At 42.6% G+C, this 131,245-nt stretch overlaps 1 protein-coding gene across 1 annotated transcript; it reads right to left on the bottom strand.

Annotated features, from left to right (window-relative positions):
* Positions 1 to 11,947: 11,947 nt before the first annotated feature.
* FES (FES proto-oncogene, tyrosine kinase) lies at positions 11,948 to 111,046 on the bottom strand. The gene is made up of 19 exons (XM_066592734.1): positions 110,849 to 111,046; positions 89,185 to 89,462; positions 74,731 to 74,904; positions 73,415 to 73,511; positions 67,762 to 67,945; positions 66,150 to 66,287; positions 64,752 to 64,871; positions 62,568 to 62,684; positions 59,961 to 60,147; positions 57,627 to 57,704; positions 49,750 to 49,959; positions 49,182 to 49,304; positions 39,528 to 39,581; positions 37,599 to 37,717; positions 26,103 to 26,197; positions 22,905 to 23,028; positions 16,243 to 16,400; positions 13,579 to 13,701; positions 11,948 to 12,872 (listed from the first exon to the last, which is right to left on the bottom strand). The coding sequence occupies exons 2-19, from the start codon at positions 89,407 to 89,409 to the stop codon at positions 12,730 to 12,732; spliced, it is 2,469 nt and encodes an 822-aa protein (XP_066448831.1). The 5' UTR covers positions 89,410 to 89,462; positions 110,849 to 111,046; the 3' UTR covers positions 11,948 to 12,729.
* Between the last annotated feature and the right edge of the window lie 20,199 nt (positions 111,047 to 131,245).

Here is a 131,245-nt window from a genome sequence, read left to right as displayed (position 1 = left end):
GATAGCAGCAGCCACATCTGCATGTGTTTAACAGTGAGTTTCTGTATTATGCCTACTGGAATTATATCTACACTGCTCAGTACTTCTCGAATATTCCCCTTGATGATATAATTTATCTTTGTGTTCGAGTTAGGGAACAGAATCTGCCATTTTCTCCATGTACAGTGAGACACAGCCTGCAGAAGGGAAAACAGGTGAAAAATGTAGGATACAAGTCATATAATGGCCAGAAATAATATTTTTCCTCATACTGAATACACATAGCAGCTTATTCTGAAAAGTCATCTGAAAGTGTGGGTATGCCCCTTAACCCCCTAATGACATGGCCTATTTTGGCGTTGAGGACCAAGCGATTTTTGGTATTTTTCCATCTCCATTTTTCAAAAGCCATAACTTTTTTATTTTTCCGTCGACGCGGCCGTATAAGGGCTTGTTTTTTGCGTGGCGAGCTGTAGTTTTTATCGGTGCCACTTTTGGGTACATAGACTATATTGTAAAACTTTTATTATTTTTTTTATGATAGCAGGGAGAGAAAACGCTTCAATTCTGACATAGATTTTTTTTTTTTACAGCATTAATCATGCAGCATAAATGACACACTAAATTTTTTCTGCGGGTCGGTACAGTTACAACGATACCAAAATTCTTATATTTTTTTAGGTTTTTACACTTTTTTGCAATAAAAAGCCTTTTTTTTGGAAATCTTTTTTTTTTCTCTATAGCTGCATTCAAAGTCCTGTAACTTTTTTATTTTTCTATGTACGGAGCTCTATAAGGGCTTATTTTTTGCGAGACGAGCTATAGTTTTTGTTGGTTCCATTTTGGGGAATGTACGGCTTTTTTGATCACTTTTATTGCATTTTTTGTGAGGCAAAATGCTAAAAATTAGCATTTTGCCTCTGTTTTTTAGCGTTTTTTTGTACAAAATAAAAAGCATGTTCAACTTTTTGTACACGTCGTTATGGACATGTCAATACCCAATATGTGGGGTTTGAATTTTTTTTTAAACTTTTTTTATGCTAATATTAGAAAAAGCATAAAAAAGGGGTTTTTTTACATTTTTTTGTACATTTTTCTTTTTTTTTTACACAATTTGAGTCCCTCTGAGGGACTTGCAGCACTGTGCCTATGATCTACTGCCCTGCCATGCCTTATCGCTTATACAGCGATCATAGGCATAGGCAATACAGGACGCCAGTGTCTGGCCATGGTGACAGGCCGGGCTCTCTGTTGCCATGGTGACAGGCCGGGCTCTCGCGATGACATCGCGAGAGTCGGCCAGAGACACAGAGGGAGCGCTCTCCCTCTGTGAACTCTTTCCCTGCCGCAATCTACTTAGATCGCGGCAGGGAAGGGGTTAACAGCAGGGGGCGCATCTCCGATGCCCCCCCCACTGTTGCAGCGGGACGCCGGCTGTGACTGACAGATGTGATCATGACTGACCTCGCGCTATCCCGATGACGTATCGGTACGTCATTTTGCGCGAAGTACTCGCCTCCCATGACGTACCAGTACGTCATGGAGCGGGAAGGGGTTAAGGACATGGCCTATTTTGGCCCTAAGGACCTGACCATTTTTTAGGAATTTTCATCTCCACTTTTTAAAAGCCATAGCTTTTTTATTTTTCCGTTGACATGACCATATGAGGGCTTGTTTTTTTACATAGCAAACTGCAGTTTTTATTGATACAATGTTTGGGTATACATAATGCAAAACGTTTATACATTTTTTTTGGAGAGCAAGGAAAGAAAACACATCAATTCTACCAGGTTTTTTTTCAGCATTAATCATGCAGCATAAATTACATGATAAATATTTTGCTGTAGGCTAGTACGATTACAACACTACCAATTTTGTAGTGTATTCTGTCACCACTGGAAATAAGGAGTGGCAACATAATACAGCTGTCAGAAAAGTTTTTCACGCTCCCAGCTTCTGATTGGCTGGGGGCGTGCTTAAAGCCCCAAGTGCTGTTCTGACCTGGTAGGGGACAGCGGCAATGCAGGGAATCACGTCGCTGGACCACAGAGACCAGTGCAGTTCTGAGGCTGCGAGCGGCGGCGCTGACAGAGGCACAGGTGCGTGTGGACAGTGCTGAGGCATGGAGCGGTGGTGGAGCAGTGCAGTGCGGCGAGGCTGGGAGCAACGTTTAGTTCAATCCCTAACGCCAGGAGGATAGTGCGAACAGTGTGAGCGGCGGCATCTGCAGCTGAAGCACAGCGACAGCGCTGCTTAACAGTGAGTGACCTGGGCATTAACGGGGCTGAATGGAGCAGACAGCCACAACAGCGGCTGCAACAAACTGCTGCCACGGACCACTGGGGGTGCGAAGGGAGCAATGCTGCGTACCTATTGCTTTAGTGCCTGGTCTGGAGGGTTAGGGTGAGGGTTTCTTTTCCTATTAGGCTTACATAACTAAGCCTAATAGGAAAAATAACACTCCAGACCAGGCACTCAAGCAATACACACGGCGCTAGGACCTTACATTCTTCACCCTACCAGGAGCTAGGGGTGTGACAGGGGCATTGCTACATGCAAGCCCTGTCAAATCCCTAGCTTCCGGTGGCGTCAAGATACACCAGTACTGATGTAAACTCATGTCCTGTGGCGTTAAGGGGTTAAAAGTTATGGAAGACTTTATATATGAAAAATCAATACAGATATATCTTGCGAAGTTCCTAAAATGAGGCAGTTAACTGTTTTTGAATTACATTTTCTCTCTCTTGCATTTAGAAAGCCTCATAATTGGTTTGCAGGCTCTCCGCCATTCAGGTTTCTGGCTCAGAGGTGTTCCCAGCACTGATCACCTGTTCTCTCCCATGAATCTGCACAAGCTCAGCTCTCCTCTTTCAGAGGCTGTGAAGCATAACCATGCCCATGAAGAAGCTGCCGCGGGCAGGGTCCAGCTCACCAGGTTTGGGATCAGCATGCAGATGTTTAGCTTGTGAGCTTTACAAATGGCTCCACGTCCCTCTCTCAGAGTTAGAAAAATTAGATTCGACTGACGGCTCCAGAATTCTTCACAGTCTGCCTTCACTTTCACTATCTCTCAGCTCCCAGCACAGGGTGGGCACCAGAGGCGTAACCTGAAGCTCCTGGGCCCCAATGCAAAACCTGTAACAGGGCCCCCAACTGTAATGCTTTATTCATAGTACTGGGCTCCCTATATGGAGAGGAGAGGCCTTATGGGCCCCCTAAGGCTCCTGGGCCTGGGTGCAACCGCATCCCCTGCATCCTCTATAGTTACGCCCATGGTGGGCACCACCCTATATATAACACCTCCTGGTTACCACTGTGACAAGGGAAAATAGCGCGTTGCGCCAGGCATGGGTTACTCTTACCAGCACTCAGAGGGCAGAGACTTAAACAATATATATTACAAACCCAAACTCACTAAAACCAGATCAACAATTATCATTACCATCACACAGTACCCTCTTACACCCACTTAACCCCTTAATAACCAAGCCAAATTTTGGAAATCTGACGTGTCACTTTAACATAAAATAACTCAGTAAAAGTTTTGCATATCCAAGTGATTCTGACATTGTTTTTTCACCACATGTTGTACTTTATTTAGGTGGTTAAAATAGACCAATAGAATTTGTGTATATTTACTAAAAAGCACCAAAATTGGGAACATTTGAAAACAAAATTGTCATTTTTTAACATTTTCAATTGCAAGATCTTAAAACATGTGCAAACATACTGTACAAATTTTAGCAAGATATATATTTCCATCTGTTTACTTTATTCTGAATGCACATTTGAAAAACTCTCATTTTTTAACCATTTAGGAGACGTACAAATTTGACATTACTTATCAACATTTTGAGGAACACTTTGTTTTCCTACACCGAGCCAAGATTGCAAAGGCTCATAGGTGTCAGAATGATAGATACCTCCACAAATGACACCATTTTAAAAACGACACCCCTTAATATATTCACTGAGGGGGTTGTGAGTATTTTTACCCCACAGTTTTTTTTCAGGAGTTAATGCAGTTTAGACAAGAAAAAATAAAATTTCATATTTTTGCAAATATGTCATTTTAAAGGCAGGTGGTTTTTTTATAGTACACATGAAAATGAGAATTTGCACCCCAAAGTAGATACCGCCGTCCTGTGTTCAGAAACATACCTATCATGGCCCTAATTTCTGTTCGTATGCACAACGGGGCCCAAACTGAAAGAAGCAGCTGGTGGCTTCCAGAACAGGCATTTTGCTTGAAGGCATTTTAGACCCCATTGCCCACTTGTAGAGCCCTTGAGCGGCCAACACGATGAAGAATCCCCACAGATGACCCCATTTTGAAAACTAGACCCCTTGAAGTCATCTAGGGGTGTACTGCGTATTTTGACCCCACAGTAGTTGAATGAATTTAAGCAAAGCAGAGGGGAAAAAACTACGATTCTTTGTTTTTGGCAATTTCATTTTAAAAACGTTTTTTTTTGTATAGCACACATATACATGAAGACTTGCACCCCAAAATAGATCCCCCTGTTTGTTCCATGTTCAGAAACATACCCATTGTAGCCCCAATCTGCTTACTAGACAAATGGCTAGGCCTATAATGGAGGGAACACCCAGTGGCTTTCAGGGCACAACTGAATAAATTCCAGGCCCTATTGTTCACTTGAGCGGAAAACAAAATTGACTCCCTAAAAATAATCCCCCCCCCCTCCCTTTTTGGCGTTCCTTAAATCTTAGATAAAAATAATAATGTGAACTGTTTGGTATATCCGAAGACAGGGGTAATTACAGAGGCCCTTTTGGGATGGGCACATGAGGCAATAAAACCGGGCATCCCTCCTCCTCTCACGCTTTTTGGGGGGTATTTCTTGACCTCAGGCGCAGGGATGGGCTGTAAAAAGTGGCGCTCTGTGAGGCATTGTAAGCTTGCTGAGTCTCCATTTTTAAATCCCTAAACAATGGGACATTTAGTGCTTAAGACTCAGGGGATTGCCATTTGTTTTGATATGTTATGTTTTATTTGCTTTATAAAATTCTGCACGGGATGTCGGATGGCTACGAAACTCGCTGAGAGACGGGATGGTGGCTTGATCCTGACTGTAATGTAATGGTTAATAAAATACTTTTAAAACATAAGCTTGCTGCGGTGCGGCAGTCTCAAATAGAAGGTGCTTAACAAGCTGCTCCTGGAACTGCATGAAGGCGAGCGTTCCCGGGGCTTCTTGTAAATTACGGACTACAGGTAGCGATCTGAAAAACTCTGGACTCACACGGCCATATGTGGAATCCGCTTGTGGAAGTCTGCAGCTGATCCCAGCTGTGAGCCCAGGCCGTGGCCCTGCGTACGGTCACGTAATGTACTGCGCATAACTGCATCCTCATTCAAGCAACTTTTTTAGTTTGTATTTCCCGCGCTGTCGCTTAACGATGACACGGATACCCGCAGCACATATACAATGTAGTTGCGTATGGGCTGCAGGTATATCCGTGACCATGGAGCGCAATGGGCTCTGTGTTGCGGATATCCATGGTAAAACAGAACATGGTGTGTTATGTTTTCTTTAAGTGAATTACATAATTCCAACCCGCTAATGTGAGGGAAATTGTGTAATCCAATGCATTTGATTAATTTGCGTATTACCGCGGATCAAACGCATATGGAATCCGCAATTCCTATCGGGTCGTGTGAGACCCGCATACGGTAGATCGCTACCTTTTTATCATGTGACTGGGGACTGCTCAACGAGGCCACTGGTCACTGCTCCAAGCTTTTGGTGACCTTTAGTCACCGGGAGCAAGGAGATTTTAAATTTCCCAAGCCTTCCCCGGCTCCTGTGTATGTGTCTGGCATTTTGCCGGTGGGCGCATTCGCAGAAGCCGGGAAGGTCCCGAAGGAGGATCGCGTTGGGATTCAAATGTGGAGTCCTCTGGTAAGAAGTTTTCGCTCACTGATTGCATCAATGGGTGAAGATGAAAGTTCAATTTTTTTTTAAAAATAATGAATAACGGTGATCACATGACCGGGGAGCGCATACCGCAGCCCCCCCCCCCCCCCGTGACATCTCCAGGCTCTCGGCTACATTTGGTAGCCAGGAGCAGGGAGATTTTAAATTTACCAAACAATTCTTGAGCTTTGCGCATGCGTCCACTATTATGCTGATGGGCGCATGCGCCAAAGCTGAGAAAAGTCTGTGGATAAACATTCAATCGGGGAACAAATCTAGGGACCTTAGGCATGTCATTTCTTCTCCCCTTACGGATTTGATCTTAACTGAAATTCAAACTTTTTATTTTTGTAAATTTTTTTTTTTTACACTTTTTGAAGTATACATGACCAACTTTATCCGATAGCGAACAGTGCTCATGTGACCGGGAACCACATACAGGGGTCCCCGGTGACATCTCCCTGCACTCGGCTATCTTTTGACAGCTTGGTTCAGGGAAATTTTTAATTTGCCTGGCACTCAGGCCTTCTGCGTATGCGCAGAAAGCCGCGGCAGGTCCAGACCGCTGCGGGACATCACATTGAGTATTTTCAGGTGCCCTCATGGATCCAATCCCCGAGGACAGCTGAAGCTAACTTTTAAAAACTTTTTTACTTTTCCGTGATCTCCGGTGATATCTCCTGACTCCTGTCTACCTTCTGTAGCTGGGGGCCAGGAGATTTAAAATGTCCGGCGCTGATCTGGGCTTCTGCGCATGTGTCGCCATTTTTCCTTTGGTGAGCATGCGCAGAAGACGGCGGAGGATCTGTTCCAGACCAGATCAATGCGGAAGATGGGAGTGAGTAGTTTCAGCCCCCCTCATGGATGCGATCTGTGAGGGGAGCTTAAAATCTTACTTTTTTTAGCTCTCTATTTACTTTTATTCATTGGATAGCGCCGATTGCATGACCGGGTAGGGGGTGGGCTTCTCGCAGCCCCCCACGACAGCTCCAGGTTGTCAGCTACCTCTGGGAGCCGGCCGCGTGGATTTTAATCCCCACAGGGAGTACATTTTTACATCCCTGGGGATTAAAGCCCAGCAAGCCAGGATGTAAAAATGCAACGGGGTGGTCACTAAGGGGTTAATACTACACAGCTATCTCTCATCTGCTCTCTGGGTAGCGGTTAGTACATTCCTCCCTCACTGCTGATAAGAGCATAAAATTGATTGCAATAAATTACAGCCCTCTGTAATAGTAGCTTTTTCTGCTCTCTGTCCTCCTGATCTCCTCCACCATCCCTGAGCACCCTCATACAGCCATTGTAATAACTCAGTGGAAAGGCCCTAAATGCACGTTCATTATAAGTGAGCAGGGTAGAGGTGGAACTATTCTTTTAATCTGACTGACAGAACTTGCTAATATTTCAGTTCTCCAGTCTGCAGTGCCTTGGAAAACAATACAAGCATAGAAATCAAACAATCAGAATTTTTTGTATGAAAATCAATTACAGAATATGTATGGCCTCACTCCGGATTCCGCAGCAATAACCCTCCATAGCATGCTATGGGAAAATGATTCTTCATGAAACCAGAAATGGTTTCTGCTCGTGGATGAAAAATTGCAGCATGCTCCATTTTTCTGCGATTCCCACACGGGCGGCTTCCCCTGAGATCAATGGAAGCCGTTCAATCTGCAACCCATCTGCGACTGATATTGAGGACAGGCCACGGATTCCGCAGGAAAAGCAGGAGTTGAAAAAAAAAATCTACAGTACAGAGAAGCCAGAAGAAGACAAATCCACGTGGATGCCTGCAAAAACGACGATGGGTACGCAGAGTGACCCGCCATGATCAGGGTCATATTCCGTGTGGGATTCCGCAGCCGGAATTTGGACCTACCATGTGCATGAAGCCTAAGACTGTGGTCTATACTGAATATCACTGGGCGCAACTATAGGGGATGCGGTTGCACCCGGGCCCAGGAGACTTAGGGGGCCCATAAGGCCTCTCTTCTCCATATAGGGAGCCCAGTACTATGAATAAAGCATTATAGTTGGGGGCCCTGATACAGGTTTTGCATTGGGGCCCAGGAGCTTCCAGTTACACCTCTGCATTAAGGGGTCAAGAGAAGTTGGGGTCCCCAAGATAAACTTTTGCACCCGAGCCCATGAGCCTTTAGCTCCGCCCCTGCTGAATATATATATATATATGTTGACAATATGCTCTACAATATTATATTCTACTTTGATATTCTAGTCCCCACCTTTTCAATCAGATGTATTGACACCGACTTGTGCATTGGCACGTGTATTACTTAGACAAACTTGAACGTTTCCATCATCTTTCTCCCATTTAGCCTATATAGTACTTTCTAGTTCTTGGCTTTGTCATTTTTTTGTTGTGTTTCTTTTCAATTACAGAACTGTTTTAGTCCCTGGTCTATTTACTGTGTTGCACAGCCCCACTTTTCTTTTCAGTATTATGGAAATGTATCTTATTATACAGAATGTACTCACTCATCCCGCTCGCTAGAGCAGAACACAATGTTCTTTAAACTTAATAAAAATGGTCCTCCTGTGGCAAGTCCTTTTGTGATCACTCATATTAGTTCTAGCCCAGTACATGTAACACCCTGTCTATTCTACCAAGTATCCAGTGAGCTTGAATATAGCTTTTTATTGTATAATCCCTTAATATTAGTGAGGTTTCAGTACAGGATTTTGAGTTGATGACTGGTCGATCAGGTGACCATTAAATTCAGAATACTAGCATCAGGTTTTACACATTGAGGAGTGATTACGGTATTAACAAACTGCAATGATGTACTAGTTAAAGGCTCCAATTTTCTTTAGGGACATTGGAGAAATATCATACGTCAGGAATATTCACCGATGTATACTCTGAACCCACACACCCATTATATGTAATAAAATAAGTCTGTTATTTGTATAGCGCCAACTTATTACGCAGGGCTTTCAGGTAGTTTATTTATTACCCCCCAGCAGGGATTGATGAACCACGCAGGGATTGAACTTGCAACCTTCAGGTCGCGAGAGCTTAGAACTTAATTTCTGCTGCATTAACACTTTGCACCACAGAAGGCTTAAAAGATAGTCATTAGAGATGAGCGAGCATACTCGCTAAGGACAATTACTCGATCGAGCATTGTCCTTAGCGAGTACCTGCCCGCTCGGAAGAAAATGTTCCGCTGCCGGCGCGGATGAGAGGGGAGTCGCTCTTAAGGGCACCCTCCGCAGCCTCCCAGGTCACCGCCGGAGCCAGCACCCTGCTGCCAGCCACCCACTCTCTTTCACCCAGACAGCCCCCCTGCATACATCTGCTGGGGGTGCTTTTTTAACTTCCCCCATTTTGACACATAGGCAGATGGTAAGGGGAAAACCGGCGGAGTCAGGCCGACCTCCTGGAACTCCAGCCCAGCCTGGAGCACCTGGTTTCTCCCCTTCCCAGTTCTCATGGATTTCTGGACTTAGTCATTTTTCAAGACTTGTCTCTGCCAACTACCATGGACGACAGCTGGGGCTGCTGCGGGCTGTGCCCGGCCTCCTAGGCAGCCAGGACAGGGTTTTGGGCGAAGCCTAGGAGCCGCTCTTAGGGGGCCCCTCCGCAGCCGCCCAGGCCACCACTGGAGCCAGCACTCTGCTGCCCAGAAGGGGAAATATAGAAACAATCACAGAACATGGCCATAGTCTGCTACCTGCATGAGAGGATGCAGCTATCTGCCCTCCTTAGTCAGTGAGTATATAGCCATGTTTTGTGATTGCTTTTCCAAAAAGGTACTGTTTTGCCAATCCTGACTCTGGTCATGCGATTCTACTGTCAAATCCACTCAACTTCCAGTGATGTTATATACATTAAATCTAGGAAACTTTGTGGCTGTATGTATGGATATGTCAGCTCTCAAGTCCCTATGAGTTTTCTTTACCATGCATGTGCCAATCTTCTTTTCAGATGCATCCCCAGTATGTCAGACCTAGTGCTCACGCCCCCGAAGTGCAGCGGGCAGCACTGACGGTGGTGCATGCAGGGGCAGCAGGCTGGCGATACTTCAGAGGAACAGGATAAGGGTGTCTTGATATCACTTTGATATTGGAGAAAGGGAATAGAGGAGAAAGATGAAGCCTGGGAGTGTAGCAGGCATATTGGCTCTATGAGGTGCATGGGGGAGATACAGAGCTGTCTGAGATGCTGGCAAAGAAAGTATGGGAGAGGTAGTAGAAACTGCTTGGGATGCCTGTGGACTGATAGCAGCGGCTGTAAGAAATGGAGCGCTGGATTCATTAAAAGCAATATAAATTATCAAAACAGGTAGAAAAGGCAATGGATTAATTTCACTATAGTGAGATGATGTATAACTACTTAATTATGCACTAAGAGACAGTAAAAAAGAACTATGCCGTGTAGTAGGTTTTTCTTACAATGGGAATCAATGAATGTCGTATGTTGCAGTCTGCCTATACATTGGCATACATTGGAGGTCAGCGCTGTAGGTATATATAGGAAAGCTTATACTACTAAGCTTTCCTATGCAGAGGGACTCATTAAAAGACACATATACCATGAAACATTTTTTTCCCAATAGGAGTCAACATGTGCCAGTGTATGCTTATACAGTGGTATGAACTGGAGACTTAAAGGGGTCTTCTCGGCAAAAACTATTGAGGACTTATTCTAAGGATACATCATCAATACATAATCACTGTGGACCCACCTCTCTGGATTCCCAGCGATGCGCCGATCACCCACCCTGCTGTCAGTGCAGTGGGACCAAATGTCATCATAGGAGACAGCATTGGAAGTGTCATAGCTGGCTTCACTCCCTTTGAAATAGATGAGAGATGAAGCCCGTTATAACACTTCTGCCTCCGGACAGTTTTTGCATCCCAGAAATTCCAGTGTTAGGAATGGAAGCAATAAGGTTGAAGCATTTACAGCAAATCCCTATAGAACTACAATAGTTCCTGAACTCCTGGCACCAGATGAACTTTGTGAAACAATACTAACTGGTATGGTTTCATGTTAATCTTTTTTGTTATTGTGCTCTCGTTTAGGTGTCATACTGTCATACTCTTCCACTTTCCTACTGTGATAGGAGGCTAGCTGTGCATTGACTTCATGCTGTGTTACAGCATACCCCCAGTTCCCCTGCCCTCCTGTGTGCTGCTCTGCATGTTTCTAGTTTCCACTTTCTCACTGAACATTAATGAAGATGTGCAAAAATACACTTGTTAAAGTAACCTTTGCTTGTGCAAAAAGATTTTTTTCATGATGTATGACCTCAGACCCTCGGTGCAAACAAATTGGTCTCTCCCACCAGACATGCCCTCTTTCCCTGCTGCTGTAGGGCATGCCGCTCATGATTTGGTCAGATGGTCGACAGCTGGAAGGCAGGGCCAAAGATGCAGAAAGTCAGCGCTCCTAAACGATTGCAGAAGCACCAGAGGTCTACGAGTGTGGCAGGAGACAGGAAACAAAGAATCCTGTCTGTGTATGTGTAATAATAAACCTAATATCCACAGGTGGACATAGCCAGTTGCAACAAAGACTAAAGGCCCTTTTACACACAACAATGATCGCTCAAAAGCCCTCTATTGAGCAATAATCGTTGCGTGTAAATGTGTCCATCTTTCAGTTTTCTGCCGAACGATGATTTTATGTTCGGCATAAAGTCCATCATTCGTCAAAAGAGCTGATAGCTGGGGCTTCACACTGTGATCTCAGTGGGGAGCGTTGATAACATTGTCTGAGCTGTCAGAACAAAGGGAATGCATTCAGAGAACAGACCACCCTGTTGTTCTCTGACTTTGGCTCCCAGTGGCTCACATGAATTAATAAGCTACTAACTGACATTAGTACCAATTAGTAGTTTATGCAAAATGATCGCTCAAAAGCCATCTTTTGAGCGATCATCTTTGCGTGTAAAAGGGCCTTTAAAAACAAAGTTAAGCTTGATAAAGACAAAGGCCTTCTTCTTGTCATGATGAAAAAAGGCTACATAATCACATAGGTTAAAAAAAAAGACATAGACCCATCAAGTTCAGCTTCCTTTTTATCCATCACACAGATAAGTGTTCGGCAGTACCTTCTAGAGTGTCGCACAATCATACAACATAACATTAATGTGGTTATTTCTATTAAAAACAGTACATTCCTAGAGGAAATTATATCAGGAACCAATATTTATTGAAACTCAGTCAATGAGATAGCACTTCAAATATGTATTTCTCTTCAATATGCATACAGATTAAACATTTTTCCCCCCTTTTTATTTCATACCACGTGCATTTACTGTAGATACAACAGAACTGAATAGGTCATAGCACTCCTTAGGGCTGCATTGTACGTCCATGATAAAAACTCCCTAAAGTAAGATAATACAGTGAGATTACCTGCGATCTAAAATAGCATATTGTGACATGATGAATCTTGCTCCGCAAGCTCTGCTCTGTGTGTGTACACACCATATACAGTATCATTACCCCTGCATTTCTGAAGAGTAATCCTGATGCAGGATCCACAAAGCTGACCTTTTATAATTCTGCTATGGTGATGTGCAGAAAGGCTTCAGGAATGCAGGGATGCTGAAGTCAACCGCTGAAGAAAAGCTTCACAGACGCTGCTATGATAACGAGGGAATGCTTAGCCATTTATTTCACAATGAGAAGAGTGAGCCGTCTAACTTATCTGTATGGAGCAGTATTAATGCCCTGGTAGATTGCATCCTATAAGTTCATAAAGTAAATCTCACCAGACAACCAGCAATACAATGACAACTGCATCTCTTCCTTCTACATAGTCTGTTAGCTAGGGGCCTTATCGTTGCTTCTTGCGGGCACTGATAAGTTCTTGGTGCACACTGCCAAAGTTCGGACGTTTCCTTGGATCATATTCCCAGCAGCGCAGCATCAACCTATAAATATCATCTGGACACATATCTGGGGCAGACAGGCGGATTCCTGCAATCACAAGAAAATTGATTTTGTACACATAGAATATTGACTGATTTCACCTAAAATGACACTTCAAGTCAATAAAAAAAAAGAAAAGGCCCAATTGTGCAGTTGATTTATTAATACCCATACATACACACACACCATTAGGTAGGCTGAAGACATTCAGGTCTGATCCACTTCTCATCAATGATTAAGTGCAGGTCCGTCTTTGAACATCATATATTATTGACTATTCACATTCAATGTTGCGGTCTGCTGGTTGCTATCAGTTGGCTTTGTATCATGTACATACCTCTAATATCTTACTAGCTGCAATGCGTGACAGAATTTTTATTCTACATCGGATCGCTGTTCATTACTCGCTGTAGAGGCTATACTTTCCAGAATGCAAATCACCATAGCAAGCTCTGATTTAGGAGGATGATAGCTAGGAAAAACCCAAGAGAGTTCTTTATGCAGCTCTGGATAAAAGTGGGCTATGAGATGTGATCAAGATCAGTACAAACAAGTTACCTATTTGAAATTGCACAACGGTGATCAAAGGTGATCGACAACAGATGGGGGGGGGGGTGCTGTAAAGTACAAAGGCTCGTACAGATCTCGGTCACAGTGGACTTGTGTTAAATTGTATGTGACATGCTGGAGAACACTTTTATTCAGAGATATTTTTTTCTGGATTCCTAAATCGTATCACCAAGCACACACCTACCTTGTTCTATAGCTTCTCTAGTTTGCTGGTTGCTCATGGCTGTATATGGCACTGCGCCAAGCGAGAACGCTTCCCAAAGTAGAATTCCAAAACTCCAGATGTCACTTTCCGAACTGTATCGACCTGAAATAAGAATAAAGTGTATATAGAGTGCATCACTAATGCGCCTAAACTCAAGGTCAGGGGTGTAGCTAAAGGCTAATGGGCTCGGGGGCAAAAGCTTAACTTGGAACCCCACCCCAAAATACTCTTCATCACTCCCATTCGTAGTCTGTGTAGAACAGTGCAGGGTCTCTTAAGGAAAGAAGCCAAGGATGTTGCTAGGGTCTTAGGGGATTAGGACACAAGCCCCAAGACATATATGAAGACAGCACATATATAAGGCACTCATAACATGGCAGCCTTAGATAGATGGCTCAGCTCTAGTATAACTCTAAATAATGCAGCCCCAATAGAATAACCAGATGGCAGCTCTATACAGTGATAATGATTACAGTGCAGTGACCTCCAGTGATCACAGGTGGCGTCATCTCTGACTGGACTAGTTCACTTTCCCTTTTCTTCTGTATTTTGGCCCAGACCATCATGAAGACTAGTTCCAGCCTCGACTCATCTCTTCATACTCACCCCGTCCTGCTGCAACCCCCGCCTCTCAGTGTTCCCATAACAATAGTGCCCACACATAGTACCAATGCTCCTTCAGTGCCCCAATATACCAATAGTGCACCGGCTTAGCTTTAAAGGAGTTATCCAATCAGCTGTTATGCCCCTCTGTGTCCGCACATTTGATTAATACTGCCTTTATGCCCTACATCATTTCAACTTCGGCAGCACATAAGCTTTTCTTCCTACTCATTTGGACTAACACCAACAGCACAACCTTCAGTGACTCCAACACAGCCAGACCCCTCCTCCCATGTCCTCGCATCATAGAACAGTAAGCGCTGGAGTCAGTGGGCTGTCATAGAAGCTGCTGGCAACAGTGAGTGGATAGGGAGGTTTATGTGCGGTCTCACTTACGGAGGCGGTGGACATGTAGCGGATGTGCAGCATTGGCCGCTATTGTGGTGAGGGGGGCCTCTGGGTCCCCTAGGCTTAGAGGCCCGGTCTCAACTTCGACCCCTATAGCTATGCAACTGCTCAAGGCTTAAAATTAGCCATACACATTAGATTAATGACAGCCAAATTCGAGGTGACCCGACTCTTCCCTGATGGCAGATGTTGGGGTAAAGAATTAGCTGTGCTGGATTTAAACATTCAGATTGTTTTGTTGTCATGGGAGATAAGCTACTGCCAGAGCACATAGTACAAGTGTATGGGGGCAGGGGGAATAGCCGTTCGCCAAATTCTTATTCATCCAACAGCTATTGAAGGTATATGGCCTCCTATTGACTTTAATATGAAGTTAAAGTAAAAAAAATAAAATACAGAACATTCAGCCTATGATATTTGAACCAAGCAATGTTCCTTAGGGCTTCAAAGACATTTTACTTTTCTCTAAAAGCAAATTAATACTTTGCTTGTGGCACTGAGTTTTATATAATTGAGCATTCACTGAATTCTATCAATTCGAACTTCCAACTGTGAGCAGGAATTTTTTTTATATACCAATACATGTAAGAAAAGCCGAAGACAAATATGTTAAAGGAACACAATGTAAAAAATACACTCTTCTGCTCTCCTTTTATTCTATCTTATATAAAGGATTCTTCTATATCTATTTTTCTCTTTTTCACAAACCACTCCCACAGTCAAGTCCCATTTACACTGAAAGATTATCACTCAAAAATCGCTCAAATGACAGTCTGCGTGAGTTTTGAGTGATCATCTTTGCATAAACTCCTAAGTAGCTAATTAGCTACTTAAGAGTTAAATGAAGGCGGAGCGGAACACTGCTGACTATTCCGAGAACAGCAGCTGCTTTGTATTTGCAAACAGCTGCTTTGTTCTCTGAGATGTCAGCTAGTATCCCACTGAGCTGCTAGAGCCGAGAACAGCAGGAGCTGCTTTGTTCTTGGAGCTTTCGCTGAGCGCTCCATCCGGGATACCAGCTGAAAGAATGCCATCAGCTGCTATCCCGTGGAGAACTCAGCGGCGGAGCTGATAAGGCTCATCGCTGACTTTTAGCTTGCCAAAAATCAGCGATTAATGAATAGAGCATGAACAGTGCACGATGGCAGCGCGTTTAGATGCAATGGTTATCGCTCAAAAGATGGCTTTTGAGGGAATATTGAGTGATAATCGTTGGGTCTAAATGGGCCTTAAGCCAGCAAACAACCTCTGCCCTGTATTACAATGCATGTGCCAGACTTCTAAGCCATGACAAACCGTATAGTGGACTCCTAGATGCTTTATTAGCATACAGGGCACAGACTGTTTGCAGGATTACTGCAAGGGAGTGAAAGGGAGTTTAGCAATAACAATTATATTCTTGGATTTTGTGTCTCCTCAGCAATCCACACATTTTAGGAGTTTAGGATTTTTTTCATGCTGAGCGATCCCCTGTAAGGAAGGCGGGAGGGGGGGGGGGGGGGAGGAGCACCAATACGAAACTTTGCTGTGGAATGTAAATAAAAGCCTAGGTATGAATCTCCTTTGTAAAAAACATTTTCTATATGCCCAATGCCCTGGAGAAGCAAACATAATACTAGTGTAAAGAAATACCATAGTTGAGAGCTTCTGGTGCTGTCCACTTCACAGGAATCTGTTTCATTCCTCCGGTGGATGAATATACTCCATCTGCCTCTTCTCTTGACATACCAAAGTCACTAATCTTTAGGACATTTTTTTCGGTCACAAGGCAGTTGCGTGCTGCAAGATCCCTGCATTAAAAAGAATGAAATGTGAAATGCACAAATAGCACTCTAAATTTTTTAACTATTCACCTGGATGAAACTTGGGCCTGATAATTATGGTCCTTTTATAAAGGGCCAATAGGAATGGGCCACCCCTCTTCCCACAAAACAACCCACTGCAGAGAATGACAACTGAATTAGTCATTAAAAGCGGATGCTTAAAGGGCAACAAAGTTGGATATTAATCCTGGGTAGCAAGATGGGTCAGTGGTTAAGCCCTTGTGGAGAGGAGGCCCAGCCCTAATTGGTCCCAATCCCTTTGCTGTTATAGGGACTTTAATCGCAACCTTTTTTCTTAATTAAAATCAGATTGTGAAACATTTTTATATTCAGTTGTTTTTTTCTGATCGCAGAATTGGTTATTCTGTTGTCTGCCCATGACTATGGGAGGCTGCCATCTTTCCTAGGCTACATTTAACAGCATTAAGAGCATTTAGAACACTTATCAAACTCAAGACCCATGGGCCGAATCCGTTCTGCCATGACTTCTTACATGGTCTGTGATAAGGTCTGGACGCAGAAAGAACGACTCTCCACTTTCCCCGGAGGACACAGCCAGTGTTTAGCAGAGGGGATGGTGCCAGCACAGGGAGCAGGCACCATCTTGGATTCTGAGATCTACACCATTCAGCAACTCACAGGTGGTGGCAGAGCTCTAACAGCCCTAATCAGGCACCCTAGACACCCTCCAAGGTAGGAAGCTCGGTGGAAGGGGAGAACCACCATCACAGTGCAAAGAGCTCTACTGCCAACTTAAGGAGTAGTTACATTTAGGGCTTATTAAGAAGAGCGTAAGCAGTTTTGGTCCATGAAATATGCAGTGTTTTCATGGACCGAAAATATGTGAGCAGTGAGCGCCCACTGCGTATTGGGACCTTCTTTTGTTTTTTTGCGTGCGCATATTCACTGCGTTTTTCATGTGTGCAAAAGAAAACCCCAAGAAGGTCCCATAGATTTCCCTTCTGCTTTCATGCATAAATATTCAGTGAATATGCATGTATCCTGCAGGCTCACTGTGTATTTACATAATCCCATTGATCGTAATGGGCAATTCTGGTCTGTAATCCGGACCAAAATAGGGCATGCTGTGATTTTTTTTGTGTGTGTGAAAAATGCATGTCTGAATACCCCAATGCAAATCAACATGGATTAAGCCACCTGTGATACGTACATAAAAAATACGCTTGTGTGAATTAGCCCTTATAAAAGGCCCTTTGAAGGCAACATTATGCTGATGTGGCCCTAGGAGAAATTGCTTTATGGCTGCTTCATGGGCCATTTATACAATGGATGGGAAGGAAGCCACTGACATTGTATGTTAGACTGTTCTAGACATGCCTGATGAGCTGTATAGAGGTGATTATGCAGGGAAGCGGGGAGTAGATAGTCACAGCTGATCACCTATTGCAAATGGTAGATCCTGTGTTATCTACATATATGTGTTTTAGACGGGGCGAATGACAGGTAAACGATGCCCGACACTCGTCCCTGCACATACTAGCTGCCATGCACCTGCATGGGAGCTAGTATTGTTAGCTCTCAGTGGGGTGGCTGCAGGAGATTTATCTCCTCTCGCTCCCCTGCCCCTAACCATTGATGTAACATAGCGGCTGTTCAATACTGAACGGCTGCTATTTACACTGAGCGATCACTGAATGTATGCTGCATAAACGATGAACGATGAGCTGATCGTTCTGTGTAAATAGTGGCCGTTCAGTACTGAACAGCCACTATGTTAAGTTAATAGAGAGGGGCAGGGGAACATGAGGAGAGAAATCTCCTCCTGTCTCCTCGCAGTGAGCCAGCGATACTAGCTCCTGTGCAGCAGCACAGGAGGGAGTCTGTGCTGGGACAAGTGTCGGGAATCGTTTGCCTGTCATTCGTCCCGTCTATATGGGCCTTTACCTCTCACTGTAATCCTGCCTGTGAGGTTAGTGAGATTACTGCTGCAAAGTTTTCTACTTAGATATCAAGAAATGACAGACTAGTATTAGGCTATATGGTCAGTGAGAAAAATGCAGGATTCTAGGATTTTTTTAAAAGTATATATTTATAAATTCTCTTATTTTCGGCGAAACAGGGTATAATTAATATATAATTATTTATTTGGAGCAAAGATTATTATAAGACCCTGTCTAATTTTTAGGGAACAGGGTATGTATATGATTCAGGGTCTTGTATTAATCTTTGCTCCAAAAGATTTAACTTTCTTGCATGTATAGCAGCTTGGACACCATTTAAATTGACTGTTTTTATTAACTGTTATTAGGGCTTATTTTTTGGGTAGGGCCTATATTTCATTTCAAGCATCCTCAAAAATCATGCTTGGGCCTATTTCCAGAGTAAGTCTTATTTCCAGGAAAAAAAATGGATATGTATGTAATATTATAGATTAGTGATCGAAAATTAGACAAAAAAAATCATCAAAACTCTTAAAAAAATGTGTTTAACACAAAAATGTGTTTTTTATAATAGGTCATTTTCTGATGACACATTCGCTTATTTCCTTTAAATGGCGAGAATCCGTATAAATCTGTCCTGTCTAGAAGAACTGCAATGTTAGCAAACTGGGGGTGGAAAATTGCCCCAAGGGTCAGGAAAAAACCAAACACCAAGGGAAAAATGTGTTAAAACTGGCACTTCAAACTTCATATATAAGGCACAACTCAGGCTGCCCCTGTGACTACATAGAAATCTATGCAAGCTAGAAGCTGGAATAGATCGCTGGTGTAATTTTTTCTTACCAGTTTCTGGCATAAATTATACATTAATGTGATAGTCTGTGTGGCCACACCCCCTCTCACCAAGCCATGCTCCTTTTTCGTAAAAGTGGCGTGGACAGGCATAGTAGAAAAAAGTCACACAATTTTTGTGCAAGTTAGTCTTATGCAAAAATTTGCCTTTGTGCGCCTGTTTTTACTTGATGAATTTTCCTCTGGATCTTTTTGTCTTAAGTGGCAAAATCTCACAATATAACGGGGGTCTCACTTTGGAGCCCCCTCTCTTCTATGTACACCCCTGAAAAATATGCAAGCTGTTGATTCATATATATGTTTCAAAGGGACCATAACTACCAGCTCCCTGATGGAAACACGTTCTGCAGGGTTAGACCAGGTGAAGCTCTAGTTCCGCCTACGATGTTACATTGCTGTAGGCACATACTTTATCATTAGTTTAGACTTTCCAGATACCTGTAGAACGGAAGCTGTTGAGCGTTCTTTTCACTTTTGCGAACATTCATTAATCAAAGTATGCATGTTTTATTTTTGGTGACCCATCTGCAGATGTTCATTAAAGAGCTATTGATTGACCCTCCTTCCGGCTTGTTTCTTTGTATCAAATCACTGATGTCTGAGAAAATCAATAGGTGGACTGGGAAAGGCGGGAAATAGTAATTCTCCACAAAAATGTATTTTCTCACAAAGCGTTTAGACAAGATATATGGCATACAGAAGAGAGCAAAGGGGGACATACTGCCTGTACGTTGGGGGGGGGGGGGGGGGTACTAGAAATTAGAAAACAAATGGGAGAGCGTGCGCATGGTAATCTGAAGAGTCAGATTTTCGAGCGGCACGTGATCTTCAGCAGGTGACAGTGTGAAATCGGAAGAGCCGGAGAATATTAAAAAAAAATACTTCCCCTGGCTCCCTGTTATCTCCACTAACAGCACTACAACTTACTTTATGGTGCTACAGGAAGATACAGGTTCCCTTTAAATATTGATAGGCCAAATGCATATGACAGCTTTCTCCCCCAACCCCATAAACATGCCGGCTCGGATTGATAGAATCTACTTGTTTATTTCAGTAGGCAGATGGGAATAAGCTGCTTATCTTCCTGAGGAACAACGGATCAAGCATGCTGAAATCCATTAATCCCGATCTTTCTTTCCTGCATAGGCAAGTGTCAGGAGGCAGTTGGGCTGCCTGTATAATAAACATTAACTTGCTGAACTTGGTAGATTCGGACTGTACCTATCTAGAGCGTATGGCCATCTTAAAGGAAAGAGAATCATTAACTCAATTCAACAGTATAATCCTAAGCAAACACACCCCAACAAACTAAAGACCACACACACCAATGGGAAGATTAGCAGGCATGTCAACTTATGCAGGGAGTCTCCCAATATTCATCCTCCCTCACCCAGTCACAATGTGATATATACTTGTCACCCTGTTGATGGGGAAGGAGGCTAAAAATAATGATTCATTTAATAGTGGTCCATATACTTCCTGTGCTGACCCCCAGCTCTTGTTCTGCTCTGTGCACTGCTGCATTGGATCCTGATGCCTCCAGCTGAACAAGATGTGGGAGCGATGAGCGCAAGTATATGGTCTGGTCTTTTTTTTACCAGTTTAAAAAAAAAAGCACCCAAAATGTAATTACTAGTATTGAAAAAAAAAGTAACCTTGTTTTTTTTCTTCCCTACACCATACCCCCCTCTTACAATGTGAAACATCAAATTTAGAGAAAAAAAGTACCCTACTGTCAGGGGTGGCCATACTGTAAATAAGAGGAGACCTCATAGCAAATATCAAGAAGAGTTTCTCATTTTAGTGCCAGGGTTAGCCAACCAAAATAGATGGATCAGCTGCTTGCTCAAGGTTAATGGAAATGGGTGTTGAGGCGATAACAAATTCCCCTAACCCTTGTTTGCTAACAACGCAGCTTCTCTGGAGAGGGGAGTCCTACACACCTAGCGGCAAGGGGGATTGGACCAATCATGGTTGAGACCCTCTCTCCAAGCATCCTATAGCAGCCGCATGGTCTAACTCGGATATGTACACACTAGTCTACTGCTGGGCCATATTCGCTTTCATTTTTAGAGCCGACATTTAAGCTAGTTTCATCCTTAGCTTTTCCAGAAAACAGTTTTTCATGTCATTTTGATTAGCATTTTTTTCTTTTAAACAGCCAGATGTTACTGTAAAGTCTACAGTGAAATAAACGGTCTACAACATGTTTTATATTACAACATTTTTGTGCCTTTTTCTGCATCAGTGGTATTTTTTCAAAAGATAGCATTCTCTTGGTATGGCTTTTGTTTTGGTGTTTTTCACAAAGTCTTCTCTACAGGACTTGAACAACATCAGAAAAAAAATGTACACAATTACACTACATAAAAAATGCCACCATTGAATTAAAAAAATTTTCATGCATTTCAAAATGCGAGAAAATAAGAGTGTGAAGAAGCCCTAAGTCTGGCACATTAACAGATTATTGCTTTTTGGTCCATTTGTCCTCATTCACTTCTAATTTTAGTGTTGTTAATGTCTTTTCAGATAAAATTACTTTATATAGTATGACATCTATTAAGTACTCCGATAAAGAACGTACTTGTAGCATATAGTTAATGTAAGTTAATGTATTTTGCTGTCATTGGTAAAGAAAAGACCTCATTTTACTCTGTATGAGGAGTCACAAGGAATGGTTTTAGAGAAAATCTACGCTACAATCTGTGGATAGGACTTCTGTTGCTCTGACAGCGTTGAATAAAAGTGTTATACAACAGGTAATAACTCACTTTGCTTCAATATCGCCCTGTAGACGTGTCAACAGAAGCAAAGCGATTTGTACTGTATAATAAGGAGCAAACGCTTTAAAAATGGACTTGACTCACTGTGGAGAACCGCTTCTCATGTGAAATGAATGTTAGTGTTATTTATGGTTTGCTTGTTCTATGGTTAAACAGAGGAGCGCGTTTTAGCCCCGTTATGTGGCCGTGATTTTTCAATGGTTTTGTTTCAACTATCGGGATGCCCACACATTATCACTACGGGCAAGAAGGACCAGGCAGGACCTACTGTATCTTCCGCTTTTTTTTCAAATTTGCCTGCAGAAGCTTGGAGTTTCAATAGTCCACCCCCCCCCCCCCCCTCCCCAGTTCATGCACCAATATGTTCTGAGCGGCGAGTGCCCATATGTTTTTGCTCTAAGGTCGGATTCAGATGAGCGTGGTTTTGTCCCCTATACTGCTTGGATAATCACGGCCATATAGTGGGACAAAAACAAATCCACTGATCTCTTTTGGGGATTTCAGTGGTTTCGGATTCACCACCTCTTTTCCTGGCCATAATTAGTACGGCCAAGAAGAGATAGGACCTGTCCTATCTTTTTGGCAACTACGTGCGGGGAAGATCAGGCGGCACCTATCTTCCCGCAGCATTTTTCGAATTCCTGCGCTCAGGCGCAGAGTTTGAACTGCCGGAAAATGGGAAGACGTTCCCCTTGTTCAGGCGCTACTACGCTCTGTGCTGCTGAGCGTAGCTGTGCCTACAGCAGTGTGAATAAGCCCTTAAACTGTTATTTTTAATGGACTTTCTGAATTCTGCACAGGTAATAATACAGACTCTATTCATACATACATCTAGAAATGAGAATGTGAAGGAACCCAGGAGCTGTGCATCATTTTTACTAACATACCAAGCCTGGATTTGCGAGATACTGCTGCAATAACCCTTGGGCTTGTACCTGTGAATACAATGTTTGCTTTCCAAGTATTCCATCCCAGCAGCAGCGTTCTCTGACATTCTGATTAGTTCCTTTGTTTTCAGTCTGGGGCCGTCATTCCGTAAGAATGTCAAAAAGTCTCCACCTACAGGACAACAAAGTTAGTGCAGTGGTCTGCTACATTTGATACTATATTACATATCAGCTGATCACAATTCTGAGCTTAAAATCTGTCACTTCCCCACTTATATATCCACTACAAAGGAAAGAGTAAGATTTAATGGAGTCGTAATGGTTCGAAGCCTTTATAAGAAAACAACTAAGGCTTTAAGGGGGAGTTGACACATACAGGTTTTGTTCAGATATTGTTGGAAGTTTTTGAAGCCAAAACCAGGAAGGGATCTGAAGAAAGAAGTTATTTTTGTCCTTTATTCTTTTTCTTCTTTTACGATCCTCCTCACCTGTTTTGGGCTTGAAAAACGAAATAAAAAAACCTGAATAAGTGTGAATACACCCTAAGGGTGCTGCTATGTGACAGTCTTTCTTCCCTTGCAAAATGCAGGTGGATGTATGTAGATGCATTGAAGGCTTTGGCTTAAGCTTCCTACACACGGCCGAGCGGTGAAACTCTGCTTGATATTGCGCTCTTTTTAGCTCTTTTAGCAGCGAATTTTTAGCGTGAAAGTCAATAGGTCTTTCTAATGTTAAAAACGCATCGCACGAAAATCGCAAGTTTGTGCTTTGTGATGTGATAAAAAGGAGGCTCCACAGGGAAACATGGGAGATAAAAACTAAAAAATATCGCACATCGTAGAAAGAAAGGACATGCCGTGATTTTTTCCCCGCTCGCAACATTGCCTTAGTGAAAACATCGCAGATGTGAAGGAAACCGTTATAAATCATTGGTTTCATAATTCTGCGTTTTTACTCACTCTCGCATTGTGCAAAAAATTTGCGATTTTCTCGCCATTGTGAAGGCACCCCATGTCCTTTCTTTATATTTTCCATACCTTTTGAAATCACTTCTGACTTTGACCCAAGGATTGCATCAAAAACTACACTAGAAAGTGCATGTGTGATTCCAGCCTTATCCATCGAGTTCCAGAGCTCAATGCTAATGGGCTCTTAGGGCTCCTTCACACAGACAGATTTGTGCGCACAATATGCAGAGAATAGAACCCATTGATTTCAATGGATTTGTTCACCTTTCCAAATTTTACATGAGCTTTTTGGTTGCACAAAAAAAAAAAAAAAAAATGCAGCATGCTCTACTTTTCAGCACATTTGCACACCAAGGGTCACCAAAGACGTCAATGGGGAGGGGGGTGCAAATGTGCATGCAATATGCAAAGAAATGCGTAATACGCTGCGTAAGAACACATCTGGAACTTGTTAGCCATTTCAAGTAGTTGCAAATGGTTAGCAGATTGCAAATGAACATGTCCTGCGGGTGGAAAAAGTACAGTAAAATACACTGCTATGTATGCAAAAAAGTGTTCTTCCACAAATGAGGAGCATGCAGATGTGCATACGCTCGTGTGAAGGAGCCCTTAATGAGAGCAACTGATTTGTACAAAAATATAGCACATTATTACATCCCATGTACACTGCTGGGAAAATAAAAGGGACACTTAGGTGCCTTTCACACACAATGGAATATACCGCAACAGTGTTGTTGACTGTGCCCTCCTGTGGGATATTCGCAAAATGAGGACTGCCAAAGTGCAGATTTGGGGGCAGAATTGAAAACAGTAAAATCCTGCTGGCATGAAAACAGACAAGGGGATGACATGATTTCTTTTTTTTCAAACAGACCATTGGCCCGTGAGAAAAATTGTATATGTGAATAGCCTCATAGGTTAATGGAGCTATATGATCATGGAATATACAGATAGCACGCGGCCAGAATATACGTCTGTGTGGTTTTGGCCTAAAGCAAATGTTTGTGTTAACTGAAAACAAGCAGATATCCTGAAATAGAAAAAAACTAAGTAAGTAAATTAGAAAGTTGCAATCTGCAATCATTTTGCAAACATAAAGCCAGAAAACCCTCATAACTTATTATCTAGCCGATTTCTGCTGCGGCCATCTTTTAACTAACGAAGGGGCTTGCCAGTGTCTTGTTCTAATTGGCACATGGTTTAAAATTAAAATATCATTTACATCGGCGGGTTGCTGGGCACGAACGTTCACCTGAATGCTAATTTTTCTGATAGTCGGCCCATGTAAATGTGCAAAATATCAGCCAACGAATGAGCAAACGCATGTTCACTGGCTGAGCTAGTCCTTTATGAGAGAATAAAAAGGCGCACTGGTGGGCTATATAATGAGAACGGGGTGATATACAGCTGACAATGACACCTCTATGCGGAGGTACAATCATATTAAAGATCATTCTTCCCCACAAAGCAGTGAACGAGTACCGAATGACATGCTTTGTGGAGATGAGCGAGCATACTCGCTAAGGCAAACTACTCGAGCGAGTAGTGCCTTATGCGAGTACCTACCCGCTCGTCTCTAAAGATTCGGCTGCCAGCGGGAAGGGGGGGGGGGGGCAGGGAGCGGAGAGGGGAGAGCGGAGAGGAACGGAGGGGAGATCTCTCTCTCCCTCTCTCTCCCCTGCTCACTCCCGCAACTCACCTGTCACCTGCGCCGGCAGCCGAATCTTTAGAGACGAATAAGGCACTATTCGCTCGAGTAGTTTGCCTTAGTGAGTATGCTCACTCATCTTTAATGCTTTGTCAATCAGCCCTTATTAGAGTTGGCGAGTACTCAGCCTGTGTAAATGGGACGTTTTCATAAGATGTGTTAATAGGTTGTGCTTCTGGTGATGTTTAACATGCAAGCACATATAGGAATTGTAAAAATAAAAGCTTTAATATGCCAGTCCAAGATATATCACATGGCTACTAGGTTATATATCATGGGCTGGTATATTAAAACTTTTATTTTTAATATACCAGTCCATTTTCTGTAATCTGTGCGGTGTTGTCCCACAGCGCATGTTACAGATAGCGCAGGGAAAGCACAATATAAATGATGCAACTTTCAATTTTAAGGCATATGCCAAAGAAAAATAGAAGATGGCCAACTGCTTTAACTATTTTCCAACTGCTTCTATGATGATCGTCACCATTACCACCTTACGCCACATGATGGCACTGTAACTTTTAGTTTATCGCAGTGTGTGCCCAGGAATACGGACATCATTAAACTCACCCTGCACGAGCTCCATGACAATGTAAATTGGATGTTTCTGTGTACAAACTCCAATTAGTTTGACAATATTAGGATGGAAATATTGCTTCAAAATTCTGTGGAAAAATAGACAAAAATATGAACGGAGATTAGATGAAAAGAGAACAACTAGAGCTATCACAGTGGTCCAGCATAAAACATTGAAGAGATTCCTGAAGTTATTCTAACTAACTACTTAGCTAATAAGGTGATTCTGCTTTAGTCAGTGTTCCTCTTATGGCTAGGTTCCAAACACCTTGCTCCCACATTGCTACATATCAAAGTGGAGCAAACAAAAAAACATCATTCCATAGTGTAAAACTGCAGGATGGATAGGGAAAACGGAGAGCAGCTGAAGAACTGGAAAGGAAGCAATGTGTAGTGTCCTTGGAGCAGCAGCCTTCCCACAGGATGGACGAACCTGCTACCATGCGGCGGTTGTTGGTCCTCCCGGGGCGGCGGTGTGCGGGGTCCCGCGGTCGGGGCTCGTCCCCCCGGCTTGTTGTCCGGCTGCCGGGGGTGCGGGTGCCTGGCCGACGTGGTGCTGGTGGCACGCGGCGGTGCCGTGCACGGACCTGTGACTGCAGCTGCTGTGCACGACCTCCCTTTTGTTGCGTTCTGTTGGGAGTTGACTGTCTCCCACTTTATGCCCCTGGGTGGAGGCTTTTGTTTAAAGGTCGGGCAGAGACTTGCAATCACTGCCAGTTATTGGTTTCCCTCAGTGTGCTAGCTAGTCTGCCTCTGTTGGTCTCCTGCTTCTGTCATCTTGTCTGCTATACTTTGCTATTATCCGCCAGGTTTTTCCATCTGCCTCAGTTCTGCTTAGTATTGTTTGTGTTGGTTATTCACATCTGCCTTTTCTGTCAGTATACTACCCTGTCCATCCAGGTACGCCAGCGTCTTTTTCGGTCCCTAGTGAGAATAGGGATCGCCCCCCAGTTGTCCGCCTGGGGTTAGCCAGGAATGGAGGCAAGTAGGCAGAGACAGGGGTTGTGGGTGAGATCTAGGGCACCCAGGCTGGCGTATTAAGGGTAGTATACCATAACAGAACCTCCATAGAGTGCAAGCAAGAGAGAAGAACACAAGGATCCAGGGGGACTTGGACATAAGACAGGAGACCGAGGATATGAGATCTTATAGCCTCGGTATGTCTGGTGTCTGAGTGCACCTGGATTCGTGTGTTCTCTCTTGTTTACAAATAGAACTGCTAATGATTGCGTTTCTCCTCTCTGGTCAATTCCTACTTGTTAAGGCCCATTTAGATAACGATTATCGCTCGAAATTTGCTCAAGAGCCATCTTTTGAGCAATAATCGTTGCATGTAAATGTGCCAATCTTTAACTTTTCTGCTGTACGATGGATTTCAGTTCGGCATGAAATCCATCGTTCAGTGGAACAGCTGATAAGACAGATCGCACGCTGTGTTCTGCCCGGGGAGAGCTGATAACAGCTGATTACATTGTCCTAGCTGTCAGCCCCGTGGCAGAGCAAAAAGAATTTATTGAGAGAACAGCGGGTGGTCTGTTCCCTGAATATGGGTCCTGGCGGCTCACACGCTACTAATTGGTACTAATTGGCATTAGTATCAAGTAGTAGTTTATGCAAAATGATCGCTCAAAAGCCATCTTTTGAGGGATCATCTTTATGTCTAAATGCACCTTTAGAAAGGTCTATTGACAATAAGCAGATCACAAAGTGTCACTCACTGGATGTAACTACCAAGGTATCAGCATAGCAACTGCAATGGGTCTGTGAAGGAACGGAGGAGCCCCATTGGTTGAAAATGTGTGGTGACACATTACTGCAATCCTTTGTGTTATTATGCTTTTGTTCTACAAGAGGTAGCCGAGGGAAAAAAAATGTCCGTTTCAAACTATAAATTCCTCCCACTGGATACATTGTATGCTAAGGACCACTTCTCTGGTAATGTACCTGCAGTGATTCTCTGGGGGTTGAGTTAGACCGTACGCTAACTAATATGGCATTGAGTAGTGTCTCCAGATGCCATGATGGATGAGGAATGCGACAGTAGCTGGAGCAGACTATGTGAGGACGCAACGAACATGTCATGTTTTCATGCAGACTTGCGGTTAGTCTCTATAGAGTGGTAGTTTCCTGCCAAGACATGAGTGAGGTTCTAGGAAGTGTTGCACTAAAAGAGAGTGTGCCGTTGACAAACTGACAGAAGACACGCAGTTACCCAGGAGGGTTAGCCGAACGCTGGAGTCATTGTGGCCATATGCCCTTTGCTGTGAGCTTCATCTCTGCAGAAAAGTTGTTACAAGAAGGAGGCGGCTGTACAGAGGCTGAGAAACGTTGCTACTGTGACCAGCATGGGTCTGAGACAGTAGGGACCAATATAGGTACCCAGAACTGGATATCAAAGAAGTGAAAAGGAACTTTATTGAATTGGTCACCCTGAGAACTACCGTAGCAACAAGAAAATGCTGATTATCATATAGTTTCTTTGGGCAGCCACCCTAACTGTCCATATTATAATATGTTGCACCCCAAAATAAGCGGTGGCTGGTAGCGCTCACAAGTAGCAGACCTTGGAGGGACAAGGGGTGAGGTAGGCAACGTGGTGCTTCCTGACATGCTCTTCCATGCCACGCTGTTTCTATAATAAATAGCTGGACTGTGCTACTGCCATCTCTCTACTATTCTTTGGCTCTTTCAGGCCTGACTACTGCTGACTGCAGTCCTTCAGTGACAAGGTAACTTTAGGGTGTCTTTCCACTAGCCTTTTTTTATCGCTGCGTTTTTTTTCTCCATGCGATTGTCAATGGGACGTTCTAATGTTAAAAACGCAACGCAATGCAATTGCGTTTTTTGTGCATTGCTTTGCGTTTTTAACATTAGAAAGCCCCATTGACAATCGCGTTAAAAAAAACGCAGCGATAAAAAAGGCTAGTGGAAAGGAGCCCTTAGGTGGATTCACAACTGGCTGAGTGATCGTACTCAAAGAGTGGTCATAAATGGCTGCACATCCAAGTGGAAGAATGTATCAAGTGGGGTATCACAAGGCTCTGTCCTAGGCCCAGTGTTGGTCAACATTTTTATAAATGATCTGGAGGAGGGAATTGATGGAACACTGATCCAATTTGCCAATGACACAAAGCTAGGAGGGATAGCTAACACTAGGAAAGAGAGAGTATTCAAAATGATCTAAGCAAGCTTGAACAGTGGTTGGTGACTATGGTATTTAAGGGAGAGTTTTGCGAGTTATTCCTGTTGTATATCATTATTATCAATGTGCTGTTCATTGTCTCTATAATGCAATACCCCAGTGGGTATTATTCTTGTATTAGGACATTACAGTGTGTATTATTTGTGCACTGTGTGTATTATTGTTATACGTGACATCACGGTCTACATTAACACTGCGCTGTGACATCACTGTCTGCATTATTCTCATGTTGTGATATCATGGTGGCCGTCATCCCTGTACTGTGACATCACTGTGTGCACCTAAGTCATTAAAGGAGTTGTAGCAAGATTTCAAGTTATCCCTCAATTGAGAGGATAGGGGATAACTTGCTGATTGGTAGGGTCTCGCCGGTGATAACCCGCTGATTTCAAGAACAGTGGTCCTGTTTTTTGCTGTTCTCCTCACTGCGGGGTTCCTGCACCCCTTGCAGTCAGGGGGAGACTGAATGGTGTATTAGTCACGCAAGCGCCCCATTCACTTTTAATGGGACTGTCAAGATACCCAAGAGACAAGTGCTTGGGTATTGCCATCAGCACCACGGAGATGAATGTAATTCTTATCCTGTGTGCTCAGCCAGCTCTCCATTTATTTTGACGTCACTGTGGCAGGACAAGCAACCACTGCAGTGACAGGCAGAGGGGACACAGGACCCCCATTCTTGAGATCAGTGGGAGTCTCAGTATCAGCACGTTATGCTCTATCCTGTGTATAGGGGAGAACTTGAAATTTTGGTACAACTTCTTTAAAAGGCAAAATAAATAACTTCCTTTGGTCAGCTTATAAGGGAACTTGCACATTAATAAAGGGATTGTTCGGTTCAGAAAACTCATTTTAATGTATTCTGTCAGAAATTCTGGGTTAATAGAAGGGGAATCTATGTTTAAGATCCCCATCTTTAGGCCAGATTGGAGCAGAGTAACAAAGACAGTCTCTCTCTGAGGGACCTGATCTATCCTGTCCTGCATTATGCAGACAAACTATTTAGGCTGCTTTCATACTTGCACTCGGGATTACGCTTTTCTGCTCTGTTCAGGGAGCAGGAAAGGCGAATCCTTGCGGCTGAACAAATCTGTCCCTGGACAGAACCAAACAGCACTGGATGGACCCCATTGACTATAATGGAGTCCGTCCACTTTCCGCCCAGCTGCCAGGATTTAGGACTGAAGAAAAAGTGCTGCAGGCAGCACTTCTCCCAGTATTTGCAGCGAAATCTGCGACGAAACCTCCAACCCAGATGTGAAAACACCCTTATTTGAATAGGCTCTATCTAATGGCTAATTTCCATGTGGTTATTGGCATAGGTTGGTAAAAATATGAATTCCCTTTGCTTTTCTGTACCCCTTTAAGAAATTCTGCATGTTCCACCATAGGCACCCTGCAAGCTGCTGTTGAATTTTCTGACTATTATCAGAAGATTCTCATTCAATAAGGAAGGAAATTTTGCTAACAAGAATATATTGGGAATTGCTGTTTATACAGGAAATAGCTCAACAAAGCTTCAATATATATTCGATTTGTATATCATGTAGCGACCATAAAGCAGATGCCAATAGTAAAGAGTATGTCCCTCCTGGGGCTAATAAAAGATTTAGCAGGTAGTCTAAGTATTAGTTTCTTGTGATAAAACTTTACAGATCAGAAGGTCTCTTCCAGGATGAATAAATAATTCTTTCTGTCAGATAGAGACAGAATTTCAGATGAATACTCATTTTTTCATCAAAAGAAAATGATTTGTGCTTGAAAGTTCAAACCTGGTCACAAGACTAGAAAGCATATACCGAGAGCACCATGCCAAGTACACCACCCACCTCTTACAGTTCTCAGCTCCCTGACTGCTGCTTGTTAAGATGACGTTTGGGCGATGGCAATGACAACTCTTCTCTAGCACCCAGGGGCCATAGTCAAGCTAGCGATATAAGTATAGAAGATGATAAAGCTTGATCTTGCTAGATATACACAAGGTTCCGAAGGATTGTAGCCTCTCCTTAAGGGCTAATGCCCACAGATAGATTTCTGCCACGTTTCACTCGGTAGAAATCTGCGGCGTTATTCCGCAGCTATTAGGTTCTATTGAAACTCATAGCTTTCTGCCTTTCAGTGTTCACGCTGCAGAATTCTACCGCGGAATTCCGCAGTGTGAAAGAAATGGCGGCATGTTTTAATTACCACGGAAAAACAAGCGGACGGCTTTCATTGTAGTCAATGGATGCCTTCCGTCACGCCATACTTTCGCTGTGAGCAAGGCAGTATCGCGTGATTACGCGTCACTGCCCACCACCATCGCACGCCATCTGAGACTCGCAAGGTGGATCCAGAGAGGTGAGTATGGGGTCTTTGGGGGCGCCGTGTCGGACTCCGCCAGCGGAATATCGCAGCGTAGCCGTGGGCAGCAGGCCTAAGGAAAGCAACCAGAAAATGTGTGGAGACAGTTAGGAGGTGAGTGAGGTGACTTACAAGGCCATGCATGCTCCTCTGGGTAATATATGCAAATAAGGAAGATGGAACAATACCTCTGCAGCGCCACCTATTGGATGGTAGCATTCTTTCAAATTAATGTACAACCTTTTAAACAAGTCTTTAAAACAATGATTGGGAATAGGTAAATACGCCAGAAAACCGTACACAAAATGCTGCCATCCAATAGGTGGTGCTGCAGGGGTATTGTTCCATCTTCCTTATTTGCAGAGATACACAATATATGGCAAAATGTATGTGCACACAGGGCCATCACACCTATATAAACCTGTTGGGCACCCTACTCAAATGTACAAACATTGATGGCAGTGGGAGGAATTTAAATTAAAAAAACCCACTCCTCCCCCCACGCTGACTTGCTGCTCCTCTGGACAGTTTTTACTAACATTGACTGTAGCGGTCACTTGACTGTTTACCCATGTGACCGCTTCAGCCAACAGTACGCCTTGAAATGAGACATCATTAGTAATGTCCCATAAACAAGTCAGGGCCTCTACATCAGAAGCCCATGTGACCCGTTTACTCCACATCACCCGGGCCAGAAGGCCTGTAACCTCCAGGGCCACAGCGGGTATAAAATGTATTGTTTAATATTTATTCTTTAATAAAAGCCTCAACTCTTCTGGAAGGGTTTCCATAAGATTTTGGAGAGGGTCTGCGGGAATTTGTTCCCCTTTGGCCAAAAGAGTATTTGTAAGGTTCCACACTGATGCTGGATGAGAAGGTCTGGCTCGCAATCTGCATTCCAGTTTCATGCCAAAGGTGTTCAGTAAATCTGAGGTCAGGACTCTCAAGTTTCTTCATACCAAACTCATCAAACCAATGTCTTTTTGAACCACATTTTGTGAGCACAGTAATGATGGAACTTGAAACAGCGTTCCCCAAACTTCTGCCACAAAGTTTGAAACATGCAGTACGATCAACTAAATTTCTTTGTTAGTTGTAGCCTTAATATATTACCCTTCACTGGACATAAGAGGGATAGCTCACCACTGAAAAAAACATCTAGTATACCATATATAGATTCTATATAGCATATCATCAGATACAGTGATATGTGAAATAATTGGTGAATGGGACAAAAGCCTAAAAAAACCACACCTCTGTACTAAAGTATTTCACACATCGTCTTTCCAGTCTGGGGTATAACTATTGAGGAGGGGGCATGCAGGACACTTAGTTTGGGTGCAGTTATGTGAAGGTTGTGGTTGGGGCAGAACACGCATTTCTCAAGATCCTGGTTGTATTGCTTTAAGTTACAACAAGCCAAACTTCTTATTACTGCTGTTACTTCACCCAGGCAGCAGCAAACTTGTCAGGACAGAAAGACGCAGCGAGTGCAGAGAGGTTCTCTCCTCTGCTTACTTTGGCATGTTGGGATGTGACAGCTTTGTAGGAGACCTTAGTACTAGTATGTGTACGGTGTGTAACTATATGTACAGAGGTGGACAAAAATATGGAAACACTGTATGAAATGCATGCCTTAAAATCGGTCTCCACAGGTCTTCTGGAAATAGGATTTATAATACCTTGTAACTTAAGTAGAAGTAATATGACACAGATGCTGCCGGACAGAAGTGATCATCTGCCCGAGTAACAAGGTTTCATTGGTCAGGGGTTTGAGCCACTCAGCTGCTGTTATCAGCTGCTCACAAAAACCACCCAGAGCAGGGCAAGAGGTGAAGTAAACACAAATTTGGCTGGTAAGCTCACAGCCAAGCAGGGGACAAAAGGACAGCTCAGTGCTAATGATTAAAATCCCATGTATTTTGTACAGTGCTTCCTTATTTTTATCTACCAGGATAGTGGATCCAGGAAATGGCATGCTGTATATTTGTGTGAATGGTGTGTATTGTGCATAAATATATGTGATATGTGTATGTATATTTCTGTTTGTGTGTTGGGTACATGTTTGTAATGTGCATACGTGTGTAATGTGTGCAGGGGTATATGTGTGAAAGCAATGTTAGTGTGTATCATATAGCAGTATTACATTTCTGTGCTATATATGTATGCATTTATAGCGGTAGTATGCATGTATGTATGTATGTAGACATAGAAGGGAGGGGGAAGGGGGGCTGCCACACTGAATCTGTGCCCTGGGTGAAGAAATGCCTATCTAGATCTCTGTTCCAGCCATTTCTGTAGCACTGTAAACAGAATGTGTCATCTAGTTTACACATTACACCCAGCCTGATCACTACCAAGCCAAATTAGCTTATCTGTATGTTTTATATTCAGAGGAAAGCCACACAAGTGGGGAAAAGGGTCACGGCCAGATGCACGGGCATTGAGCAAGTAAACATGCTCTACTTATGAGACTGTAGAAGACAATGGACCGGCTGTGCCTAGAATGCCTAAGGGTGCTATTACATTTATGTTTAATCTGTTTATTTCTTAATTTTCCAAACAAAAATTAACAGTAAAACATTAATAAGCACACAATGCTATACTTATGTCCTTGATTCTCCCCACTGTACATTTGGGCAAAGAAACTGTTCCCGAGACCATCAGATACAGGATGGGGTAGGGGGGCCATTTGCTGGTTCCAGCAGAGTCCATTGGCGGGGCACTTTCTCCTCAGTGTCCCTCAGACTGTTGGTGGTTCTGTGGTCTGGGCTGGCTCTTCTGGGGATTGTGAGCCACCTTACAAGTCCGACTAGGCAACTGTGAAGCAGGTGTTTTTACATTTAAAGATATACTGTTTGCTCGAGCCAACGATGTCAGAGTTCGCTTGTTCTCTCACGCAGCCCGCTTATAAAGGCATATAAATTGTTCGCTCATTCGCTTGCTACATCGTGCTATGTGGTTTACATGCACTGTACCAGGGAATAAGAAGGACTGAACGGTTTGTATTGAAGCTGAACGATGGGCGAAGGAGTCAATGATTTTCATGCTTGCATGAAATGACCAATGAATAATAAGTGAACGAACTATTGCTCATCAATCGATTATTGGCTGTGTTCACAATAAACCTTTATCATTCTAATATGAAGGATCCAGTGATTTTTTTGAACAATTATCGTTCTGTCTAATTGCACCTTTAATCACCTTTACCTGGAGTCATCTGTGAAGAATATGCAGACTACATGACCTCTCATAAAGTTTAAACATAGACCCCCAGTGCTGCAAGAAACAAGCTGACGACTAAGAAATGAGTCACTAAACTGGAAAATCCCTTCAACCCTTTCCAATCCACTGTCTGACGTCTGAAGACATTCTGTACAGCTCCAATGTCGGTAGACGTCCAGCAGGATACTCTTACTGTATATTACTGTCTGCTCTATTGTCGGGGGCCTCTCCAGCATCTCCACTACCGCAGTACTGGCTCTAGCCAGCAGATGGCGCCATTGTATAATGGCAGAAAGTGAAAGCCCCCTAGGAAACCTGAATCCAAAATTGGATTGCAAAGGGTTAATGTGCAGTTTTTTTGTGTAGTTTTGGTTGTGTACGGGCTGTAGCTCTGCTGCCGTCATTCCTCTTACCTTTTATACTCTGGATATAATGCAGTTGAAGATTCTACATTTTGAGGACAAGCACAGCTGTCACGTTGTTTTAACAATTTCCAGAGAGCACGGCTTAGAAGTCCTCCTGCCATGTCTACCCCCGACAAATTACATTATAAATTGTTGCATTAAAATTTGTATGAAAGGAAAAAAACAACCTTAAATTCCCTGGCATGAAAGGACGTTTCACCTAGGCAACTCAATAGTCTGAGTCTAGAATGAAAATTCCATGCCTCAAGTTTCCTATTTCCTAGAACAAGAACAGAATACTTGGATTGAGCCTGTGATCCTCTATCAAGTATGAGATATTATTTAAACATGCGTCCTATTCCATGTGTGAATGTAAATATCAGAGTCCGGAAAAACAGCAACTCGAAGAAGTAGATGAAACCTTATTTCCTATTTATCTATCGAAGCAATGCATTTCTGATACAATGAAAACATATTCCAACATAATGTAAATGCCTAAAAGTTTTACTTGTTTGTGCTCCGGAGCGCCATCCAACTGATAGAACAGGAAGTTGCTAGTGTCAGTCATTTTGGAGCCCAGGAAGTGCTTTGGTTAGCCACTCAACTATAGAGACACTTCCCTACTCTTTCCTCCCTCCCCGTAACTGTTTTGCTAGGCATAGGCACTAACACAAATCTGAAGCTGACTGGATAACGCTGCAACTATTTCCTTACATAGTAATGTACTACCATCAAAATGTTATGTACTTTATGTGTGTGTGTGTGGGGGGGGGTCTTTATAATGCGAGTGCACTGTGTAAGCTGCATGTATGTAGTAAAACAAGTTGACAGCCTCTCAAGAGTAGATTTCCAGACCTTAGGCTAGGGCTCTATGAAAACTTTTGACCACAAAGGGGTTGCACAACCAAAAATCTCTGCGCAGCCCTGCAACCTCGCACTTCCATTGAAGTGAACAGGGTTTGAGCTATCTTTTCACGGCCATGGGTTGCAATAAAACAAACCTCGATGGATTTTCTACAACTTGCACTACAACCTCATTCAATTCAACATAGGAGGAAGAGCTCCTGCAGGGTAGACCACAGAGGTATGGAAAGACACAGCCACATAATATACTATGTAAATCCCCCTTAACGGGTGGCTAATTTTAAACTATCACATGCTGTGAGCGCATGCTATAGTGTCTGAATACAATGTCATTTGCAATGTCCTTGAGAATCTCTTTAAAATGCACTTCCAAAAGTAGCTATATTCTAGTCTGAGTGTCGGGAGGGGTGTCTTCTCTACTTAAGGAAAGCACCCAGAAGATGTGTGGAAACATGTAGGAGGTGAGTGGGTCGTTTTAAAGACTTGTCTAAAAAGTCGTACATTGATTTGAAAGAATGCTGCCATCCAATAGGTGGCGCTGCAGAGGTATTATTCCATTTTCCTAGTCTGAATGTGCACTGCACAGCTATGAGCTCCACAGACTTGCCATTGAGTCAACCCAACTCTCATCCTGGGCAGATTACCTGCCTCTGTTGTTGGGACGCAGATCTGATGTTTTAGCATAAACATCTTTTCAACTACAGCACCCAACAATGACCGAAAAAATCCAACCCGAGGGATCAACTTTTCAACACTTGTAGGCCAGTGTATTAGGTATTGTCATTCACGTCACGAAAAGGTGTCCCCGGTTGACATAATACAGTCTACATTGGCCTTTGTGGCCATCCAAAATCTGTAGTGTATGGCCAGTTTTCAACAGTATACTGCTTCTGGCTTTTCACATGCAGATAAGCAGAAGCTATGTCTACACGATATGAAAATCATATTGCATTAGTTCCTCTCTAAATGATGTAGCATGCTGCCAAGTTTGCTATCTACGTGCCATGTGTTCTTGTTCCGCATTTCTTTTCATCTGGTTAAACAGTAACTTGCCAGACAGGAAGAACAGACATTAGACCACAAATACTGGTGAAGACCTTTGCCGTGTTTGTCTTAGGCCATTTTCCAGTAGCAGCGGTGTTCTTTTGTACAGACCCTAGCCTGACAGCCTGTTCGAGCGGATATGGCACAGGTGAAAAATAAATCAATATTAAAGTGTCCACTGATTGCAATTTGATATACAATCTCAGCACTTAATGACTCTACATGCTGGTACTGTGTCAGATCAATGAGCGGTGCGCGGATGTGTCAGTTAGAGTATAGCAATTGAATGAAATTAATAGATGTGGAGTAAGGAGAAGGAACAACCTGCCTGGAACACTGCTTTCTATCTATACTGGAAAATCTAATTAAATGCTATACAGTCAGAAAGACACAGATCAGTGTCCTTACCTGGCCTCAGACAGAAACTTGTCCTTTAAGTCTGGCGGCAAAGTTTCTCTGCAAGTTTTAACCGCAACTGGTGAGTTGTCAGCACGAAGACGTCCACTAAACACCTCACCGAAATTACCCTGTATGGGAAATAACATTCAGAAATGAAGGATAGTCAAAGCATCTTGTATATGGTCCACCTCGACAGGAGAATATATGGCTTATCTGACATGTGTGTTCCCATAAACACTTGTATTCCGCACGAAATTGAAATTCTGAAGCATATTTTCTTGTGCTGTTCCTCTGTTAGTCCTCCTATAAATGTATCAATTAATTGACATCTGCGTGTTACCATTCTACTTGTCAGAATGCATTCACATGGGCGATTTTCACGCGCCACTTCCGTCCGGTGACGATATGGATAAAACTTGCCCATGAAAATAACACATTGATTTCAATATGTTCATTCACATGAAAGATTTTTCTCTTGTAGCAACTGAAAAAATTGCTGTATGTCTCATTTTTGGGCGATTCCTCACAATTTACATGCAAATGCAATGCAAATTTTAGCACTGAAACTATTATTTTCACACATAAGTACATAGATGCAATGAGTTTTTGTTTTAGCATATATGCATCACGCTCACACCCAGAATTGCAAGTCTAATAGTGTGATATCAGCCCGAGTTTCTCAGCCCAATAGCGTACTTGCCTGTGTGCAGAGGCGTAACCTGAAGCTCCTGGGCCCCAATACAAAACCTGGAACGGGGCCCCCAACTATAATGCTTTATTCATAGTACTGGGCTTCCTATATGGAGAAGAGAGGCCTTATGGGCCCCCCAAGGCTCCTTGGCCCGGGTGCAACCACATCCCCTGCATCCTCTATAGTTATGCCCCTGGCTGTGTGAATGTCCCCTCGGTGGGGAATGTCTACACATTCTGACATTGTCCAATTAGTGCTGACTGTGTCCGACTGTTTGTGGTTACATCCTATTGACAAGGGGAATGGTAACACAAACTTATCATCTTAGTCAAAGATTTCCTGAAGGAATAGCAGAGAGACTGTAGAAGGGAAAGTTCTAAAAGAGATGCCACAGGATGAAAGAATTTACTGTGACAGACATGTCAAAAGAGAGGATAGGCATGCCTTCAAGCGACCCTCCAGCTTCAGGACGAAAATCTGTCCCAGTATACAAGGGGAAATTGGGTCTATTATCTGCATTTGTACTTCTCTGCTGCACCTCTGATCCATCAGTTCTGGGTCCCATTTTTTGCTGTCCAAGATGGCTGTAGCAATTTTTTAACTATCTAATATACACTGTGCACTGCTCTCTGATTGGTCAGAGCTGATCACAAGAGCAGCTCTGGCCAATCAAAGAGCTGGTATAATGTATTGGTAAATCTAACACTAGCAATGCACTGTAGGGTTTAGGTAGTCTGAAGACTGTCGGCCGTCTTGAAGACTAAACATGGAACTGGCGGATCGAAGAGACAGCAGAGAACAAGTGCAGATAACATACCCCCTCCCTGGACTGTTTGTTACCCTGCCCTTGAACCAGCCTTATGTGGCCATTTTTCCTGCTCGCTATTGACTACACACAGACTGTTGTCATGACTGACTTATTGCATTATTGACCATTTACTAAAGTTCGATGACTAAGATGCAGGGTGGGTGCTTTCTGTATATTATTTCCCAAAGACTATTATACATCTTGGCACCGGCGCCTAGATGTGCTTTTCAGATAATTAATTCCACAGTGAACTCCGTAATAAGGTTTACACTTGATAAACTTTTTGATATAACCCATTTAATTGAATTCTGTTGTTTTAATTAAGCTTTTGTTTATTCCTTTTTGTTTGCTTTCTCCGCTGTAGCATTATTATCAGCTGCCACTGATATGATGTATTTTAATGAGTCGGAATCAAATTAAAAAGCTTAGTGTTACGCACCCGTCCAATCCTTTCTCCTAAGATAACTTCTTCATGCTCCAGCACCCATTTATCCTGTTTTGGAAGAAAATAAGAGCAAATATTATTATATTGTAACTGCAGCTGAGGAGACATTGTAGCCACACATCTCTACATCTTATTATCTTATTCTGGTCTTCTTTCTGCCTGTTTTTAATTCCCCGGCGTTCTACAGCAACTGTAAATTATAATTTCAATTTCACATTGCAACATTTTATATTTTCAGGAGATAGAAAACAAAGCTATTAGAAGTAAAAGACATTTTATCACTGAGTCTTAATGATTATACTCAGCAACCAATGGATCGTGACTGATCATAATAGATGATTATGTAACATTTCCTTTGGTTGGCTAAAGTAAACTAAGAAATAATGGACTGGGGAGAATGAATTACATATAAAAAGTAAATCTCCTGAAATCTAGGTCGTTATCGCATTCTCCGGTATATGACCCATTTTTCAGCTATCGAGAGATACTCTATAGCGTTATTTGCCTTCATGGTTGCCTGGCTTATCCTGTGCATAGAGAAATATTTTATACGGAGTATGGGAGTAATGCCAACAGTCCACCACTCACTCATATCTCCACACCACTAATCCCCAGGTAAGTAGCTGGAATGAGCTCATCATTTTGCGCCACTTGTCAAATCACGTTTTAGCGGTGCTTTTACATACAGTTGGACTCTCAGTTAAATCCATAGGGTGATCTTATAGTGATATTTCCATGGGATATATTAAGGCATACTCCTAATATATGACATACATTTAAATAAGTGAGACCTTAAGATCAGTAAACAGTCTGCATTATAGTTTATAAAAGTTTGAAAAGTTTGAATTCTAATTCCTCTTTAGTTTTCATCATCATAGATACATGTTATTTATTTATGTTACCTGGTTTGTGCTAACATATTCCGCATTGCTGTACCAAGACAGTCATCGTACATATCAGTCTCATTCCCCAATGGACTTTACCAGTAAAATTTTGGGAGTTTGGGGGAAAAAACAGAGCAACTGTAACCTGCGCTCCGATTGACCCCAACACTACTGTACACCTTTATTATTATTATTGTTTTTATGAGCACATTGTTCCCCAGATGTGTGGCTGTATTCCCATACAACTCGGGGGCATTTGCCTGCATTAGGGACCTTCTGGAGCTGAAATTAGTGAACCCAATGTTTACTTCCATTGACTTTAATGGGAATTTGGATCACACCCAACCAGATTATTCCCATAATTGCTCATCATTGCCTGTAGGAAACCCATGGAGAGTTTTTATGATCTCCACAAGAAGGCACATGCAATCGGAGATGCGGTCCTTGGTTAAATTAATCCTTTGCAATCCACTGTCTGATGTCTAAAGACATTATGATTTAAGGCTGTAGAGCTCCAATGTTGTAAGACGTCCGTCGGGGTTCTGTTACTGTATATTGCCAGCCTCTCTGCTGTCGGAGCCTATCCAATGTGTCACCTCATGCAGTACTGGCTTTAGCCAGCATATAGCGCCGTTGTATAGCAGCAGAAAAAGAGTAGGCCCCCTAGGAAAACCAGGATACAAATTGGATGGGAAAGGGTTAAACACAGGAGCTCAGTACTGCAAGGCAAGAGTTCTAACTTCTGAACCACCATGTTGCCCATAGATAACATCCTTGGGGGGTTTTATAGAGGGAACCAATCTATTCCAAGAATAAATCTGTAAACCACTTTGATAATAGTTTGACATTTCTGCAACTGTGAATTGGCATTTCTTCAGATGCCAATCAATGGTATTCATCCTTTTTCTAACACATGATGGGATGTTGCTCCCTAGGTACATGTGAAGCCTGGTAGTCAGTGACAATGCAGATTAAAAAGGAAGGTAAGGAGCTTTCCATTTTAGATTCTAATCCCTCGCTCATTGTCTAAGCAGTGTCTAATAGCTGTAGTATGTAATGACTATAAATACATAAAAAATACATTTCTGCATTGTATTCCTATATGTCAGCTCTATTATAGTGGATTAGTGATTAGTATTACAATACAATTCTCAGGAATTTCATGAGAACAATGTAAAATGTATGCAAATGTATATTAAAATGTGCATATTTTGCTTTTAAAACTCTACATTTGAATTGCTACTTCTCAAGAAAGCAATTTCCTTTACACTACCAAGGGCATGGAAGAGTTCAGAAAGTTGAATTATTAATGTAATGCATATAAAAATCTAATAACAAGTAATAGCAATAATGGATCTGAAAAGTCTAATTGAATTCATGAATATAATGATAGCATATGTCTTACTATCATATGAGGAGAGATGAGTAACTGCACTAAAAACATTCCACAAGCGTTCATTTTTTTGTGTATTTGCAGTTTATAGCCCCAGATGGTGCAAGGCCGGTTTCACATCTGTGTAGGAACCTCTGGTCGGAAGTTTCATCACAGATCCGACTCAAAATACCGGAAGAAAAGGCATTGCATGCAGTGTTTTTTTTCGGTCCAGAAGCGGGGCAGATGGGCAGAAAGCAGATGAACCCCATTACAGTCAATGGGATCCCTTCCAGCTCTGTTTGGCTCCGACCAGAGACTGAGCCATTTAGCTACTGGCTTTCCCCTTTCCGGCTCTCTGAATGGAGCAGGAAAGTGGAATTCTGAGTGCAGATGTGAAACCACCTTAAGATAAAGGAGTCAGCAATGTTTAGTGCAGATAACTCATCTCTTCCCAGGGAGTTAATTTATTACTGCCCTAGCCCTCTTCACTACCCTAGACCGTTAGGGATGAAACCATGACTCGCTTCACTTCCCTAGATCACAACAGATGTTACCATTAATCCTTTTACAAAAGAATTTTTGCCCTTTTACACGAGTGAACAGTCATCTAAACGAGTACACGAGCGCATTTTTGCATTTACACTGCACGATTATAGCTCATATTCGTTTGTTTGAATGAATTTTGAGCAGCAATCGTTAAGTGTAAATTGCCCACTACACAACATCAATAGAGTTGAGCGAACGTACTCTGTCGAGCTTGATGCTCGTTCGAATATTAGCGTACTCGATGGTGCTCGTTACTCGAGCGAGCATCAAGCTGTGTTCGACCCCGCCTCAGTTTTTGGCTCCTCCCCGCTGTGATGTGCCTGTTTTGGCCCCTCCCCGCGCAGCGCGCATTAATGGCAAATTTTTTGTCTGGCAGGTGAGAGAGAGCGCGAGAGAGGAAGAGAGAGAAAGAGAAAAAGAGAGAAAAAAAGAGGAAAAGAGAGAGAAAAAGAAAGAGAAAGAGAGGGGGAAAAAAAAAGCTCGGCACCCGGCGTCGCACATACAAAAATGCTCGAGTCTCCCATTGTAGTCAATGGGTTCGTTACTCGAGTGGAGCTCTCGAATTTTACGAAAAGCTCCACTCGAATAACGCGGACCCGAGCATTTGGGTGCTCGCTCATCTCTAAACATTAACCATCATTATAGTTCAACTATTGTTAGCAGATTTGGCACTTTGGCTTCCTGTTTAAACCAAGCAAAATATACAGTACAATGTACTTAAGGACCAGTCACAAAATGTTACCATAATATTTATAAAAGTGCCATTTGGCTAACTAGTATATAACTGAGGGAAGACATAAAATTGCAATTTCTAAAACAATTGCTCAATAAATTCAAGGCATCAATTCAAAATATACGAAAACAGGCTCAATTGCTGTTGGGAAGAAAATAGGCCCAAGAATAAGAAAGAAAAGCGTTGCACAGAATTTTCAAGAAGAATCAGTAAGCATTTTTTTTGCTGCAATGGCTTCTACAAGATGAAAGAAAAAAAACATTTATTTAAAGAAACGTCTGGCATAGCTAGGGAGCACTAAAACTGTATGCCATGGTAGTGGAATTCCATAATATAGAGTGACGCATTGAGGTTTGATCTCTACGTTGGGGATGAGTCCAAACAAGTGATCCAGAGTTCTGAAGAAGCGTTTTGTCCAGACTGCCTGACACAGATGGTGAAATTTCCAGCTTTTGTAATGGTATGGGGATGCATGTCAGCTAATAGGCATTGGGAGTCTCTATTTCATAGTGAAAAATATCAATTCTTCTATGCACCAAAAAATTTTGGCTGAACATTTCCCCCCCCTATTCAGAAACTTCAAACTAATGATGGAGAATTCATTTTCCAAAAAGGTGGAGTGTTCTATCATACAGCTAAGTCAACTAAAGCCTGGCTGGCTCAAAATATGATCCCTATACTTCCCTGACCTGCAACAACTGTGATTTGTTGCCGATTGAATTCTTATGGGGAAAGATGAAGGGGGGAGCTGTGTAAAATCCATGCTGCACCAAGGGTAGATTGAAGGTGAAGATTCAGTAAATCTGGGATTCAACCACCCCTGAGGAGACCAAGCAATAGTAAACTCATAGTAACACAGTATTTTAGGCTGAAAAAACAATTTGTGCATCCAGTTCAGCCTATTCCCCCCTCTCCCCTCACACACATACTCTGTTGATCCAGTGGAAGGCAAAAAAACGAAGGAGGTAGAAGCCAATTTTCTCCTTTTTAGGTTGCATGCACACGGGTTGATTTGCATTGTGGAATCCGTTGCCGGCGTCCGCCTCTAGATTCCACACCAAATACTGCACATAGTATGCTATGGAAAAGTGATTCTTCATGCACACGAACAGAAACCAATTGTGGTTTCTGCTCGCAGATGACAAATCGCAGCATGCTCCATTTTTGCGAGGATTCCGCGTAGACAGCTACCATTAAAGTCATTGGAAGCCGTCCGATCAGCCACCCTTCCACAATTGACATAGCGGAAAGGTTGCGGATTCCACATTATCGCCAGGCATGTGCCATCTGCACTACAGATGAAGAAAAAGAAAGTCATGTATTCGCGAATACCGCTGCTGCCAGGGCCGGATTCCACTACAAGATCCTGCATGCAGAATCTGACTCGTCCGTGTACATTTGGCCTTAGGAAAAAAAATCCTTCCCAACTCTAATCTGGCAATCAGAATAATCCCTGGATCACCAACCCTTCTGAAGTAATTAGTGTCTATAACATGTAATGTTTTAAAGCTCAAGAAAGCCGTCCATGTCCCTCTTAAAATCAGTTATTGAGTTTGCCATAATCACATCCTCAGGCAGAGAGTTCCATTGTCTCACTGCTCTTACAGTAAAGAACCCCCTTCTAAGTTGGTGTAGAAACCCTTCTTTCCTCTAGATGTAGAGGATGTCTCCTTGTTATGGTCACAGTCCTGGGTATAAATAGATGTCAAATAGAAGAAGTTATTCTGCATAAAGGGGAAATTAAAAATGACTGTTTTCCTGAGAGATAGAATCAAAAATAATTCTTAGAGTCATTATCTATTTCAAATATGAAATGATGTAAGTTGCAGATACTGTATGCTGGTTGAAGGGACCCATATGTGGGTTTTGCACATGGAGTCACAGTTGTCTAGGTTTGCCCCTGGGCAAATCAGCTTATGCCATATAGGTGTTTTCACCTTCCCCTGGATCAACAAGGGTAAACGAATACATTATAACAATATACAAGAAAGGTAGAAAGAAGTTTGACGTTGCTTTGCTTGAGTCAATGAGTCTATAGGAATCTTAGATTTCTTTAAATCATGTTCAATAATTAACATTTCTAGTACCCTCCACGTGGATACTAATCTTATAAGATTCATTTTTGTGACTGAACATAAAAAAACCATTGTAAGACATTAATCAGAAGCGTACTAAATCCAGTACAATAAGGTTAATCTGTCTCACCCACATTTAAAATATAGCCCACATTTAATCACATCGGCATGTCTTTAAATCATTTTTACATTTCCCCTTGCTACCAATAAATTTTTGTGACATATCCAGCCTGCTGATGTGAAACACAGTTGTAAGAAGAAAGTGATCTCACCCATATTAAAGTACAATGAGACATTTCCGCGCTGTATGGCCATTTGTTAAAAGCTCTAGCAGCTGTCAGTAAAATGGAACAAGTGAATCTAACATATCAAGTCTATGAGAAATAAGAAGTAAAGTGGCTTCCCTGATTCTCTGCTTTAATAGGTCCACTGGAAAATTGAGCAGCAGCTAGAAAATAACTTGGGGTAAAGATATCTTAAATATCTGATAGGAAAAACAGCTGTTATTATGGAAGTAGTGAAATACAATGGATCTCATGAACGTCTGAGTAAATTTAAAGGGGCTGCAGGAGAAAATCAAATGTAAATTAAAAAAACGATAGGGAAATTGCTCATTTTGTCTGAGTTTGGAGGACTTTCTAAGGAAGTTACTCTTTGTGACGGATGTCGCAGCCAGTCTGCGAAACAGGTATACCTTGCTTGTGTCAAATTGGTTATAAAAAGACAGCTGCTGCTCTGGAAATCATAACAAGTCACACTCAGCTTGGTGTAATCAGAATGATCTTCAATTTATTTAATCATACAGCAAATCTTTTAAATTTTAAATCATTGGGTGTGCCCATCTACTTAGCCAATCAAGTTTGCATCGTTTTTACAAATACAGGCTAAGGCTGCATTCACACGAACGTATATTGGCTCGGTTTTCACGCCGAGCTGATATACGTCGTCCTCATCTGCAGGGGGGGGGGGGGGGGAGAATGGAAGAGCCAGGAGCAGGAACTGAGCTCCCGCCCCCTCTCTGCCTCCTTTCTGCCCCTCTGCACTATTTGCAATAGGGAGAGGTGGGAAGGGGCGGGGCTAATTCTCAGAACTTAGCCCCGTCCCCGTCCCGCCTCCTTTCATTGCAAATAGTGCAGAGGGGCGGAAAGAAGGCAGAGAGGGGGCGGGAGCTCAGTTCCTGCTCCTGGCTCTTCCATCCTCCCCCCCCCCCCCTGCAGATGTGGACGACGTATATCGGCTCGGCGTGAAAACCGAGCCGCTATACGTTCGTGTGAATCCAGCCTTATAGAACATTAGTTCTGCTTTATCATCTTATTTTTGCTACTCGAGCACACTATGTGACGTCACTTATTTATTATCAAGGGTGTTTCGACTTACTGTGTCATCTAGATAAACGTCTAAAGCAGCTATGCTAAAAAACACAATAAAAATATCTGTCTGTAACTTTCTTAAAGCCACACATAAAATTTTGATCATATAAAGAAATATAAAGATGGAGTCGGCCTTGTTACACAATTTTATATTCTCTAACGTTCCCCCACTTTGCAACTGCTTCTGCTTTGTCTTATTATCCCATGCAGGCTTCCTAGTCTCCTCCCAAAACTATCCCTGTTCTACAGGGGCAGGTTGCCTTACCCAACACTGGGAGAAGGGTGTGAATGCCCCCCGGGTACTTTTACAGGAATTCCTACCTTTCCGCCATACATGTTAGTACGCCGTAGGGTACTACCTATGGCAACTGCACTATCCCTAGTTAGAAAAAGGAGCATGCGTGTGGCGTTAGGAGACCAGCAGAAACAGAACACAATATTTAGGCTATGCTTATATGTGTTGAAATTTCCCGCAGTGGAAAATCCATTGCAGTTTGTGCCAATCTGCATCAAAATCTACATATATGAAAGGAGTATAAATCCTACCTCCTCTTAGGTTAATGTATTTGTTCAGTAACGCTTCCATAATCCTGGTTGATATATGGTATTTGTAACGTTTTATGTATCTTTATAAAGAGAGGGCACTCGGACGGCAGGGGAAGCGGAAAACAGGGCAGGTGCCATGTTCCATTTAGAGATGGTGGAGAGAGCAGAAGGCTGGTGTCCACCAGAGAGTCTCCCTTACTCCTATGAGACAGTTTCTCTGACGGCAGATTTGTCTGCACATCTAGGCAGGAGACAAATAAGATTTTTGATGTGCCAGGAAGTGAAACAGACACCGCTGTACTGCTCTCCTATGTCTGCCCCTCTCTATTATCTCAGGTACTGCATCTCTGAATGGACCAAAATGATGAAGGAGACTTTGCAGTTGCTACTCTACAGACTGACTTTCTGAAGGGTCTTAGTATTATCTTAAAAAGACACTACTTCGTTTGTTAGCATTTTGTTGATTATTCTATTCAAGATTAGTTTATCCCCAGTGACTGGAACCAGTGAAGATGATAAATAAAGCATTGCATTTTTGCCTTATAAATATGTGGAAGAATCCAAAGACAGATAAAGGGCTGGCCATGCAGGCCAGAGGATTTCCTTAATGGGCCATGACTCAGCTGTGGACCCCAACAGGTCCATGGCTTGCCCCCATAGCCTACCCACCAGAAGTAGACCTAACTCCTGGGAACTTGCCATAAATTGATATGTTGCGGATTTAAAATAGTCACCATAGGTCAATTCATGCTATGGTTTTTTTGCAGTGTGTGGATGATCTTTCATGTAATCTCACCCACTATGCCTGTATTGTAAAATGCTGAAGATTTTCCGCAGCTAATTTCACTACAGAAAATCTGCAGCAACGTTTCAACATACCCTAATAGGCACATCCACTTTATTATACTGTATATAGTGGCTAGTGTCCGTGTTGCTGGTGGAGCTACAAAGCCTTCTAGATTTAGCTGTTTTATGCTGCTCACAAAAAAAAAAAAAAAAAAACAGCAAATAGAAGGTCAGTAAGAACTGCACACACTCAGGCACATGCCAATGAATAAATGCCTAGTGCATCGGCAAGGCAAGAGAGAGGCAATCACCCAATGATTCTGACCTCAATTTATTTTCTTTAATAGGTGACATCATCAGCACACATCAATGTTAGTTGATACCAGCATTTTTACCCTGTTGGTCCAAAATGATTAAAAAGGGCTGTAATATGGAAAATACTACAAATTTATGTGTTATCAATTTTAAAAAAAATGACTTTTTTCATGTTCTACTCGTGTACAGGTTTTCTAAAGTGTCAATATGCCTACAGTAGCAGAAGAGATATCCACTAAAACAGAGCAGCTCCCTCTCTGGATGATACCAACATTTAATACCATGTTTCCCTGCAGTAGTTGCTGTAGTAAACATGGCTAAAACTAATACCAAAACTGAAACTCATAACTGATCGCCAATGGCTTCCAAAGCCAGACTGACAGTAGACCACTGATTCCCAAGGTAGCTTAATTTAACAAAAGAGTGGTCTTATTAAGGCAACTTCGTTAAGGTGCCAGCAGACACTAGTTAAGCACTGAAAAATATGTAACAATTTCAAATATAAGCAAAATATTTCTTATCACTTCATATTTCTTAATAAATGATCATCTGATATCTTTATTTACATACTACTTTACCCAACTAGAGTATTCTGAATGAGGTGTGGCCCATAGAGATGAGCGAGCATACTCGGTAAGGCAATATACTCGAGAGAGAGCATGGCCTTTTTTGAGTACCTGCTTGCTCGTCCCTGAAGATTCGGGAGGGGGGGGTGGCGGGGTCGGGGTGGCGCGGGGCAGCGAGGGGGAGCAGGGAGGAGAGTGAGAGAGATCCCTCTCTCCCTCCTGATCCCCTCTGCATCCCCCCGCTCACCCCCATGCCCTCCCCCCCTCGTCTTCAGGGACGAGCCAGCAGATACTCGAAAAAGGTGATGCTCTCTTGAGTATATCGCCTTACCGAGTATGTTCACACATCTCTAGTGGCCCATATTTACAGCTTTTTAATTTACAGCATGTAATATTTCCATTTGTAGATATACATGGGCAGATATGCTTTTAAATAATAATTTTCACATTACCTTTACAATGGGTCTACTTAAAATAACACCACTCTTCTTGGTCACCATTTGTTTAGTCTTGAGAAAATTGTCAACCAGCAATGGGATAGTAGGAAATGCTTCTCCTTCTAGTCTGTAGAGATTCTTTTAAGTACACATTAAAAAGAAGAAAGAAAAAAAACAATACTTAATTTAATATTAAGATGTAATGCCACCTGTATAAAACTAATATACAGAATATGGCCGCCTGCACATGGGTGGATTTGCATTGTGGAATCCGAGGCGGGCGTCCGCCTCCGGGTTCCTCAGCAAATACTGTCTATAGCATGCTATGGAAAAGGGAGTTGAATTTCACTACATGAAGGATTCATAAGGCAAAAGGCTCTCTATTCCCAGTCTGGCCAATTCCCCCCCCCCCCCACCCTACCCCCCATACTTGCACTTGAATGAGTCATGGACCAAAATTCTCTGGTCACACTATATAAGCTGGGTGAAAAAGTTAAAAGAATCCTTGTGAAATAACAGAAATTAGGAAATGTTCCGTGCCCTACAGTTTATGATCACATGTTGAGTAAACCTGGAAACTTACATCTATACACTGAATGATGAAATGTCTTGGCTGTGCGTCCCACAGTACGGACAGCACGTACTCTTGTTTCCCCTGACTCTCACGCACAAGGAAGTCACCATTGTTTGTTAACAAGCCTAGGACCTCGGTTCGTGGAATGGCACCATGATACCAGCTCTGTTGGCTGAGTGGCTTCTGGGCTTCTGGAACCAATGGTAAAAGAGGTGGTAGCTGTAGAACATGAACGACATGAAAACGTTATGATCCCCATCACCCCTTATTTATAGAGGAAGTAAACTTTTCATCTGTTAAGTTAATAGTACAAGTGAATAAAAGTAACTTTGCAAGTACTCTTATTACAGAAAAATGCTCCTTTCTCCACTTTTCAGCCACTTCTACTATTTATAGGAAACATTTGCTTGGCATTTGCAAACAAAATATTCTGTGCAAGCGCTGTAAGAAGAGGAACAGGTAGGGGGAAGAGGTGTCTTTGTTTTTGCATGCAAAAGAAATAGCATCTACAAATCTCATCAATAGCCTTCAGTCACCAGGTCCCGCATGTTCATGCAAATGTATGAAGATTTTACAATTACTACTCTGAAACACATCCAAAGATGAGAGCTATACGAGATAATCTGCTTGCTGGGCTAACCTCTCCTTGTTTTTTGATTAGATGTTACTCCTGAGAATTTCTGAATAATTTGTTAAACTCGAGGAACGTCCCTTCTAACAAAAAAAAAAAATTTTCTCATGAAAAACATTAATCTCACTCAATGAATAAAATTATGGACTAGCCATGAAGTCAGCAATATGGGAAATATTCCTTGTTGATCTAATACATCCAATTAAAGGGGTTGTCTCGAGGAAGCAGTGAATTTTTTTTTTTGCCCAGTCCCCCTAATTAAGCATACATTACTAAGCCCCCCTGTAAATGACTTTTCTAGCTAGTTTGTACTTACAGTTCCAGCGTTTCAGCAACTTATAAAAATTTTCCCAAGATGGCCGCCGGCTTTTTTCCCGTCGCTTGCTGTAGCCCGACGTGCGCGCTCCCGAGACGCTACCAGCTGTGTCTCCCTGACAACCAGACGCCCCGCAGCCGCCGACCGGACCCCTGGATTGAACGCGGCCGACCACGGCACACAGTCACCCACCGCCAGGCAGCAGGTAACCGGCGCTAGACACCTGACAACAGACGAAGGCCCCCCCGGCCCAGCGGCAGCCCCCCCCCCCCCCCCGGCCCATCACTTACCTGGGCGGCAGGACGGCAGGACGGCTTCTCGGGACAGCTGGGCGGCTCAAGTTTCTGCACCTTCCTCTAAGAGAGGATGGTACAGAATGGCCGCTCCAGCGCGCTCCCGAGAAGTGACAGCTCGTCTGCGCATGCGCAGAAGAGCTGTAGCGGCTAGCAGGCTGATACGGCTCGTGCTGAGAGCAGAAGACCGGACTGCGCAAGCGCGTCTAAAAAAGCAAGCTGCCAGCGAATTTAGACGGAATCATGGAGACGAGGACGCTAGCAACGGAGCAGGTAAGTGAATAACTTCTGTATGGCTCATATTTAATGCACGATGTATATTACAAAGTGCATTAATATGGCCATACAGAAGTGTATAACCCCACTTGATTTCGCGAGACAACCCCTTTAAGTCTCTTTCATACGGGCAACAGCAATGTCGCAGCGAGAAAATCTCAGCCGAGTTCTGTGCGATAGTGTGGCGCTTTCTCGTGGCTCTTTTGTAGCGCTCTTTTGCTAGAATTTTTATAGGGCTTGAAATAAAAGCTCTACCCCAAATATAAGCAATCGCTACATTTAAAGAAATACATTACCTAATAGGCGCTGTCCGGTCCGCCGCACTTCTCCTCTAGCAGTTCTGTGGCACTTATCTGTAGTCTTTAGCCAGCACTTCCTGATAAGAGGGTTCAAAATGGCTATGATTGGTTCATTAAACGCTGCAGTGATTGGTTCTCGAACGCCACGGCTCAGCCAATCAGAGCCAGCGCTTCCTGGAGGTGGGATTTGTGAACCCCCCTCAGCAGAAGTACTGACTGAAGACTACAAACATGTGTGCTAGAGCTTCAGGAGGAGAAGTGCAGCAGAGCTGACAGCGCCTGTTAGGTAATGTATTGTTTTTTAAAATTGCAGCTAGGGTTTATTTTAGGGACAAACAATAGGACTTCCTACAGCGTTTTCGAGTGATCCAACAGAAACGAAGGCTCCATAGAAAAACATGGCCTACAAAACATCATTACTGTGAAGGAAACCATTGGAAAGTATGGGCTTTACATACATGTGATTTGGAACAACTGTTGCATCACAAGGAAACTGCGCGGCCTAAGGCGCGTTTAGATGGAACGAATATCGTTCCAAAAATCGTTCAAATGATCGAAAGTGAACGATAATTGTTCAGTTTAAACATGAGCCAACGACTGAACGATGAAGGAGATTAGTGCGCTCTTCGTTCAGTTTGAACCATTATAAAAACCATCGCTGGAATGTGGCTTTTCGCTGCAGTTAAACACTAGCAATGTGAAACACTGAGAAGTGGATGAGAACGGCACAATGCTCAACGATGATCTGCCTGTCTAAACAGGCTGCCCTAGCACAAACGAGCTGATGACGCCACCAGCTCATTCGCTCGGGCAAACGAAAATCGTGATGTTTTCATTAGGCGTAAACGGAGCATTAGCTTATGAAAGGTGGGTTCACATTAGGCAGAGTTGTGTTACAGAAATCTGTAACGGCACAACTGCTGATAGACTCCCTTTAACTTATGTTTTGTCAGATTTGGACAAAACTACTAGTTTATAGTTTCTAAATGTAAATAAAAATACATGTAAATTATAAAAAACACAAAAAGTAATTAATTATAGTAGAAATCATTAAAAGAGGTTGTCCGAGTTATGAAAGGGCATCGCAATGAGCCCCCCACGGTGTAAAATAAAGCTAATGGTACTCATCTCTGTCCGCTTCTCCTCTATTTTATACTATGGGGACCATTGAGATGTCCTTTACATAGCTGGGACAACCGCTTTAAGTATTGCATTCACTTCACTGTCTTACAATAACCTTAAAGAAAAGATCCTTGTTATTATGACTTACATTAAATCGTTAATCTGCAAGCTATCATTTCTCAATGTATTTGCAACTTTTTCTGTTCTGATGTATTTTACCCCAAAATAATGTCCCATCTGTTGTAGGTTAAATTTAATAACCACTTGTGACAGAATTTAGAGCCATTAGTGGCATTTAATTCAGTTTATTAAAGTAGAGTGAAAAGTGTGAGTGGCATAATGCTAGGCCAGGCATTACACACATCTATGAATGCAATTTTTTAATTTTTTTTAAATGCTGAAAAATAAAAATCAAAATCTTTAAAGCAAGATGATAAGTGATACCGATGACCATTAGAGGGCAGTGTTGCTCTCCAGATCTATGGAATTCTGCGCTGTTGTTAAACTGTGTACTATTCGCAGTGTATAAATTTGTCTATTTGTACTAGATGGAAACTGACTTTGAATCCATCAGCCATTTGTACTGCGCAAGCTAAAAATCTATGTTATCTATTCATCCTGACAAGTTTATGCTCTTCTGTTCATCTGCCATTTCATCATAAAATACACTATCAACAAACAAAAGGCTAATCAGATATACAGGTCTTCTGGGCATTCAATCTACACAATACAGAAAACCAATGAGCCATTGGGCAATAGGTTAGCATTATTAACCACTTCTGCTTTCTAGTTTGTTAATCGAAAACCTTACAGGAAGGAGAAATTACAGTACAGGAGTTACAGAAATGAGGAAATTGCCTCGAGTGACATCGTAATTCAAGGATTGCCTAGAAACACTATACAAAAGACTTCCAAAAGTATAAATAGCATGAAGTCACATACTATGAAATATCAGGCAGATATCTTACATGCAGCTATGACAGAACAACAACATCCAATGAACACTATAAAACTACTACTACAAAGAAAACATGCAGAAAATGGTTAAAATTATTCAAGCATCTTGAAAAAGGTTTTTATAAGCCGAAACACATTGTATTTGTGGATTTTATAATAATGCAACTTTGAGTAAACCGCAGCATGGAAGCTGCAAGAAATTAGTGTCAGCCTGATTCTCTGTAAAATTGATTTCAGATTTGCCAAGACACCATGAACAATTGTCGGAGAGACAACCATTTGTCTGACAGCTGCTACCATCAGCTGCACTATACATATGAATGTCCGGCTCGGGGATCATTCGTGTGTTTATGGAGGTAAGCTACAGCCAGACAGCTCTGCTGCCGGCTTATCTCCCAGGCACCAATAGGATTGGTATTGAAATTCAACGTCCCCGATTCCTGAAATCATCTGTCAGGGGAAAGTTTAGCCATTACCATACACATTAGTGGGTTGTCTTGTTCTGCCTTTGCCGGGGGGTTCGGGAGACTGAAAGGGGTTGTCGCGCGCCAAAACATAAAATTTTTTTTTTGCACAGACCCCCAGTTAGTCCACAGTAATACCGCATCCATGTGTTATTTAAAAAAAATAAAAATTACCTGGATCCCCGTTCTGCAACTTTGAAGATTCTTCTTTCCAAGATGGCACCGCTGGTCTTCTCCCACGGTGCACCGCGGGTCTTCTCCCATGGTACACCGTGGATGTTCTTCTGCAGTCTGCGTTCCACTGCCGATTCCAGCCACCCCATTGGCTGATCAGCACCACGTGACAGAGGTGGAGCTACGCGATGACGTGGAGAAGAGGGAGGAGCCAGGACGCAGCTCGTGAGCCCGGACCATCCAGAAGAGGAATTGTCTCTGCGCAAGCGCGACTGATCCTGCGACCAGAGGAGAAGTTTGGTTGGCGCCATGGACACGGGGACGCCAGCACAGGGGGGGGGGGGGGGGACCCCCTGTAGGTAAGTAAATAACTTCTGTATGGCCAATATTTAATGCACGATGTATATTACAAAGTGCATTAATATGGCCATACAGAAGTGTTTAACCCCACTTGCTTTCGCGGGACAACCCCTTGAAGTATATTATGTATGGCGGCAATATGGATTTTTTATCAACAGATCTGTAAGCCTGCAGTGGCTTTAGGATAATAAGAAAGTTCACCTCTCATAAGGAAGAGGAGGGAGCAATTTTGTACTCAGCTAATGTAGTTTATACAGAAGGAGACCAATAAAAAAGGAAGAAAGGGTAAAACTACTGTCAGACCAAGAGGTTGCCACAGCAATGTAAATGTTCCTTGTGACCAGAAATGTTTGTATATTGCTTTATATGTTATTCAGCATATCAACTGACTCATAAAGCATTGTAGGCCATTTCCATGGGACTTAGTCACACTTGAGTACTCTCTTCAAATAAGTGGAGACTTCCTGGTCTCCCAGAAGTGCAGGCAAGTCCCTGGTCATCCCAACCTAACTCCATACCATCAAGCACTTCCTTCAGGTTAGGACATTGTGTGCCACAGCACTCTAGAGTGAGGCGTACAGCGCTCTAATGGAGCAAACAGAATTAAAGGGGTTATCCAGCCTTTAAAAACATTGACTGAATATTTTATCGTTGGGTGTCTGTTGCTCGTGATTCCTGATAATCAGTTGATTGAAGGGCCTGCAGTGCTGGAAGTAAGTAGGACAAGCCTGTAGTACTCAGAACGGCCACTATAAATAATGCAGTGTTCTAGGTACAAATAATGTCATGCTTAGATGCAACTATTAAAGCAGCAGTGCTTGCATGAGTGCCATGGCTGTTCAATCAGCTGATTGATAGGGATCCCAAGTGGTGGACCCCAACTGAACATATACTGATGGCCTATCCTGAGGATAACCCATCAATTTTTAAAGGCTGGATATCCTCTTTTACTATGGACCCATTCTAAGACCCTAAAACACTTTGTGGGTCAGGTCAGTGATCTGTATGTATTTCGTGGTCTGTTCTGGGCCCTAAACATGTTTTTGGGGTCTGCATTAATTCTAGTTTGAGTCTGTGTTCATTTAAAGATCAATATTTATTTTAAGGTTTGGTCTGGAGTCATTAAAGTATGATTTTGTGGGTCAAACGTTTTTGGAGTCTGAATTTATTTTGGGGTCTTCTATGGGATCTGAATTCATTGTGAGGTTGCACTGCTTACTCAAAGGCTCTAGACTTATGTGACATATGTAAATGGGCAGAGCATACGTTATAAAAACTATGCACGCAGGTCATCATACCACTTCTCTCACTGATGTCACTATATAAATACTGCAATTATGTATATATGTTTATTAGGTGTGTAATTGGTATCTCTATAAAATTTGTACTGGGAATAAATAATGACAGCTCTCAGGGAATTAGGCACAATGAAAGCTGTCTACCTTAACCCTTTGCAATCCATTTTTGGATTCAGGGTTTCCTAGGGGGCTTTCTCTTTCTGCCATTATACAATGGTGCCATCTGCTGGCTAGAGCCAGTAATGCGGTATATGACATGCCGGAAAGGGCCCCGACAACAGAGCAGCCAGTAATTTACAGTAAGAATACCCTGCCGGACGTCCTCTGACATCGGAGCTGTACAGCCTTCAATCAGAATGTCTTTAGACGCAAGACAGTGGATTGTAAAGGGTTAATAGAAGGCCTTGTTATTCACTGACTGTCCAGCACTCAACCAACTGTTCATTTCTATTGCCCACATCAATGGCTCACCTTTCTCCTTATGGTCAGAGGACCATATAACACGGACCATCATGAGAGCCAACTAGCGAACTGCCTTTTACATAATAGAAAGCAGCGATTTATGATGCAAATAGAGTTTGAATCACTGCAGCATATACTGTATTAGTATGTAAGATATGGTTTATATTGTCTAACATATGCGCAACATTTATGTAATCCTGGAAAACCCCTTGGATCATGATGGTCACCAAAAATGAAAACAGATGTGAAAATAAGTGAAATAATGTGAAATCCCTAGTGTAGCTCTTGATCGGATTGGGGAAATAGCTGTTTGCGTGTAATAGTCTATTACTTAGCCAGTTGCTCGGCAGCTGTGTATGTAATGTGCAGATGAGTGCATGAATATGAGGAACCTTGTATCATCCACTGAAATTTCCTATCCACGTAAGCCTAGCTTTAGGCATATGAATTCATAAAACACTACAAAGTACACATTTTAGGTTATGGTTATTATTGTTGTAATATAAATATACTGAGGCTCCTTCACACACTTTATTTTTTCAGCGCTTTTAAATGTTTATAGAAAGCGCCATGAATTTCAAGTGGGTTTCATATCTTTTGTTTTTTTATAAGAACTTTTCATTTATTGGCAAGTTATCACTGAATTCACACTGCCCGGGTCAGGAATGCCCATGGTGTTATTCTGAAATAAGAATAAACACACTTTAAAGTCTGACTTGGAACAGAGCTCTCAAGTCAAACAGGAGGGTCGCGCAGACTTCTCCCCGCCCTGATCATGTAGATTGACAGCTCTTTCCCTGCTTGTGCATTGGGAGTGATCTGACAGTCAACATGCTGCGGGCGGGTAGAAGCTGACACGGCTCACCTCATTAACTAGATTCTGATGGTCTAGATCAGGGGTCCCCAACTCCAGTCCTCAGGGACCACCAACAGGTCATGTTTTCAGAATATCCTATAGTAAGAACACCTGTGGCAATGTCTGAGGCACTGACAATAATTACATCACCTGTGCAAGACTGAGGAAATCCTGAAAACATGACCTGTTGGCAGTCCCTGAGGACTGGAGTTGGGGAACACTGGTCTAGATGACTGGGTTAAAACATATAGAAAAGGTCAAGTCTTGTGGGTTGTTCCCGATATGCTCTGCTTAACACCTATCAAAAGAAGTCCAACGAAATATGTTATTTGTTAAACCTATCATTCATAATTGCAAAAAAACTCAAATATTACTCACTGTAATTTTTGGCCGAAAAATCCCAGAAATGTGATTCTTTATGTTTTCCAAAGTTTGATTTATACCACTCTCCCTGTCCTATAAGAAAATCAAACAATGTGTTGCTTACATCCAACAATGTATCCTTCCGTCATGTCAATTAACAAACATTAATCACATTGCAATTTATCAAGATCTCTAAATAACAGGGAGGGTTCAAGAATCAGTCACAGATTACTACAATGTTATTAATGGAATCACATTGTTCAGCCATGACCGTCTTCTGATAACAGCATGCAGGGCTGCCAGGGTTTTGTAGTTGTCCTGTAGCATTCTATAGAATCCATACTACAATTGTTTCATATAACAGCTTGTGTCAACTAACTAGTGTGCAAAGTATCCAAACCTTTAATGTAGCGCTCCCAAACATTATATTTTATGGCTGGATTCACATGTTTTGCGGCTATGATGCCTTTTTTGCCACAATTTTCCAAAATTGTAGAATAACGATAGCAAAAAATTACGATATGTGAATCAAACCTTAGGGTGAATTCACACATTGCGGGTTTGCTGCAGAATGGCAGATGCGGGTTACATGTTGAAATTCCACAACAATCTATAGTACAATGTAAGTGAATGAGGTTTAAAGCTCTATTTAGACAGCACGAATGTTTGGCAAACAATGCCCGACACTCATCCCTGTGTGTCCGTGCTCCCGTGCTGTTGCACGGGAGCTAGTATCGCTGGCTCGCTCACAGTGTGGCCAGCAGGGAGGCGGGGAGGCTGGAGGAGATTTCTCTCCTCATGCTCCCTCCCCTTTCCATTGACTTAACATAGTGGCTGTTCAGTACTGAACGGCTGCTATTTACACCGAGCGATCATCGTTCAGCTCATCGTCCATCTTTTATGCAGCATAAACGATGGACGATGAGCAGATCGCTGATGGCTCAGTGTAAATAGCAGCCGTTCAGTACTGAACAGCCGCTATGTTAAGTCAATGGAGAGGCGCGGGGGAGAGTGGGGAGAGTGAAATCTCCTCCAGCCTCCCGGCTGTGAGCCAGCAATACTAGCTCCTGTGCAGCAGCACCAGAGCTAGTATGGGCAGCGACGAGTGTCGGTCCTCGTTTGGCCGACATTCATCCCGTCTAAATGGAGCTCTAGTAAATCCCATTCACTTACAGTAGAAAAACAATCTGCAGTGGAAGGAGTCATGCTGTGGATTTTGAAATATGTCATGGATTTCCATGACAGAATTAATTTATGGGAACGCAGTGAGTGAATTCTGCACTGGAACCTGCACCAAAATCCACATGCAGTTTTTAGTGTGGATTTCGGAGCAGATTTTCTTTGCAATGTGTGAATATACCCATAGGCCAGTTTCACACATCCTAGAATCTCACATGAATATGAACCCCATTCTTTGCAGAGTGCAGAAAACAGTTCACGAAACGTTCTCTCTCTCTCCGTGTGCTCTCGCATAGCCCCGCCGACTGTTTTCAATGGGGCCAGTAGCAGCATCGTGCCCCGTGCTAGGTGCACTCGATAGGAGGTCTCCCATTGAAAATGGAAGAAACTCAGTGATCCTCCGCCGTGGCTGCCAGAAATTATGTGAGGCTGTTTTGGCATGAAAATGACTCACATCCGCAGGGAATTCACATGGTGGGGATCGCAATATTGAGGGCAGGATTTATGGCCCCATATCACGCTCGCCAGTGTGAAGTCAGCCTTAGGGCTTCTTCACATGGGTGCTGAGATTTTCGTTCGCCAGGGGGAATATTGCATGAACGAGAGGCAGCCGCGGCCACATCTCCTGTTTTAATGCCCATACAGACAGCCGGGTATGGCGTGTATACACCACAGCCTAGAATACTGTCGGGCGGGGGAGAGAGTTTAGCTCTGCTAAACTCCCTCCCCCTCTCCGTCCCTTGCTGCCTGCCGGCAAAGGTAAGGGAGGGACGGGAAGGGAGCTAGTGTGTTAAACTCCCGCCCCTCTCCACCCCCTGACGCTAAGGGGAGGAAGCGGGGCAAGTCAGGAGCTTAGCAGGTCTTAGTAGAAGTTCTAGATATCCTTGCACACAGAGGGGTGTTGATTTGTACCTTGTACAGTTTTAAATTTGTTAAAGGTCAGCAATATTGGGATTCAAAAAAGTAATCTATGCACATGCTGGAGAAGCAAGCCCATCCACATCTATGGAATGTATTCCTCAGTCGATCTGCTATAAGTGAGCATACAGTACTCGTAAGGGGCTATTCCACGAGTGCCATCAGCTGCTGATAGGGCTCACATATTGCAGATAACTGCTGGACTATCCCAGGAAATTGTTATCTAATTGTTTTATCAAATGGAAAACTCACAATAGAGCAAATAGATTGTCCATCATCCTGGAGCTGGAGTGCAGGAGGAGGATCTCTGGTGCCAAGTTCATTTATCTTCTTTTTCAGCAACTCTCTCTGACCCTGCAGCTTGATCTTGCTACACAAGGACATGTCATGCTGCAGAATGGCATCCTGGAGAGACTGACATCTGGCAAGGAGACTAATTCTGTAGTGGATAAATAAAAGATAAAACAGATATTTCTTATTACTGTTACCATTTATGTTATTCGTATGAATGTGGACAGGCTATAGCTGAGCAGCCTATCAAACAACATTACGTTATGCTGGGTTTCCATAGGACACAACTGGGGAGATTCTTCACTTTTAGAAGCCGCATCGCAGTAACGTGACAATTTGCAGTAAAAATGATGTGGTTTTCAGAATGCATTTTTGAATGAAGATTGGTTAGCCAGTAGAACAAAAAAAGGGCAATAACATTGTGAGTAAAATGAACATGCACATCAAAAATGCTGCAAAAGCCATATGGAAATACAGTAAACCGCGATACCATCACCTTGTGGAAAGATATCCTTGAAAATGACCAGGGTCATAATAGCTACAAGTTTGATAGGCAGATTCCCACTATGGGAGTCAACAGTGAGCCAATCATTACTCTCATAGGTGTAACTACCAGGATAGCAGGCATAACCGCTGCTAGTGGATTCAGCTTTGGGGCCCATCTCCACTCAGAGGTGCAGTTATGGACCATGGAAAGCTGAAAGCGGATCACAAGGAGACCAAGCACATGACATTTAACTTGTTATATCATCTTGAGACATTAAAGGCTATGGACACCTTTGGGGATGGATTTTTTTCAACTTAGTTGCATATATTTTAGGCTGAGAATAATTTTTGCAATAGGTTTTCATTGAAGATTTTTGCTTCAGTTGGCTTCTGCAGCTTCTGCATTTACTGTATATAGAAACTGCAGTCCAAGTCTCAATAGGAGTGAGGCCGCACTGAGGGTTTGGTTTGCAGCCCTTCTATCTCTTCTCTTTTGCACATATTATCAGTTAATTTATGACCACAAAGATAAATTTAGTTGTGGTCAAAAATTACCTCATAAGAACCTGCAGGATAGGAAAGATAAAGGCTCTTCCAGCACACTGAGGCCCCCGTCCACGGACGTGATTTCACCGACGGTAAATCGCCGGTGAATCACGCTGTCTAAAGTTTTCCATAGTGTTGCTATGGAAAACGCCGGCCCCGTGTCCACGAGCAGAGAATCACTGCGATGCTCCGCTCGCGGCCAGCAATTCGCAGCATGCTGCGAATTGCCGCAATTCTCTGTCAGATACGCTGACTGACGGAGATCTGTCTGCCGGCTCCTGCTCCGGGGTGGTGGCTCCTGCTGCTGAGATTCGCCGCAGGACTTCGCAAAGCCCGTGGACAAGGGGACCTGAGGGATCTCCTACTGAGGCTTGGGTTGCAATGCTTATATACAGCGATAAATGGGAGCTACAGAAGATAAAAAGTGCAAAATGCTTAATGAAACCCCCTATTGGAAAAATGACTGTCAGCCCAAAATACATGTATTTAAGTGAAAAATAAATTTTTACCTTAAAGAGTCCATAGCCTTTAAAGGCGCATTTACACGCAAAACAAACTTTCAAAGGAATGAAAGACTGACATTTTGCATAAAGTGCTAATGGACACTAATACCCATTAGCACTTTATTAGCTTCATTTGCATGTAAATGAGCCTCCAGGAGCTGCTTGCAAAGCACAGCATGTGGTCTGAGCTCTGTAATCAGCTCCCTTGTTCTCGCATGGGCTGTCAGCTGAATACAATGTAATCAGCTGCTCCCATGCAGAACACCCTGTGCTATCTACTCTCTGGCTGAACAATGGATTTTAAGCTCACCTTAAAATCATCGTTCAACCAAAGAGCGAACGATGGTAGCATTTACACACAATGATTATCGTTCATATGCCATTGTCTGAACAAATTTTTAGCGATAATCGTTGTGTGTAAATGGAGCTTTTACTGCGACATCCTTTTGATGTGATAGCACTTCTTTGCAGAACTTATCCTACTCTGCACGTTATATTAGGTAGTTACTGAACATGATTGTTCCAAAAGTATGGCAGACAGATACAGTCAATCAATTGTGAGCTGCTGCCTGAACCACAGAGCACTGAGAATTCCAGAGAGACTAGGGAAATCTGTTGTATGCATAAAATGAAGACCAGCTAAAAGATATACTCTCTCGAAGATCAACAAGGCAATTTCCTCAATAACCATGGCATGATTTCATAACCAGATCTGCCTGAGGCTCTCTTCACCTCTGCATCATGGCTTCCGTTTGCAACGAAAAGCAAAATGCATTGTCAAATATATCATATAATAGACACCAATGGTGCCTGACAGACTCCATTGGTTTAGACTTATAATGGAGTCTGCTAAGTCCTGCCAAGTTTTGTGACATTTTGCCAGGAAAACTAGCGCAATTTTTTTCCATCAAGATATGACAGAATCGGCAACAAAATCTGCGCGAAGAAACAAGCAATGGAAAGCAGCTGAAGGAGCCTCCAATACAAATGTGAGTACAGCTTTACAATATTGTTTGCAAGACTTAAGACTTACTGGTCTGCTCTACTTCTTTCTTCACTTGCAATTTCAGTTTTTAGCTGTTTCACAGCTTCTTGTTTAATGTTGACTGTATCTGTGACCACTTCAAGTTCCTCTTCAACTGAAGTCAACCTATAAGAAAACAATATACATACATGGATATTCTACGTGTTCTATTGCATATAAAAAACGATGAGTGCTATAAAGAGTTGTAAGAGTCTATGTAAAACGTATGTGATATAGTAGGACACCAGCAGTAGGTTTAACCCCTTGAGTGGCACACCCGGAAATTTTCCGGGAGGAGCTCCACTGCTCATAGCGACATAGCCCGGAAGATTTCCGGCTATGTATCACTATGGGAGCTGCAGAGCACAATGCCACAAGCTGTGACAGTGTGCTCTGCCTGCACAGACCCACAGAGAACAAAGCAAGGGCTTTGAAAAACCAGCAGAAGATATTGCCGATATGCCGGCAATCTCCTGCTTTGTTTACAGGTTGCCATAGAGACCATTGGCTTGTCAGAAGCAAGCCGATGGTCTCTGTGGCAGGGAGAGCTTGGTGCTTGGCTGTCAGAGGACAGCTAGGTACCTGCTCTTACAGCAGAGATCAGAGAAAACCTCCGATCTCTGCTGTGTTAACCCTTTACATGCGGCAGTCTATGTGACTGCAGCATGTAAAGGGCTGTCACTGCAGCATGTAAAGGGCTGTCACCATCGGACCCCCGGAATGTGATCAGGGGGTCCTGATGGGTCCCTGTGGAAGTCCCCTAAAGGGTCAAAAAAAAAAAAAAAAGTTACAAAATTATAAAAAAAACAATAAAAACACTTGTCTCCCTTTACTTTGTAAAAAAATCAAAAATTCAATCACACATGTGGTATCCATGCGTCGTAATGACCCAGAGAAGGAAGTTAATACATTAAACCCCTTAATGACATGGCCCCTTTTTTTGTTTTTTTCCTCTCCCTTGTTTAAAAAAAATCACAACTTGTCCCGCAAAAAACAAGCCCTTATATGGCCATGTCAATGGAAAAATGAAAAAGTTATGGCTCTTGAGACGCAACTGCAAAATTAGTTGAAATTCAATGATTAGACCATTTTAAAAAACCTGCCCTGGTGGGCACGACAGGGTGGTAGGAAACCCGCCACTCAAGGGGTTAAACACTAGTGTTCTGTCAAAGTAATACAATACAGAGAATAGTACAGATGGAAACAGTAGCAGTTGCCTTGCAAAGCAAAGTTCCAACAATGTTGTTGTATCAGTTATACGGACACATCAACAGTCCAAACGATATCATGGCATTGCTAACAATTCTAACACATTACATTTTGTTAATGGTAATGTATCATGCATTTTACATTGCATGTGCTATATAGTGCCAATACATCCTGACAAAGTATAATCACTTTAAAAGGCCCTGTGATTGGACTCTAAGAGATTGGGGAGAATTAATCTTATGCTCTTGCATACCAGAATCAGTATACAATTCAACAATACATTTTGTTGATTGGGCAGATATAATATTATATTACATGGCTACAACATAATATAACATGGACTGGGCTGATATAACATTATGTAACATGATATATCATAAACTAGACAGATATGACATGACTATATAGAATTTTCATTTTAGTCACACAGAAACATTTAGTGGATTGTTGTAACTTAAAGGGGTTGTCTAGTTACCGGACAGAATCCCTTTAGCAGGGCCCAATGTAGTAAAATAATAAACTGAGCAGTACTTACCTCTCCACTGCTGCCAATATGCAGCCCTGCTCTGGTCCTGGCATTTGTTTTGACAGCAGACGTGGCAGGAAGTCACTTGACCACTGTAGCCAATCAGAGGCTGCAGAGTCACCGCTCACTCTCCTGGCACCGGAGCTCACATCCTGAGTGCCATGATACCAGGAGTCGTGAAACGTTATGCTAAAGCCTCTGATTGGCTGCAGTGGTCACCTAACTTCCTGTGATGTCAGCTGTCACAACAAACACTGGGACCAGAGCTAGGTGCAGCGTTGGATCCTGGTGGTGACTGCTCAGTTTATTATTTTACTACAGGGGGCCCTATTAAAGGGATGTTGTCCAGTAACCATTGTAAGCTCACATCCTTGTACGCACAAAGAAACAATGTGGTACATGGATATACATCCTGAAACAAATCCTGACACACTGACACAAAACCCACCCATACATACGTATGCTGAACATTTTCTATGGTCAAATCATTTAGCTGAAGTTCCTCTTCCTCCAGGTTGTCAGTCTCCTCTAGTAAACTTGTATCAAAGGTTACTGTGGGCGGTAGGCTTCCTGGTGACCTGTTTAACAACATATTATATGATCATTTAAGACATGTCTTCCATTCAAAACCTTCACCCTAGAAGGAGTTACAGAAGGTTATGCTTCTAAATGGGTTTCCTTTTCTATAAATCCCACTTTAATTGTTCTTTATCAATCTCCACCCTAGTATTAGATAAACCATAATGCTTAGCACGAAGAAATATTCCAGTCATAACAAGTAACAGAATATCATGAGGATATGCCAACACTTGCTTATTGGTAAAATTAAAGCAAAGGGCCATAAATGAAAGTGGTACTATGCAAAAAACTGCAACTCCCCCAACTTCAGTAAGCTGCAGTACTGGGTACAGCCACACATATTGATGAGTCGCTGTGACTATATAAACACTGACGGATCTTGCACAGAGAGGCTTTGTTTTCCTGTTCAATGGTGATCTAAGGTGTTGTACTCCTGCCTATCATACATTGATGCCCTATGCTAAGGGTAGACCATCAATGTATATTACCAGAAAAACCCTTTAAATGGAGTCCATTATATTGAAAATGCAGTCTATTGAGCAGGCAGCATGTTTTAGAGCAAAATAAGCTGAGCAGATTGATATAGATGTTTGTGGGAAAAGATTCAGCCTAACTTGTACTTTATTCATTTAAACATCTGCTGATTTTGGCCCCAGGAGTCCAGTGGGCGGTCCTACCCAGGCCTGAGCATTAATAGGTATGTTCATAAAGGGAAGGGTGTCAATCACTGATAGGACCGCCCACTGGACTCCTAAACCCAGAATGAGCAGAGGTTCCAATGAGTAAATTACCAGTTAGACTGAATCTTCCCACACAAAACATGTATATAAATCTGCTCAACTCCTCTTGCTGTATAATAAGATACTCACAGATCTTTAACATCACACGTTCTCATTAAGATCCTGGCTTTTACCATTTCATCTAAATAACAACACTGTAAAGAGTATTTCCACCAATCCATAAATATACATGGATGCAATCAACAGTAAATAACCACACCCCAGAATACATTAATTTACAAGCAGCTTGTCATCCAGTTAAATATAAGCAAGACTGTCTATTCGCTAACAGCTTGCAGAGATCTTAAAGATGACAAGGAGGAGAAACGGAAAACAAACAATTTGCATACATTTCCACTAAACAATGATTAAGTTTTATTTACAGAAAACCGGAAAAGCCTGTTAATGAGCAGGGTAGTAATTGACTTTACTGCTAGTGCAATCTACAGATCATAATAACAGGTTCCATGACAGTATATTATAACGCCGGTTATTTACCTGTTCATCTGGATGAAGTATTCATACTCCCTGCTTGGATTGATGTTCATTATTGCATTTTGTATTTCCTGATGAACAGCTGCTATTTCTTCTTGTACAAGACTTGTGATTTTGTGGTATTCTTGCAAGATGTCTTTGCTAAAGACCAAAAGAAGAAGACAAAGACACTCACACTTCTGATAACCTATATAGACAGGTATATTAGTTTCTGCCCTATGGCCCTTCTTCAGACCCTCTTAGGAAGCTTTCACATAGGAAAGAATTTGGCCGCAGGATGCGGAAATATGACCCTAAATCAGCACGGCTGCATGTGGATTTTGAGGGAGAATTGCCAGCAGAATTAACCCTTTCCAATCCACTGTCTGACGTCTGAAGACATTATGATTTAAGGCTGTACAACTCCAATGTTGAAAGACGTCCGTCGGGGTTCTCTTACTGTATATTGCCAGCCTCTCGGCTATCAGAGCCTATCCACCGTGTCACCTCATGCAGTATTGGCTTTAGCCAGCATATAGCGTCGTTATATAACAGCAGAAAAAGAGTAAGCCCCCTAAGAAAACCAGGATACAAATTGGTATTAGAAAGGGTTAAACCACTTTAAATTGCGCACTAAAATCTGCAGGGAGCCGTGGGAATTTTGGTGCAGATTTTTCTGCATGTTGCGGTGCAGTCTGTGGCAAAGTTTTGCTTATGTGAAAATACCCTTAAATGATTTAGGATCTCAAGAGCAAAAGTTGTTATTCTATGAAGAGCAACCACATTGATTTTTAGATGAGACCTGAGAGCTCACCATGCCCTTAAAGGATTGCTATCGGCATTTTATTTTGCTTGATTTAAAGTAAAAAAAATAAAATTTTCTCCTCCGCTTCTATCATAGAATCCTAGAATGGTAGAGTTGGAAGGGACCTCCAGGGCCATCGGGTCCAACCCCCTGCTCAGTGCAGGATTCACTAAATCATCCCAGACAGATATTTGTCCAGTCTTTGTTTGAACACTTCCATTGAAGGAAAACTCATCACCTGCCGTGGCAACCTGTTCCACTCATTCATCACCCTCATTGTCTAATATCTAATCTATGTCTCCTCCCTTTTAGTTTCATCCCATTGCTTCTAGTCTTTCCTTGTACAAATAAGAATAGGGCTGATCCCTCTGCACTGTGACAGCCTTTCAGATATTTGTATCACTGTGTAAAACACCTTGTACAGGTCCAACAACTGGTCCAAGACCAGATCATAGAAAGTCAAAGTTTCATGGGCAAAGGATTTCTGCTACATAAAGTTGGGTGGTGGACTCCCGAGTTAACATCAGGTCAAATATACGTTTTTTTATGTAAAACTTTTTCTTTCCAAGACTTCTCTTTGATATCATCTGCTATGTTCCATTTCAACAATATTCTCTACAGGGGGCCTAATTTGTAGGCCCATTCACATGTACTGCCTCTGACAAAACAGTTCTGAAGTAGTCTTAAGAAAAACTCACCAAAGCACACTGTCAATTTACTACAGAGGAAAAATATCAAGTTGAAAACCCACATTATACAGAAAGAGCAGACAAAATCACACAAGTTATCCTAGCTAGGACATCAGGAAGTTTTGACTTAGTTTCTACTCACAGGATGGACACCATCTTCTCCTGGAGAGTCTGCATGGACTCATGTAAGTTGGGCAGGCTGAGACTGTAGTGCTGCTCCTGGTGCAGCTTAGCAGATCGGATAGCCAAGATGTACTGGTTGTGGAGTGTTTGGAGTTTCCAAGTGTTCTTCACATACTTTTCTTTGGTTCTGTCTCGATCTCTGTCTGGAAAAGACACAGAAATGCAAAGTTTAGGATAACCAGCAAGATAAAGCATAACACAAATGAAGACGTCTGCATTTCTCTGAACCGTAAGGGTGCCTACCCACTTGCGATTTTTTTTCCTGTGATGTTTTGCGTTTTTTCTCAAGAGCAATTAGTATAGAATGTGTTCTTGTCCATCTGGGTTTTTTTTTCCGTTTCGTGGGGTTTTTTCACATAGGAACTGTCAGTTGCATATGTCTCCTTATTTTTCTCTTAATGCACCCATGATTATCAATGGAGGGCTGCAAAAAACGTCACGAAAAACACGCAAAAAACGCGCGAAAACGCCGCGTTTTTCATGCGCGAAAATCGGCAACGCAAGTGGGTAGGCGCCCTAAAGTGGAAGAATTCTTACCTCTCACACTTTGAAGGGACATCAAAGGTTTCAGATTGTTTTTAATAGGTCTACTAACTACCCTCGGGTTTTAGCACTATTACATTGCAATCACTAAAATGTAACCTTTATTATTTTAAATGAAACCACCCAATAACCGAAAAATCTCAATTAAAATGAGGGCCCACATGAAAAGCCTAATCTGTCTCATCCTAGCATGACATCCATCTAAGAGATAACCATTTTTAATTCCAATCACAATATGCCATACAATGAAGTGGAACAGGTTACCGTAAATGATAAATTAACTTATTCTCTCTTATCTAGTGCCTGTGTTATATTTAGAGCCATGAAGCAGAATGGACAATCTTGTGTAAACAACATAGAATCAGTCTGTCTGTTCCATTCATTTCCTCTGCTCTGGAGGAAGCTAATGTATAGTATGGCAATATAGTAGGTGCCATTTGAGATAAGGGAGGGGCTGCAGATTACTGTATCCTGTATGTGCTATGGAGAGATGTGGTAGTCTGGCCATTACATTATTGGTCACCCTAGTAAACACAATATTAGTTAGCAGATTTTATTGTTATGTTACTGTCTCAATAAAATTTCAGTCCTGAATTAAAGCATACCAGAGGTTTCAACAAGTTTTTAAAAATATAACCGGTTCTCCTTATTCTCTCATTTGCTGCTTTTTATACACCGTTTCAAGTTTTTAAGTTCTGATTTTTAGGTGGTCCTCCCAATTTTTCTGCGGTCCTGATATCTGCATTCCACTTTTAGGCAGAGGGCACGTCATAAGCCTACCATTCTGCCAGCAGTTCACTATCCTGTACTTCTTTGCCATCTCTTCTCATGCTGCATTGTTTTATCTCTGGTCTAATTAGCAGGACAGCAGTATCTGAATGCCTGCTCCTCTACTTTTCCAGGATGACTGTATGTGTGTGTCAGGCATTCAGAGACATTCCGGCCAAATGGTTAGTAATCCCAATATGACGTGCACAAAAACAAACACATGCATGTATTGAAACAGCAGGAGAGACTATGGAGATTGCAGACCCTGTGTAAACAAATCTGTCAGCCTGTGAGTGAAGGATTGAGCCTGTGAACACAGCTCCTCCTCCACGTCCCAGCTTCCCAGTAACTACAGAAGCTCAGTGCCAAACAACAGGCAGTGGATTGCAGAGGAGCTGAATGGGAGACCCCCAGTGGTAGCCACTTTGAACGTGATTTACAGTGGTAAAACAACAGCATTTTTAATATAAGTATATTAGAAGATTGGTAAGACACACACAAACTGCTACACGAGCATAAGTTGCTGGAATGCTCATGTATGCATTTATACCTGATGATTGTTGTGCAAATCATATGATCTCACAATTTTTCACACAATAATTGTGCGATGTATAAGGACACTTAGAGTCAAAATGAATTGTACAATGGATAGGGATTTTGAGGAACAAACTACTACAATAATTTGGTGAATAATAGGCTTAAATAAAGCAAATCAACTGGAAGTTATTAAATGGGTCACAAAGAAAGTAGAACAAGTATAAAGAAAAAAAACACATTGTAAAACAAAGCAGAGAAGAAGGGAAAACTTTAGGGAATAGGAAGGAAAAAGTGAACAACACCGTTAAAAAAATAATAATAATAGAAGATAAAGAATATGATGCCAATGAACATATCTTATCCTCCAATGTAGTTTATTTGGCAGATGTAATGTATGCAGAACCTGCAGGAAACTCAAAGCAAGGAAGAATGAACATATACAATGGTCACATAGTATATCCTTGCATTTTCCTATTCATCATCACAGGGACCTGACAGGTCTCTAATATACGAGTAGAACAGTGTTGGAACAAGGTCGGAAAGATGGAGGCAGAATTAAAAATCTATCCCTTTTGGAATCAAACTTTACATATGATATGGAACCTCTGTCCCCCAGAGATCTGGACCGGAATAATTCTATTAGAAAGTGAATGAAAGCGTTAACTGTGTGTTATCTTGTATTTGTACTGTAGCTTTTAATTTACTTTTATTTCGTCTTGTAATAAGTGCCTCTTAGCTTCTACTTGACCATTCACCTGCAAAGGAGAGGGTTCTGTGGGCATTTATGTGGGAATCTGTAAGTCTGTAGATATTCTCCTAGAGGAAGCTGGAATTTTTTTTAATACTTTTAAACCCTTTTCAGGCCATTTTAGATCTTTCTGATATGTCAACATAACATTTGAGTGATTTTTTCTATCCTGTGAGTTCTGGCGTAGGGTCTTTCTTTTCCTGCATAGACCTGGGAGTGTTACATCTGCTACTGTCCAGATTGGGAGCCGAGGATTGCACTGCATGGCTTGGAGACAGAAAAGGAGATACTGCTATTATAACAGAAAACTGCTGCTACATCGGACTATAACCTCTGGAGAACCATGAGAGTGACATGAGTATTGTGAATGGATTTGAATACAGGAAGCTCCAGGACAATTTAAATGGAGTCTATCAGTCCAAACATGCTGTCCAAACTGCAGGCAGTATATTGTAGAGCAGGAGGAGCGGAAAAGATTGATATATAGTTTTATGGGAAAGATTCAGTAGAACTTGTATTATATTCATTTATATCTCTGCACATTCTGAGCTGACCAGTCCGATGGGCGGAGCTATCAGTGACTGACAGCTTCCTCTGTATGTACAGTCCTACACAGCTGTCAATCACTGATAGATGTTTAAGTGAATCTTTTCCTGTAAACTAAATATCAACCTGCTCAGCTCCTCCTACTCTATAACATGAAGCCTGCAGTTTGGACAGCATGTTCCAGCTGACAGATTCCCTTTAAATTATTATTTGCATTGGTGCCCAGGAGCTTCAAGTTACAGTTATATATACTAGTAATTATTTGGAAATTATAGTTCCAGTGTTTCTGGAGGCGCCACACAGCTGTGCTACATGCACGTCACACACACAGCACTGCTATATACATTGTTCATCCCATACAATAGGGATCAGAAGCAACACAGCACTGGAGATGAAGGACCTGTGATGACATCACAGTCACGCTCTGCCCCTGATTACATGACAGTGACGCTTATTCCGAGTGAATGACTTACATGCTCCGCCCCTGATCACATGATGACGACGTCATCAAATGTCCTTCATCGCCAGCGAGGGAGTTACATGCTCTGCTCCTTACCACGTGACAGGGTCGTCATCAAAGGTCCTGAATCCTTGTGCAGATTACAGGCGCACTACAAACTCCCTGCGGCCTCAGTTGCCATGGAATACTAACGAACACCTAATGGAGCATGGAATTCACAATGCGAATATAATTATGCTCTAACCATACATTTATATAGGAGGTATCGTTGGAATATCCACCATGGATTTTGCTATAATTCCATAGCAAATCCAGCAAAGGATCTGCAAAAAATGTAAGGCTGTATTCACACCTCATTTGAGACCCTATTCAGGCTTCCCATCTAAGTACTCCTTCTAACATGTCAAAAACAGCATAAGAAGAGAACCCCTGGACAGCTCCATAGGCTGTCATTTCTGAAATGGAGACCAAAGCTACTAGTTTTAGTCTCTATTTCAGCAAGTTGCCATTCTTTTCCAGCGTTAAAGCTTGTTATTCTGTCTAGCCAAAAATGCCAGAAACAAAAGCAAATGACAGCCTATGGAGTACCATCTGAATGTCATTTCAAGGAAACCGATAGAACTCTCGAATGGAAAGATTAAACGGGTACTCAAATGGGATGCAAACTTAGTCTTATGCGCAGATTCATCGCGTGTTGTTGCAGATTCACACCGGATTTCACCTCCTCATCTGAAGAACTGAAATTCACAGACGAAATCCGCAACCTAAATTACCATACTGTGGATTTAAAATTTGCATTGAGGATCAATTTACTCTGAAGGTTTTTCCTGCAGTTTTTTTGAAATCTCACCCACATTGCTTGTACTGTAATACATATCAGAAAATACAGTGTATACACTATGCGTGGACGTATCCTAAAAACTACATGGGGGAAGTGGCTTATCTATGACAGAATAAGCAACAGCCTTCTTGAGCTGCTGAAAACCCTGGACATTTTATCACGCCGAGGACCTCACTGGACACAGTTTGGTACCCTTGCAAGAGCAATGGGACACAGAAGCCCCAAATAACACCGCTTTGCCGCTAAAGAGGGTGGAGAGGAGTATCAAAGACTTTTCCTCAGCTTGACGGCTCGCCATAGCCCATAAGGCGTCAGCCTCTTCAACCAAGCTGCGTAGTACCAAATCTTCAAGCTCCGAAGAGGCAGTAGGTGACCCATCAGAAAACGCTCCTTCTGGGTTATATGAGGATGAGAGTCCTCTGCATCGGTATCCCAGAGCTTTTGCAGCTATCACTAGGGCAGTGAGTAACCCTACTCCATTCCTCTCTGGCTCCCATGCCTCTCCAGCATCTTCCCTTTCTCAGATCAGCCCATGACATCAGTCTTAGATAGTCCTGTGGCCCCTAATCTGGCAGTAAACCAGAATATAGCTCCTGAGTCTGATGGAGAGTGGGACTGGAAAACACATCCTAAGGCTATGTCTACTAATTAGACAGTCTCATTAAGCACTTTGAAGCAAATTAAGTTGTGGTGCTTATAGAACAAGGAAGAGTCCAGGGTTGTGTTTTTTAGTCTTACCCGACTCAGCGCTCAGTTTGATTCTTTTCTTCAGTCACTGCACACACTCCCACTGTTCTCTATGGGATTGCAGACACACTGACTAAAGCAAAGAGTAAAGCCAGACTGAAGAAAAGAGTAAGGCAAGGATAAAAAGATGATCCCCGGTTTTCTCATTCCCTGTTCTATAAACACCATAGCTTAGTTTATGGTGCATATAGGATGTGACCGCTTCCCTTCAATGTGCTCTTACTGTACCGTTTCTCTATTACGCCTGATAGCCCAACTTGCTTGCAAATCTCTATATGCCGAATGGCAAAGGTGCAGCCATATTCATTAATTGAATACTGTTGTTATCTCTATTTAGACTGGGAGACAAAATGAATATAGCATTCATATCTCAAAAAACATAGACTGACTGTTTGAATGTATGATACCGGCAGTGCAATTACCTCTGTTTGCCTCTTGGTACTTTTTCTTAGCTTGTATTGTATCTTTTACTTTATTACGATACTGAGTCTTCAAGTTTTCAGTCTCTTGCTGGGTCGTCTAGAGGATGAAAAGCCAGAGATACTGTACGTTATAGTTAGCAGTAATCTTTAAAACATAAGAAACTTACATTAAGAAGATTACTTATCATTTCATTCTGCAATAAATGGAGCCATATATTCTAAAAACCAAAAGTAGATTATTATCACAGTTGTTCTTACTGCAAATTAGTGACCAATGACCATTATTCAGAGCAGCGTCTTTGAGTTTGTTCACATACGTCCAGCGCTCCGGTCTCTATCCCTGAAACCAAAACCATTTCTATAGGTTCTTATCATGTCAGTTTTGTGTCTGGCATTAGTTTTGTCATTGGCCATCTCCTTAAGTTGTATAAATAAATGTGGACAAATACATAAGTGGGCTGCCCGGTCACCAAATGTATCACCAATAGAACATGTCTGGGACGTCAACTTCGACAGCCAATGAGTTTTCACAATATAGGAGGCTCAGTTACAGCAAACGTGGAGCAATATGTTGCAGGATACAATATAGAGCCTGTATGCATCCATGCCCACCCGTATCACATCATGTATCCATGCTAGAGGCGGCTCAACAGGGTACTAGAGCCTCCCTTCAAGTGTTATCCTTTTTGACATACGGTAGTAATCACTTATATCAATGTTACAACCACACATAGAAAGTTTCATTCGATTCTGATAACTCCTTCTGGGGGACGGATTTTCTTGTTACAATGAGTGTATACAAGCATAGATACACCTCACTGCTCAATGTTGGACTTCGTTGGCAGGTTCAACATGATATACGACTTGTGTATTCTCATGTCGTTTATCATGTTAAATCTGCTGACCTAGTACGATATTGACTAATGAGGTGGGTTTGTTTTGCTTGTAAAGCTATAATTAATGAATGATACAACTTTACATCTTAGTTCGGGAAATTAATTAATCCTTGCTGTGGTATTCAGATGCAACAAATAACTACCTGTTCTTACTGCTATTCTATCATCTTACCCTTTCTGAAAATCCAAATTATTATAAAAAACCCTGCAAACATGATGTATAAAAGACGTCTGAAACACATTTTAAATGGAATGATGTTGGTATTTCAACATCTGGAAAGAGTATCAGGCCTTTCGTGGTGCCAGTAGATCGCACCAGCATAACGCAGGCCTTCTAATCACTCACTGGAAAGTCATTCCTACCATCAAATAATAATGACTAAAATGGACATGAATTTCCAAATACATGGAATAAGTTACCTTTAAATAATCCTGGTTGAGAAGTTGCCACTGTTCAGTATATGACTTTTTCAGCTGCTGTTTTTCCCGAATGAGATCAGTGAGCTTCTTCAGAGGGCCAGAATTTAGACAGTCTGAATGGTTCCGTAATATGTGACTCAGGTTCTCTGTCTGGGTTATCACTGTAGACCAGGTCTGGGAATGCAAAAAGTTTGGAAAAGATGACAAAATGGAGATGGGTGACTAAATTCCAGCTTAGTTTAATAATACTAAGCAATGAAGACTACTGGATCTAATAGTAGGTGCAATTTAGTCTAGTCTATTTGTTAGCATGCCATCGGTGGTCCAGTTTCAGACTTGTCTCATTCTCAGAGTCACAAGACCTATTAATCATCCCATCTTAAAACATTAAACTATGCCTTGTATACAACAGATTCTCATGTGGCTTGTGGAAGTACTCTGGGCTGTTCATATGCAGTATAACCTAGAGTAACAATTATGGGAACAGGCTATTCTTCATTTGTCAATGAGCAAGGAGCCTCTGGGCTCTGAAAGCTTGCAAATATAAGTGTTCTGGTTATCCAGTAAAGGTATCACCAATATTGCACCTTTGTCATTTTTAGATTTTCCTGGCTAACATAAATAAATAAATCTTGTTATTTGTATAGCGCCAACTTATTCTGCAGCGCTTTCAGGTAATTATTATTTATTACCCCCCAGCAAGCTGGGTTCTCATTTTACCGACCTCAGAAGGATGGAAGGCTGAGTCAACCTTGAGCCGGCTACCTGAATCATGCGGGATTGAACTTGCAACTTTCAGGTCGTAGGCGAGAGCTTACACTCTGCACCACACGAGGCTCCAACATGATATCATACCATTTTTGCTGGACTTTCGGAAAGTAATCCCTTTGAAGAACGCATCAGTTGGCCTTTCTCCAGTCTAATATGGTTGCTTACAGAAAACAAACTATTATTGAATTATTGGTTAGTGGATAATTGGTTGTCCATTCAGGACCAACCTTGTCCATATTTTCTATTACATGCAGAGTGTCATCCCAGATTTGATAAGCAGTGGCTCTTGCTTTGCTGGATAAGTGTTCTGCATGTGTATATACCCTAAAGGGATTTCCCCATCTTAGACATTCATGGTACTGTATATCATGTCGACATGCCATATATGTATAAGATGGGAAAACACTTTTTATGACAATCATTTTGTCTATGGCTAGCTCTATGTTTAATGTCCCTTTGTCACAGGCGATGATGCATGATTCAGGATGCAGTAGAGAGAGTTACAAAAATATTCAACTTTTATTTTAAGAACAAATAATTGTCAACGAACAATAATATGATGTCAAGAATACAAAGTAATTGTTACAGTAGCACTACTCCACTCTAACTGTGGTTAGCTAAGACTTAAAAATATTACTACATGCACAATATGAAATAATACTGTTTCACACTGTGCATGGAATAATCACAAGGCTGGCAGCCCACAGTATTAATAATACAGACACAATATAGCAGAATAAAGAGTCATGGATTAATCTACACCACTCCTGCTAGATAAATAACCTTCTGCTCATGCTAGACTCTAGAACCAGTTGGCATAATCTCTACTTGAACAGCCAATAAAAGTCCTGGCTCAATTCCCATTAAGGTTCCACTAATTGTCCACTGTTACTTGCTCAAGCCTCCGTTGTATAATTAATTAACTTACAAGTACTTACTGGTGTGTACACTAACTGGCTTTTAATGAGTCCAGCCTCACTTACGGTTCAATCTGGAAGAACTTTTGAACATCCTCTCATGGTTCCAATTCAGTTGCTCTGCAGCACAGTCCAACCTTATCTTGGTATCAAAAGTTTGCTGTTTGGGATCTCAGCTGCCCCTCAAATTATTAAACTAGCGGTCAAACCTAGCTCTGCAGTCGTCTGGTTCCCAGCAGACTTTTATCTCCCCAATAGGAGTTTCTCTCCTTGCAACATCCTCTGTACTCCCTACAGATAATTGCACCTTGTTGCCTTAGCTCCAGCAATACCTCCACCTGGTGCAGAATTCCTGCTAGCTCCCCTGGCTCTGACACAGCTCACACACATTATATAGTGCTGACATTACCTGTCTTGATTGTTGCCACAGAGTATGCTCATTTCCATATTGCTAAAATTTGGCACAAATTTTGCTGCACGTGATAATGTTGGCATAGTCTTTGGCGCAATTGACAGTCTGTCATCATAGCAACCATTTATCCCTTCAAAAGGAGCCCCTTACACCTTGTACACTCTTCCTAAACCTTTACAAAATAACTGAGAAGTAGCATTTCCTGTCCATGTTATTTCACAATATAATAACTTGCTTGTGCTACTTACTTGAATCTTTGAAATCACTTTTATTCAGTTTGTTGAAATTAAATATTCCTGATAACCTTGTTAAGATTCTGGGAACAGTTTTATCTTCCCTGAATGTCACTAGAATTCAATTTTACTAGTATGTAGACGGCATACACAAATAGTTCAAAAACATCAGGGCCTGATCTCCTCTATGTAATGTCATGCAGGCAAATTACCTCAAACTCAAAGCATATTGGAACTTCCATCTCTCTACATTCTATACACAGTATGTACTAACTCTTCAGTTACACATGTATTGTTAAATAAGATGTGCTACTGTGATCAGCAACTAATGAAACATTATCCCTTCCATAAATCATCTTAGAGTCATCCTAGTGATCTGCCATTTCTTTGTGTGATAGGATTTTCATAAACAGTGTTGGGGCTTATTCAGACGATCGTATATCGGCTGGGTTTTCACGCCCAGCTGATATACGGCATCCCTCTCTGCAGGGGGAGGAGGCTGGAAGAGCTTGGACCAGTGACTTAGCTCCGCCTCCTCTCATTGCAAAAAGTGCCGAGGGGCGGGAGCTCAGTGCACTACTCCCGACTCTTCCAGCCTCCTCCCCCTGCAGAGAGGGACACCGTATATCAGCTGGCGTGAATACCCGGTCAATATATGGCCGTCTGAATAAGCCCTTAGGGTGGATTATAGTATAATAAAATTGGCAATAATTTGACTTCCTAGAGTATGAGCACCTTTAATATCTCCCCACAAAGTTATATTCATGAACTGCATGTTTAAAGCAGGAAGAATATGTGATTACATGAAGACCTGAGAGGTGGACAGTAGTGGTGACCAACAGCTGCACTCCAGCACCAATGCTCCACGACTATTTGTAGGCTATGTTCACATTGGGTGGATTTTGGTGCAGATTTCGACAGTGATCCACAGCAGATTTCACCCTTCAATTGAAGGGTTGAAGTCTGCAGCAGATTGCATCCAAATCTGCCCCATTAGTATGGATTTTGACATACTGCACCAATTCCGCTGCATGTGACTGTACCCAAGGCTACCCGACAGCGTGCAGAATTTCTGCAACAAAAATCTGCTGCGTTACATGTAGATTTTCAGGTAGAATTCGGTACAGAATTTGACATGGATTTGAAGGGGTGAAATCCACAACACAAATTGACATCCTGCAGACTTAAAATATATACCACAGGTCAATTTACGATGCAGATATTTTCCCAGCATGCAGACAAGAGTTTCAGAAAACTCATCCACAATTCCTGTGCTGTAAGATGCTGTGGGATTTTCTGAAGCCAAAATGTATTTTATTATGTTCCCCTCATAATATAGATAAAGCTTTTGTACCTGAAATTATGCCTAAAAATCAGGCTTTATACAGTGATAAAACACAACATTATTCTGGTCATTAAAGCCCAAATCAGAAACATGTCAGATCAGTGCAAGTGCTACATTCATTGACTTCCATCAGTTGCACTTGAACCTTTACTGCACCAATTCTCCCAAAATCTATTCTCCATGTAAAAGGAGCAATTCTACTAATCCCCTATTGTATACTCAAAGAAGTCACCAAATAGGCACTTATGCAATTTCTAACTTTCTCTGTCAGTTGAAGCTTGCTTGGTGATGGGAAGTGTACACTGTAACTATCAGAGACCCTTTACACAGGCCGGTAGCAGCGTGGTCATCAAGATCCGTTCTGTGTCGATATGGGGGATGAATGATTGTTCATAAACATTCGTCCCCCATTCATTGCACTCTGGATTTTTTGGGGGAGGTGTGCATGCTTATAGTCTTCATTAAGCAGACAAAACCACTCCAATTGCCGACGTCAAACTCCAATTTTGCAGTGTGAAATTGGGGTTCAGGCCATCAGTCACATGATCTACTGGTGGCCGGGATCGGAGAGGTTTCCTCTTCAATAAAGTGCAGGGTAATAGAGTGCCCAGTATTACTGCTACCTTAATGTGATATGAGAGTTTCCCACAGAAAAAGTGCTTGTTTAATCATTATTGGCAGCACATTCCCTCTTCACATGGGTAGATGTGCTGCCAAAAACAAAACATTCTTCCTCCTGCACAAAAAATGCATTGAGCTAACGAATGAACGTTTGCTCACTCATCGGCTGATTGGGTGCAGTTTGACATGGGCTGACAGTCAAGCAAACAAGAGCCCAATTGTTGGTCCATAGAGAAAGCCCTTTAAACAGCATTAGTACATCTGCCTCAGTCTCTTCTCTTCTGTGGTCTTTGAGTCTTGTCCTGTTCTGCTCCCTCCTGCCTGCCACTAGTCATAAAACACAGTTTGCTGGGAAGGCCTTTTTCAGTTCCTGAATGTAATTTTCACAAGCTCGTTTGTGTTGGACTTCACGTTCTGCTAGCTCAGTGGATCATGTATTTGCTCTTTCTTTGCTCTATTTCTTCCTACAATGCTCTTGTATTCTCTTTTCTTATTTTGTATTTATTTATTGTTTTTGTTCCCTTTTTCTAATCTTATTTGAGGTTAAATGTAGAGATGAGCGAGCATGCTCGTTCGAGTATTAGGGTGCTCGAGATGCTCGTTACTCGAGACGAGCACCGCGCGGTGCTCGTCTCGATTAAACGAGCACTGACCATTGAATTCAATGGAGCCGGCAATACAGCCGGCTCCATTGAAAGCAATGGGCTGCCGGCTAGCGCGGGATGAATTATCGGGAAGGGCTTAAAAATATAAGCCCTTACCTGAAATTCATCCAGAAAAGTGTAAAAAGTAAAAAAAAAAATATATACTCACCTTGTCCCGGCAGAACGATGTTAGCCCATTGAATTCAATGGAGCCGGCAATACAGCCGGCTCCATTGAAAGCAATGGGCTGCCGGCGATCGGAGTTCAGCTGCGGCCAGCTGACAGTTCTCCTGCACTGCTCTCTGTAGTATGCAGCAGGCGGGGATTTAAAATCCCCGCCTGCTGCATGAGCTGCCTCTGATTGGTCACAGCCTGACCAATCAGAGGCAGCTCTCACTCACACCCATTCATGAATTCATGAATGGGTGAGTGAGTGCTGCCACTGATTGGCTCAGCTCAGCTGTCATTCAGCTGAGAGCCGCAGCTGAACTCCATCTGCCAGGACCAGGTGAGTATATATATTTTTTTTATTTTTACACATTTCTGGATGAATTGCAGGGAAGGGCTTATATATGTAAGCCCTTCCCAAAAATTCATTGTGCGATCGCTGGCAGCCCATTGCTTTCAATGGAGCCGGCTGTATTGCCGGCTCCATTGAATTCAATGGGCTAACATCGTTCTGCCCGGACAAGGTGAGTATATTTATTTTTTTACTTTTTACACATTTTAGGATGATTTTCAGGTAAGGGCTTATATTTTTAAGCCCTTCCCGAAAATTCATCCCGCGCTCGCCAGCAGCCCATTGCTTTCAATGGAGCCGGCTGTATTGCCGGCTCCATTGAATTCAATGGGCTAACATCGTTCTGCTCTGCCACAGCTGTTGCAGCTGTGGCAGAGGAGAACGATCGTTATGCTGACAGTGCGGGGGGGGGGGGGGGGGTGTCTCACTCTTGCCACTATTGTGGCTTAATAGTGAGACCTCGGAGCCCGAAATGCAGCCCTGCATGTTGCTCCTCACCTGCCCTATCCATTTCTGTAAAAATGAAACAAAAAACTGATGTGAGACGGCGCCCCACCCACTGTAATATGATATTGGTGTGGTAAATATAAAGATGGGACTTACCCGCTGTAGGTGGGTGGGCCTGGTATGAGACCCCCCCACCTAACACCTCCACATCCTGGTAGGCGTATATATTGCTGGAAAACTTGATCCAAGTTTCCTAGAACTCCTCTCTCCAGTCCGGAAAATGAGAAAAAGCACAAGGAGCAAGCAGGGATCTGTTGCAGCACTGGGTAGGGATGCGACTATACATAAATGAATATGAGAAAAAAATGAAAAAAGATCCAGTGCTCCATGGAGCGCTGGATCTTTTTTCATTTTTTTCTCATATTCATCTATCCATTTCTGTGCTTTTTACATGACTTTGGTGATTTGCTAAGATTTTCACAAATGAAAACCTTAGCGGAGCACCAGTCATATACAAAAATGCTCGAGTCGCCCATTGACTTCAATGGGGTTCGTTACTCGAAACGAACTCTCGAGCATCACTGAAAGTTCGACTCGAGTAACGAGCACCCGAGCATTTTGGTGCTCGCTCATCTCTAGTTAAATGGTAAAACCCAAATTGCCCGATACATGCGGTCTGAAGAATACAAAATCTATCCATCTGTTCTGGAAATTCCAGAATCACAAGAATAGTAAGTCAGTAATCCAACAAAGACATGGTGATAGTTTGATTTAATAAAAAGAAATGGTAGATACACTCAAACAACACCCTACTGTTGGGCTTTATGAATTATACTTCCTGTAAATGTGTTCTTGCCCAAATTGAAATGGCTTGGTCTTCCCTATACACCATGTGGGTTGAGAACTGGATTAGGGCTCACTTACATGGGCGTGTTTGCTGCGTATTATACATGTATTTTTTATGTGCATAATATTCAGTGCTACAAGCCCATTGATTTACATTGGGCCATTCAGACCTGTGTTTCTCGTGCGCATATTACATACTTAAAAAAATAAAAATGTGGCAAGTCCTATTTTGTTGCTGATTACGTGTATAATATGCCCATTATAGTCTATGGGTGATTAAAATAGTAAACACACGTTATATGCATATTTGCTGCGTACTGCATGCATAAAAAAATAAAAAATAAACATGTAATATGGAATAAACATACACTCATGTGAGTGTGCCCTTAGTGGAAGAGCAATTAACCCAATAAGGACCAGGCACTGTAAATATACAGGGCTGGGTCCTGGGCTGCCATAGTAAAAATACAGCGTGGGATTTAAGAAAGGTTGGGTCCTCGAATGTCAGTGACAGACAAGGACATGGAGGAGGAAGCAGAAGCGGTTTTTAACTGCTTCGGCCTTCTCTTTTGTGGGCTACATAGCAGTGAGTGTAGTGAATAGAGTAAGCGGAAGTGCTGCTTCAACTGTCCAACTCGGTGACCATATCTGCTCTGTAATCTGAGACTATACAAACTATATATCAAAATATCTAAAACATAATTAGTACTTTATTTTAGCGTAAATATACTAATTTTAAAAAGCAACTATAAAAAAAAAAAATTTTTAAGGCTTTTTAATGGCAAAATTCCTAAAAGAGTGTGGTCCTTCAGGCCCCAAACACCCTGGTCCTGGCTGTTAAAAAGGTTTGCACTGTGCTCTCTGGCTAATATTTACTGTTTAGGAACACTCTGATTTATTTGTTCTTTAGATGGACCCTAGTGACAAGAGCTATATACAGTATTGTTTTCCCACTCATAGATCCAATACAAAAAAGTTTCACAGAATTAAAAAAAATTGAATTGATATTAATTTTTTTTCTTAATGGTCCAATCATCTAGACAGTGTTTTTTTTGGTCAGGTTAATTCAGACGAATATCCAATATGAACAATCACCTGAATGGGGCCCAGCATTTATTTTACCCTTAGCTCAAAGAATAGTTCAAAAACCTTAAAAAGAAAGAATATTATAATAACTTAAAAATAAAAAACAATACAAAATAATATTTTTGTTTCAGAAAAGCACCACCACTCCAATTTAAGGGAAGTAGACGAGACATCAAACCACCAGAAGCTGAGAAAAAGGCAATTCCTGGAGGCTTCCTGAGTAAACAAAAAGGAGACGTGTGATAGAAGCCACAGAGAGGCCACTCTGAAGGAACGACAAGTCTCAATCATTAAATCTCATGTCGTACTTTCATATGAACTTTGTTCTTTTGACCTTAAGACGTTCAAAAAGGTGCTGAAAGGTTCAGTGAAATATCCCTAAAAATCCATGAAACACTCATTCTTTACCAGAACATTGACTCAGCAGGAAACACATATATCACTTTTATCCAAAAATTGTAACTATATGATTGCAAGTAAAACTTGGAGTTCTGGATGAGTCTACAATAACTCACACGGAACACTTGTGCCAAGAGCTTGTGAGTCACAGTTCACTGGCAGAGACTCACTTGTGTTCCCTTAGACAATGCTATTTAATAGTCATCAAGTACTTGGAATTGTTAATGGATCAGAAGGAGGGAGGCGTACGAAAGGATAAAATATGCATGCTTGTGTCTAATGCCATCTGATCTCATAATTGTAAACTTTCTCCAGAGTCAATGAGCAGCTCAGCCTCAGCAGCACATGAGAACCAAGACAGTCAAATTATTGTAAGACTTGGACAGAGGCGTAAAGCGCATTGGTAAAGTGAAAATCAAGACTCAAAGTCACACTACCAAACCGGCAGGGCCAGCTCATCAGTAGTGTTAGAGCTATGAGTAATAGGGGATTACAAATAACTTCCAGTAGGAAGAAAATGTTATAGAAAAGAATTTATGCAAGGAAGTGAAATAGTCTTTATGCCTTAGAGGATCTGAACTTAAAGCGTTATTCCCAATTTATAAAGGGATGGCATATCGCTAGGAATTGCTATTGCTTCGTAACTAGTGGAGGTCCAACAATTCTAATGATGAGGAGGCTGCAGCGCTGGTCAGACTTTGACCGATTTTTAGAGATGAGCAAGCGTACTCGCTAAGGCAAACTACTCGAGCGAGTAGTGCGTTATTCGAGTTCCATTTTTATCGGAGCGTGCACAGCCTTCTAAAGAGTGTCAAGCTGGCAGTGCGCTCACTGGGACCCCCCCCTGGGAACGAGGAAGCGGGTGAGTAGGAAAGAGGCTCCCTGGACTCCATGCCACCTTAGCTAGAAGCACCATAACTTAGTTTATGGTACTTATATAGTCGATGACAGGCCCCCGGTAAGGAAACGTGGCACTAGATTAGTACTGTGGCTTTGTCGCTCTCAGAATCATCATAAGATAAAAAGTGATCACATATCTTAGCAATATGTCATCAGTTCAGAATGATCCTTTAGGTTTGTCCAGAAATATGTAAACTAGCCAAATATTTAGGCCATATTTACACGGTCGAGCGCAATATGAGAAACTCAGACCAATATCGCACTTGGAGAAATGTGATTTTTCCTGCAACTGTGACACATTTGGCAAGAAAACGCAACGCAGCGCATCTCTACATGCTATTTAACGCGCATTAAAATTTGCATGACGTTTTATTGGCAAAAATTGTACATTGTACATAGTGGGTTATTAGAGCGCACACGTTCTGTGCATCTTACAAGTTACACATAACTCGTGCATTTTTCTCGCCCGTGTAAGTCTGACCTTACAGTACATGACACTACTGAATAGGATCTGTACACATTAGAAAAGCAAAAAGACCATTTCTGGCATAGAGATAGCAGTTAGACCCATGCACCAGTGCCCTGGAACCCAAAGGCCCTTCTGCCACATATGAAGAGTCAATCATGAGTTTCACATAGTAGGTGGACAGATCTATTACAGATTTTGTTTTAGGGCGTAGAACATACAAACTAGACCTCACTAGATAGGCATATATCATCAAAATCAATAAACGGAAGTGGTATACGTATGATGCAGCATCTTGGGAGTCTTGCAGGAAATGTGCTATAATCGTAAGTCAGTTCTGAATCATTGGTTCATCTACTGGGTATAATGCTCCATCAGTTGCCAAGTTCTGAAGTCCTTATAAAGCATCTGCCCACTTACCTGACTAGACAGTCATTTTGGGCTCCCTATTGGTGAAGCATTGGTGGGGTTTAAAGAAATGAATTCCCACCTAGCCTCCGTTTTGCTACAACTCCTCTTCCTGTCTGCCATTTCAGAATTGAGTAGGTGGGCAGGCGCTGGTAAGTGATGTCACCATCTGTGCCCACAATTCCATTTAATAGATTGTGTTGACGTCTAACTAATTAGAGCCCGTACCATTTCCCACTGGAAAGAAATGGTAGCCTGCAAGTCGCCGAAAACATAAACATCCCTCATTCTTTTAGTCATCTCTACATGGATATAAAAAATAAACTTAAAAAATAAATAATAATAATATATATTTGCTGAAAGCAGCCATATACCCACTGTAATACTGATACAAGAGGGCAGGGAAAAACACCACATCCCATATTTTCTGTCTGTTTATATTTCCCTTTTCTGTGATTTTGACTGATGTTCGTGTAGGGACTCACAAGGAAACAAAAACTCTTGCCACGGACTTGTGTATTCTGGCCATGATATTAACCAATACCTCGTATTTATCAGTAACATGCAGTGTGGCTTTGATCGCTGGGAGAGCCCAGCATACCAGTGTGGTTCACCCATGAGGTGCAGGGCATCCCACTAGGTAAAAATATGGCGTCATTAATAAGTTGTAGGCATGCATGGTGCACTACACGTACTATGTGGCCTGACACTCTGTATATGCCTCTTTTTGAAGCTGCCCCCCTCTCTGTAAGGAAGGTGAGAGAGTAGTTGTTCATCAGTACCTGGCTGTCTGCGTGTTGAGGGATGTGCCGTTATTACCTGCCCACCTTTATCGTATATCAGTAAGTATATCGCTACTTTCAGTGATTTGTCTTTTTAGATTTCCTTTTTCTGTGATTTTGTTTAAAAATATGTCCAGCCAAGATTGAAAAGCTGACTGTCCCCCTTAGGCCTTCTTCACACGACTGTGCATTTTACGTTTGCCTGTGCACATCGTATAAATGAAGATTTGACGTGATCGAGTCCCGTTTGCTTCAAGCCATTCACATGGGGCGCTGCTGCATGAATGTTAAAAAATATGCAGGAGCGATGACAAGCAACGATCCGTAGAAAATGCTCAGAATGAAAATCAATGCCCAACTAAGGAGAGCGGTCTTCTTTTCTCTGTGTTCTACGCAGGCTAACTCCCTCACCCTCCATCTTTTTGCAGCTGCCATAGAAGTCTATGGCAGCTTGCTGTGTATCACGTCAAAAGATAGAGCAAGACCTATCTTTGCACGTGGCGCATTTTTCAAGGCGTGATTATTTTAAAATATATATATATATATATATATATATATAGTCTGCATGAGCCTACTGGAATCCAGTGCTTCACATAGTGCATTTTATGGGAGATTTTTTTTTATGTGGCAAAATACCTTTGTAAATACCATCATCTGAATAAACCCTAAGTCCATATATACACAATATATCACACAAATATAGTCTCTCTCTTGTATACTCAGTCATTTGATGCAGCTTCCAGCCTTCACCTTCTCGGACAACAGCTCCACGTGTCATCAATGTAAGTCCTAAGGGGATGAATGTGTGTCACCTGATCATCCCGAGGGACCTCCCTTCACTCCCTTAGCTCTGCCTGGCAGTCAATCACAGTAAAGGAACTCTCTTTCTCCAGACCCTCTTACTTTGAAGAGACATACTTGATTACATCTATAGTGTCAGAGCGTGAAGCATCATTAAGGTCCCTTTACATGGGATGGTGAATAGGGGCAGAGCGGGCCAGGATCGTTCCAGCCCACCCGCCTCCATTCACAGTAAACAGGAAATCACTCAAACATTGAGCAGCTCCTGTTTACACGGGCTGATAGGCGCTTGGTTTTTAGTTTTTTTATGGATGAAATCTTCCTTTTCAACTAATATTGGATTTTCACAGTGATTTATACCATTAGTACAGAAAGCAGCTAGCGTTCTACAGCTCCATTAACCTGACCCCACGTTTTTGCTGTGTGGACCTTTTTCTAAATTTAGAGAAACTGTGTTGTAATTTCTTCTAACTTAAGACTCAAGAAACAAGCATTAGTATAACCGTGGCATTCCATAAGTAGAAAAGCTGCGAGGTCAGCATGCGAAGCATTTAAGGTATACAAACACAGTATCAGTTTCATAGAATTGTGGGATAAAGAAGAAATAGTGCCAAAACCAAAAAGTGCAAGGCATTAAAAATAAATACCTAAACCCAGTGATAAATACCTAAACCCATTCAGGTTATAGTCAGAGATGTATTGCCTTAATATGTCTTAAGGTATTATTGCCATACAGGTTAGGCATGTGAAGAGGATATTATATATCACACCCGGAATATCTGGATGATTGATCCAGGGCTGCCCGACATTGGAGAAAACAGATAAAGTGCCCATCCGGACAGCATGAATTTGCTCATTTAGCCTCATAGCGGAGAATCTGTTAGTGACCTCCTGAAAAGAAAGGGAGGGCGATTTCCATCTGGAAGCTATATGGATTCTTGTGGCCATACATATGTATTGAATAAGCTTGTGAGCTGAATTCGCCTAATAGGAAAACTTTGGAAGATTTAGGAACTGGCCCTACAAACAAACTGTTACGCAAACTATGAACTTGAGACCACAGTCTTAAAAACTGCAGGGCACGTCCACCATATGTGGAGTGGGGAGCCAGACCGGCTCAGACTTAATTGGATTTGTGTGTTCAGTTTCTCAGTCTGCGTGATTCTATTACATGCAGTGTACTACAGAAACTGCCTAGAGCGGGACATAGAGACTTTTATCACAGTTACTGGTGATGATCGCACAGCTCCTGTCACATAGTTATAATAGAGGAGATCACTGCTCATCCTCCTGACTGTATACTTATGGTCTGTAGCTTATTTAGGTGAATACAGAAGGTAATGGCAATGTTTTCCCTGCAGTACAGATTGTACATTCTCTAGCTGTTCCTGTATTGCTTTGCTGATGCATCATGGGATTGATGTGAAATCTCAACATCAAGATGGTGCTTGATAAATACCAGAGAGGAGGCTGCACTGCATGGAACTGACTGCACTATACATAGGAGATGTCCAGACTGTGACAGGCAATTAAGTGAGGAAGGCAAGGATAGTAAAAAGTGTTTTGGTCAGAGTGGCCCTTTAAGGTTGTAGCTATATAGAGCAGAATAACGTGGCAAAAAGCTGTACACCATTACTGCACACAACCACATATAAATACATGCAGTTTTACAAAGATTTTGGTTATCTGCTGTGTTGCAGTAAAGCTACAACTCTTTACCATATCATTTTGCCCATTACGAATACACCATACATAATACACAGTATGAAGTAATTGCACTAAATAACAGGTGATTGTAATGTCAGCCCAAAGTTCTTTGATGTATTGCACGGTGATTGACAAACCTTTAAATCGTATTTGAGTTTTCAATGTTTTCTAAAATATAACAGGTTCTCCTTACTTTCTCATTTGCTGCCGTTTGCACCCTGTTTTATGTCAGTAAGTTCTGATGTTCAGGAGGTCTCCCCATTCTTGTTATCCTGCTATTTGCAATCCACTATTAGGCTGGCAGAGTGTAGCAACCCCAGTATTCTTCCAGTAGTTCACTGTTCTGTACTTCCTTGCTCTGACATCCCATGCTGCAATGCACAGTCTATGGTCCAATCAACAAGGGGGCTGTATCTGAATGCCCACCCCTCTGTTCTTCTAGGAAAATTAAGTCATTCTGGCCAAATGGGAAGTAAACTATATAATGAGTGTACACACATATAAACCCCAGATTGTGGAGATCGTTATCACAGTGTCTGCAGATCTGTCAGCCTGCAGCCTATGAGTGCATGGAGCACTCCTTTGAAAATAGCTACTCCTCATTGTAAGGAAACGTCCCTGGGTCCTTGTTACTACAGAAGCTCTGTACCTAATGACAGAGAGTAGATTGCAGATAAACTGGAAGGAGGACCCCTGATGGCAGACACTTCAAACGTGATTTACAGTGGTAAAGCAACAACATTTTTAATGCAACTTTATTACAGAAATTATGAAACTAACACAAGCTAGTAGAGGAGCTCAAGTTGTCTGGAAAGTTAGTGCCCCTTTATACATTTAGATTGAAAATAAGAAAAGAACAGAAAAAAGATCTGAAAGTGCTTTCATGAACATGTAGAAAGTAAATGTGCTGTTTTTTAAACTGAATAACATCCCAGTAGTAACACTAAGATGACTGGGGAAGTCAAGGGCAAACCACCCCACAAAAACAGTCTGCCTAGAAAATCTCACAATGTGACATTACCCAAGTAGTCAGTCATGACTCGGTGCTTGTGCCAGGGGACTTTACCAGTAACACTTTTTACATCTGATCTACAATTTGGCAAGGGATTAAGGTCACAACCAGGGACCATTCCCTGTATTACATGTTACCTGACTCAGCTGACTTGAGTAGTCTGACAAACCCGGGATCGGTGACTGTTCCAACTTCTCGATCTGCGTGAACATCTGGTGAAGCTGTGATGCATACTCTTTGTCACTCTTTGAACGCTGTATCATCCACTTTCTCATACATTCCATCAGTTTCAGTTCAGAGTCTTGCAGGCGTAACAAAGCTGTGTGCCCATTGGGACAACTAAATTCAGTTGCAAACCCCATAATAATAAAGTGTGCTGATTACTTCTTCACGTTCTGTCAACTTCTGTGGTTCTCTGCAAAGAAAAAGAAGAGAATATATCAAGTCAATAAATGATTATTACACACAGATGGATGGATTTAGGGTTTACAATAATTCATGGCCACATCTTGCTATAATCAAGAGAAGCAGTGAGCATACAAAATTAGAAATATTAAAAAAAACAAATCATCTGCTTACATGTAACACCCATTCTCTATGCCAGAGGTTGCACAGGAAAAGAATGACTTTTGCCAGAACTGAAGCATATAGCCTACACACATGGTATATATCCTGCAACAGTAACTGCACAATGTGTTTGGTTTGGATGGGTCTCAGTAGTCAGACCATACAGGTCAAACATTTATGGCACACCCCATAGATATCAGATAATGCAAATAAAACTGGAAATGAGCGAGCACCAAAATGCTCGGGTGCTCATTACTCGAGCCAAGCTTTTTGTAATGCTCGAGAGCTCATCTCGAGTAACGAACCCTGTTGAAGGAAATGGGAGACTCGAGCATTTTTCAAGGTGCCCAATGCTCTGCATTGTTTTCAATGGGGCCGCGGCTACATTGAAAACAAGTGTCCTGTGCAATTTACTCGAGCACCCAAACACCGCTTGGTGCTCGCTCCAGTAACGAGCACTTTCGAGTATGCTAATGCTCAAACGAGCATCAAGCTCAGACAAGCATGCTCGCTCATCTCTAGATAAAACCAAAATTGTACTTATTGTATCAGGGTGTTCAATGATCTATCAATCTATGCTAATGTGGAGTTTGCTGCTCAAACCCTGAATGAGTCCCTAGGAAAAGTTAACCTCCTAGAAACAAATCCAATCTTTGGAGGCAACCATTTTGAATCCTTGAAAAATCAGGGTAGTCACTATTCACTCCAAATGTGCTGGTTAAGCAAGACTGGGAAAAGCCTGTCCTAGATTGTATGTATATGTGTGTGGGTGTGTGGGAGAGAGGTAAAGTCCTCCTTATCCCTTTATTTTTTGGCGATTCGGCGCTATTGTGGTAAATAAGAAAAAAGTGGGTCCGGGCATGTGTGCCAATGTCTGTTACGACTGATTATTATTTATTTTTTTATGCTACTTGGAATACCAGAAATAATCTGCCCTTTATTTCTATACCATGAGTAAATATCTATTGCTGCAATAGAACAAAGCTTTAGCACAACATGGTATGATCATTGGACAGCTGAATCCACAGACACTTGAGGAATGCAGTATAACCTGCCTGGCACGGTTTCTTATGAGCTAATAGTAGCATATCACCTACTTAAATATTCAGGTATAGACTGAACCTCTGCCATGCAGTTCACCTGTACTGCAGAGGAAGGCACTGGTTGTAGGACAAAAGTAAAGAATATATGGTACAGTTCTTTGTTGTTTGGTGTTATGTTGGAAAAACAAAAAAGAGACACTAAGTCATAGATAAAGAGAACAGATTGGGGAATTCCACCTTCATAGTCTTCGGATTAATGTTGTATTTTTAGTACATGATAGGTGTTTGGCCATCAATATCAGCCTGTTTCCTCTTACAATGACTCATCTGTATGGGATACACAACCTTCTGGTCTGGCTAAAGAACTGGGGAAGAAGTTCTGAAATTATAATTAGATGATTTATAGAACATATTCAGATGAAACGAACATCTCCAGAACTATACACTAGGTCTTGTTACATGATAATGCTGGTCACTGTAACAGATCTGTACTTTCTATCTTTGTGTATGCTAGGATTACTTCATTCTTAAGGAGAATGTCTGGGATCTAGATTGTGAAGCTCGTTGAACACCTAAAACATAAGAAGTAGATTTCTTCTCCTCCTCTCCTGTGACACTGGTGCGTTCATTCTGATATTACATGATGTGATCTAATGGTAGCAATGCAGCTTCACGCCGTCATGAATGAAATGCCCAGCCGACCAATGACAGACCATCGCTGTCTGGAAAGGAATCTGCCATGTGTGAAACTTTCGTTCCAATAGTTACATAAAAGAGCTTTCATTTGAATAGAAGATATTTTGTCGATGAACGATCCTTCTTTGAAAGAATTATGTCAGAAAGAACTTTCGGATATTTTGATATGTATGGCTACCTTTAAAGCATAGAACACATTCAAATGTCTACTAAACACTAAAAACTGGCAGAGGACAAAACAATTATTCAGGAAAAAAGTCTTTATCCCCTTTAAATGAACTTGTTTCTGATGTTCCTCCACAATCATTGCCTTTCCTTCAGTTCTTCATGCATTACACCAGCTAATTTAACCCTATTTACTACAATAGTTCCACAACTAAAACATCCTCTGGTCCCTCAGATGGTGTAGACATTCTTTCTACATAACGTATTCCACACTTTTCCTCTGGACCTTTACGCTGTTGCCAGAAAAGCCTGCCAAATGTTTATCCTACAAAATCTTATGTGTAAGAGGTGTTACGTGTGCTGCTGGGATCTGTAGTTCTAAGTTTCCTAGCAGCACAACCCTCACAGGGTTAATTAATTGAGCTGGCTGGGTGTGGTACTTCCCGCTGGCCGATCTCCTGGGTCTGTGCTCACATATAAACCCAGCTCCTGGTCAGTCTCTGCCTGGTGTTCAGGGTGAGCAATCATGAAGTCTTGTCTGTTGAAGTTTGCTGTGTGCTCTCTGTCTTGCTGGTTCATGTTCGTTTATATTCTGCCAGTTTTGTGTAAGCTTGCTGTGTGTTCTGTGTCCTGTCCTGTTGCAGCTTGCTGTGTGAACTGTGTCTGGTGCTGCTGGACTCCTGGTTAGTGTGGGGACTAGCGGTATAGCCAGGAGCCATGAAGTGGCCCGCTAACTTTCATGTTTTGTACAAAATGTCAACCAATAGCTGGTATTTATATTCCGCTTCCTATCTGTTACTAGTGTTTGCATTTTGGCTGCTGTATGCGGTGTATCCTGGCTCTGTGTGTCCTGTTGTTCAGTCCCTGTCATGTGGCATGTGAATGCATCCTGTTCTGGTGCGTGGCTCCTAGGATCAGCTAGGGCCCAGATCCGAAGACCGCTGGGCTGCCCTTATTGGGGCAATGTCCCCGCTTAGGTAGGGCCAGGTCAACCTCCCGGTAGCACAGGGTCAGTTGCCTGAAACCCGTGTGAATACCGTGTGCAACCTGTGTGCATACCCAGTCCTTCTTTGGTCACGATCGTGTGGGCCCCATGCTTACTTTGCCCACATGATCGTAACAAGAGGCCTGGTTGCCCAGGGCATGATGGAATAAGTATGCCCGTAGGAAAGGTTATGTGGCTTATTTGTAAATTTTTATACATAATCACTTATCACTTCTGTGCATTTTTGTAAGTAAAGAATGATTTTATATAGTAACATAGTATGCAAGGCTGGTCGCAAGAGGATCTGGATAAGTTGGGGGCAGAAAAGTGGTAAATGAGGTTTAACATTGATATATGTAAAGTTATGTACATGGGCAGGAGAAATACATGTCACCATTACACACTAAATGGGAAACCACTGGTAACATTAACATGGAAAAGGACTTTGGGATTTTAGTTAACTGTAAACTTAACTATAGCAACCAGTGTCAGGCAGCTGCTGCCAAGGCAAATAGTATCATTGGGTGCATCAAAGTTAATTTCCAAAGTCCAACTCCAAACTCACTAATCCCAAGTCACACTTATAACACAGTACACTTACAATAGTACAGGTATGTCAGCCATGCACACTCACTTAGTTCGCACGCGCTCCTAGGTATTGAGCGCTTCTGTTCCTCCTCTGTTTGGAATATCCAATACACTAATGCTTTATTCACACTGGAGTCATACCACCACCCAAGTTTCCAATGCCCCAGGAACAATGGATAAACCTGTTGTAAATCAAAATGATCTTTCAAATCCAGTATGGATTTTGTAGAAAAGGAACTTACGTTCCTTTTCCATTGTAAACAGATTGGGCTTCTTTCCAGATTTTCTCTCTTTTCCTTGTTTCCAAAAAGAACATAAAGAAAAGTATGTTTGTGAAATTCACGTCTGCTGGCACAGTCTTACAATGGTGTTCTGCTGGGACAGCTTAAATTACCACAACATTTCCAAAAAAGTGTAGAGGAAGTGTGGTGTGAAAGAAATAAAAATGTGCTGAATGTGATGACAGTTTTTAGTAGTGCTGAGAAAAGTCACCAGTTCTTGTGGTTAACGTCAATCATGAGAAAAGGCACAATATAGCATTATTACCTGGAAGACCACTTTCCTAGACATACAGAATGGTCTTCCTTGGTACAACATGCTGAAATGACTGCCTCCAATCAAAGATATAGGATAATATAGTGCTGTGAGAACATATTTGTGTATATATCCCCTATTATTATACATTTGTTAGAAATAATAGTTTATTTGTACACAACATATCAAATTGGAAAAAAGGAATAAACAAACAGTACAGCTTTTATATCATTACCCCATTTATAGAGATGAGCGAGTAGTGCCTTAGCCGAGTATCTCCCCGCTCGTCTCTAAAGATTCGGGGGCCGGCGCGGGTGACAGGTGAGTTGCGGTGGGGAGAGAGGGAAAGAGAGATCTCCCCTCCGTTCCTCCCCGCTCTCCCCCGCCACTCCCCGACCCCTGTCGGCTCCTGAATCTTTAGAGACGAGCGGGGAGATACTCGGCTAAGGCACTACTCGCTTGAGTAATGAGCCTTAGCGAGTATACTCGCTCATCTCTACCCATTTATTTAATAAAAAAATATCACCCGGGGAAAAAAGTGAATGCACCCTAAGAATAGGGCTATATGGCAACTTTTTGCCATGACAAGGGTTGTGTGACCAAAGATTGCTGTGTAGCCCTGCGACTTTGCACGGTTATTGGGGTCAATGGGGTTGTGGTGCAAGATGGAAGTTACGCGACTGTGACTCACAGGTTGCGAAAAATTTTTTTGCAATTGTGGGTCATAGCTGTGGCAAGCTAAGACTCACTCCGTAACCCCACGGACTTCAATAGTGCAAGATCACAGGGCTACACAATGATCTTTGGTGACATGACCCCTATCCCTGCCAAAAATTACTGACATGACCCCTATCCCTGCCAAGAATTACTATGTAGCTTAGCCTAAGGGGAATGTCCAAGTGCAGAGGCATCAGCCCTATTCTCATTTGCACAAGGAAAGACTAGAAGCAATGGGATGAAACTGAAAGGGAGGAGACACATTAGATATTAGACAGTGAGGGTGATCAATGAGTGGAACAGGTTACCATGGGAGGTGGTGAGTTTTCCTTCAATGGAAGGGTTCAAACAAAGGCTGGACAAATATCTGTCTGGGATGATTTAGTGATCCTGCACTGAGCAGGGGGTTGGACCCGATGACCATGGAGGTCCCTTCCAACTCTACCATTCTACGATTCTATTATTCACGGAAATACGGCGTTATAGGGTAACATTCTGCCATGCCTTAGACACTATTACCAGCTTATAGCACGCTGTTTTATTGTTTAGTTCATGGTTTAGAGCACGAACAGTTCAGTAAGCTCCCCCAAAGTGATAGCTAGGCAGACAGAATTTTATTTTTTCTCTCTATGTTCATGCATGAGATTTGGAGGTCTAAGAGCAAAACATAGCTACAACTACCATAAAAGCATTAGCAAAAAAAACGTTGGATTCATGTAGAGGAGAAAAACCCACCAAACTGGTATTTAATAGTGAACATCCACTTTGCAGCTAATAACTGGACTGGACTTCTGGACTGTCAGCAATATTTTTAACCACATGTTCCTGTATTGTATTTTAAGATCAGATTTTCACATTGTAAAAGCAATTTTAGTTTTCCTTACAAAACTACTTGAAGCAGAGAGGCCCCAAGCAGCACAGCCAGTTTATGCTGAGAGTCCTCTAGGCCTTTCAATGGATGCAGCCAGGTAGCCCCTCATGGCAATCAATTTACTGGACTGGCTAATTAAAATTTATCATGCACTTTATCTTGCCAAGAGTCAGAGGAGGCTCCCATTTGTCTAAAATCACATAGCCATTAGCAGGTAACAATTAATTTGCAAATTAAACTGACTTGGAGCTTTTCCCCACATCATGACAGCATGTTGGAAATATGGCAGCTACTATGTGGCACTTTAAGGCTATGTCCACACAGGATGGATTTGCTGTGGAATGTCTGCAGAAGAGAGTCCATAGCAGCATAGCCTCATCAAAAACTGCACCATTTGGTGCAGATTTTAATGCGGATTTTGGTGCCGAATTCACTTCCTCATTAGAAGAAACTGGAAATTTAAATTCCGCACCACATGTCAGTTTTCATGCAGATCTTTTCGGCAGTATGAAGTTAAATGGACTGGGACTATGGTATGGAGCAGCATTCAAGGTTGAACCACCCACCAATGTGATGTAAGTGAGGCCGGCCTCAGTAAAAAATGCTGTGCACATTATAGAAGGGGCAATAGTTAGCAGGCATGCTGAGTTTTAGGACTGAGGCAAGTATGTTAAAAGTGCATTTTGGATGTAAACCAACAAGGTGAGTAAAGTGCTAATCCTAAGTGGTAATGTTGAAACCATTGTAGCCAGCAATGTAATGTTTAGAGAATGCATAGGAACTGTTGATTAATATTGTAATGTTGCCGCAAGCCCAGAGAAAGTGGAGAAAGAAGTATCGCATTTCAGGCTTTGGAAAAATAGTGACATCTACGATGTTGTGTGTCCTACAGGGCATAAAAGGTTGAGCTTTGGGTTGTGAGGAAATTTCCGGTTCAAGTCAGAAATCCAGAGATATTTATGGATATCTTGCTGCTTCTGATAAGAGCCAACAAGCACCCGACTGCCAGTGAGGAACTGTGTTGTACTGGGGTAGATCAGAGGTAAATTGGTGAAGAGGATGTCAATGAGATTGGGCATCCTGTGAGTAAAGATGCAGCCCCATTGGGGTGCTATAGGCTACAGATAGTGGAGTGGGTATCATGGATATGGATCAAATACCCGAAGTTTGGTCAGGTGACTTGTGGCCGTGAGGTTCAAGATGTGATGTAAAGGTGATGTGCCCAAATATAATTTGTAACACTGTGTGATATTTAATGAAATGTTCAAGTGTGGTTACCTTCCTATGGAGTGATATAATGCAAAAAGTGATTTTTATTCAGTAAAGTTCAGCTTTGTACAAAATGTGCTACCTCCATCTCCATCTGTCCCTGCCACGCCATCACACACTACCACGTGCTTCACATGTGCAGTGTTGCTCCCCTCATCCTCATTGGGACTACCAGGGATAGCCAAGCACTTGTAATTGCCCGTTTCCATAAATCCCATCGAACTGCATGGAAAGGTGCCGCACATGTGCAACTGCTGCTCCATTTATTCTCCCTGTCACTGCGGTGGGTGCAGCAAGCCAGCAGTGATGAGAAGACTGGAATATGGGACCCCCGCCCTTGGGATTTGTAGCAGTCTTAATGGCGAGACGCCCACCCGAGTTTTATCCCCTATCCTATGGATGATAAAAGGAATTCTTGGCACAAGCCCTTTAAGAATGAATTGGGCGTAGGGGGTGGCAGGATCAGATTTTCTCTGTCATTGTAGTTAAAATGGGGGGGAGGGGGGGGGGGACAGAAAATATCTGACTGCTTTTAAAAGGAAAAACTACTATTTCTTATGATTTTTGTTGCAGGCATTTTTACATGTAATACATCCGCAAACCCCTTATTCTTGTCAAATTCCAATTTCAGGCTTACAATTTCTCACACCTAACAATTTCCTCATGTCAGTAATCAAATCAGTAAGTCCAAACTCTAACATCTTATACTCCCTTCCCAAGTTCAGCCCACCCAATCGACAATGCCCTTTTGTTGAAAGGCAAATGTACGATCATTTACAAGCGTAAATGGATGATGGGGGACTTAGAATCTGTGTCTTCTGCGTCACAAAAGCAAACAAGTATGCTTCAATCATAATGCTTTGAAATTTATCATAAATTTTACAAGGAGAAATTCTGCAAGGTGAAGACAACACTCAAGCATGGGCCTGCTACAAAACACAGCTATAGGAGTACCAAAAATTTTGCTATGTAAGGCCGCCTGCACACAGGCGGAAATCCCACCGCGGGACTTCCCGCGGGATTTCCGCCACTGAAAGTTTGCATAGGAGTGCATTACAATACGCACTCCTATGCAGACGGCCGCGGTTTGGCCTAGCGAAATCTCGCGCGGCAAACAAACCGCGACATGTCCTATTTTTGTGCGGGTCTCGCACTCACCCGGCCGCCGGCTCCGGTCTGTGCATGTGCCGGCTGCGCCACAGCCGGCACATGAAAGAGCTGGGGCCACCAGGCGCGGGAGAGTACGCGCTCGTCCCTGCAGGCTCTCCGGTCGGGTCCCGCGGCGAGAATTCTTGCTGCCGGATCCGACCCGCTCGTGTGCAGGTGGCCTAAGACAGCGTATGGGGTACTGGTTTTAAAAACAATGCCATAAAGTTGCCAAAGGACAAATTCTACTAGGTGAACAGAACAGCCAAGCATGGGCCTTCTCCAAGGAAAAGCTGAAGAGCTACAGCAGTTTGTGCTTTAGAAAATTTTGGTTTTGGGAGAAGGACGAGGAGGAAACATGATGAAAGTTGGAGAAGGAGAGCAGCAGCAGTTACACCACCACCAGCAGCAACAGCACCTTGAGGGCAGAGTGTGCTCCTCGGGGGAAACTTGAGAGCTGTAGCTCCGCATTTCCATATTTTTCATTTTGGGGGAAGTAGGAGGAGGAAACATTGAATCGTAGGGTTGGAAGGGACCTCCTGGGTCATCTGGTCCAACCCCATGCACATGGTGGAAGCAGGAAAAGGAGAGCAGAACCACCACCAGCAACAGCACCTTGAAGGCAGTGTGTGATCTTTGAAATAAATCTATGCTCAGTCATGTAAGTAAAAATTGCCAGCGTGCCATCTAATCAGTGGAATCTGCCATGAGGGTGTAGAAGTCCGGGGAAATCCAAGAACCTTTAATGCATGTTGGGCAAGCTCTGACCACTCATCCAGCTTACACACCCAGAAATCAAAGAGGCCAACGCCATGTCTGAGCCAGGCAGGGAGTGGTACTCCAGAAATTAGGACAATTTTATCACCCGGTCGATCAAAACAAGCAGCACTAGTTTCCATGTGTATTCCGTGTGAAACCTTGTTGGATAGCCACACGCAGATTAGCCCCACTTAATAGGGCTAATCCGTGCGTGGATCTGTACCATAGCACCCTTAAAGTCCCAGACAGAAATCCAAGCCTCAGCCTCAGATTAGAACTGTGAATTCACAACAGATGTTTCCACAAGAACAATGCGTCATATATGCGTACCCCTAGGGCATCTGCAGCGGGCAGAATCGCTGCACTTTGTCAGCAGTACATCTGCAGCAATATCCACAGAAAAATCTGCTTGTGTTACACACTGAATTTGTAGTAGATCTGCACCGGATTTCACCCTATGCCGTGCAAAAGATGGAATTCGCAATCAAAATCTGGAGAAAGAATTGACATGTAGCAGATTTCAAAATCTGCATCGCAGTTCAAGATGCATGCGGGATATACCATATATGTACATGAGATTAGTTAGGATCTCATCTGGTTTGCTGCTACTGTATTACAATGCAGATTTTTCATTGCAAAATCTGCAAGGAAAGTCTGTAGCAAATACCCTTTTTTTTCGCTTGTGAAAAATTCTCTGAATTTCCAGCCCTTCATTGTATTTTGTAGTAGCTTTTTTGTAATCTGTTTATTATTACATTTGTTAACATTTTTCATCTCCTATAGGGACAAACTCACGAAAACACACCACACCTAGGGCACACTGCATTTAAGAAAAAACAAAAAACAATGTGACAAAAGGATACACATACAACATAGACAAATAAGCATCATCTATAGTGTGCTTTACATGTCATTATAGACTTTAACGTAACATCTGGGAGCAGCACTTTTGGCAGATAAAGGCCAGGATCACACGAAAGAGCTGGTCACAGAAGATCGCGGATGCGTGCCTTTTTCTGTGGATAGACATGTATGCACAACGTATCGTCCGTGCGGACAAAAGAGCTCTCTCTCCCCTGCAGCCGGCTTTTCTATCAATTTTCCTATCAAGCTGAGAGTGATTCCACTGCTTATATGCAAAGTTAATTGCGTATGGGCTGCGGATCGCTCGCACACAGACATCTATTAAGGCCGATCATGCGAAATGCACGCTAATATAGAACATGCTGTGATTTTTCTTCTACTCTCGGAATATGCAAATCGTACCCGCAAGTATAAAGGAAAATTCGAAAACACATGCCTTTTAATACCCGCGTTCACCGTGGATCTTCCATGCGGACGGCGATCGTGGAATCCACAATTAAAATCTGTTTGTGTGAGATCCCCCGAAAAAAGCAACAATTCACAATTTTATATATTGAATCTACGGCATTCTTGCGAATGTTAATGGTTGTAGTAAAACGTTGCACATTGTCAGTCGTTCCGAGAATGACTTTTCTCACATTTATTTTAATATTTCCTGCAATTTGAGAACACATTCACAACCATCTGCTTGCCAAACCTGATTAGTCATCTTCCAATTATTATTTTACATGATAAAGCGAGACATTTAGTACGTTTTTTAACTGTCTGTTCGCAATCATAGCAGCAGAAAGTGGAGGTGCAGTAAATATCACCCCTGCACTAGTTGTAAGCCCCCATTCCCATTACCTTTATTCCTTCTAGGGGTTCGGTGGGCTTCACGTCTAATAATAACCTCGGTGGGCCAAAAATAACAATTATGGAACATGTTATTCTTGCAGGCTCAAAGCTCTGAAAACAAATGGAAAGCCCCTGAAACAGAGACCTATTAGGGGGCTTTCATACAAATCGGGATATTTCCGTAATACACACTAAAAACTCTGCAACAAACTCTGGATTTATCCATGCAGATTATGGAGCACAAATTCACCGTGGCAGACTATGCTGCGTCTTCACGTGCATACTGCGGAAATATTCCACTGGTGTGAAAGCATCCGTAGCATTCATTTCAGCAGGTTGCATCAATGGTAGTCAATGGTTCCATCTAGGGGGATGTAGACAAAAGTTCAATGGAACCCCTGGACAGAATGAAAAGCAAGATCTAAATATGCCCTTACATGATGCATTGTAACATAAACATACTAATTACTTATTAATTATAGCTATTACTATAGTCTAATTTATATTCAAATGTATATATAGTAAACGGCGGTCAAAAACACAACCTGAATATAGTTTAGGAGGGGATGTCAATTATTTTGGAAAGGAACTATGTGACTATTTGAGTGTAACAACATATACTGTGATACAAAATACTCTGTTGTTGCTATATAAGCAATGCAATAGGCTGAACTGGATACTATGTTACTATGCCAATGAGGGAATAAGCATGCAAGCCAGAGAAATGGTATAGACTACATTACAACACTTAAACATGGGCCACAGCGGCCTGAATGGAGATGAATGGAGACGGTCGCACGTGGTCATCTCCACTGAAGCTTATGCATGTCACGGAGGGAGCCGAGCAAGCGGCAGGGACTGGCATTAACCGATTCCTGTACAGACTGCGGAGCAGCAACTTACAGAACTCTGAAAAGCAATATGATATGATCATCATTATTGGCACCAGCTTCATTCATCCACATGACTCTGAATGCCCTGCAACTCTGTTCATTTCAGTATATCAGTGAGCATCAGTCTCTCCCAAACTATGTCAGTTATGCTGAGAATTAAATGGATTTCTGGAGGGCAAATGTTTGAGCCAAGAAAGCAGAAAAGACAATAGTTATCTATGTCTTAGTGCTAAACATAATGGTTCTAAACAGTAAGGGCTCCTGCCCACGGGCGGATACTTGCTGCGGCATCTGCAGTGGGCGTCCGCACCACGGATCCGCAGCCATTAGCCTCCATAGCATGCTACGGGAAATAGATTCTTCCTCCACACTTGCGGAAACCAATTGCGGAGGAAAAAAGAAAAAAAAATAAATCACAGCATGCTCCATTTTTGTGCGGATTCCGCACTGACGGCTTCCATTGGAGTCGATGGAAGCTGTCCGATCCTCGGCCTGTCGACAATGAACATTGCAGACAGAATGCGGAATCCGCGTCACTGCCTTGTGACGGCGAAAAAAAATCTGTACTACACACGTACAATGGCGAGCCGCCGGGTACATCCGCGTTGCATATTTCTCAGCGACAAACCAGGTATGTGCAGACGCCGTTGCTGGAAGAGCCGGATGCCGCTGTGGGATTCTGCATGCTGAAGCCGGCTCTGCAGTATAGGAGACCTACCAGCAGACAGCTTAAAATATTTATAGGGTCTCATGAAGGCAAATTAAAATGACTGAAGTTAGTAAAAGATGTCCGTCCAATTGAATGGTCTGCTGAGAGAGTTGTTCGAGTTCTCCTTAACTTTCAATAAATTCAACAGTTCCAGGTTTTAATGCTTAAAAAGGGCTGTCCAGAACCTGTCTGGACCTTTACTACTGATCGGTAGATGTTCACCAATAGGGATCCCTGATGACCAATTGATGATCAGGCTGCTGTCAGTGTGGACAGCGCTGGAAGCAGATAGCACGGTCATCGTTGTAGCAGGCCAGTTTGCTACTACAGACACAGGTCCTATTGAATTCAATGGGAGCTGTGCCTGCAGTACCAAACTGGGCCACTGCACTGTAGACAATGCTATCTGCTTCCAGTATGGTCCTCACTGACAGTTGCCCGGCAATCAGTTGATCAGGAAAATTCTGGCCCCTTTAAGAGTAACCATGCAGATCCCTATCCACTGTAAGCTCCTATAATGGGCACATGAACAAAGGCATGTGTATTACAGAGTCAGGCCATGAGGCTGCTATGGGGCCCCTGGAGAGAGGAGGTCTAGAAATATTCGCTCTCACCCCTTTTCTACTGAGGCAGTGTGAGGCTCTGGACAATGTTCTGCTGGGAAACAATCTTCGAGAATCGTTCACGTCTTGTTCAGTGTTTCACATTCCTATGTGAGTTGGGAGGGGTATCCTAACTCCTCAAGGAGAGCGAGGAGACTTGTAAGGCCATTCATGCTCCTCTGGGAAATATATGCAAATAACGAAGAAGATGGAACAATACCTCGGCAGCGCCACCTATTGGATGGCAGCATTTCTGCAAATCAATGTCCGACCCTTTGTACAGGTCTTTGGAACAATGATTGGGAATTGAAAACCAAGCCTGAATCCATACATAGACAGCTGTTTCGGGGTGTTTTCCCCATATCAGTGTGCAGTAGGATTCTGGCTTGGTGATTCTTGCACACTGATGAGGGGCACACACACCCCGAAACAGCTGTCTGTGTATGGACTCTGGAACAATGATTGTGAATTGAAAACCAAAGACCTGTATAAAGGGTCAGACATCGATTTGCATAAATGCTGCTATCCAATAGGTGGCGCTGCAGAAGTATTGTTCCATCTTCCTGATTTGCATACATTCCCATGTAAAACACCAAGCGGGGAGTGTTTAAACACAATGATAAGTGCATGAGCCAACGATGAGTTTAAGTCTTCTTGAGACTGGACGACTAACAAAAAGTGCATGGTTCTGGTTCAGTCATTGGCTCACGTTTGAAGAATTGTCGCTCACTTTGGCACATTTTAACAAGTTTTTGAGTCTGAATGCAGCATTACCCTCAACTTTTCAATGAGCATTCTGTGGTTCTTTTTTACTGCTACACCCACATAGCTGCAGTAGAGTATGGCCGCTCTCACACTAATGGGTCAGATTCCAGCAGTTGGGTCGGCCGGTGTCCATGCGTACCTGAATTATCTGTACTGTGGATGGTCCGCATGGCTCACCGCCGAATATGTGCAGTACAGATTTTTATATATATATTTTTTAAATCCCTGCCTTTCCCGCCTCATTGCCTAGCGATGATGCGGTATCCGCGACCTTTCCACAATATCAAGTGCAGATGGGCCTCGGGTTGGACGGCTTCCACTGACTTCAATGGAAGCCATCCGCGTGGAATCCGGGCAAAAATAAAGCACGCTGCAATCGGAATTGCTGTCTATTCATGTGAACGGACATCCCCATGTTTTATTCTTGTTAATGGATGTGGAATACGGCAGACTCCGCAATCCAATTCCGGTTGTGTGAAAGCGGCCTATTATAGATACCCTATTGAGAGTTCTGGCATTGCATCAGATCCTTTTAATAACAAGGGTTAATAAAAAAGATATTCAAACTCTTTCAAAATGTGTGTCAGTACTCACCTATATATAATATATGTGCTACTTTATAACCACATGACCAACTCCCATACACCATTGAGACCCATGAGATTCATTGGGTGGAAGATCAGAAGTAATATTATTTTACTGAAAGAGTAGTAGTTGCTTGGAACAAACACCCAACAGATGTGGTTGGAAAATCAGCAATAATACTGCCTGGGGTAGGTATATATATCTACCCTATAAGAGAAATCAGGAAATAATACAAGGGCAGAGTGGATGGACCATGTGGTCTTTGTCTGCCTTAGTTTTCCGTTTGCCGTTTTTATGTCCGCATCAATGACAAGGGTAATCCGAGGCAAACAAGGCGTTCATTATACCAGAAAGACAAATATCTCACTATCCTGTGCGTGAAGGCTGGGGGGAAATTAACCTTTGCAGAACTGGACTGGCAGTGCCCAGTTAGCACTAGTGCTAAAATACTGCACATAGCTTGGTAATAACATAAGTGATGCATTTTGTACCTAAATTGTGCTTTGCTTCTTCACAGAGCCAGTGCTTCTAGCAAACTGACGCCTCTAGTCCTCCCTTTTAGGCCTTCTTCACACGGGTGACACGGTATTGCCGCGAGAAAAATCACAGCGATATTGCATCACTGGTCCGTGCGGCAATACCGCGACTTTGTAGCTCCACATGCGAGGATTTTCAGGGGGGGTGCGGGGTGTTAAAATATAAGCCCTAATTGCAGAATTTTATTTATTTTTTTAAAGTATACTTCACTCAGAAGCGCTGTCCAGGGCTCCGCTGCAGCTTCTTCCTGGTCGCTGGCACTGGTCTTCTTCATCTCTTCTGGCCGGGGATTGAAAAATCCCCACATCCTGGAAGCGCTGTGATTGGCTGACTCTTAGCCAATCAGGGCCAGCGCTCAATAAATAGTTGTGATTGGTTCATCTAACACTGGCTGTGATTGGCTAAGCGTCAGCCAATCAGAGGCAGCGCTTCCAGGAGGCAGGGATTTTTTTCAATCCCTGTCCAGAAGTGATGAAAGAGAATAGTGTAGGGGACTGGGGAGAAGATGCGGCTGGCTGACAGCGCTTCTAAGGTGATGTATACTGTTTTTTTATTTTTTCCTACAGCCAAGGCTTACATTAGAGCCTTGAGATTAGGATTTCCTACTGTCAAAGTTGCATCGCACCGCACGAAAATCACGTCTTTGTGCGATGCATCAGAGAGGAAGGCTTCGTAGGGAAACATAGGCTACAAAACCTCACGAGTTGCGTGCAAATTTTGGGACCCGCGAGGATTTTGTTTCAGGATGTCGCATGCTACAAAACATCGCATGTGTGAATTAACCCAGAGGAAAGCATGGGCTTCACATACATGTGATTTTAGCAATGCAACAAAAATCACACTACTTAGTCGCCCGTGTGAAGGAGGCCTTAAAGTGCCACGAAAACTAGCGAGAGGATTTGAGGTTTAAAGCATACCTTAGTTTTCAACATGTTTTCTAAAATACACCAGGTTCTCTTTACCCTCTCATCGGCTGCTGTTTGCACCCTGTTCTATGTTTTTAAGTGCTGATTTTCAGGTGGTCCTCCCCATTTTTCTGTTGCCCTGTTATTTGCAAGCCACTTTTGAGTAGAGGACACATAGCAAGCTTAGCTTTCTGCCAGTAGTTCACTGTCCTGTTTTTACTTGCCTTTATTTCCCATGCTGCATTGCACAGTCTCTGGTCCAATCAGCAAAGAGGCAGTATCTAAATGCCCACCCGTCTGCTTTCCCAGGATGATCAGGCATTTAGAGACATTCTGGCCAAATGGTTAGTAAACCCACTGTAATTTGTGTGTAATATGTGCACGCACAGGCTGTAACAGCAGGAGAGGCAGAGACTGTGTAGATCGGTATCACAGTGTCTGCAAATCTGTTATCCTGCAGCCTGTGAAAGCAGGGGAGCCATCTGTGAAGATAACGCTCCTCCTGTTGCTATAGAAACATCCCTGTGTCTTTGTTACTATAGAAGCTCTGTACCTAACAACAGAGAGTGGATTGTAGAAAAGCTGGAAAGAAGACCCTTGATGGCAGCCACTTTACAGTGGTAAAGCAACACAATTTTAAAAACAAGTATATTACAGAAAAGATGAGACTAAAACAAGCTGTTAGATGGGCAGAAGTGTGAAGAGTTACTGCCCCTTTAACTATTGTCCTTTGTAGCAGGTGACGATACAGTACATAGGATGCCAAAAGTGCAAAAAAGTATTTGAGAAATGTATCTAAAAAAGAAGTACATGTGATAATTTCCAACCATAAGGCCGCCTGCAGACGAGCGGGTCGGATCCGGCAGCGAGAATTCTAAGTTATACGTTTCACAAGGTGTGAGCAATAAGCAAGTCTATCGTACCAAAGCAAACGGAAATAACAAATTAAAGTGTCTCAGCTCTGAGAAAAACTAATTGGACAGGTTTCTATTTTTTTCTTTTAATGCTTACAATTTAGCAATAATTGCCGGACTGAAGTTGCAGATCTAGTTGCAACCTGGCCATTAATGGTAAATTGTGACAACTGCATTGCTAATAATTATTTTACATCTAAGGTACATTTTAGATTAAAAGGCACAATTACATTTTTTTAATAGAAATTGATGAAGGAAAACTGCACAGAATTCCTAATTCTCTTAAAGAAAATGTGTGGGCCAGTGCGCACCTCTACACGGCCTCAAAAAAGTCAGCGTGAGGGCTTATTCCGACGTGCGTACATCGGCCGGGTTTCCACGCCTGGCTGATATACGCTGTCTCTCTCTGCAGGGCTAGGAGGCGGCCAGGAGAAGTGCACTGAGCTCCTGCCCCCTCTCCGCCCTATTGCCACTGTTTGCAATAGGAGGGTCCGGACTGGGGCGGAACCTAGCTCCACCCCCATCTCACCCCCTCCCATTGCAATTAGTGGCAAGGGGCAGGGTGGGAGCGGTACCTCAGTGCACTTCTCCTGGCCCACCTCGTCCCCATGCAGAGAGAGGAATAAGCCCTGAAACTGACATCTAAATGCATCCGCTTCATAATCAATAGGAGCCTCAAAAAAATAGAATAGAAAAAGAGAAATGTTCTTTTTTTTTATGCTTTTCTGTCCGGCTTCAGGCTAGGGCTATATGTTGACTTTGTCGAGGACACCGCATGGCCAGCGATAGCTGTGTAGTCTTACAACATTGCAAGATAACAGAAGCCAATGAGATAGTTGAATCAGAAGCAGCGCTCCAATGGTGTACAAGAAAATTGAAAACAGAATAAATAAGGAGGGAAACTCACCGCAACTGAACCGGTCCTATGGGTTAGAGACCGGTCAGTTCGTGGGTCCACTGGGGCTTTTCAAACCAATTTATGGCAAAATACGTTGGCGGTCCTAAGACATCCCCTGAGGGAGAGCAGCAGCGAGCAACTCCGAAACCATTGTGTCAAGGAGGAAAGAAATGTATATTCAAAATAAGCAAAAGGACTCACTTAATGCGCTCCGTCCAACCGTATCAAAGTATGGAAATCTTACTTGAAGCGGGGTGCCTGGACTCCTGGCACCCCAATATCCAAAGGAAACAGGGAAATTCTAACGAGGCAGGGGTATTCTTCATAAAACAATTTATTGCATACAGAAACAAATGGGTGTCGCAACGCGTTTCGGCTTTTGACAAGCCTTTTTCAAGCTTGAAAAAGGCTTGTCAAAAGCCGAAACACGTTGCGACACCCATTTGTTTCTGTATGCAATAAATTGTTTTATGAAGAATACCCCTGCCTCGTTGGAATTTCCCTGTTTCCTTTGGATATTGGGGTGCCAGGAGTCCAGGCACCCCGCTTCAAGTAAGATTTCCATACTTTGATACGGTTGGACGGAGCGCATTAAGTGAGTCCTTTTGCTTATTTTGAATATACAGAAGCCAATGAGATGGTATTGCAGCCTTGCAAGTTGCTGCTATCATGACCCAACGATCACAAGAAGTCTAAACTCACTGGACTTGAGGTCACAGAAACTTGTGAGTCGCACTGACATCCATTACTCTATGATGTCACAGGGCTACACTGCGATCCTTGGTCATATAACATGTGTCTTGATGAAAGTTATTATGTAGCTCTAGCCTTATACGCCATTTAGGAAGGGGTTGACAAGATGGGACAACTTCTTTAAGCTCGCCATCACTGTAGTTGATAAAGCTAACTTCCCCAAACCGTACTAGAAAATTGTAAATTAAAGGGGTATTCCCATGAGATGAGAAACCTGTGGCTGGTTTACCAACCACCTTTCAGGGTGCTATGGAAAGTGGCGAGCCCAGCAGCCTTATTCACACAGCTGTATATATGCCGCTATTTGGCTGCGTCCAAAATCGGGCAAAAATCGTGACCATCTGAAGCCTTGGATTCCAATGTATTCATTCAGATGAGCGATTCTTTGCTGCGTAAAAAAATTGTGACGGCAAAAATAGCACATCGGCGACCGTTTTTGGTCACCAATTTTATACACTGCGTCCAAAGATGGGGAAATATAGATACAAAAATGGGAGGGAGTTTAGTTGCGCCCAACGCTGGGAAAAGCAGACCGCTGCTCTATTCAAGCATTAGTAGTCATTCCGAGGATTTCTGCCGATCGAGAGATTTCCGCGCTGCAGCGTACATTTTCCTGATACGCAGCAGCCAGCTGTGTGAACAGAAGAAAATACGCAGCTAAAGATCAGGACTTGATCACGGCTATTCTTCATTCATGCAATTTTACAGTGCGCACGGGCGAACATAAAAACACATCGGTCGTGTGAAAGAGCTCTTACACCGTTTCCGTAACTCCCATTCACTTCAATGGAAGTCGAGGAAACAAAGTAAGACTGCCGTACTCGACTGTTTCCATAACACCCTGCGAGTGGGGCAGGAAACCAGCAACGGGTCTCTCATCTGAGCCGCGAAGTGCTTAGATAGGAATATCCTTGTAAAGACCCTGATCCCTCAGCCAGAGCAGAGAGCAGCTACAAAGAGCATCTCTTTGTGGAGGACCCAACAACACTGTCGGGCCATTCATTTAAATGCTGGTCCCATTTTGTTAAGGCCGCATGCACACGTGCAGGCCAGATTCCACATGCGGGAGCCCGCAACGGAATCCGACCCTGTGACGAGCTGTCATCCGCGCATACCTGTATGCTGTTCTTCTTTTCTGTACTGCAGATGGTCCGCAGGGCTTGCAGTCGGACGTGCATAGTACAAATATTTAGAAAAAAAAAGTTCCAGCTTTTCCCGTGGAATCCGCGGCCCATCCGCAATGTCAATTGTGGACGGGCCGCGGGTTGGGCAGCTTCCATTGAAGCTGTCCATGTGGAACTTGCAGGAAAATGGAGCATGTGGCAATATTTCATCCGCCAATGGAAACCAATTGCATGGAGACTTACTTTTGCATTGCATGCTGTGGGCGGTATTTGCTGCGGAATCCGGAGACGGTCGCCCATTCCGGATTCCGCAATTCAAATCCGCCCGTGTGCATTCACCCTAAGAGATGCACACCTCTTAATGAGGAGCAGCTCTCGCCGTCCCGGGCGTCAGACAAACAAAATACATTCGCACTATAATTCACGCCAGTTTTTGATGTAAATTGTAGTAAAAATACTGCACTACTTATCTTAACGAAAAAAGGCAGATGCAGCATAAAAATGCAAGACGTTTCAACTTGTGCAAAACTATTTGCGCCAAAACTGCATCTTTTTGCTGGCAGAATTGCGATGCAAGCAATGTAACAAATTAACCTCATTAGGTTTCTGGCATCCGAATAATCGCATAGAATTAGTATTACGCTACATAGAAATCCGTGGTGACATTTGTAGTCACAACATGAGCCAAATTCGCAGCAGAGCCTTTCCACCACCGGTACTCTGTGCAGCTGCTGCGCCGAGTGGGAGCGGCCTCAGCGCGAGTGGTCTTTGAGATAAGGAATATCATCCGGATGCGTTTTAACGCAGTCACTTTATGGCTCTGTTCGCACCAGGTTGTTGCTTTTTTGTGTTTTCTGGTAGATCCAAAAAAGAGATTAACTAGAGATGAGCGAACGTACTCTTTTAGGGCGATTTCGCAATCGAGCACCGCTTTTTTCGAGTAACTGACTACTCGGGCGAAAAGATTCGGGGGACACCGGGGGTCGGCGTGGTGGAGCGGGGGGTAGCAGTCGGGAACAGGGGGGAGCTCTTTCCCTCTCTCTTCCCCCCACTCCCCTCTGCAACCCCCCGCTCACCCCCGGCGCCCCCCGAATCTTTTCGCCCGAGTAGTCAGTTATTTGAAAAAAGCGGTGCTCGAGTGCGAAATCGCCCTAAACGAGTACGTTCGCTCATCTCTAAAATTAACCTTTTGTATCCGAGTAAAAACATGGATACTTTCCTCTTACGTTTCTACCAAAGTTTTTGCGCCAAATCTTGGCCAATTCCTGCGGCTAGTTCTAATCTACCTGTTATTGCAGGCGGTTTATGAGCAGTGTTTGCAGACAATCAGTAGAAAGCCGTTTTAGGCTTTTACGCCCCTCTTAGACCTCACCGCTAACTCATTCGCACTCGACTATTGGGAAAAGCAGATCATCGTTGACTCATTTACGAAAAACGCTCACTCCCTGTACAAGAGAATAAAGGGACTGAACGAACGCTGTTTAGACCGACAAGTGAACGCGCCAATGATGAGCTTGATGCCTGCGTAATATAAACAATGAATAAAAAGTGAACAATGCTCGTGCGTCGCTGGTTCGCGTTTAGACCGAACGATTATTGTTCACTTTGCTCATTTGCATAGTTTTTTGAACGATAATCGTTCCATCTAACACGGCATTACAGATGGTGGTCCGTCGTTTCCCTTGTCAGACCCCTGTACAGCAGTAGATATGGCATATCTGCTCTTGGCAGCACTGCCATGTATCTGACCAGCGGGCACCTGTGTGGTGCTCTTTCACCATTTAGTCTGCATTGCTACAGTAGGGACACTTCTCCTGCCCAGTCTGTAGCCAGCCGGTAGTGAGCACCCTGGCAGAGCTCTACCTGCACCTGTATGGCACTCCACAGCCTGGCAACGGTGCCCCATAGAGCTCAGGGTTCCGTCCCTACTGTATTCCCAGAGGGGCAGCACTAGGAGTAGCGGGTGCGCTCTGTCTCATTCTCTCCCCCTCCCTGCTACTGCCCCCTGGCGGTAGTGTGCTGCTCAACAGCCGGCTGTGTGCTTCTGCCCCTGTTACATGGATACTAGGACTTACCTGTGGAGCCACAGTCTGTCACTATGCCGTGCGCCCGGCGTGAGCCATAGCCGCCCCTACACTCCAACCCTTGCCCGTCCTGCTGCTGGTGAGACGGCCGCGGGGTCTCCTCAGGTCCGGCCGGCACTTTCTCTAGTCTGGTCCGTCTCTCTCCCGTCAGCCGCTGCCTGCAATGACTTACTACAGACTGTGGCTGCACTTCCCACATGACAGAGAGCCTGGCCGCTGCCTCCTCCTGTCAGGCTGGGAGAGCGCACATTAACCCTGTCAGCACTAGCCCTGTACAAGCCAGACATGGCAAATTAGTCACAAAATAATGGCCATTTGTTTATCAGTCGGCCATTAAGGACCGGGACTTCTCCAGATGATAAGCTGTATTACAGTGAGATGGGCTGAATGCAGCAGAAGGTAGCCTGAAAACAGGATAAACTAGCAGAAAAATGTGCCTCAAAGTGGGCACCAAAAATGTGATGTATGGGGTTAGACCCCACATCTGGTTCCAGCACAGATCCGGCATACAATGCCAGACAAAAACGACCTACATGAAGGAAAGCGAACAGACCCCGCGATAGTCAATGGGAGCCATTTGGCACCGTTTTGTTACAAATGGGTCCGTTCGGCCAGGGGATTCCCCTTACACACAACTATAATGATACAGAAAAACGGAATCCCCTGACGTGAGTTCGGACCACCGCTCTCACACTGCCCTGCATCAGAGCCAGGAGAATCTAGCCTGGTCTAAAGCGGTTCCAAGCATAAAAGCTGGCATCAGAGTGGGCCGATGGGCACTTGTTACTGATTTGAATTAGTAAAGGGTTATATGAGTCTGGCGTAATTCATCTCTGCCAACATACAGAGGGTAATGCTCTGCATCCAATAAAATTGAGTTCAGCCTGGACTGAAGTGATTATGGGCATAAATGCTGGCATCAAAGTGGGCAAAGGGCCACCTTTTACTGATTTGAATAAGTGATGTTTGTAAATGAGTTGGGGGCAGTGAACATAGAGCATGCTGGGCATGCAAAATACACTCATATGAAGGAACACATTGAAATCAATGGGTTCTATTCACTGCGTATTATGTTTGCAAAATTTGCAGCGCAAATATGCCCGTGTAAATAAGCTCTTAAGGGGCTAAACGGCACCACTAAAAATACAACTGATCCTGCAAAAATAAACCCTCATAAAATAATAATAATCTTTATTTGTATAGCACCAACATATTCCGCAGGGCTTACATAGACAGGGGATACAGAAAGACAAAATACAAACATTACAGAACCACGGTTACATAATAATCAATTGATGGAAACAATAGGGGTGAAGGTCCTGCTCCAACGAGCTTACATACTACAAATAATGGGGTGATACAGAAGGTAAAGGGGCTGGAGATGTGCATGGTATGGCGAGGTGGAGAGTGAGGGATTCTATACACATAGACAATGGTCAGACATTTAGCCGTGTGATGGCAGAATCGGTATGACTGCAGGAGCGGTTTATGATGGCTAGCAGTCATTGCAGTCACTAGGTCAGGGAGCATAAAAATGATAGAATTTCTAGCTCTCTCAATGTGTAGCGACACATTAAGGGGAAGGGACTTGTTACTTGTATAGGGCCAACTTATTCCGCAGCACTTTCAAGTAATTTATTTATTACCTCCCAGCAAGCTGGGTACTCATTTTACCGACCTCAGAAGGATGGAAGGCTGAGTCAACCTTGAGCCGGCTACCTGAACCAGGCGGGGATTGAACCTGCAAGCTTCAGGTCAGGTTATGAGCGAGAGCTAAAGACTGCATACTGCTGCCTTAACACTCTGTGCCCCACAAAACCCTGGAGCCAGCCCTATTCGGAACCCCATTCTCAGGATTGATCGGGTTCTCAGTGGTTGAATTATAAAGTTATCTCCTATCCTGTGGAAAGGAAATAACTTTATATTTTTTTTTACAACCCCTTGGAGTCATTTGGATTTGAAGTGAGGCATCACCCTCTGTGTGGTGGCAGTGTGAAATCACTGGCCTCAACTCATTTAACCCTTTGAAAATCCCTGTTACTTATTCAAATCAGTAAAGAGTGATTGTTTGTCCACTTTAATGCCAGCTTGTATACCCAGAACCACTTTGGGTCAGGCTAGACTCAGTAGTATTTGCTTACAGGGCATGGGCTTCTGTGTTTTTGCATGGGAGATCCGAATTATCATTGTTTACTATTTAATACTATGTTGTTTTTCTTGAATAGCATTGTCACTTTATAAGGGTGGATTCAGACGACCGTATATCGGCTCGGTTTTTACACTGAGCCGATATACGTTGTCCTCATCTGCAGGGGGGGGGGAGGATGGAAGAAGGAGGAGCAGGAACTGAGCTCCCGCTCCCTCTCTGCCTCCTCTCCACCCCCTCTCCGCCCCTCTGCACTATTTGCAATGAAAGGAAGAGGATGAGGGCAGGGCTAAGTTCCAAGAATTAGCCCCGCGCCGCCTCTCCTCATTGCAAATAGTGCAGAGGGGCAGAGAGGAGGCAGAGAGGGGGCGGGAGCTCAGAGCACTGCTCCTGGCTCTTCCAGGCTCCCCCCGCAGAGAGAGACGACATATATCGGCTCGGCGTGAAAACCGAGCCGATATACGTTCGTGTGAATCCAGCCTAAGGGTGCAGGAATGGGGCTTTGAGTGGGAAGTGACAGTGGGCAGTGCAGTAGTGCAGCTATGTTGTTGATGCAGCCAGAAGTGAGTTTCTTCTGGTTGATGCTGCAGGGACGAAGTAATTGTTTTATGGACTGGTTCTCTTCCAGTGAACAGGTTCTCTTCCGACAATGTTGGCTTGTCTCTGAAAGAGTCATCCTCGGTATCCGGGCAGAAGGAAGCTATTGTCACGTCTCAGTCAGCACATGGTTAACTATTTGCCAACACACCTAGTTTCTGTAGGTTCTATCTAGACTAGCGAGGGTTAACAGCTCCTGTGTTTTCTAGTCTAGGTTAATTAGTCCTGCTAGTGTCTGAGAGGTGTGGCTGGTGATTGACATTTCTGTCAGACAATTGTCTTCTCTCTTCTCCCTATAAGATGCAGCTCTTGCTGTCTGGGAGTTGCCGATTAATTTTCAGTGATCCCTGAGCAGTCAGCCTGCTCAGAGCTGCTGTGTGTCTAGCTCCGGTGCTTTGGTTCATTCAGATTGTGTCTATTGTTTGTCTGTACTTGTTCTGTTTTTTGTCTACCACGTGTGTTCAGGGCTCCCTGGTAGGGATTTGTAATGGTCCAGGTACGAGTGTGGGTCCGCACCTGTCAGAAGCAATTGGCCCACCGATTAGGCAGGGCTCCCTCCCGGGGTAGGGGTTTGCAGGGAAAGGATTTCCCTTAGTTTATTCTGCATTTACATTGCACGGCTGCGATATACAAGCCTTTACCCTCCTGCAGAGGTGCTCTCTGTCTGTTTTGTATCTAGCCACGTCTGTCTTGGCTTCCCCACCTTGCCCTGTTCGTGTTGGCAGTCCAGGACGAATGTGACAGCTTTTTATCTTACACTAGCTTACCCGTCGCGTGTTGCTGCGAAGACAGACAGACATACATTCATTCGTTTTTATATATCTAGATAACAACCAATCACAGCACAGCTTTCATGTTACCTCAGTGGTATAATATATAACAACCAATCACAGCGCAGCTTTCATGTTACCTTAGCAGTATAAAATATAACAACCAATCACAGCGCAGCTTTCATGTTACCTCAGCAGTAAGAGAAATAACAACCAATCACAGCGCAACTTTTATTCTGCCTCAGCAATATAAAAAATAACAACCAATCACAGCGCAGCTTTCATGTTACCTCTGCGGTATTATATATAGCAACCAATCACAGCGCAGCTTTCATGTTACCTCAGTGGTATAATATATAACAACGAATCGCAGCACAGCTTTCATGCAACCTCAGTAGTATAAGTAGCCACCAATCACAGCATAGCTTTCATGTTACATCAGCAGTATAAGAAATAGCAACCAATCACAGCACAGCTTTCATTTTACCTCAGCATTCTCAATATCCAGCAATTGTCTTGCGAAACGTTCGGCGGATGCATCATTTTGTGGTTGAACACTCATCCCGTTGCTCGTAATGCTGTAGTAATGCATAAAGGACAGACAGACATTTATATATATCAGGAAGTGAGAGAATTAGATTCCGTACGTAAAATTTGGATGCTAATTCTTTTGCGCTTAGAATTGAATAATCGAGTTGGGACCCATTAGCGTTTCCTATTTATGACATAATGCCCGTGCCAAATTTAATGTTTCTATGTGAGAAAATTACATTCCGTACTTAAAATTTGGACGCTAATTCTTTGGCGTATAGAATTTAATAATCGAGTTGGGACCCATTAACTTTTCCTATTTATGACATAATCAATGCTCGTGACGAATTTCAAGTTTCTATGACATTGGGAAGCGAGAAAATTAGATTCCGTATGTAAAATTTGGACGCTAATTCTTTGGCGCTTACAATTGAATAATCGAGTTGGGATCCATTAACTTTTCCTATTTATGACATAATCAATGCTTGTGCCAAATTTCAAGTTTGTATGACATTGGGAAGCGAGAAAATTAGATTCCGTACGTAAAATGTGGACGCTAATTATTTGGCGCTTAGAATTGAATAATCGAGTTGGGACCCATTAGCTTTTTCTATTTATGACATAATCAATGCTCGTGCCAAATTTCACGTTTCTACAACATCAGGAAGTGAGAGAATTAGTGGCAAGGATGGAAATCGAACGATATACGTGGGGGGGGGTCGTTACTGTTGACGACGCACGCGCGCCATTTATCGTACCATAAATGTACTATGCCTATAATCTTCCCAGGAGAGTACTCAACAACTTCCCAAAGTTTCATGGCGATCGGATGAATGGTGTAGTAGCGCATAAAGGACAGACAGACATGCACGCAGACAGACAGACACACATACATTCAATTTTATATATATAGATTTTTGTACCATGCGGTCATGGACAATTTTGTTTATGTACATTGGTACTGCGGATTCTAGACCTCTGTGACTCCATGTATAGTCCTGTTGTGTTCACACGTGGTTGTACTGCTGACAGATTGTTTCATGCCTTGTTCTAAGTCGCTCAGATCACCCGATTTTCCTACTCTATCTAGATTCCCAGTGAGCCACAAAAAACTTGCTCAATTAATTTTTTTGCTGAGGGTCAGGGAAACTCCACTCATGAAAGCGCTGGTATCTATAATAAAGTTGCCATTCAGCATAAATACAGATGTTGAATTGTTGTCGGATCCAGTTTAGATTGACCAATGACGATCTAATGTCTATAGACAACTTGAGTTGCCTCTGATCTGCAAAGTTAATAATACTGTAGCTCTTCGTGAATTTAAAAAATGGTTTTTTGGAGGATTTTGGAAATCCTTAGGAAATGGTCATCTATCTTCTAGATAGGAATTTTAGGGTGTACATTTTTAATTACTACACATTAATATTTATTGTGGTGAGGACCACACATATGGTGATAGCATAGAATTGAATAAAGTTATACTTCTTTTCACCTAGGAATGTATGTATGTACTAATACAAAATATATTAATGCTGCCTGCAGACTTCCACTTTCATTAGAAAAGGGAAGTGTGTTCATTGCTTCATTTATTGTGCAAGTCAGCTATACTGTAAGATCTGGATTATTTTGCACAGTGCTAACTAGCAGTTACCACATGAACATTGCAGAATTGGTCTTCTTCACCTCTACCATCTCAAATGATTACAGCAAAAGCAAGCAGGTCCATCGTTCAAGGTTACAGTCTAGAGAAGTAGTTCTCCGCTGAAAGCTACAGAAAGGGTGGATTCACACACAGGTTTTATGACAGTTTTCCGTACAGTTTTTTGAGCCAAAGCCAGAAGTGGATTAATAAGATATGGGAAATATAAAGGAAGGACTAAAAACTTCTACTAAGGGCTAACAATCAAGCATGAATGTTCGTATGAATGCTTGTTTGTCCTACTGTCGGCTCATGTAAAGGTGCTTTTGTCAGCCAAAGAATGAAAAACAGGAATGAGCATGTTTTGTGCAGCCTAACGAAAATTACCAATGTCCACTGCACATCTCCCCCTGTGAACGGTTGGAGGGCTGTTAACAGCAATAATGAACAGTCGCATGATTGATTATTCATCCCACAGAGAGTCTGAACAAGACTGTGTTACGCCATTCACACTCACGAACTGGTGAAACCCGGAAACAGTGGACATAACTCACAGACAGACATAACACACTGACTGACAAACACCCAAAACATAACCAAGCATACCTGCACACATAGACAGATGTAAATAGATACAATGCAAGGTATTGGTTCCTATTTTGGCCAAGAAACTTAAGCCCGCGAGCCTACTTCAAGGGTCCTCATTGTCTCGTGGGTCCCTACTCTAACGAGACAATTTCCACATGAAACCTGCCTGCATGCAGGGCGACGCTGGAACCTAGAGACCTACCTAGATGACAAGCGAAACACAGCTAGACTAAATACAGCTCACACCAACATGCCAGGGATTTGCATACAACACAACACACCATGCATCCTGAACAGGATCGTTCACACCACACATCCGGCACATGCACCGACACGTAGGAGCATGACATTGTTCACACTGAGCACACTGAACAAACAGAGGAAACCCCAGCAGCCTCTAGCAAAGCAGCTGGTATATATGAGCAGCAGACCAGGGGTGATTGGCTGGCTGGAGAAATCCATACCCAGCCAGCTCAATCAACCCCCGACCTGTGGGGCTGTGCTGCTGGAAACCCATGTAGAACAACAGATCCTAGCAGCACACCTAAACAGTATCTTCCCCTTAAAGAGGAGCATTCGGAGACACAGGCACACAACACACAGGGGTCTGAGACTCGGGGGACTGGCTGGCTGGAGAAATCCACATCCAGCTATCTCATTTAACCCCCATGTGAGGGGGGCTGCGCTGTGCTGGAACCTAACACTGTTTAAACACTAGGTAGATGAGCACCAATATCATTGATCAATGCTCTTCCATGGGAGCAAATTGCCCCATGTAAAAAGAAAGACATAGGGTGGTTTCGCATCTGCGTTGGAACCTTCAGATTTGGCACAAAGTGCTGCATGCAGAGCTTTTTCTTTTGGCTAAATGAGCATAAAGGAACGAACACCATTATAGTCGATGTAGTCCATTTGGCACTGTTCAATTCTTTCCTAAGATGAAGCCAATTGGCCCTGGGAATACCCCATTCCTTCTTCCATATTTCTGTTCCTGAATAGACCTGGAAAGCAAAACACCCCGAAGCAGGCGTGAAACCCCCCTTATACTTCTCCTGCCTGCAACTACCACTTCTGGCTTTGGCTTAAAAATTGCATGAAAAACTGCTACCCAAAGCTAGGATTTTTCTACAATGGTTTACAAACATTCAAACCTTTGATCATCCATAACCAGGCTGTGTTAATTCATATAGAAGGGCATCATGTCTGCATATTTAACTATCAGCCAGTCTTTACATTTTATGAATCAGTATCAGTATTGCAACTTTCAAAACTCTGAGTTTGGCAGGCACAGTGGTTCAGGCTCCGACTAACCCATAGGGGAACAGGTGAATCCCCCTGTGGGCCCTAAGCTAGAAGTGGACCTTCAGCCACCCACTTATACAGTCCAAGATGCTGTAGACCCACTGCAATACATACTGATAGGCAGAGTACAGCATCTTAAGCCTGGTTTACACGGGCCGATGATCATTCAAAGACCGCTCAAACGACAGATTGAGTGACAGCTTTGATCGATCATTTTGCATAAAGTATAAAGTAGCTACTTAGCTACTTAAGTACCAATTAGGTGTGCAAATAAAGCCTTCGCTAAATGCAGTTAATAGCCCAAGGCTATTATCTGCGCTCAGATCCTTTGTTCTCCATGGGGCAACAATGCTATCAGCACTCCCCGTGGAGAATGTCTGATAAGGCTGACTGACGATTTTTAGGTTAGCTTTAATTTAATGATCAGCTAGCAGTACCCGAAAAGCAGATGATGGGCACACATTTACACGCACCGATTATCACTAAAACGATCCTTTGTTCTCCACGGGGCAACAATGCTATCAGCACTACTCGTGGAGAACGTCTGATAAGGCTGACTGACGATTTTTGGGTTAGCTTTAATTTAATGATCAGCTAGCAGTGCCCGAAAAGCAGATGATGGGCGCACATTTACGATTATCACTAAAACGATCGCAGACTAGCGTTTTTTTTATTATATGATTGCACACTTTACACGAATTAAAAAATGCATCAAAAACCTGCATGTGGTTTAAAAGAAAACAAAACAAATGTGTTGTTTAAATCTACATGCGGTTTTTAATAGTGTATTCAGTTTCTTAAAAACGTGTGGTTTTTGAATACCGCATGCAGTTTTTTGATCTTTTTTTTTTATTTTAAAATTCAAAAATGAAACAAAATACATGAGCACAGCCCAATATCGAGCTCACTCAGCCATAAGCGTAAAAAACTGCATGCGTCATGCAACATTTTGCCGGAGTGGAGCCACCGGTGACCCGGCCTATCGCTGTGTATTGCAGCATAATTGTACTGCGCATGACAGCATATCTCACGCACATTGTCATGTGCAGTCCACCTGGGGTTTTTTTGTTTATATTTCTTGCACTGTTGCTACGCAATGGCGCATATACACGCAGCCCATACGCAATGTAATTACATATGGGCGACATTGATTATGCGTTAATAGAGAACAATAGCCTCTCTCACGTGTAATACGCAGCAAGATAGACCATTCTGCGTTCTTTATTGCACTCGCATATTACGCAATTCCTACTCGCAATGTGAGCGGAACTGCGTATGTCAATGTATTTGATTGCCAGCGAATTACTGCATATCAAATGCACGTACAACGCACGCGTAATATGCTGAAATCATGTGCTCGTATAAGCCTGGCCTAAGGGGCTACACAGGAAATGCATCATGTTTGGAGAGCTTATGCAAAGGGACTAGATCGTGTATGTAAATTCATTTTGCAGTTGTATGCTGTGCGATTTAGGTATGGGTATGGGTACGGTCGAACTTTTGCACCCGGGCCCCTGAGCCTTTAGTTACGCACCTGGGATCAATTATGGATTCTGTTCTTAACCATGAGTGTATAGGGGTTCCTACAGAGTGGCTGGCCATTTGACTTCTTATATAGTTATCTGTGCAATGTAGAAAAGATGTGAGCTAATTGTAAGCTATTCTGGATCAAGTATTAGGAATTAGAGATGAGCGAACGTACTCGTTTAGGGCGATTTCGCAGTCGAGCACCGCTTTTTTCGAATAACTGACTACTTGAGCGAAAAGATTCGGGGGGCGCCGGGGGTGAGTGGGGTGTTGCAGAGGGGAGTGGGGGGGGGGTGGAGAGAGAGAGAGCTCCCCCTGTTCCCCACTGCAACCCCTGCTTCACCACGACGCCCTGTGGCGCCCCCTGAATATTTTCGACCGAGTAGTCAGTTACTCGAAAAAAGCGGTGCTCGATTGTGAAATCGCCCTAAACGAGTACGTTCGCTCATCTCTATTAGGAATCCATAGAAATACGAGAAAACACATAGTACACAATGCATAGCATTGATTGTGTGCACAAGCCCTTTTTGTGCTCTTTGTATGTTGTAAATCATCTTTATTAAGCTCTATGGAACTGGCTTTAATGTTGCGGTAATACATGTGCTTAATGCTCCATTATGTAGCCAGCATTATTCTGCAGTTAAGATGTAAACTAGTACCAAACTGAACATTTAGTTCTGTAAAAAGAAAGCCTTTCTTCCCCTAAAGGATGCATTGATGTAATAATCCAGCAGAGTTTACCTGACAAAGTCTTATATGCAGAGCACAATGAGAGCTGTTATTCTATGATACATCCACTACTAATAACAATAGGGTCTTTTGTTATTTCGCCTGAGCTCAGATTTGTGTATAGATAAAACATGAAATCAAGAACAATCAGGTATGTGGAAAGTTATTTTAACCACATCCAACCCTAGGGTTAACCCCTTAATGACACGGCCTATTTTGGCGTTGAGGACCAAACGATTTTTGGTATTTTCTCATCTCCATTTTTGAACAGCCATAGCTTTTTTATTTTTCCGTCGGCGCGGCCGTATAAGGGCTTGGTTTTTGCGTGTGGAACTCTAGTTTTTATTGGTACCATTTTTGGGTACATAGAATACATTGTAAAACTTTTATTATTTTTTTTATGATCGTAGGGAGAGAAAACGCATCAATTCTGCCATAGATTTTTGCGTTTTTTTAGAGCGTTAATTATGCAGCATAAAGGACACACTACATTTTTTTCTGCGGGCCGGTACGGTTATAATGATACCAAAATTGTTGTGGTTTTTTTTTAGGTTTTTCCACTTTTCCACAATAAAAGCCCTTTTTTTGGAAATTATTATTTTTTTCTAAACTCACTGCATTCAAAGTCCTGTAACTTTTTTATTTTGCCATGGACAGAGCTCTGTGACGGCTTATTTTTTGTGAGACGAGCTGTAGTTTTTATTGGTACCATTTTTGGGTACATACATTTTTTTGATCACTTTTAGGGCGCCCACCCACTGGCGTTTGCGATTTTCGTGCGTGAAAAACGCAGCGTTTTCCGCACATTTTTTGCGGCGTTTTTCGCGGCTTTTTCGCGCCTTTTCCGTTAATTTCTATTGACATTCATGGGTGCATTAAGAGAAAAATAAGGACACATATGCAACTGACAGTTCCTATGTTAAAAATTGCAACGGACTGAAAAAAAAAAACGCAAGTGGACAGGAACACATTCAATTCTAATTGCTCTTGAGAAAAAACGCAAAGGAAAAAAAATCGCCAGTGGGTGGGCGCCCTTATTGCGTTTTTTGGCGCATTTTGCCTCAGTTTTTTAGCGTTTTTTTTCTTAAACGCTATTTGCCGTGCAGGATAAAAAGCATGTTCATTGTATTGTACGCGTCGTTACGGACGCGTCAATACCAAATATGTGGGTTTTTATGCTGATATAAGAAAAAGCATAAAAAAAGGGTTTTTTTAAACTTTTTTTTAACATTTTTATTTTTTGATCTTTATTTTTCCCTTTTTTTTTACAACATCTGTGTCACTCTGAGGGACTTTCACCACTGCACTCCAGATCGCTGTGATAAGGCATAGCAGGGCTACTGCCCTGCCATACCTTATCGCTTATTACAGCGATCTTGGGCTATGGCAATACAGGACGCCAGTATCCGGCGTCCTGTTGCCATAGCAACCAGCCAGGCTCTCGCGATGTTATCACGAGAGCCGGCTGGTTGTGACAGAGGGAGCGCGCTCCCTCTGTAAACCCTTTCCTTGCCGCGACCTACTTAGATCGCAGCAGGGAAGGGGTTAATGGCGGGTGGGCGCAACTCTGATGCCCCCCGCCGTCACAGCGGGACGCCGGCTATCACTGACAGCCGGCTCCCGCTGCGGGATAGCGCGAGATCTGCTATGATCTCGCACTATCCCTATGACGTAAGGGTACGTCATTTTGCGAGAAGTACCCCGCTCCGATGACGTACCCTTACGTCATGGGGCGGGAAGGGGCTGAAGGGAAAATTTATTTTTCTTTTTGTATAAATTTTTGCTTTTTGGTATTTTTCGTAATTGTTCAGTGAAAATGCAGAATATTTTATGCATTATTAGTAGAGATGAGCGAACGTACTCGGATAGGCACTACTCGTCCGAGTAATGTGCCTTATCCGAGTACCGCTGTACTCGTGCTCAAAGATTCGGGGCGCTCCGCTGCTGACAGGTGAGTCGCAGCGGGGAGCGGGGCAGAGCGGCCGGGAGAGAAGGAGAGAAAGATCTCCCCTTCGTTCCTCCCCGCTCTCCCCTGCAGCTCCCCGCTCCGCAGCGCGTCCCGAATCTTTGAGCACGAGTACAGCGGTACTCGGATAAGGCACATTACTCGGACGAGTAGTGCCTATCCGAGTACGTTCGCTCATCTCTAATTATTAGCAAATTTACAATGTAGAAATATAGTCATTTTTCTAAGGTGCCGTAAGTATGCTAGGCATCACGCTGATACTGACTAACATATAATATGGTTTTAGACGCATGTGTACCGTCTCTAAGCATTTACATCAAAGCTTATTGAATAACTGTCACTGTTTCTGACATGTTTGTGTTAGTCAATACGTGTATGCTTGATGAAATAATAATGCCAGAGAATCTTTTCTTTTAACCCTGCATTGTGTTGTTCTTCAATTATTTCTCCTAGAAATCTATGAATAAATTGAGAATTGGGCATTACTATTACCTTGTCAAAAAGAAATGTTCCTACACAATTTGACACCATAAGCATTGATTGGATAATGTCTGACTGGGGTCCAACATCCACAGTCCTTTCAATGTAATGCAGTGTCTGTTAGGTTGTGCATCTGGGACCTGTTGTTTTCCAGGCTTCCTGGTGCACGACTTCACAGGTGAGGGGTTAATTGACCTGGCTGGGTGTGGTTGCTCAGTTCAGCCAATCCCCTGGGTCTAGGTGTAGATATATACTCCAGCCCCTCTGCAAGAGGAAGCTGTATCTCCTCAATCTTGTCTGCCTGTGCATGTGTCATGTCTCCCTGCAGCTTGCTGTGTGTGTAGTTTCTGGACATCTTGCTTTGCAGCTTGCTGTGTGTTTGGTGTCCTGTGCTGCCTGATTATGTGTCTTGCTAGAGTAGGGACCACAAGACACGAGGACCCTTGATCGTTGGGCTTGCGGCATAAGTTCATTGGCAGATGCACGAACGAATCCCTCGTTTTTATATTCAGCTTTATCATCTGCTTTAGAGTGCATGGTTGAGTGGTAAGTATGTTTGTCTTCTGTCAGTTTCTTGTTTGTGCATTTAGATTGTCCGTACTTGTCCTGGTTCCGTGTACCACCTATTCTGGGAGAGCCAGGGCCGAGCTGCCGGTGTGGGTCTGCCTTTATTGAGGCAATCGTTCCACTGTTAGGTAGGGCCTCACCATCTTCTCTTTAGCACAGGTTCAGTTTCCCCCTCCGTGTTCTATGGGTCACGTTTCTGTGGGCCCGGTGCTTCTTTGCCCACACAAACATAACAGTGTTTTTCTCTATACGCCATGACCGTGCATGTACGACTCGCCTGTACTTTCTGTACAGGATGAGCAGGCACAAAGAAGACCACTATGGGTGTCTATTGACTATTAGCTGCTTGGTTGTGTAACAGCTCCAGTCAAGTCATTAGAAGATCCATAATAATCAGCAATGAAAACTATAGTAGACTACAGGCACATCTCCTCTTTTATTATTTTGTGACTCTACCTCTCTAATACTTATAGGCAGGGTGATTGCACCGTTCTATCCAAAATATTTAGTGAAGACTTAGAGCAAAAACCTAAGCTATACACAGCCTGGGGCTATGCTTTCATCAATTATCTCACTTAGCTAGTCTAGTTCTAGCTTTTTAGGATCAGTGATAGCTTTTTGCTCTATTATCTGGTTGTTCCAAGCTAGCCTCGAAATTGTGCGCTAGTACTTCCGAAAGGGAATTAGCTTCCGTGGTTAAACTAACTACTGGGTGAATGTTTATCAAGAACAGATAGTGATAAATGGAGATTTAATACCTCACTTCACTCTCAGTAGATTGATTTGAGAACCCAGCTATTTCTGTTCTCTCTCTAATCGAGTCTGTGTATGACTATATCACTAGCAGGAGATTGAGAATTCTCTTACTATCTGACTGCCTACTAGGATTGAATATTCAGACAACCACATAAGTTGGGTCTAGTAATACATAGATCTTATAGTTGTTTCCTCCCAAAATCTGGGAAATCCGTACTACCTTCTTCTCTATTCAGAGAAAGTTTCTGAAGGTTCCTGATGAGCTGTTGTTACAGTGAAACGCGTCAAACCATAAACCAACTTACTATGAAGCATGAAATAACTCATTCTGTAAAGTGAAAATCACTCCAGATCACACTTGGGAATTTCTGAAATTACGAATCGATTTATCTTCTAATCTAAGGATCATAGATATTTATTTGAATGGATGTATTATGACTATCTTAGTCCATTCATTCTTTTATTGTTTTTACCAAATAGTGCTACCCACATACTGACTTGCAGACTTTAAGCCAGACCCTTTCCTTTATACCAATTATTGGCTCATAGGGTTTTGGGTTCTGCATGTTGCATAGGGACTCTTTCATCTTGTATTTCCGTTTCAATCAATCGCATGTGTTTGTCTACATATATCTATGTTATGTATATGTCCTGAAGTCTACGGCCCTAATTTTTCTAAATCCCATATGCGAGTACCATATAGCTACTGTATGTGTCTCTAGCCCGAATTTTTAATAGTTTGAATAAAATTTAGTTTTAACTGCATCTATTCTGTGAAGGGCTTACATTTTGATTAATAGACCTTTCTGCCTCAATGAAAATAAGTATGCAAATTATTGGGCCCTTTGTGATGCAAAATGCTACATTGTTTTAATTCATAAGTCGTAAAATGTGTTATTTAAGAAGGTCCTTTTATATCCACAGATTGTTGGAGACCAGGTATGCTAAATCGCAGAGTTTGAACTTCATACACCCAAATATCTGACTTTTAGAGAGGTCAGTTAATTAGCGTGTTCCAAATGGGGCCATCATGTTGTGAAATCTCCAAAAGGACTAGCCAGAGTGCAATGTTAGTACAGAGAATGGTTACTCAGTGGACACAGAAAGGCTGCAATTCTTGCAGAACTGGCACAGTTCCGCTCAGAAGGACAATGCCATGCAAAGACCACTAAGTTGTATGGATGGTGGTTGAAGATATACGAGCAACTGCAGCACAGATCTAAGTAGTGGTTGGAGTCAGTCACCCACGAACAATTGTAAACAGATTTCTTGAATCGGGGTTGCATTCTCGGACCTCCATGCAATGTGTTCTATTAACCCAGTTTCACTGCCAGCAACAACTAACTTGGTGTACTGCTAGTTGCAACTGGACACATGAATGGAGAACAGATGTGTTTAGTGATGTGTCTCAAATCTGTCCAAGGCAAAATGATAATCAGCAACATATCTGTTGACATTTTGGAGAAAGGATCCACTATGCTGTGATTTCAGAGCGCCACACAGGTTCAGCACTTGGAGTAATAGTTTGGGGGGGGGGGCAATCAGTTATGACAGCTGGACTAAGTTCATGGTTGTTGAAGGCACAATGACTGCTCACCAGTATGTGGACAGAGTGATACACCCTGTTGTCATAATCATTATGGCCACCATCCAAAATGGTATCTTTCCATAGGATAATACTCATCCACATACTGAAGCCATTACAGGACACAACTTGCAAGGTATCACGACTGTGGATTTGACCTTGCGGTTCCCAGATTAGCTGCCCAATATAGCATGTCTGAGATGCCATGTGTAGATGCATTATGTCACATGACCACCCACCACAAACTGTAAAACAACTGACAGCACAAGACATGCAGAAACATACCTGGATAGCCAAACACTTTTTGATTCAATGCCTGCTAGGATCCAAGGTGCTCATGGTGGTCACACTTCTTGCGGAAACTTGTATCGAACAGTAATAAACCTTGGTTCATTCAAATTTACTATCATTTATTCTGGGCATTATTCTGTAAATATCTACCATGTTTCATGAAATTCCACTAATTTCTTTTGGGTCTAACACTACATATATAACCTAATGATGTTCTTCATATGTGGGACAAACTCATCGAAACCTTTTCTCTTCCCCGACCAAAGCAAAAAAATATCATCGATGAAGCGTAACCAAATCAAGATGCTGTTTGTCCAACAGGCATTTGATAAACTGGTTGTGTATACTAAACCAGTTATCTGTCTGTCTGAGGAAAAAACTCGTTGCCTCAAGTCCTTTGTCATGGGGGATGGAACTGTATAATGCCTCAATGTCGAGGCTTGCAAGAAACACATGGGGATTACCATACAGACCATCAATCTGGCGTAATACATCCATCGTATCTTGAACATACGACAGAAGTGCCATCACAAATTGGCACATAGATTTTATCTATGTACCGTATATACCGGCGTATAAGGCGACGGGGCGTATAAGACGACCCCCCAACTGTCACCTTATACGCCGGTATTCAGTGGAGAAAAAAAAAAAAATTTTATTACTCACCTCCCACGGCGTTCTGTCGCGCTCCGGCAGGATGTCGCTCGCTCCGGCAGGCTGTCGCTCGCTCCTCGTCCCCGCCGCAGCATAGCTTTCTGAATGTGGGGCTTGAAATCCCCGCTTCCAGAAAGCTAATACACACGCCGGCAGCCATGACATCATTGAATGGCTGTGATTGGCTAAAGCACACGTGGCTTCAGCCAATCACACTATTCAATGACATCATTGAATGGGTGTGATTGCTAACACGTGCGCCTTCAGCCAATCACAGCCATTCAATGATGTCATTGAATAGTGTGATTGGCTGAAGCCACGTGTGCTTTAGCCAATCACAGCCATTCAATGCTGTCATGGCTGCCGGCGTGTGTATTAGCTTTCTGGAAGCGGGGATTTCAAGCCCCGCATTCAGAAAGCTATGCTGCGGCGGGGACGAGGAGCGAGCGACAGCCTGCCGGAGCGAGCGACATCCTGCCGGAGCGCGACAGAACGCCGTGGGAGGTGAGTAATACAATTTTTTTTTTTTACACTTTTTTTTTTTTGTATTACCGGCGCATAAGACGACCCCCGACTGCAGAGCAGATTTTTCGGGGTTCAAAAGTCGTCTTATACGCCGGTATATACGGTAGATCTTTTCATTTTGTATAAGACAGCCCACCCCCGAGACTATAGGCCTCCCTTTTAAGGGCTCTGAGCCCTTATGAACCTTTGGTAAACAAAAAAGGTTGCTACTTTTGGATAGAGCGGCATCATAAACTCGTACTCAGTGGGGCTTATGCAACGGGTCTCTTTAGCAAGCATCAGGAGAGATTTCAGACTCCTGCAAGATTAGAAAAATTGTTTTGTTATTAAATAACAATCATTCCACATTACTGAAATTACTGAAAAATTGTTTAACAATGGAAAAATCAATTGACAATGCAACTATGGTGCAAGACTGGAACACTGGTACAACACTTAAATAACAGTAAAACAAGGAAGCAATCATTGAACAATGAAAGCATCATTTAAAATAGTACAATGGTTCAACAATGGAACAATTAATTTAAAAAATGAACAATTGTTCATTACTGGAACCAAGATTAAACAGTGGAATAATGTCTCAGCAGTGTGAGAAAGAAATAATAATTTAACAATGGTTCAACAATGGAAAAATGTTTCAACAAAGGAATACTTGTTCAATAATGGAACAAAAGAGCAATGGGATAATCATTCAACAATGGAACAAACATATTAAATCAGAACACGTATTAAACAGCGCAATAATGTTTCCTCAATGGAAAAATGCTTCAACAATGGAACTAAGGAACAATTGTTTAACAAGGGAACAATCATTCAATAATGGAACAATGGAATACTCAATGAACAAGGGAACAACAATGAACAAGGGAACTCATTGAACAAAAGAACAGCAATGGTTCAACAATGGAACAATCATTCAACAATAGTTCAACAACTGAACAATCGTAGAAGAATAAAACATGTAATAATGGTTCAACAATAGGACAAATAAACATGGTTCAAAAAAGAAGCAATGGAACAAGGGTTCAACTATAGAACAATAGTTCAAAAGTGGAACATTGGAACAATTTTTGAAAAATTGAACAATTGCTCACAATGGAGCAATAGGTTAACATTTGTTGAACAACGGAGCAGTGGAAAAACAACAAAGGTACAAACATTCAATAATAGAGTAATTCAAACAGAAAAATTGTTTAAGGGCTCCAGCACACGGGCAATTTTTTGTGCACGGGCAAAAAAGCTTGGGCAAACTACAGATAGAGCCTATTGAATTCAATGGGTTCCCTCACATTGAGTGTTTTGTGCCCGCATTTCTGTCAGATGAAAAAATATGCGACATGCTCTACTTTTGTGAGCATTTGTGCACCCGAGGTCAAATAGGAGTCTATGGTGGTGCACAAGTGCCCGCCCCGTCTACCGTGATCTCGTAGTGTTAATTGCTAACACTGTGGACTAATTAGGACGCTGAGCCAGTTCAAAATGAGCTGATGTGAATGGGCCCAAGAACGAAAAATTGTTCTGTAAAATGTGCGGGGCTGCAGGCGAAAGCATATTATTGAGCTCCATTCAAAGCGCAATCACGTCATCCTCTTACGAGCTTATCTACGCATATGCTCATGTGCAGGAGCCCTAACAGACGTTCTACAATAGAAGAATGAAATAATAGTTCAACAATGGAATGATACTTCAGCAAAAGAAGGGAACAATTTCAACAACAGAACAATCATTCAACAATAGAACAATCGCTCGACAATGGTAGAAGGGTTTAGCAATTGCACAAACAAAAGAACAATGGAACAATTAGTTCAAACAAATGAAATTGAGCGATAATTGTCCTGTGTAAACGCAAATAATTCATTTACTATTCGTTCACTTCTCGTTATCGCTGACTTTTAGTCAGCATAAAAAAATATTGCTGGATCGTTGGCTTCTCACTGCTTGTAAAAGCTCCCCACTTAGCGCTTCCCATATAAGGTGAAGCACTAAGCGAGAAGCTAGTATGAAGCCCATGATTCAGCGGTGAACTCTGCCTGTCTAAATGCTCTGCACGAATGCTAACGGCCTTAGCGGTTACTTCATTGCTTGTGCAGTCGTTTAGACAACCATTGTCCGGACTGGGACATTAATATAAAAACAATAGTATAACAATCAATCAACAATGTAACTATTTAAAAAGCATTCAGCAATTGAAAAATGGTTTAAACAATGGAACAAGGGCTCAAAAATGGAACAATTGTGGGGGGTATGGCCTAGAGCAGACGGAGCTGGCTGCTTCTTTCTGAGCTCTGCTGAGTTCTCTCCTCTTCAAGCGATAACGCAGCTCACCCACAGGCACTTCACCCAACCAGACCATCGCTATTACTCGGGGAACCTCGTAATGATCCACCACAAGGATTCAAACGCACAGCCTACACAATTCACCGGGTTCTTTATCACTCGTGGTTCCTGTTGGTACTCTGAGGTTTAGGCTTGCAGCTCCTCCTCACCCGGCAGCTTGCAAGATGGTAGAGAAGCTCATTGCAATTACCCGCAGAGCTCACCACATTCTTCTTCAGAACCTGCTCATCTTCACAGCTCTCCAGTACATCAGACCTGGTGAGTAAGCAAGTGATCTCACTCTCCTCCTGCAGCCCCACTCTGCTGGTTAAAAGGGCGCATAAGAACATGGCACAGGCTTCTGTGGCTTCTGTGTCTTCACCTACAGATAGCCCTAAAAAGCAAAGACCTAGATTGCAGGACTCTCTACTTGCTCAAAATACATTATTTGACTCTACCAACCCTCTTCTCAATATGCGTTCATTAGAATCCTTTATAAAGTAAATAGTTCTCGCACTGAAAGGGTCTATCCAAAATGATTAGCACAATCTTTCCATCTCTCTCAACATGTCTATAATGGCCACACTAGCCACACTGAAAATAAAATGAGCAAATTGACGCAGTCTCACAATGTCTTCATTGATGCCCAGTGATGATGTTGAGCTGATTAAAAGTAAACTAGCAGATCTCGAAGATTGCAGCAGGAGAAATAAAGATAACGCCAGCTGAACTATAGGACTTCCTGCTTCAACTGATGAAAACATTAGTGACTGAAAACTCTCTCCGCATATTAACTATTGATAGGGCCTACAGACTGCTGAGGCCCAAATTTTTCTCTGATAATGTGTCACGTGATGTCATTGCCAGAATACATTTAAGTCTTCCTTGTCTTTACACTGACATTCTCCTCTTCTGACCTGTCTGCAAAAACAATTCAGACCAGGAGATCCTTTTCCATATTAAAAATATTTTATAGATAGATCCCATACAGATGTGGGTTTTCCCACAAAACTCCTAATTCAAAAAGACGGCTCTATACATCCTCAGCAAACCCGAAGACAGAACCAAACTCCTATCCTCAAAAAGTTTACATCTTACAGAACACCAATAGATCCTTGCCGCCAGAGGACGTGCTAAATCACAACATGAATGGTCCCAGAAGACCTCTGCCTGCTGTGGCTTCGACTCTTATTCATCTATTGAAGAGTTTATTTTCTTCCTGATGAACTCCCCCCCCCCCCCCCCACACACACACAAGAAAGAGGGTCACCTTGTTCACCTGTTGCATTTTCTGGCCTTCTGTTATTCTCTTTGTTTATGTTCTTGATGCTTTCACATTTACTATGCCTAAGATAGCTTCTTCTAGGTTTGTGAGACACAAACTCTTTTCTTATGTTTGGTTCATCTTATGCCTAGTAA

This window comes from Eleutherodactylus coqui, chromosome 2, assembly GCF_035609145.1.
Source record: "Eleutherodactylus coqui strain aEleCoq1 chromosome 2, aEleCoq1.hap1, whole genome shotgun sequence".
In the NCBI taxonomy this organism is placed as follows: Eukaryota; Metazoa; Chordata; class Amphibia; order Anura; family Eleutherodactylidae; genus Eleutherodactylus; species Eleutherodactylus coqui.
Note: the sequence above shows the minus strand (reverse complement) of the source record. Positions and strands in the feature narration are given on the sequence as shown.

Excerpts from the sequence above, each read along its gene's own strand:
- FES (XM_066592734.1), bottom strand. The coding sequence starts at position 89,409 with ATGGGGTTTGCAACTGAATTTAGTTGTCCCAATGGGCACACAGCTTTG. Across the intron at positions 62,685-64,751 it reads ATAGAAAATGTTCAGCATAC|GTTGACTTCAGTTGAAGAGG; the intron begins GTATGTATGGGT and ends GTTTTCTTATAG. Across the intron at positions 60,148-62,567 it reads GAAAGAAGTAGAGCAGACCA|AATTAGTCTCCTTGCCAGAT; the intron begins GTAAGTCTTAAG and ends TATCCACTACAG.